The sequence below is a fragment of the Equus asinus genome, chromosome 6 (assembly GCF_041296235.1).
Source record: "Equus asinus isolate D_3611 breed Donkey chromosome 6, EquAss-T2T_v2, whole genome shotgun sequence".
Lineage (NCBI taxonomy): Eukaryota > Metazoa > Chordata > Mammalia > Perissodactyla > Equidae > Equus > Equus asinus.
In genome coordinates this window covers 24221199-24365377 of record NC_091795.1, presented here as the reverse complement: position 1 = coordinate 24365377, position 144179 = coordinate 24221199, and positions in this window count along the sequence as shown.

The window sequence follows — 144179 nt, the reverse complement described above, 5'->3', positions numbered from 1 at the left end:
AACATTCATTCACTGAAAGAACACTGTGAAGAAACCATCTTGCTTGTTAGCTGTTTAAGAATAGAAATGAAAGGCTCTTCAAACATATCACTTTATGCCATACAGAATGGCTATCATCTCCATAGCCAGAAAAGAATCCTGTGATGAACCCAGCTTGCAAGTAATTGTTTATTAATATTTTGTTCAAGTCTTATCAGACATTTGCCTACAGTCATGACGGGATATCTTTAATGTTTATTCAATGTCATAACACTATATTTAAAAGAATTTCCTTGTAGCTGTTTAGAAACATCTTCATGTAAGACTTATTAAACATTCCTTTGCAGGAATGACAGACTCTCTAAACATTCACTCATTGAATGAACACAGGGATGAAAGCAGTTTTCTTGTAACTGTTGAGGAACATCTTCATATAAAGCTTTTCAAGCATTTCAGTATATGGCATACAGCATGGCCATACCCTTCTTACAAGGAAAGAAGGTTGTGTTTAATAGCTTTCAGGTAGATTATTAGGAGTATTTTTTTATAAGACCTATTGAACATTTAACTACAGGCGTGACAGAATATCTATTACATCCATTCAATGAAAGAACACGATGGTGAAAGTGGCTTGGTTTTACTGTTAAGGAAGATCTTCATTTAAGTCCTTTTCAGCATTTCTGTATATGCCATACTAAATGGCTGTCACTATCTTATGATGAAATTATTCTGTCCTGAACACATCTTGTGGGATTCTATTTAGGAACATCTTCATATAAGACCTCTCTAACATTTAAGTATATGCCATACAGAATGGCTCTCACTTACTTACAGTTAAAGGACACTGTGCTAAACCCGGCTTGCTGGCGGCTGTTTGAAACCTCTTCATATAAGACTTATTAAACATTTCACTACAGGCATGACAGACTATCTATAACACTCGTTCACTGAAAGAACACTGTGGTGAAGCCAGATTACTTCTGGCGCCTTGGGAATGTCTTCGTATAAGGCTCTTCAAACACTTCATTATGCCTACAGAATGGCTATCACTTCCATATCCAGAAAGAACGTTCTGATGAAACCAGTGGCTCTTTATGAGCATTTCATTTATGTCTTATCAAACGTTTCTCTACGGCCGCAACCTGATATCCATAACATTCATTCAAGGAAACCACACTATGTTGAAAAAGCTTGCTTGTAGCTGTTCAGGAACACTCTCACATAAGACATCAAATAGTTCTCTTGAGGCATGACAGAATACGTATAACATTCATTTTCTGAATGAACACTGTGGTGAAAACACCTTGCTTGCAGCTGTTTAGGGGAATCTTCAAATAAGTCCTATCAAACATTTCACTACGGGCATGATGGAATATCTATAACATTCACACATTGAAAGAATGCTGTGGTGAAACCAACTTCCTTGTAGCTTTTAAGGAACATCTTCACGTAAGTCTTTTCTCGCATTTCAGTATGAGCCATAGAGAACAGCTATACTTTCTGAAAATGAAAAAACATTGTACTTAACTCAGCTTTCAGGTAGACTTATAGTAACATTTTCATGTAAGATTTATTGAAAATTTCACAACATGTGCGACAGAATATCTATTACATTAATTCAATGAAAGATCACTATTGTGAAACCAGCTTGCTTGTATCTCTTTAGAAATACACTCATATAAGTCTTTTCTGACATTTCAGTGTATGCCATACAAAGTAACTATCACTTTATTACAATGAAAAGTCAGTGTGCTGATCCCAGCTTGCAGGTAGCTGTAGGAACATTTTCATATATGATATAAAACATTTCACTACAGCTATAGGAGAATATAGATAAAGTTTATTAAATGAAAGAACACTGTGGTGTAACCAGATTGCTTGTAGCTATTTAGGAGTATCTTCATACAAGTCTTTTCAAACATTTCAGTGTATTCCATCCAGAATGGTTATCACTTCCATAAAATGAAAGAACGATGTTAAGAACCCAGCTGGAAAGTTGCTTTTTAGAAATATCTTTTTATAAGTCTTAACAAATATTGCGCTATGGTCATGACAGAATAATTTTAATATTCACTCAAGGAAAGAAGGATGAGCTGAACCCTTGTTTCCTAGTATCTGTTTAGGAAGAACGTCATAAAATACTTAAAAAATTACACTACAGACTTGAAAAATATCCATAAGATTCATACACTAAAGGAACTCTGGTGAAACAAATGTGCTTACAGCTGTTTAGGGGCATATTCACATAAGACATTTCAAACATTTCAGCATATGCCCTACAGATGACCTATCAATTACTAACAATGTGAGAACACTGTTCTAAGCCCAGTTTGCAGGTAGCTGTTTAGGAACATGTTCATATAAGACTTAACAAACATTTCATTGCATGTGGGACAGAATATATATAGCATTTGTTCACTGAGAGAAAACTGTGGTGAAACCATCTTACTTGCAGCCATTAAGGATCATCTTCATATTAGTCATTATAACCATTTCAATATTTGCTGTTCTGATTGAATATGAGTTTCAAACAATGAAAGAAACACTGTGCTGAATCCAGCTTGCAAGTAAGTTTTAACTAACACTTCACTACAAGTGTCACAGAATATCTGCAATACTGTTTCACTGAAAGAACTCTGTGGTGAAAGCATCTTGAAGCTATTATTAGGAACATGTGTATTTGAGACATTTCTCACATTTCAGTATATGCCATAATGAATGGGTATCATTTTCCTACAGTGAAAGAACACTGTGCTAAATAGAGCTCACAGATAGCTATCTAGGAACGTTTTTACATAAGACTTATCAAACATTTTACAATAGTCGTGACAGACTATACATAACATTCAGTCACAGAAAGAAAACTGTGGAGAAACAATCTTGCTTGTATATATTTAGAAACTTCTTCATGTTCACCATTTCGAGCATTTCCATATAAGACATACTGAATGAATATCACTTTGAGACAATGATATAATGTGCTGAAGCCAGATTGCAGGCAGCTGTTTAGGAACCTTTTCATAAGAGACTTATCATACATTTCACTACAAAGTATCTATTACATCCATTCAATGAAAGAACCCTATTGTGAAGCCAGATTGCTGGTAGCTAATTAGGAACATCTTGATATAAGGCTTTTCTAATATTTCAGTTTATGCCAAACAGAATGACTATCATTTTCTTAAAATGAAATAACACTGTGTTGAACTCATCTTGCAGGAAGCCATTTAGGATTTCTTCATACAAAACACCAAACATGTCACTACTGCTCTGACAGAATCTCTGTAAGATTCATTCACTGAGGAACACACTCTGGTGAAACCAGATTGCTCATAAGTTTTTAGGACTATCTTTATATAAGGCTATTCAAACACATCATATGCTATACAGAATGATTATCACTTCCATGAAATTAAACAACATTGTGATGCAACCAGCTGGCACGTGCTATTTATGAACATTTTGTGTGTGTCTTATCAAACGTTTCTCTGCAGCCACAATGTGATAATTATCACATTCATTCAATGAAATACTGTGCTGTAAAAGCCTGCTTGTGGCTGTTTAGAAACATCTTCATGTAAGTGTTCATGCAAGTCTTATCAAACATTTCACTACAGGCATGACAGAATATCTATAACATTCAATGTCTGTAAGAACACTGTTGTGAAACCATTTTGCTTGTAGCTACTTAGGGACATCTTCATAAAACTTATCCAGCATTTCACTACGGGTGTGATAGACTATCTGTAACATTCATTCACTGAAAGAACATTGTCTTGAAAACACCTAGCAAGTAGCTCTTAAGGAACATCTTCACATATGACATTTCAAACATTTCAGTAGATGCCACATGGAACAGCTAACACTTTCTTACAATGAAAGAGCATTGTGCTTCATCAAGCCAACAGGTAGCTGTTTAGGGATATTTTCACATAAATCATATCAAACATTTGACTACAGATGTGACAATGTCTATAACATTTGTTATCTGAAAGAAAATTATGCAAAAACCATCTTCTTTTCACTGTTGAGGAACATCTGCACAGAATACGCTTCAAATACTTAAGTATATTCCACACAGAGCGACTATCATTTTCACAAAATGAAAGAGCACATGCTGAATCCAGTTTATAGGTAGCTGTTTAGGAACATCATATATCAAATATTTCACCACAGACGTGACAATATCTAGAACATTCATTCACTGAAAGAACACTGTGAAGAAACCATCTTGCTTGTTAGCTGTTTAAGAATAGAAATGAAAGGCTCTTCAAACATATCACTTTATGCCATACAGAATGGCTATCATCTCCATAGCCAGAAAAGAATCCTGTGATGAACCCAGCTTGCAAGTAATTGTTTATTAATATTTTGTTCAAGTCTTATCAGACATTTGCCTACAGTCATGACGGGATATCTTTAATGTTTATTCAATGTCATAACACTATATTTAAAAGAATTTCCTTGTAGCTGTTTAGAAACATCTTCATGTAAGACTTATTAAACATTCCTTTGCAGGAATGACAGACTCTCTAAACATTCACTCATTGAATGAACACAGGGATGAAAGCAGTTTTCTTGTAACTGTTGAGGAACATCTTCATATAAAGCTTTTCAAGCATTTCAGTATATGGCATACAGCATGGCCATACCCTTCTTACAAGGAAAGAAGGTTGTGTTTAATAGCTTTCAGGTAGATTATTAGGAGTATTTTTTTATAAGACCTATTGAACATTTAACTACAGGCGTGACAGAATATCTATTACATCCATTCAATGAAAGAACACGATGGTGAAAGTGGCTTGGTTTTACTGTTAAGGAAGATCTTCATTTAAGTCCTTTTCAGCATTTCTGTATATGCCATACTAAATGGCTGTCACTATCTTATGATGAAATTATTCTGTCCTGAACACATCTTGTGGGATTCTATTTAGGAACATCTTCATATAAGACCTCTCTAACATTTAAGTATATGCCATACAGAATGGCTCTCACTTACAGTTAAAGGACACTGTGCTAAACCCGGCTTGCTGGCGGCTGTTTGAAACCTCTTCATATAAGACTTATTAAACATTTCACTACAGGCATGACAGACTATCTATAACACTCGTTCACTGAAAGAACACTGTGGTGAAGCCAGATTACTTCTGGCGCCTTGGGAATGTCTTCGTATAAGGCTCTTCAAACACTTCATTATGCCTACAGAATGGCTATCACTTCCATATCCAGAAAGAACGTTCTGATGAAACCAGTGGCTCTTTATGAGCATTTCATTTATGTCTTATCAAACGTTTCTCTACGGCCGCAACCTGATATCCATAACATTCATTCAAGGAAACCACACTATGTTGAAAAAGCTTGCTTGTAGCTGTTCAGGAACACTCTCACATAAGACATCAAATAGTTCTCTTGAGGCATGACAGAATACGTATAACATTCATTTTCTGAATGAACACTGTGGTGAAAACACCTTGCTTGCAGCTGTTTAGGGGAATCTTCAAATAAGTCCTATCAAACATTTCACTACGGGCATGATGGAATATCTATAACATTCACACATTGAAAGAATGCTGTGGTGAAACCAACTTCCTTGTAGCTTTTAAGGAACATCTTCACGTAAGTCTTTTCTCGCATTTCAGTATGAGCCATAGAGAACAGCTATACTTTCTGAAAATGAAAAAACATTGTACTTAACTCAGCTTTCAGGTAGACTTATAGTAACATTTTCATGTAAGATTTATTGAAAATTTCACAACATGTGCGACAGAATATCTATTACATTAATTCAATGAAAGATCACTATTGTGAAACCAGCTTGCTTGTATCTCTTTAGAAATACACTCATATAAGTCTTTTCTGACATTTCAGTGTATGCCATACAAAGTAACTATCACTTTATTACAATGAAAAGTCAGTGTGCTGATCCCAGCTTGCAGGTAGCTGTAGGAACATTTTCATATATGATATAAAACATTTCACTACAGCTATAGGAGAATATAGATAAAGTTTATTAAATGAAAGAACACTGTGGTGTAACCAGATTGCTTGTAGCTATTTAGGAGTATCTTCATACAAGTCTTTTCAAACATTTCAGTGTATTCCATCCAGAATGGTTATCACTTCCATAAAATGAAAGAACGATGTTAAGAACCCAGCTGGAAAGTTGCTTTTTAGAAATATCTTTTTATAAGTCTTAACAAATATTGCGCTATGGTCATGACAGAATAATTTTAATATTCACTCAAGGAAAGAAGGATGAGCTGAACCCTTGTTTCCTAGTATCTGTTTAGGAAGAACGTCATAAAATACTTAAAAAATTACACTACAGACTTGAAAAATATCCATAAGATTCAGACACTAAAGGAACTCTGGTGAAACAAATGTGCTTACAGCTGTTTAGGGGCATATTCACATAAGACATTTCAAACATTTCAGCATATGCCCTACAGATGACCTATCAATTACTAACAATGTGAGAACACTGTTCTAAGCCCAGTTTGCAGGTAGCTGTTTAGGAACATGTTCATATAAGACTTAACAAACATTTCATTGCATGTGGGACAGAATATATATAGCATTTGTTCACTGAGAGAAAACTGTGGTGAAACCATCTTACTTGCAGCCATTAAGGATCATCTTCATATTAGTCATTATAACCATTTCAATATTTGCTGTTCTGATTGAATATGAGTTTCAAACAATGAAAGAAACACTGTGCTGAATCCAGCTTGCAAGTAAGTTTTAACTAACACTTCACTACAAGTGTCACAGAATATCTGCAATACTGTTTCACTGAAAGAACTCTGTGGTGAAAGCATCTTGAAGCTATTATTAGGAACATGTGTATTTGAGACATTTCTCACATTTCAGTATATGCCATAATGAATGGGTATCATTTTCCTACAGTGAAAGAACACTGTGCTAAATAGAGCTCACAGATAGCTATCTAGGAACGTTTTTACATAAGACTTATCAAACATTTTACAATAGTCGTGACAGACTATACATAACATTCAGTCACAGAAAGAAAACTGTGGAGAAACAATCTTGCTTGTATATATTTAGAAACTTCTTCATGTTCACCATTTCGAGCATTTCCATATAAGACATACTGAATGAATATCACTTTGAGACAATGATATAATGTGCTGAAGCCAGATTGCAGGCAGCTGTTTAGGAACCTTTTCATAAGAGACTTATCATACATTTCACTACAAAGTATCTATTACATCCATTCAATGAAAGAACCCTATTGTGAAGCCAGATTGCTGGTAGCTAATTAGGAACATCTTGATATAAGGCTTTTCTAATATTTCAGTTTATGCCAAACAGAATGACTATCATTTTCTTAAAATGAAATAACACTGTGTTGAACTCATCTTGCAGGAAGCCATTTAGGATTTCTTCATACAAAACACCAAACATGTCACTACTGCTCTGACAGAATCTCTGTAAGATTCATTCACTGAGGAACACACTCTGGTGAAACCAGATTGCTCATAAGTTTTTAGGACTATCTTTATATAAGGCTATTCAAACACATCATATGCTATACAGAATGATTATCACTTCCATGAAATTAAACAACATTGTGATGCAACCAGCTGGCACGTGCTATTTATGAACATTTTGTGTGTGTCTTATCAAACGTTTCTCTGCAGCCACAATGTGATAATTATCACATTCATTCAATGAAATACTGTGCTGTAAAAGCCTGCTTGTGGCTGTTTAGAAACATCTTCATGTAAGTGTTCATGCAAGTCTTATCAAACATTTCACTACAGGCATGACAGAATATCTATAACATTCAATGTCTGTAAGAACACTGTTGTGAAACCATTTTGCTTGTAGCTACTTAGGGACATCTTCATAAAACTTATCCAGCATTTCACTACGGGTGTGATAGACTATCTGTAACATTCATTCACTGAAAGAACATTGTCTTGAAAACACCTAGCAAGTAGCTCTTAAGGAACATCTTCACATATGACATTTCAAACATTTCAGTAGATGCCACATGGAACAGCTAACACTTTCTTACAATGAAAGAGCATTGTGCTTCATCAAGCCAACAGGTAGCTGTTTAGGGATATTTTCACATAAATCATATCAAACATTTGACTACAGATGTGACAATGTCTATAACATTTGTTATCTGAAAGAAAATTATGCAAAAACCATCTTCTTTTCACTGTTGAGGAACATCTGCACAGAATACGCTTCAAATACTTAAGTATATTCCACACAGAGCGACTATCATTTTCACAAAATGAAAGAGCACATGCTGAATCCAGTTTATAGGTAGCTGTTTAGGAACATCATATATCAAATATTTCACCACAGACGTGACAATATCTAGAACATTCATTCACTGAAAGAACACTGTGAAGAAACCATCTTGCTTGTTAGCTGTTTAAGAATAGAAATGAAAGGCTCTTCAAACATATCACTTTATGCCATACAGAATGGCTATCATCTCCATAGCCAGAAAAGAATCCTGTGATGAACCCAGCTTGCAAGTAATTGTTTATTAATATTTTGTTCAAGTCTTATCAGACATTTGCCTACAGTCATGACGGGATATCTTTAATGTTTATTCAATGTCATAACACTATATTTAAAAGAATTTCCTTGTAGCTGTTTAGAAACATCTTCATGTAAGACTTATTAAACATTCCTTTGCAGGAATGACAGACTCTCTAAACATTCACTCATTGAATGAACACAGGGATGAAAGCAGTTTTCTTGTAACTGTTGAGGAACATCTTCATATAAAGCTTTTCAAGCATTTCAGTATATGGCATACAGCATGGCCATACCCTTCTTACAAGGAAAGAAGGTTGTGTTTAATAGCTTTCAGGTAGATTATTAGGAGTATTTTTTTATAAGACCTATTGAACATTTAACTACAGGCGTGACAGAATATCTATTACATCCATTCAATGAAAGAACACGATGGTGAAAGTGGCTTGGTTTTACTGTTAAGGAAGATCTTCATTTAAGTCCTTTTCAGCATTTCTGTATATGCCATACTAAATGGCTGTCACTATCTTATGATGAAATTATTCTGTCCTGAACACATCTTGTGGGATTCTATTTAGGAACATCTTCATATAAGACCTCTCTAACATTTAAGTATATGCCATACAGAATGGCTCTCACTTACTTACAGTTAAAGGACACTGTGCTAAACCCGGCTTGCTGGCGGCTGTTTGAAACCTCTTCATATAAGACTTATTAAACATTTCACTACAGGCATGACAGACTATCTATAACACTCGTTCACTGAAAGAACACTGTGGTGAAGCCAGATTACTTCTGGCGCCTTGGGAATGTCTTCGTATAAGGCTCTTCAAACACTTCATTATGCCTACAGAATGGCTATCACTTCCATATCCAGAAAGAACGTTCTGATGAAACCAGTGGCTCTTTATGAGCATTTCATTTATGTCTTATCAAACGTTTCTCTACGGCCGCAACCTGATATCCATAACATTCATTCAAGGAAACCACACTATGTTGAAAAAGCTTGCTTGTAGCTGTTCAGGAACACTCTCACATAAGACATCAAATAGTTCTCTTGAGGCATGACAGAATACGTATAACATTCATTTTCTGAATGAACACTGTGGTGAAAACACCTTGCTTGCAGCTGTTTAGGGGAATCTTCAAATAAGTCCTATCAAACATTTCACTACGGGCGTGATGGAATATCTATAACATTCACACATTGAAAGAATGCTGTGGTGAAACCAACTTCCTTGTAGCTTTTAAGGAACATCTTCACGTAAGTCTTTTCTCGCATTTCAGTATGAGCCATAGAGAACAGCTATACTTTCTTAAAATGAAAAAACATTGTACTTAACTCAGCTTTCAGGTAGACTTATAGTAACATTTTCATGTAAGATTTATTGAAAATTTCACAACATGTGCGACAGAATATCTATTACATTAATTCAATGAAAGATCACTATTGTGAAACCAGCTTGCTTGTATCTCTTTAGAAATACACTCATATAAGTCTTTTCTGACATTTCAGTGTATGCCATACAAAGTAACTATCACTTTATTACAATGAAAAGTCAGTGTGCTGATCCCAGCTTGCAGGTAGCTGTAGGAACATTTTCATATATGATATAAAACATTTCACTACAGCTATAGGAGAATATAGATAAAGTTTATTAAATGAAAGAACACTGCGGTGTAACCAGATTGCTTGTAGCTATTTAGGAGTATCTTCATACAAGTCTTTTCAAACATTTCAGTGTATTCCATCCAGAATGGTTATCACTTCCATAAAATGAAAGAACGATGTTAAGAACCCAGCTGGAAAGTTGCTTTTTAGAAATATCTTTTTATAAGTCTTAACAAATATTGCGCTATGGTCATGACAGAATAATTTTAATATTCACTCAAGGAAAGAAGGATGAGCTGAACCCTTGTTTCCTAGTATCTGTTTAGGAAGAACGTCATAAAATACTTAAAAAATTACACTACAGACTTGAAAAATATCCATAAGATTCAGACACTAAAGGAACTCTGGTGAAACAAATGTGCTTACAGCTGTTTAGGGGCATATTCACATAAGACATTTCAAACATTTCAGCATATGCCCTACAGATGACCTATCAATTACTAACAATGTGAGAACACTGTTCTAAGCCCAGTTTGCAGGTAGCTGTTTAGGAACATGTTCATATAAGACTTAACAAACATTTCATTGCATGTGGGACAGAATATATATAGCATTTGTTCACTGAGAGAAAACTGTGGTGAAACCATCTTACTTGCAGCCATTAAGGATCATCTTCATATTAGTCATTATAACCATTTCAATATTTGCTGTTCTGATTGAATATGAGTTTCAAACAATGAAAGAAACACTGTGCTGAATCCAGCTTGCAAGTAAGTTTTAACTAACACTTCACTACAAGTGTCACAGAATATCTGCAATACTGTTTCACTGAAAGAACTCTGTGGTGAAAGCATCTTGAAGCTATTATTAGGAACATGTGTATTTGAGACATTTCTCACATTTCAGTATATGCCATAATGAATGGGTATCATTTTCCTACAGTGAAAGAACACTGTGCTAAATAGAGCTCACAGATAGCTATCTAGGAACGTTTTTACATAAGACTTATCAAACATTTTACAATAGTCGTGACAGACTATACATAACATTCAGTCACAGAAAGAAAACTGTGGAGAAACAATCTTGCTTGTATATATTTAGAAACTTCTTCATGTTCACCATTTCAAGCATTTCCATATAAGACATACTGAATGAATATCACTTTGAGACAATGATATAATGTGCTGAAGCCAGATTGCAGGCAGCTGTTTAGGAACCTTTTCATAAGAGACTTATCATACATTTCACTACAAAGTATCTATTACATCCATTCAATGAAAGAACCCTATTGTGAAGCCAGATTGCTGGTAGCTAATTAGGAACATCTTGATATAAGGCTTTTCTAATATTTCAGTTTATGCCAAACAGAATGACTATCATTTTCTTAAAATGAAATAACACTGTGTTGAACTCATCTTGCAGGAAGCCATTTAGGATTTCTTCATACAAAACACCAAACATGTCACTACTGCTCTGACAGAATCTCTGTAAGATTCATTCACTGAGGAACACACTCTGGTGAAACCAGATTGCTCATAAGTTTTTAGGACTATCTTTATATAAGGCTATTCAAACACATCATATGCTATACAGAATGATTATCACTTCCATGAAATTAAACAACATTGTGATGCAACCAGCTGGCACGTGCTATTTATGAACATTTTGTGTGTGTCTTATCAAACGTTTCTCTGCAGCCACAATGTGATAATTATCACATTCATTCAATGAAATACTGTGCTGTAAAAGCCTGCTTGTGGCTGTTTAGAAACATCTTCATGTAAGTGTTCATGCAAGTCTTATCAAACATTTCACTACAGGCATGACAGAATATCTATAACATTCAATGTCTGTAAGAACACTGTTGTGAAACCATTTTGCTTGTAGCTACTTAGGGACATCTTCATAAAACTTATCCAGCATTTCACTACGGGTGTGATAGACTATCTGTAACATTCATTCACTGAAAGAACATTGTCTTGAAAACACCTAGCAAGTAGCTCTTAAGGAACATCTTCACATATGACATTTCAAACATTTCAGTAGATGCCACATGGAACAGCTAACACTTTCTTACAATGAAAGAGCATTGTGCTTCATCAAGCCAACAGGTAGCTGTTTAGGGATATTTTCACATAAATCATATCAAACATTTGACTACAGATGTGACAATGTCTATAACATTTGTTATCTGAAAGAAAATTATGCAAAAACCATCTTCTTTTCACTGTTGAGGAACATCTGCACAGAATACGCTTCAAATACTTAAGTATATTCCACACAGAGCGACTATCATTTTCACAAAATGAAAGAGCACATGCTGAATCCAGTTTATAGGTAGCTGTTTAGGAACATCATATATCAAATATTTCACCACAGACGTGACAATATCTAGAACATTCATTCACTGAAAGAACACTGTGAAGAAACCATCTTGCTTGTTAGCTGTTTAAGAATAGAAATGAAAGGCTCTTCAAACATATCACTTTATGCCATACAGAATGGCTATCATCTCCATAGCCAGAAAAGAATCCTGTGATGAACCCAGCTTGCAAGTAATTGTTTATTAATATTTTGTTCAAGTCTTATCAGACATTTGCCTACAGTCATGACGGGATATCTTTAATGTTTATTCAATGTCATAACACTATATTTAAAAGAATTTCCTTGTAGCTGTTTAGAAACATCTTCATGTAAGACTTATTAAACATTCCTTTGCAGGAATGACAGACTCTCTAAACATTCACTCATTGAATGAACACAGGGATGAAAGCAGTTTTCTTGTAACTGTTGAGGAACATCTTCATATAAAGCTTTTCAAGCATTTCAGTATATGGCATACAGCATGGCCATACCCTTCTTACAAGGAAAGAAGGTTGTGTTTAATAGCTTTCAGGTAGATTATTAGGAGTATTTTTTTATAAGACCTATTGAACATTTAACTACAGGCGTGACAGAATATCTATTACATCCATTCAATGAAAGAACACGATGGTGAAAGTGGCTTGGTTTTACTGTTAAGGAAGATCTTCATTTAAGTCCTTTTCAGCATTTCTGTATATGCCATACTAAATGGCTGTCACTATCTTATGATGAAATTATTCTGTCCTGAACACATCTTGTGGGATTCTATTTAGGAACATCTTCATATAAGACCTCTCTAACATTTAAGTATATGCCATACAGAATGGCTCTCACTTACTTACAGTTAAAGGACACTGTGCTAAACCCGGCTTGCTGGCGGCTGTTTGAAACCTCTTCATATAAGACTTATTAAACATTTCACTACAGGCATGACAGACTATCTATAACACTCGTTCACTGAAAGAACACTGTGGTGAAGCCAGATTACTTCTGGCGCCTTGGGAATGTCTTCGTATAAGGCTCTTCAAACACTTCATTATGCCTACAGAATGGCTATCACTTCCATATCCAGAAAGAACGTTCTGATGAAACCAGTGGCTCTTTATGAGCATTTCATTTATGTCTTATCAAACGTTTCTCTACGGCCGCAACCTGATATCCATAACATTCATTCAAGGAAACCACACTATGTTGAAAAAGCTTGCTTGTAGCTGTTCAGGAACACTCTCACATAAGACATCAAATAGTTCTCTTGAGGCATGACAGAATACGTATAACATTCATTTTCTGAATGAACACTGTGGTGAAAACACCTTGCTTGCAGCTGTTTAGGGGAATCTTCAAATAAGTCCTATCAAACATTTCACTACGGGCGTGATGGAATATCTATAACATTCACACATTGAAAGAATGCTGTGGTGAAACCAACTTCCTTGTAGCTTTTAAGGAACATCTTCACGTAAGTCTTTTCTCGCATTTCAGTATGAGCCATAGAGAACAGCTATACTTTCTTAAAATGAAAAAACATTGTACTTAACTCAGCTTTCAGGTAGACTTATAGTAACATTTTCATGTAAGATTTATTGAAAATTTCACAACATGTGCGACAGAATATCTATTACATTAATTCAATGAAAGATCACTATTGTGAAACCAGCTTGCTTGTATCTCTTTAGAAATACACTCATATAAGTCTTTTCTGACATTTCAGTGTATGCCATACAAAGTAACTATCACTTTATTACAATGAAAAGTCAGTGTGCTGATCCCAGCTTGCAGGTAGCTGTAGGAACATTTTCATATATGATATAAAACATTTCACTACAGCTATAGGAGAATATAGATAAAGTTTATTAAATGAAAGAACACTGTGGTGTAACCAGATTGCTTGTAGCTATTTAGGAGTATCTTCATACAAGTCTTTTCAAACATTTCAGTGTATTCCATCCAGAATGGTTATCACTTCCATAAAATGAAAGAACGATGTTAAGAACCCAGCTGGAAAGTTGCTTTTTAGAAATATCTTTTTATAAGTCTTAACAAATATTGCGCTATGGTCATGACAGAATAATTTTAATATTCACTCAAGGAAAGAAGGATGAGCTGAACCCTTGTTTCCTAGTATCTGTTTAGGAAGAACGTCATAAAATACTTAAAAAATTACACTACAGACTTGAAAAATATCCATAAGATTCAGACACTAAAGGAACTCTGGTGAAACAAATGTGCTTACAGCTGTTTAGGGGCATATTCACATAAGACATTTCAAACATTTCAGCATATGCCCTACAGATGACCTATCAATTACTAACAATGTGAGAACACTGTTCTAAGCCCAGTTTGCAGGTAGCTGTTTAGGAACATGTTCATATAAGACTTAACAAACATTTCATTGCATGTGGGACAGAATATATATAGCATTTGTTCACTGAGAGAAAACTGTGGTGAAACCATCTTACTTGCAGCCATTAAGGATCATCTTCATATTAGTCATTATAACCATTTCAATATTTGCTGTTCTGATTGAATATGAGTTTCAAACAATGAAAGAAACACTGTGCTGAATCCAGCTTGCAAGTAAGTTTTAACTAACACTTCACTACAAGTGTCACAGAATATCTGCAATACTGTTTCACTGAAAGAACTCTGTGGTGAAAGCATCTTGAAGCTATTATTAGGAACATGTGTATTTGAGACATTTCTCACATTTCAGTATATGCCATAATGAATGGGTATCATTTTCCTACAATGAAAGAACACTGTGCTAAATAGAGCTCACAGATAGCTATCTAGGAACGTTTTTACATAAGACTTATCAAACATTTTACAATAGTCGTGACAGACTATACATAACATTCAGTCACAGAAAGAAAACTGTGGAGAAACAATCTTGCTTGTATATATTTAGAAACTTCTTCATGTTCACCATTTCGAGCATTTCCATATAAGACATACTGAATGAATATCACTTTGAGACAATGATATAATGTGCTGAAGCCAGATTGCAGGCAGCTGTTTAGGAACCTTTTCATAAGAGACTTATCATACATTTCACTACAAAGTATCTATTACATCCATTCAATGAAAGAACCCTATTGTGAAGCCAGATTGCTGGTAGCTAATTAGGAACATCTTGATATAAGGCTTTTCTAATATTTCAGTTTATGCCAAACAGAATGACTATCATTTTCTTAAAATGAAATAACACTGTGTTGAACTCATCTTGCAGGAAGCCATTTAGGATTTCTTCATACAAAACACCAAACATGTCACTACTGCTCTGACAGAATCTCTGTAAGATTCATTCACTGAGGAACACACTCTGGTGAAACCAGATTGCTCATAAGTTTTTAGGACTATCTTTATATAAGGCTATTCAAACACATCATATGCTATACAGAATGATTATCACTTCCATGAAATTAAACAACATTGTGATGCAACCAGCTGGCACGTGCTATTTATGAACATTTTGTGTGTGTCTTATCAAACGTTTCTCTGCAGCCACAATGTGATAATTATCACATTCATTCAATGAAATACTGTGCTGTAAAAGCCTGCTTGTGGCTGTTTAGAAACATCTTCATGTAAGTGTTCATGCAAGTCTTATCAAACATTTCACTACAGGCATGACAGAATATCTATAACATTCAATGTCTGTAAGAACACTGTTGTGAAACCATTTTGCTTGTAGCTACTTAGGGACATCTTCATAAAACTTATCCAGCATTTCACTACGGGTGTGATAGACTATCTGTAACATTCATTCACTGAAAGAACATTGTCTTGAAAACACCTAGCAAGTAGCTCTTAAGGAACATCTTCACATATGACATTTCAAACATTTCAGTAGATGCCACATGGAACAGCTAACACTTTCTTACAATGAAAGAGCATTGTGCTTCATCAAGCCAACAGGTAGCTGTTTAGGGATATTTTCACATAAATCATATCAAACATTTGACTACAGATGTGACAATGTCTATAACATTTGTTATCTGAAAGAAAATTATGCAAAAACCATCTTCTTTTCACTGTTGAGGAACATCTGCACAGAATACGCTTCAAATACTTAAGTATATTCCACACAGAGCGACTATCATTTTCACAAAATGAAAGAGCACATGCTGAATCCAGTTTATAGGTAGCTGTTTAGGAACATCATATATCAAATATTTCACCACAGACGTGACAATATCTAGAACATTCATTCACTGAAAGAACACTGTGAAGAAACCATCTTGCTTGTTAGCTGTTTAAGAATAGAAATGAAAGGCTCTTCAAACATATCACTTTATGCCATACAGAATGGCTATCATCTCCATAGCCAGAAAAGAATCCTGTGATGAACCCAGCTTGCAAGTAATTGTTTATTAATATTTTGTTCAAGTCTTATCAGACATTTGCCTACAGTCATGACGGGATATCTTTAATGTTTATTCAATGTCATAACACTATATTTAAAAGAATTTCCTTGTAGCTGTTTAGAAACATCTTCATGTAAGACTTATTAAACATTCCTTTGCAGGAATGACAGACTCTCTAAACATTCACTCATTGAATGAACACAGGGATGAAAGCAGTTTTCTTGTAACTGTTGAGGAACATCTTCATATAAAGCTTTTCAAGCATTTCAGTATATGGCATACAGCATGGCCATACCCTTCTTACAAGGAAAGAAGGTTGTGTTTAATAGCTTTCAGGTAGATTATTAGGAGTATTTTTTTATAAGACCTATTGAACATTTAACTACAGGCGTGACAGAATATCTATTACATCCATTCAATGAAAGAACACGATGGTGAAAGTGGCTTGGTTTTACTGTTAAGGAAGATCTTCATTTAAGTCCTTTTCAGCATTTCTGTATATGCCATACTAAATGGCTGTCACTATCTTATGATGAAATTATTCTGTCCTGAACACATCTTGTGGGATTCTATTTAGGAACATCTTCATATAAGACCTCTCTAACATTTAAGTATATGCCATACAGAATGGCTCTCACTTACTTACAGTTAAAGGACACTGTGCTAAACCCGGCTTGCTGGCGGCTGTTTGAAACCTCTTCATATAAGACTTATTAAACATTTCACTACAGGCATGACAGACTATCTATAACACTCGTTCACTGAAAGAACACTGTGGTGAAGCCAGATTACTTCTGGCGCCTTGGGAATGTCTTCGTATAAGGCTCTTCAAACACTTCATTATGCCTACAGAATGGCTATCACTTCCATATCCAGAAAGAACGTTCTGATGAAACCAGTGGCTCTTTATGAGCATTTCATTTATGCCTTATCAAACGTTTCTCTACGGCCGCAACCTGATATCCATAACATTCATTCAAGGAAACCACACTATGTTGAAAAAGCTTGCTTGTAGCTGTTCAGGAACACTCTCACATAAGACATCAAATAGTTCTCTTGAGGCATGACAGAATACGTATAACATTCATTTTCTGAATGAACACTGTGGTGAAAACACCTTGCTTGCAGCTGTTTAGGGGAATCTTCAAATAAGTCCTATCAAACATTTCACTACGGGCGTGATGGAATATCTATAACATTCACACATTGAAAGAATGCTGTGGTGAAACCAACTTCCTTGTAGCTTTTAAGGAACATCTTCACGTAAGTCTTTTCTCGCATTTCAGTATGAGCCATAGAGAACAGCTATACTTTCTTAAAATGAAAAAACATTGTACTTAACTCAGCTTTCAGGTAGACTTATAGTAACATTTTCATGTAAGATTTATTGAAAATTTCACAACATGTGCGACAGAATATCTATTACATTAATTCAATGAAAGATCACTATTGTGAAACCAGCTTGCTTGTATCTCTTTAGAAATACACTCATATAAGTCTTTTCTGACATTTCAGTGTATGCCATACAAAGTAACTATCACTTTATTACAATGAAAAGTCAGTGTGCTGATCCCAGCTTGCAGGTAGCTGTAGGAACATTTTCATATATGATATAAAACATTTCACTACAGCTATAGGAGAATATAGATAAAGTTTATTAAATGAAAGAACACTGTGGTGTAACCAGATTGCTTGTAGCTATTTAGGAGTATCTTCATACAAGTCTTTTCAAACATTTCAGTGTATTCCATCCAGAATGGTTATCACTTCCATAAAATGAAAGAACGATGTTAAGAACCCAGCTGGAAAGTTGCTTTTTAGAAATATCTTTTTATAAGTCTTAACAAATATTGCGCTATGGTCATGACAGAATAATTTTAATATTCACTCAAGGAAAGAAGGATGAGCTGAACCCTTGTTTCCTAGTATCTGTTTAGGAAGAACGTCATAAAATACTTAAAAAATTACACTACAGACTTGAAAAATATCCATAAGATTCAGACACTAAAGGAACTCTGGTGAAACAAATGTGCTTACAGCTGTTTAGGGGCATATTCACATAAGACATTTCAAACATTTCAGCATATGCCCTACAGATGACCTATCAATTACTAACAATGTGAGAACACTGTTCTAAGCCCAGTTTGCAGGTAGCTGTTTAGGAACATGTTCATATAAGACTTAACAAACATTTCATTGCATGTGGGACAGAATATATATAGCATTTGTTCACTGAGAGAAAACTGTGGTGAAACCATCTTACTTGCAGCCATTAAGGATCATCTTCATATTAGTCATTATAACCATTTCAATATTTGCTGTTCTGATTGAATATGAGTTTCAAACAATGAAAGAAACACTGTGCTGAATCCAGCTTGCAAGTAAGTTTTAACTAACACTTCACTACAAGTGTCACAGAATATCTGCAATACTGTTTCACTGAAAGAACTCTGTGGTGAAAGCATCTTGAAGCTATTATTAGGAACATGTGTATTTGAGACATTTCTCACATTTCAGTATATGCCATAATGAATGGGTATCATTTTCCTACAATGAAAGAACACTGTGCTAAATAGAGCTCACAGATAGCTATCTAGGAACGTTTTTACATAAGACTTATCAAACATTTTACAATAGTCGTGACAGACTATACATAACATTCAGTCACAGAAAGAAAACTGTGGAGAAACAATCTTGCTTGTATATATTTAGAAACTTCTTCATGTTCACCATTTCGAGCATTTCCATATAAGACATACTGAATGAATATCACTTTGAGACAATGATATAATGTGCTGAAGCCAGATTGCAGGCAGCTGTTTAGGAACCTTTTCATAAGAGACTTATCATACATTTCACTACAAAGTATCTATTACATCCATTCAATGAAAGAACCCTATTGTGAAGCCAGATTGCTGGTAGCTAATTAGGAACATCTTGATATAAGGCTTTTCTAATATTTCAGTTTATGCCAAACAGAATGACTATCATTTTCTTAAAATGAAATAACACTGTGTTGAACTCATCTTGCAGGAAGCCATTTAGGATTTCTTCATACAAAACACCAAACATGTCACTACTGCTCTGACAGAATCTCTGTAAGATTCATTCACTGAGGAACACACTCTGGTGAAACCAGATTGCTCATAAGTTTTTAGGACTATCTTTATATAAGGCTATTCAAACACATCATATGCTATACAGAATGATTATCACTTCCATGAAATTAAACAACATTGTGATGCAACCAGCTGGCACGTGCTATTTATGAACATTTTGTGTGTGTCTTATCAAACGTTTCTCTGCAGCCACAATGTGATAATTATCACATTCATTCAATGAAATACTGTGCTGTAAAAGCCTGCTTGTGGCTGTTTAGAAACATCTTCATGTAAGTGTTCATGCAAGTCTTATCAAACATTTCACTACAGGCATGACAGAATATCTATAACATTCAATGTCTGTAAGAACACTGTTGTGAAACCATTTTGCTTGTAGCTACTTAGGGACATCTTCATAAAACTTATCCAGCATTTCACTACGGGTGTGATAGACTATCTGTAACATTCATTCACTGAAAGAACATTGTCTTGAAAACACCTAGCAAGTAGCTCTTAAGGAACATCTTCACATATGACATTTCAAACATTTCAGTAGATGCCACATGGAACAGCTAACACTTTCTTACAATGAAAGAGCATTGTGCTTCATCAAGCCAACAGGTAGCTGTTTAGGGATATTTTCACATAAATCATATCAAACATTTGACTACAGATGTGACAATGTCTATAACATTTGTTATCTGAAAGAAAATTATGCAAAAACCATCTTCTTTTCACTGTTGAGGAACATCTGCACAGAATACGCTTCAAATACTTAAGTATATTCCACACAGAGCGACTATCATTTTCACAAAATGAAAGAGCACATGCTGAATCCAGTTTATAGGTAGCTGTTTAGGAACATCATATATCAAATATTTCACCACAGACGTGACAATATCTAGAACATTCATTCACTGAAAGAACACTGTGAAGAAACCATCTTGCTTGTTAGCTGTTTAAGAATAGAAATGAAAGGCTCTTCAAACATATCACTTTATGCCATACAGAATGGCTATCATCTCCATAGCCAGAAAAGAATCCTGTGATGAACCCAGCTTGCAAGTAATTGTTTATTAATATTTTGTTCAAGTCTTATCAGACATTTGCCTACAGTCATGACGGGATATCTTTAATGTTTATTCAATGTCATAACACTATATTTAAAAGAATTTCCTTGTAGCTGTTTAGAAACATCTTCATGTAAGACTTATTAAACATTCCTTTGCAGGAATGACAGACTCTCTAAACATTCACTCATTGAATGAACACAGGGATGAAAGCAGTTTTCTTGTAACTGTTGAGGAACATCTTCATATAAAGCTTTTCAAGCATTTCAGTATATGGCATACAGCATGGCCATACCCTTCTTACAAGGAAAGAAGGTTGTGTTTAATAGCTTTCAGGTAGATTATTAGGAGTATTTTTTTATAAGACCTATTGAACATTTAACTACAGGCGTGACAGAATATCTATTACATCCATTCAATGAAAGAACACGATGGTGAAAGTGGCTTGGTTTTACTGTTAAGGAAGATCTTCATTTAAGTCCTTTTCAGCATTTCTGTATATGCCATACTAAATGGCTGTCACTATCTTATGATGAAATTATTCTGTCCTGAACACATCTTGTGGGATTCTATTTAGGAACATCTTCATATAAGACCTCTCTAACATTTAAGTATATGCCATACAGAATGGCTCTCACTTACTTACAGTTAAAGGACACTGTGCTAAACCCGGCTTGCTGGCGGCTGTTTGAAACCTCTTCATATAAGACTTATTAAACATTTCACTACAGGCATGACAGACTATCTATAACACTCGTTCACTGAAAGAACACTGTGGTGAAGCCAGATTACTTCTGGCGCCTTGGGAATGTCTTCGTATAAGGCTCTTCAAACACTTCATTATGCCTACAGAATGGCTATCACTTCCATATCCAGAAAGAACGTTCTGATGAAACCAGTGGCTCTTTATGAGCATTTCATTTATGTCTTATCAAACGTTTCTCTACGGCCGCAACCTGATATCCATAACATTCATTCAAGGAAACCACACTATGTTGAAAAAGCTTGCTTGTAGCTGTTCAGGAACACTCTCACATAAGACATCAAATAGTTCTCTTGAGGCATGACAGAATACGTATAACATTCATTTTCTGAATGAACACTGTGGTGAAAACACCTTGCTTGCAGCTGTTTAGGGGAATCTTCAAATAAGTCCTATCAAACATTTCACTACGGGCGTGATGGAATATCTATAACATTCACACATTGAAAGAATGCTGTGGTGAAACCAACTTCCTTGTAGCTTTTAAGGAACATCTTCACGTAAGTCTTTTCTCGCATTTCAGTATGAGCCATAGAGAACAGCTATACTTTCTTAAAATGAAAAAACATTGTACTTAACTCAGCTTTCAGGTAGACTTATAGTAACATTTTCATGTAAGATTTATTGAAAATTTCACAACATGTGCGACAGAATATCTATTACATTAATTCAATGAAAGATCACTATTGTGAAACCAGCTTGCTTGTATCTCTTTAGAAATACACTCATATAAGTCTTTTCTGACATTTCAGTGTATGCCATACAAAGTAACTATCACTTTATTACAATGAAAAGTCAGTGTGCTGATCCCAGCTTGCAGGTAGCTGTAGGAACATTTTCATATATGATATAAAACATTTCACTACAGCTATAGGAGAATATAGATAAAGTTTATTAAATGAAAGAACACTGTGGTGTAACCAGATTGCTTGTAGCTATTTAGGAGTATCTTCATACAAGTCTTTTCAAACATTTCAGTGTATTCCATCCAGAATGGTTATCACTTCCATAAAATGAAAGAACGATGTTAAGAACCCAGCTGGAAAGTTGCTTTTTAGAAATATCTTTTTATAAGTCTTAACAAATATTGCGCTATGGTCATGACAGAATAATTTTAATATTCACTCAAGGAAAGAAGGATGAGCTGAACCCTTGTTTCCTAGTATCTGTTTAGGAAGAACGTCATAAAATACTTAAAAAATTACACTACAGACTTGAAAAATATCCATAAGATTCAGACACTAAAGGAACTCTGGTGAAACAAATGTGCTTACAGCTGTTTAGGGGCATATTCACATAAGACATTTCAAACATTTCAGCATATGCCCTACAGATGACCTATCAATTACTAACAATGTGAGAACACTGTTCTAAGCCCAGTTTGCAGGTAGCTGTTTAGGAACATGTTCATATAAGACTTAACAAACATTTCATTGCATGTGGGACAGAATATATATAGCATTTGTTCACTGAGAGAAAACTGTGGTGAAACCATCTTACTTGCAGCCATTAAGGATCATCTTCATATTAGTCATTATAACCATTTCAATATTTGCTGTTCTGATTGAATATGAGTTTCAAACAATGAAAGAAACACTGTGCTGAATCCAGCTTGCAAGTAAGTTTTAACTAACACTTCACTACAAGTGTCACAGAATATCTGCAATACTGTTTCACTGAAAGAACTCTGTGGTGAAAGCATCTTGAAGCTATTATTAGGAACATGTGTATTTGAGACATTTCTCACATTTCAGTATATGCCATAATGAATGGGTATCATTTTCCTACAGTGAAAGAACACTGTGCTAAATAGAGCTCACAGATAGCTATCTAGGAACGTTTTTACATAAGACTTATCAAACATTTTACAATAGTCGTGACAGACTATACATAACATTCAGTCACAGAAAGAAAACTGTGGAGAAACAATCTTGCTTGTATATATTTAGAAACTTCTTCATGTTCACCATTTCGAGCATTTCCATATAAGACATACTGAATGAATATCACTTTGAGACAATGATATAATGTGCTGAAGCCAGATTGCAGGCAGCTGTTTAGGAACCTTTTCATAAGAGACTTATCATACATTTCACTACAAAGTATCTATTACATCCATTCAATGAAAGAACCCTATTGTGAAGCCAGATTGCTGGTAGCTAATTAGGAACATCTTGATATAAGGCTTTTCTAATATTTCAGTTTATGCCAAACAGAATGACTATCATTTTCTTAAAATGAAATAACACTGTGTTGAACTCATCTTGCAGGAAGCCATTTAGGATTTCTTCATACAAAACACCAAACATGTCACTACTGCTCTGACAGAATCTCTGTAAGATTCATTCACTGAGGAACACACTCTGGTGAAACCAGATTGCTCATAAGTTTTTAGGACTATCTTTATATAAGGCTATTCAAACACATCATATGCTATACAGAATGATTATCACTTCCATGAAATTAAACAACATTGTGATGCAACCAGCTGGCACGTGCTATTTATGAACATTTTGTGTGTGTCTTATCAAACGTTTCTCTGCAGCCACAATGTGATAATTATCACATTCATTCAATGAAATACTGTGCTGTAAAAGCCTGCTTGTGGCTGTTTAGAAACATCTTCATGTAAGTGTTCATGCAAGTCTTATCAAACATTTCACTACAGGCATGACAGAATATCTATAACATTCAATGTCTGTAAGAACACTGTTGTGAAACCATTTTGCTTGTAGCTACTTAGGGACATCTTCATAAAACTTATCCAGCATTTCACTACGGGTGTGATAGACTATCTGTAACATTCATTCACTGAAAGAACATTGTCTTGAAAACACCTAGCAAGTAGCTCTTAAGGAACATCTTCACATATGACATTTCAAACATTTCAGTAGATGCCACATGGAACAGCTAACACTTTCTTACAATGAAAGAGCATTGTGCTTCATCAAGCCAACAGGTAGCTGTTTAGGGATATTTTCACATAAATCATATCAAACATTTGACTACAGATGTGACAATGTCTATAACATTTGTTATCTGAAAGAAAATTATGCAAAAACCATCTTCTTTTCACTGTTGAGGAACATCTGCACAGAATACGCTTCAAATACTTAAGTATATTCCACACAGAGCGACTATCATTTTCACAAAATGAAAGAGCACATGCTGAATCCAGTTTATAGGTAGCTGTTTAGGAACATCATATATCAAATATTTCACCACAGACGTGACAATATCTAGAACATTCATTCACTGAAAGAACACTGTGAAGAAACCATCTTGCTTGTTAGCTGTTTAAGAATAGAAATGAAAGGCTCTTCAAACATATCACTTTATGCCATACAGAATGGCTATCATCTCCATAGCCAGAAAAGAATCCTGTGATGAACCCAGCTTGCAAGTAATTGTTTATTAATATTTTGTTCAAGTCTTATCAGACATTTGCCTACAGTCATGACGGGATATCTTTAATGTTTATTCAATGTCATAACACTATATTTAAAAGAATTTCCTTGTAGCTGTTTAGAAACATCTTCATGTAAGACTTATTAAACATTCCTTTGCAGGAATGACAGACTCTCTAAACATTCACTCATTGAATGAACACAGGGATGAAAGCAGTTTTCTTGTAACTGTTGAGGAACATCTTCATATAAAGCTTTTCAAGCATTTCAGTATATGGCATACAGCATGGCCATACCCTTCTTACAAGGAAAGAAGGTTGTGTTTAATAGCTTTCAGGTAGATTATTAGGAGTATTTTTTTATAAGACCTATTGAACATTTAACTACAGGCGTGACAGAATATCTATTACATCCATTCAATGAAAGAACACGATGGTGAAAGTGGCTTGGTTTGACTGTTAAGGAAGATCTTCATTTAAGTCCTTTTCAGCATTTCTGTATATGCCATACTAAATGGCTGTCACTATCTTATGATGAAATTATTCTGTCCTGAACACATCTTGTGGGATTCTATTTAGGAACATCTTCATATAAGACCTCTCTAACATTTAAGTATATGCCATACAGAATGGCTCTCACTTACTTACAGTTAAAGGACACTGTGCTAAACCCGGCTTGCTGGCGGCTGTTTGAAACCTCTTCATATAAGACTTATTAAACATTTCACTACAGGCATGACAGACTATCTATAACACTCGTTCACTGAAAGAACACTGTGGTGAAGCCAGATTACTTCTGGCGCCTTGGGAATGTCTTCGTATAAGGCTCTTCAAACACTTCATTATGCCTACAGAATGGCTATCACTTCCATATCCAGAAAGAACGTTCTGATGAAACCAGTGGCTCTTTATGAGCATTTCATTTATGTCTTATCAAACGTTTCTCTACGGCCGCAACCTGATATCCATAACATTCATTCAAGGAAACCACACTATGTTGAAAAAGCTTGCTTGTAGCTGTTCAGGAACACTCTCACATAAGACATCAAATAGTTCTCTTGAGGCATGACAGAATACGTATAACATTCATTTTCTGAATGAACACTGTGGTGAAAACACCTTGCTTGCAGCTGTTTAGGGGAATCTTCAAATAAGTCCTATCAAACATTTCACTACGGGCGTGATGGAATATCTATAACATTCACACATTGAAAGAATGCTGTGGTGAAACCAACTTCCTTGTAGCTTTTAAGGAACATCTTCACGTAAGTCTTTTCTCGCATTTCAGTATGAGCCATAGAGAACAGCTATACTTTCTTAAAATGAAAAAACATTGTACTTAACTCAGCTTTCAGGTAGACTTATAGTAACATTTTCATGTAAGATTTATTGAAAATTTCACAACATGTGCGACAGAATATCTATTACATTAATTCAATGAAAGATCACTATTGTGAAACCAGCTTGCTTGTATCTCTTTAGAAATACACTCATATAAGTCTTTTCTGACATTTCAGTGTATGCCATACAAAGTAACTATCACTTTATTACAATGAAAAGTCAGTGTGCTGATCCCAGCTTGCAGGTAGCTGTAGGAACATTTTCATATATGATATAAAACATTTCACTACAGCTATAGGAGAATATAGATAAAGTTTATTAAATGAAAGAACACTGTGGTGTAACCAGATTGCTTGTAGCTATTTAGGAGTATCTTCATACAAGTCTTTTCAAACATTTCAGTGTATTCCATCCAGAATGGTTATCACTTCCATAAAATGAAAGAACGATGTTAAGAACCCAGCTGGAAAGTTGCTTTTTAGAAATATCTTTTTATAAGTCTTAACAAATATTGCGCTATGGTCATGACAGAATAATTTTAATATTCACTCAAGGAAAGAAGGATGAGCTGAACCCTTGTTTCCTAGTATCTGTTTAGGAAGAACGTCATAAAATACTTAAAAAATTACACTACAGACTTGAAAAATATCCATAAGATTCATACACTAAAGGAACTCTGGTGAAACAAATGTGCTTACAGCTGTTTAGGGGCATATTCACATAAGACATTTCAAACATTTCAGCATATGCCCTACAGATGACCTATCAATTACTAACAATGTGAGAACACTGTTCTAAGCCCAGTTTGCAGGTAGCTGTTTAGGAACATGTTCATATAAGACTTAACAAACATTTCATTGCATGTGGGACAGAATATATATAGCATTTGTTCACTGAGAGAAAACTGTGGTGAAACCATCTTACTTGCAGCCATTAAGGATCATCTTCATATTAGTCATTATAACCATTTCAATATTTGCTGTTCTGATTGAATATGAGTTTCAAACAATGAAAGAAACACTGTGCTGAATCCAGCTTGCAAGTAAGTTTTAACTAACACTTCACTACAAGTGTCACAGAATATCTGCAATACTGTTTCACTGAAAGAACTCTGTGGTGAAAGCATCTTGAAGCTATTATTAGGAACATGTGTATTTGAGACATTTCTCACATTTCAGTATATGCCATAATGAATGGGTATCATTTTCCTACAGTGAAAGAACACTGTGCTAAATAGAGCTCACAGATAGCTATCTAGGAACGTTTTTACATAAGACTTATCAAACATTTTACAATAGTCGTGACAGACTATACATAACATTCAGTCACAGAAAGAAAACTGTGGAGAAACAATCTTGCTTGTATATATTTAGAAACTTCTTCATGTTCACCATTTCGAGCATTTCCATATAAGACATACTGAATGAATATCACTTTGAGACAATGATATAATGTGCTGAAGCCAGATTGCAGGCAGCTGTTTAGGAACCTTTTCATAAGAGACTTATCATACATTTCACTACAAAGTATCTATTACATCCATTCAATGAAAGAACCCTATTGTGAAGCCAGATTGCTGGTAGCTAATTAGGAACATCTTGATATAAGGCTTTTCTAATATTTCAGTTTATGCCAAACAGAATGACTATCATTTTCTTAAAATGAAATAACACTGTGTTGAACTCATCTTGCAGGAAGCCATTTAGGATTTCTTCATACAAAACACCAAACATGTCACTACTGCTCTGACAGAATCTCTGTAAGATTCATTCACTGAGGAACACACTCTGGTGAAACCAGATTGCTCATAAGTTTTTAGGACTATCTTTATATAAGGCTATTCAAACACATCATATGCTATACAGAATGATTATCACTTCCATGAAATTAAACAACATTGTGATGCAACCAGCTGGCACGTGCTATTTATGAACATTTTGTGTGTGTCTTATCAAACGTTTCTCTGCAGCCACAATGTGATAATTATCACATTCATTCAATGAAATACTGTGCTGTAAAAGCCTGCTTGTGGCTGTTTAGAAACATCTTCATGTAAGTGTTCATGCAAGTCTTATCAAACATTTCACTACAGGCATGACAGAATATCTATAACATTCAATGTCTGTAAGAACACTGTTGTGAAACCATTTTGCTTGTAGCTACTTAGGGACATCTTCATAAAACTTATCCAGCATTTCACTACGGGTGTGATAGACTATCTGTAACATTCATTCACTGAAAGAACATTGTCTTGAAAACACCTAGCAAGTAGCTCTTAAGGAACATCTTCACATATGACATTTCAAACATTTCAGTAGATGCCACATGGAACAGCTAACACTTTCTTACAATGAAAGAGCATTGTGCTTCATCAAGCCAACAGGTAGCTGTTTAGGGATATTTTCACATAAATCATATCAAACATTTGACTACAGATGTGACAATGTCTATAACATTTGTTATCTGAAAGAAAATTATGCAAAAACCATCTTCTTTTCACTGTTGAGGAACATCTGCACAGAATACGCTTCAAATACTTAAGTATATTCCACACAGAGCGACTATCATTTTCACAAAATGAAAGAGCACATGCTGAATCCAGTTTATAGGTAGCTGTTTAGGAACATCATATATCAAATATTTCACCACAGACGTGACAATATCTAGAACATTCATTCACTGAAAGAACACTGTGAAGAAACCATCTTGCTTGTTAGCTGTTTAAGAATAGAAATGAAAGGCTCTTCAAACATATCACTTTATGCCATACAGAATGGCTATCATCTCCATAGCCAGAAAAGAATCCTGTGATGAACCCAGCTTGCAAGTAATTGTTTATTAATATTTTGTTCAAGTCTTATCAGACATTTGCCTACAGTCATGACGGGATATCTTTAATGTTTATTCAATGTCATAACACTATATTTAAAAGAATTTCCTTGTAGCTGTTTAGAAACATCTTCATGTAAGACTTATTAAACATTCCTTTGCAGGAATGACAGACTCTCTAAACATTCACTCATTGAATGAACACAGGGATGAAAGCAGTTTTCTTGTAACTGTTGAGGAACATCTTCATATAAAGCTTTTCAAGCATTTCAGTATATGGCATACAGCATGGCCATACCCTTCTTACAAGGAAAGAAGGTTGTGTTTAATAGCTTTCAGGTAGATTATTAGGAGTATTTTTTTATAAGACCTATTGAACATTTAACTACAGGCGTGACAGAATATCTATTACATCCATTCAATGAAAGAACACGATGGTGAAAGTGGCTTGGTTTTACTGTTAAGGAAGATCTTCATTTAAGTCCTTTTCAGCATTTCTGTATATGCCATACTAAATGGCTGTCACTATCTTATGATGAAATTATTCTGTCCTGAACACATCTTGTGGGATTCTATTTAGGAACATCTTCATATAAGACCTCTCTAACATTTAAGTATATGCCATACAGAATGGCTCTCACTTACTTACAGTTAAAGGACACTGTGCTAAACCCGGCTTGCTGGCGGCTGTTTGAAACCTCTTCATATAAGACTTATTAAACATTTCACTACAGGCATGACAGACTATCTATAACACTCGTTCACTGAAAGAACACTGTGGTGAAGCCAGATTACTTCTGGCGCCTTGGGAATGTCTTCGTATAAGGCTCTTCAAACACTTCATTATGCCTACAGAATGGCTATCACTTCCATATCCAGAAAGAACGTTCTGATGAAACCAGTGGCTCTTTATGAGCATTTCATTTATGCCTTATCAAACGTTTCTCTACGGCCGCAACCTGATATCCATAACATTCATTCAAGGAAACCACACTATGTTGAAAAAGCTTGCTTGTAGCTGTTCAGGAACACTCTCACATAAGACATCAAATAGTTCTCTTGAGGCATGACAGAATACGTATAACATTCATTTTCTGAATGAACACTGTGGTGAAAACACCTTGCTTGCAGCTGTTTAGGGGAATCTTCAAATAAGTCCTATCAAACATTTCACTACGGGCATGATGGAATATCTATAACATTCACACATTGAAAGAATGCTGTGGTGAAACCAACTTCCTTGTAGCTTTTAAGGAACATCTTCACGTAAGTCTTTTCTCGCATTTCAGTATGAGCCATAGAGAACAGCTATACTTTCTTAAAATGAAAAAACATTGTACTTAACTCAGCTTTCAGGTAGACTTATAGTAACATTTTCATGTAAGATTTATTGAAAATTTCACAACATGTGCGACAGAATATCTATTACATTAATTCAATGAAAGATCACTATTGTGAAACCAGCTTGCTTGTATCTCTTTAGAAATACACTCATATAAGTCTTTTCTGACATTTCAGTGTATGCCATACAAAGTAACTATCACTTTATTACAATGAAAAGTCAGTGTGCTGATCCCAGCTTGCAGGTAGCTGTAGGAACATTTTCATATATGATATAAAACATTTCACTACAGCTATAGGAGAATATAGATAAAGTTTATTAAATGAAAGAACACTGTGGTGTAACCAGATTGCTTGTAGCTATTTAGGAGTATCTTCATACAAGTCTTTTCAAACATTTCAGTGTATTCCATCCAGAATGGTTATCACTTCCATAAAATGAAAGAACGATGTTAAGAACCCAGCTGGAAAGTTGCTTTTTAGAAATATCTTTTTATAAGTCTTAACAAATATTGCGCTATGGTCATGACAGAATAATTTTAATATTCACTCAAGGAAAGAAGGATGAGCTGAACCCTTGTTTCCTAGTATCTGTTTAGGAAGAACGTCATAAAATACTTAAAAAATTACACTACAGACTTGAAAAATATCCATAAGATTCATACACTAAAGGAACTCTGGTGAAACAAATGTGCTTACAGCTGTTTAGGGGCATATTCACATAAGACATTTCAAACATTTCAGCATATGCCCTACAGATGACCTATCAATTACTAACAATGTGAGAACACTGTTCTAAGCCCAGTTTGCAGGTAGCTGTTTAGGAACATGTTCATATAAGACTTAACAAACATTTCATTGCATGTGGGACAGAATATATATAGCATTTGTTCACTGAGAGAAAACTGTGGTGAAACCATCTTACTTGCAGCCATTAAGGATCATCTTCATATTAGTCATTATAACCATTTCAATATTTGCTGTTCTGATTGAATATGAGTTTCAAACAATGAAAGAAACACTGTGCTGAATCCAGCTTGCAAGTAAGTTTTAACTAACACTTCACTACAAGTGTCACAGAATATCTGCAATACTGTTTCACTGAAAGAACTCTGTGGTGAAAGCATCTTGAAGCTATTATTAGGAACATGTGTATTTGAGACATTTCTCACATTTCAGTATATGCCATAATGAATGGGTATCATTTTCCTACAGTGAAAGAACACTGTGCTAAATAGAGCTCACAGATAGCTATCTAGGAACGTTTTTACATAAGACTTATCAAACATTTTACAATAGTCGTGACAGACTATACATAACATTCAGTCACAGAAAGAAAACTGTGGAGAAACAATCTTGCTTGTATATATTTAGAAACTTCTTCATGTTCACCATTTCGAGCATTTCCATATAAGACATACTGAATGAATATCACTTTGAGACAATGATATAATGTGCTGAAGCCAGATTGCAGGCAGCTGTTTAGGAACCTTTTCATAAGAGACTTATCATACATTTCACTACAAAGTATCTATTACATCCATTCAATGAAAGAACCCTATTGTGAAGCCAGATTGCTGGTAGCTAATTAGGAACATCTTGATATAAGGCTTTTCTAATATTTCAGTTTATGCCAAACAGAATGACTATCATTTTCTTAAAATGAAATAACACTGTGTTGAACTCATCTTGCAGGAAGCCATTTAGGATTTCTTCATACAAAACACCAAACATGTCACTACTGCTCTGACAGAATCTCTGTAAGATTCATTCACTGAGGAACACACTCTGGTGAAACCAGATTGCTCATAAGTTTTTAGGACTATCTTTATATAAGGCTATTCAAACACATCATATGCTATACAGAATGATTATCACTTCCATGAAATTAAACAACATTGTGATGCAACCAGCTGGCACGTGCTATTTATGAACATTTTGTGTGTGTCTTATCAAACGTTTCTCTGCAGCCACAATGTGATAATTATCACATTCATTCAATGAAATACTGTGCTGTAAAAGCCTGCTTGTGGCTGTTTAGAAACATCTTCATGTAAGTGTTCATGCAAGTCTTATCAAACATTTCACTACAGGCATGACAGAATATCTATAACATTCAATGTCTGTAAGAACACTGTTGTGAAACCATTTTGCTTGTAGCTACTTAGGGACATCTTCATAAAACTTATCCAGCATTTCACTACGGGTGTGATAGACTATCTGTAACATTCATTCACTGAAAGAACATTGTCTTGAAAACACCTAGCAAGTAGCTCTTAAGGAACATCTTCACATATGACATTTCAAACATTTCAGTAGATGCCACATGGAACAGCTAACACTTTCTTACAATGAAAGAGCATTGTGCTTCATCAAGCCAACAGGTAGCTGTTTAGGGATATTTTCACATAAATCATATCAAACATTTGACTACAGATGTGACAATGTCTATAACATTTGTTATCTGAAAGAAAATTATGCAAAAACCATCTTCTTTTCACTGTTGAGGAACATCTGCACAGAATACGCTTCAAATACTTAAGTATATTCCACACAGAGCGACTATCATTTTCACAAAATGAAAGAGCACATGCTGAATCCAGTTTATAGGTAGCTGTTTAGGAACATCATATATCAAATATTTCACCACAGACGTGACAATATCTAGAACATTCATTCACTGAAAGAACACTGTGAAGAAACCATCTTGCTTGTTAGCTGTTTAAGAATAGAAATGAAAGGCTCTTCAAACATATCACTTTATGCCATACAGAATGGCTATCATCTCCATAGCCAGAAAAGAATCCTGTGATGAACCCAGCTTGCAAGTAATTGTTTATTAATATTTTGTTCAAGTCTTATCAGACATTTGCCTACAGTCATGACGGGATATCTTTAATGTTTATTCAATGTCATAACACTATATTTAAAAGAATTTCCTTGTAGCTGTTTAGAAACATCTTCATGTAAGACTTATTAAACATTCCTTTGCAGGAATGACAGACTCTCTAAACATTCACTCATTGAATGAACACAGGGATGAAAGCAGTTTTCTTGTAACTGTTGAGGAACATCTTCATATAAAGCTTTTCAAGCATTTCAGTATATGGCATACAGCATGGCCATACCCTTCTTACAAGGAAAGAAGGTTGTGTTTAATAGCTTTCAGGTAGATTATTAGGAGTATTTTTTTATAAGACCTATTGAACATTTAACTACAGGCGTGACAGAATATCTATTACATCCATTCAATGAAAGAACACGATGGTGAAAGTGGCTTGGTTTTACTGTTAAGGAAGATCTTCATTTAAGTCCTTTTCAGCATTTCTGTATATGCCATACTAAATGGCTGTCACTATCTTATGATGAAATTATTCTGTCCTGAACACATCTTGTGGGATTCTATTTAGGAACATCTTCATATAAGACCTCTCTAACATTTAAGTATATGCCATACAGAATGGCTCTCACTTACTTACAGTTAAAGGACACTGTGCTAAACCCGGCTTGCTGGCGGCTGTTTGAAACCTCTTCATATAAGACTTATTAAACATTTCACTACAGGCATGACAGACTATCTATAACACTCGTTCACTGAAAGAACACTGTGGTGAAGCCAGATTACTTCTGGCGCCTTGGGAATGTCTTCGTATAAGGCTCTTCAAACACTTCATTATGCCTACAGAATGGCTATCACTTCCATATCCAGAAAGAACGTTCTGATGAAACCAGTGGCTCTTTATGAGCATTTCATTTATGCCTTATCAAACGTTTCTCTACGGCCGCAACCTGATATCCATAACATTCATTCAAGGAAACCACACTATGTTGAAAAAGCTTGCTTGTAGCTGTTCAGGAACACTCTCACATAAGACATCAAATAGTTCTCTTGAGGCATGACAGAATACGTATAACATTCATTTTCTGAATGAACACTGTGGTGAAAACACCTTGCTTGCAGCTGTTTAGGGGAATCTTCAAATAAGTCCTATCAAACATTTCACTACGGGCATGATGGAATATCTATAACATTCACACATTGAAAGAATGCTGTGGTGAAACCAACTTCCTTGTAGCTTTTAAGGAACATCTTCACGTAAGTCTTTTCTCGCATTTCAGTATGAGCCATAGAGAACAGCTATACTTTCTTAAAATGAAAAAACATTGTACTTAACTCAGCTTTCAGGTAGACTTATAGTAACATTTTCATGTAAGATTTATTGAAAATTTCACAACATGTGCGACAGAATATCTATTACATTAATTCAATGAAAGATCACTATTGTGAAACCAGCTTGCTTGTATCTCTTTAGAAATACACTCATATAAGTCTTTTCTGACATTTCAGTGTATGCCATACAAAGTAACTATCACTTTATTACAATGAAAAGTCAGTGTGCTGATCCCAGCTTGCAGGTAGCTGTAGGAACATTTTCATATATGATATAAAACATTTCACTACAGCTATAGGAGAATATAGATAAAGTTTATTAAATGAAAGAACACTGTGGTGTAACCAGATTGCTTGTAGCTATTTAGGAGTATCTTCATACAAGTCTTTTCAAACATTTCAGTGTATTCCATCCAGAATGGTTATCACTTCCATAAAATGAAAGAACGATATTAAGAACCCAGCTGGAAAGTTGCTTTTTAGAAATATCTTTTTATAAGTCTTAACAAATATTGCGCTATGGTCATGACAGAATAATTTTAATATTCACTCAAGGAAAGAAGGATGAGCTGAACCCTTGTTTCCTAGTATCTGTTTAGGAAGAACGTCATAAAATACTTAAAAAATTACACTACAGACTTGAAAAATATCCATAAGATTCATACACTAAAGGAACTCTGGTGAAACAAATGTGCTTACAGCTGTTTAGGGGCATATTCACATAAGACATTTCAAACATTTCAGCATATGCCCTACAGATGACCTATCAATTACTAACAATGTGAGAACACTGTTCTAAGCCCAGTTTGCAGGTAGCTGTTTAGGAACATGTTCATATAAGACTTAACAAACATTTCATTGCATGTGGGACAGAATATATATAGCATTTGTTCACTGAGAGAAAACTGTGGTGAAACCATCTTACTTGCAGCCATTAAGGATCATCTTCATATTAGTCATTATAACCATTTCAATATTTGCTGTTCTGATTGAATATGAGTTTCAAACAATGAAAGAAACACTGTGCTGAATCCAGCTTGCAAGTAAGTTTTAACTAACACTTCACTACAAGTGTCACAGAGTATCTGCAATACTGTTTCACTGAAAGAACTCTGTGGTGAAAGCATCTTGAAGCTATTATTAGGAACATGTGTATTTGAGACATTTCTCACATTTCAGTATATGCCATAATGAATGGGTATCATTTTCCTACAGTGAAAGAACACTGTGCTAAATAGAGCTCACAGATAGCTATCTAGGAACGTTTTTACATAAGACTTATCAAACATTTTACAATAGTCGTGACAGACTATACATAACATTCAGTCACAGAAAGAAAACTGTGGAGAAACAATCTTGCTTGTATATATTTAGAAACTTCTTCATGTTCACCATTTCGAGCATTTCCATATAAGACATACTGAATGAATATCACTTTGAGACAATGATATAATGTGCTGAAGCCAGATTGCAGGCAGCTGTTTAGGAACCTTTTCATAAGAGACTTATCATACATTTCACTACAAAGTATCTATTACATCCATTCAATGAAAGAACCCTATTGTGAAGCCAGATTGCTGGTAGCTAATTAGGAACATCTTGATATAAGGCTTTTCTAATATTTCAGTTTATGCCAAACAGAATGACTATCATTTTCTTAAAATGAAATAACACTGTGTTGAACTCATCTTGCAGGAAGCCATTTAGGATTTCTTCATACAAAACACCAAACATGTCACTACTGCTCTGACAGAATCTCTGTAAGATTCATTCACTGAGGAACACACTCTGGTGAAACCAGATTGCTCATAAGTTTTTAGGACTATCTTTATATAAGGCTATTCAAACACATCATATGCTATACAGAATGATTATCACTTCCATGAAATTAAACAACATTGTGATGCAACCAGCTGGCACGTGCTATTTATGAACATTTTGTGTGTGTCTTATCAAACGTTTCTCTGCAGCCACAATGTGATAATTATCACATTCATTCAATGAAATACTGTGCTGTAAAAGCCTGCTTGTGGCTGTTTAGAAACATCTTCATGTAAGTGTTCATGCAAGTCTTATCAAACATTTCACTACAGGCATGACAGAATATCTATAACATTCAATGTCTGTAAGAACACTGTTGTGAAACCATTTTGCTTGTAGCTACTTAGGGACATCTTCATAAAACTTATCCAGCATTTCACTACGGGTGTGATAGACTATCTGTAACATTCATTCACTGAAAGAACATTGTCTTGAAAACACCTAGCAAGTAGCTCTTAAGGAACATCTTCACATATGACATTTCAAACATTTCAGTAGATGCCACATGGAACAGCTAACACTTTCTTACAATGAAAGAGCATTGTGCTTCATCAAGCCAACAGGTAGCTGTTTAGGGATATTTTCACATAAATCATATCAAACATTTGACTACAGATGTGACAATGTCTATAACATTTGTTATCTGAAAGAAAATTATGCAAAAACCATCTTCTTTTCACTGTTGAGGAACATCTGCACAGAATACGCTTCAAATACTTAAGTATATTCCACACAGAGCGACTATCATTTTCACAAAATGAAAGAGCACATGCTGAATCCAGTTTATAGGTAGCTGTTTAGGAACATCATATATCAAATATTTCACCACAGACGTGACAATATCTAGAACATTCATTCACTGAAAGAACACTGTGAAGAAACCATCTTGCTTGTTAGCTGTTTAAGAATAGAAATGAAAGGCTCTTCAAACATATCACTTTATGCCATACAGAATGGCTATCATCTCCATAGCCAGAAAAGAATCCTGTGATGAACCCAGCTTGCAAGTAATTGTTTATTAATATTTTGTTCAAGTCTTATCAGACATTTGCCTACAGTCATGACGGGATATCTTTAATGTTTATTCAATGTCATAACACTATATTTAAAAGAATTTCCTTGTAGCTGTTTAGAAACATCTTCATGTAAGACTTATTAAACATTCCTTTGCAGGAATGACAGACTCTCTAAACATTCACTCATTGAATGAACACAGGGATGAAAGCAGTTTTCTTGTAACTGTTGAGGAACATCTTCATATAAAGCTTTTCAAGCATTTCAGTATATGGCATACAGCATGGCCATACCCTTCTTACAAGGAAAGAAGGTTGTGTTTAATAGCTTTCAGGTAGATTATTAGGAGTATTTTTTTATAAGACCTATTGAACATTTAACTACAGGCGTGACAGAATATCTATTACATCCATTCAATGAAAGAACACGATGGTGAAAGTGGCTTGGTTTTACTGTTAAGGAAGATCTTCATTTAAGTCCTTTTCAGCATTTCTGTATATGCCATACTAAATGGCTGTCACTATCTTATGATGAAATTATTCTGTCCTGAACACATCTTGTGGGATTCTATTTAGGAACATCTTCATATAAGACCTCTCTAACATTTAAGTATATGCCATACAGAATGGCTCTCACTTACTTACAGTTAAAGGACACTGTGCTAAACCCGGCTTGCTGGCGGCTGTTTGAAACCTCTTCATATAAGACTTATTAAACATTTCACTACAGGCATGACAGACTATCTATAACACTCGTTCACTGAAAGAACACTGTGGTGAAGCCAGATTACTTCTGGCGCCTTGGGAATGTCTTCGTATAAGGCTCTTCAAACACTTCATTATGCCTACAGAATGGCTATCACTTCCATATCCAGAAAGAACGTTCTGATGAAACCAGTGGCTCTTTATGAGCATTTCATTTATGCCTTATCAAACGTTTCTCTACGGCCGCAACCTGATATCCATAACATTCATTCAAGGAAACCACACTATGTTGAAAAAGCTTGCTTGTAGCTGTTCAGGAACACTCTCACATAAGACATCAAATAGTTCTCTTGAGGCATGACAGAATACGTATAACATTCATTTTCTGAATGAACACTGTGGTGAAAACACCTTGCTTGCAGCTGTTTAGGGGAATCTTCAAATAAGTCCTATCAAACATTTCACTACGGGCATGATGGAATATCTATAACATTCACACATTGAAAGAATGCTGTGGTGAAACCAACTTCCTTGTAGCTTTTAAGGAACATCTTCACGTAAGTCTTTTCTCGCATTTCAGTATGAGCCATAGAGAACAGCTATACTTTCTTAAAATGAAAAAACATTGTACTTAACTCAGCTTTCAGGTAGACTTATAGTAACATTTTCATGTAAGATTTATTGAAAATTTCACAACATGTGCGACAGAATATCTATTACATTAATTCAATGAAAGATCACTATTGTGAAACCAGCTTGCTTGTATCTCTTTAGAAATACACTCATATAAGTCTTTTCTGACATTTCAGTGTATGCCATACAAAGTAACTATCACTTTATTACAATGAAAAGTCAGTGTGCTGATCCCAGCTTGCAGGTAGCTGTAGGAACATTTTCATATATGATATAAAACATTTCACTACAGCTATAGGAGAATATAGATAAAGTTTATTAAATGAAAGAACACTGTGGTGTAACCAGATTGCTTGTAGCTATTTAGGAGTATCTTCATACAAGTCTTTTCAAACATTTCAGTGTATTCCATCCAGAATGGTTATCACTTCCATAAAATGAAAGAACGATGTTAAGAACCCAGCTGGAAAGTTGCTTTTTAGAAATATCTTTTTATAAGTCTTAACAAATATTGCGCTATGGTCATGACAGAATAATTTTAATATTCACTCAAGGAAAGAAGGATGAGCTGAACCCTTGTTTCCTAGTATCTGTTTAGGAAGAACGTCATAAAATACTTAAAAAATTACACTACAGACTTGAAAAATATCCATAAGATTCATACACTAAAGGAACTCTGGTGAAACAAATGTGCTTACAGCTGTTTAGGGGCATATTCACATAAGACATTTCAAACATTTCAGCATATGCCCTACAGATGACCTATCAATTACTAACAATGTGAGAACACTGTTCTAAGCCCAGTTTGCAGGTAGCTGTTTAGGAACATGTTCATATAAGACTTAACAAACATTTCATTGCATGTGGGACAGAATATATATAGCATTTGTTCACTGAGAGAAAACTGTGGTGAAACCATCTTACTTGCAGCCATTAAGGATCATCTTCATATTAGTCATTATAACCATTTCAATATTTGCTGTTCTGATTGAATATGAGTTTCAAACAATGAAAGAAACACTGTGCTGAATCCAGCTTGCAAGTAAGTTTTAACTAACACTTCACTACAAGTGTCACAGAGTATCTGCAATACTGTTTCACTGAAAGAACTCTGTGGTGAAAGCATCTTGAAGCTATTATTAGGAACATGTGTATTTGAGACATTTCTCACATTTCAGTATATGCCATAATGAATGGGTATCATTTTCCTACAGTGAAAGAACACTGTGCTAAATAGAGCTCACAGATAGCTATCTAGGAACGTTTTTACATAAGACTTATCAAACATTTTACAATAGTCGTGACAGACTATACATAACATTCAGTCACAGAAAGAAAACTGTGGAGAAACAATCTTGCTTGTATATATTTAGAAACTTCTTCATGTTCACCATTTCGAGCATTTCCATATAAGACATACTGAATGAATATCACTTTGAGACAATGATATAATGTGCTGAAGCCAGATTGCAGGCAGCTGTTTAGGAACCTTTTCATAAGAGACTTATCATACATTTCACTACAAAGTATCTATTACATCCATTCAATGAAAGAACCCTATTGTGAAGCCAGATTGCTGGTAGCTAATTAGGAACATCTTGATATAAGGCTTTTCTAATATTTCAGTTTATGCCAAACAGAATGACTATCATTTTCTTAAAATGAAATAACACTGTGTTGAACTCATCTTGCAGGAAGCCATTTAGGATTTCTTCATACAAAACACCAAACATGTCACTACTGCTCTGACAGAATCTCTGTAAGATTCATTCACTGAGGAACACACTCTGGTGAAACCAGATTGCTCATAAGTTTTTAGGACTATCTTTATATAAGGCTATTCAAACACATCATATGCTATACAGAATGATTATCACTTCCATGAAATTAAACAACATTGTGATGCAACCAGCTGGCACGTGCTATTTATGAACATTTTGTGTGTGTCTTATCAAACGTTTCTCTGCAGCCACAATGTGATAATTATCACATTCATTCAATGAAATACTGTGCTGTAAAAGCCTGCTTGTGGCTGTTTAGAAACATCTTCATGTAAGTGTTCATGCAAGTCTTATCAAACATTTCACTACAGGCATGACAGAATATCTATAACATTCAATGTCTGTAAGAACACTGTTGTGAAACCATTTTGCTTGTAGCTACTTAGGGACATCTTCATAAAACTTATCCAGCATTTCACTACGGGTGTGATAGACTATCTGTAACATTCATTCACTGAAAGAACATTGTCTTGAAAACACCTAGCAAGTAGCTCTTAAGGAACATCTTCACATATGACATTTCAAACATTTCAGTAGATGCCACATGGAACAGCTAACACTTTCTTACAATGAAAGAGCATTGTGCTTCATCAAGCCAACAGGTAGCTGTTTAGGGATATTTTCACATAAATCATATCAAACATTTGACTACAGATGTGACAATGTCTATAACATTTGTTATCTGAAAGAAAATTATGCAAAAACCATCTTCTTTTCACTGTTGAGGAACATCTGCACAGAATACGCTTCAAATACTTAAGTATATTCCACACAGAGCGACTATCATTTTCACAAAATGAAAGAGCACATGCTGAATCCAGTTTATAGGTAGCTGTTTAGGAACATCATATATCAAATATTTCACCACAGACGTGACAATATCTAGAACATTCATTCACTGAAAGAACACTGTGAAGAAACCATCTTGCTTGTTAGCTGTTTAAGAATAGAAATGAAAGGCTCTTCAAACATATCACTTTATGCCATACAGAATGGCTATCATCTCCATAGCCAGAAAAGAATCCTGTGATGAACCCAGCTTGCAAGTAATTGTTTATTAATATTTTGTTCAAGTCTTATCAGACATTTGCCTACAGTCATGACGGGATATCTTTAATGTTTATTCAATGTAATAACACTATATTTAAAAGAATTTCCTTGTAGCTGTTTAGAAACATCTTCATGTAAGACTTATTAAACATTCCTTTGCAGGAATGACAGACTCTCTAAACATTCACTCATTGAATGAACACAGGGATGAAAGCAGTTTTCTTGTAACTGTTGAGGAACATCTTCATATAAAGCTTTTCAAGCATTTCAGTATATGGCATACAGCATGGCCATACCCTTCTTACAAGGAAAGAAGGTTGTGTTTAATAGCTTTCAGGTAGATTATTAGGAGTATTTTTTTATAAGACCTATTGAACATTTAACTACAGGCGTGACAGAATATCTATTACATCCATTCAATGAAAGAACACGATGGTGAAAGTGGCTTGGTTTTACTGTTAAGGAAGATCTTCATTTAAGTCCTTTTCAGCATTTCTGTATATGCCATACTAAATGGCTGTCACTATCTTATGATGAAATTATTCTGTCCTGAACACATCTTGTGGGATTCTATTTAGGAACATCTTCATATAAGACCTCTCTAACATTTAAGTATATGCCATACAGAATGGCTCTCACTTACTTACAGTTAAAGGACACTGTGCTAAACCCGGCTTGCTGGCGGCTGTTTGAAACCTCTTCATATAAGACTTATTAAACATTTCACTACAGGCATGACAGACTATCTATAACACTCGTTCACTGAAAGAACACTGTGGTGAAGCCAGATTACTTCTGGCGCCTTGGGAATGTCTTCGTATAAGGCTCTTCAAACACTTCATTATGCCTACAGAATGGCTATCACTTCCATATCCAGAAAGAACGTTCTGATGAAACCAGTGGCTCTTTATGAGCATTTCATTTATGCCTTATCAAACGTTTCTCTACGGCCGCAACCTGATATCCATAACATTCATTCAAGGAAACCACACTATGTTGAAAAAGCTTGCTTGTAGCTGTTCAGGAACACTCTCACATAAGACATCAAATAGTTCTCTTGAGGCATGACAGAATACGTATAACATTCATTTTCTGAATGAACACTGTGGTGAAAACACCTTGCTTGCAGCTGTTTAGGGGAATCTTCAAATAAGTCCTATCAAACATTTCACTACGGGCATGATGGAATATCTATAACATTCACACATTGAAAGAATGCTGTGGTGAAACCAACTTCCTTGTAGCTTTTAAGGAACATCTTCACGTAAGTCTTTTCTCGCATTTCAGTATGAGCCATAGAGAACAGCTATACTTTCTTAAAATGAAAAAACATTGTACTTAACTCAGCTTTCAGGTAGACTTATAGTAACATTTTCATGTAAGATTTATTGAAAATTTCACAACATGTGCGACAGAATATCTATTACATTAATTCAATGAAAGATCACTATTGTGAAACCAGCTTGCTTGTATCTCTTTAGAAATACACTCATATAAGTCTTTTCTGACATTTCAGTGTATGCCATACAAAGTAACTATCACTTTATTACAATGAAAAGTCAGTGTGCTGATCCCAGCTTGCAGGTAGCTGTAGGAACATTTTCATATATGATATAAAACATTTCACTACAGCTATAGGAGAATATAGATAAAGTTTATTAAATGAAAGAACACTGTGGTGTAACCAGATTGCTTGTAGCTATTTAGGAGTATCTTCATACAAGTCTTTTCAAACATTTCAGTGTATTCCATCCAGAATGGTTATCACTTCCATAAAATGAAAGAACGATGTTAAGAACCCAGCTGGAAAGTTGCTTTTTAGAAATATCTTTTTATAAGTCTTAACAAATATTGCGCTATGGTCATGACAGAATAATTTTAATATTCACTCAAGGAAAGAAGGATGAGCTGAACCCTTGTTTCCTAGTATCTGTTTAGGAAGAACGTCATAAAATACTTAAAAAATTACACTACAGACTTGAAAAATATCCATAAGATTCATACACTAAAGGAACTCTGGTGAAACAAATGTGCTTACAGCTGTTTAGGGGCATATTCACATAAGACATTTCAAACATTTCAGCATATGCCCTACAGATGACCTATCAATTACTAACAATGTGAGAACACTGTTCTAAGCCCAGTTTGCAGGTAGCTGTTTAGGAACATGTTCATATAAGACTTAACAAACATTTCATTGCATGTGGGACAGAATATATATAGCATTTGTTCACTGAGAGAAAACTGTGGTGAAACCATCTTACTTGCAGCCATTAAGGATCATCTTCATATTAGTCATTATAACCATTTCAATATTTGCTGTTCTGATTGAATATGAGTTTCAAACAATGAAAGAAACACTGTGCTGAATCCAGCTTGCAAGTAAGTTTTAACTAACACTTCACTACAAGTGTCACAGAATATCTGCAATACTGTTTCACTGAAAGAACTCTGTGGTGAAAGCATCTTGAAGCTATTATTAGGAACATGTGTATTTGAGACATTTCTCACATTTCAGTATATGCCATAATGAATGGGTATCATTTTCCTACAGTGAAAGAACACTGTGCTAAATAGAGCTCACAGATAGCTATCTAGGAACGTTTTTACATAAGACTTATCAAACATTTTACAATAGTCGTGACAGACTATACATAACATTCAGTCACAGAAAGAAAACTGTGGAGAAACAATCTTGCTTGTATATATTTAGAAACTTCTTCATGTTCACCATTTCGAGCATTTCCATATAAGACATACTGAATGAATATCACTTTGAGACAATGATATAATGTGCTGAAGCCAGATTGCAGGCAGCTGTTTAGGAACCTTTTCATAAGAGACTTATCATACATTTCACTACAAAGTATCTATTACATCCATTCAATGAAAGAACCCTATTGTGAAGCCAGATTGCTGGTAGCTAATTAGGAACATCTTGATATAAGGCTTTTCTAATATTTCAGTTTATGCCAAACAGAATGACTATCATTTTCTTAAAATGAAATAACACTGTGTTGAACTCATCTTGCAGGAAGCCATTTAGGATTTCTTCATACAAAACACCAAACATGTCACTACTGCTCTGACAGAATCTCTGTAAGATTCATTCACTGAGGAACACACTCTGGTGAAACCAGATTGCTCATAAGTTTTTAGGACTATCTTTATATAAGGCTATTCAAACACATCATATGCTATACAGAATGATTATCACTTCCATGAAATTAAACAACATTGTGATGCAACCAGCTGGCACGTGCTATTTATGAACATTTTGTGTGTGTCTTATCAAACGTTTCTCTGCAGCCACAATGTGATAATTATCACATTCATTCAATGAAATACTGTGCTGTAAAAGCCTGCTTGTGGCTGTTTAGAAACATCTTCATGTAAGTGTTCATGCAAGTCTTATCAAACATTTCACTACAGGCATGACAGAATATCTATAACATTCAATGTCTGTAAGAACACTGTTGTGAAACCATTTTGCTTGTAGCTACTTAGGGACATCTTCATAAAACTTATCCAGCATTTCACTACGGGTGTGATAGACTATCTGTAACATTCATTCACTGAAAGAACATTGTCTTGAAAACACCTAGCAAGTAGCTCTTAAGGAACATCTTCACATATGACATTTCAAACATTTCAGTAGATGCCACATGGAACAGCTAACACTTTCTTACAATGAAAGAGCATTGTGCTTCATCAAGCCAACAGGTAGCTGTTTAGGGATATTTTCACATAAATCATATCAAACATTTGACTACAGATGTGACAATGTCTATAACATTTGTTATCTGAAAGAAAATTATGCAAAAACCATCTTCTTTTCACTGTTGAGGAACATCTGCACAGAATACGCTTCAAATACTTAAGTATATTCCACACAGAGCGACTATCATTTTCACAAAATGAAAGAGCACATGCTGAATCCAGTTTATAGGTAGCTGTTTAGGAACATCATATATCAAATATTTCACCACAGACGTGACAATATCTAGAACATTCATTCACTGAAAGAACACTGTGAAGAAACCATCTTGCTTGTTAGCTGTTTAAGAATAGAAATGAAAGGCTCTTCAAACATATCACTTTATGCCATACAGAATGGCTATCATCTCCATAGCCAGAAAAGAATCCTGTGATGAACCCAGCTTGCAAGTAATTGTTTATTAATATTTTGTTCAAGTCTTATCAGACATTTGCCTACAGTCATGACGGGATATCTTTAATGTTTATTCAATGTAATAACACTATATTTAAAAGAATTTCCTTGTAGCTGTTTAGAAACATCTTCATGTAAGACTTATTAAACATTCCTTTGCAGGAATGACAGACTCTCTAAACATTCACTCATTGAATGAACACAGGGATGAAAGCAGTTTTCTTGTAACTGTTGAGGAACATCTTCATATAAAGCTTTTCAAGCATTTCAGTATATGGCATACAGCATGGCCATACCCTTCTTACAAGGAAAGAAGGTTGTGTTTAATAGCTTTCAGGTAGATTATTAGGAGTATTTTTTTATAAGACCTATTGAACATTTAACTACAGGCGTGACAGAATATCTATTACATCCATTCAATGAAAGAACACGATGGTGAAAGTGGCTTGGTTTTACTGTTAAGGAAGATCTTCATTTAAGTCCTTTTCAGCATTTCTGTATATGCCATACTAAATGGCTGTCACTATCTTATGATGAAATTATTCTGTCCTGAACACATCTTGTGGGATTCTATTTAGGAACATCTTCATATAAGACCTCTCTAACATTTAAGTATATGCCATACAGAATGGCTCTCACTTACTTACAGTTAAAGGACACTGTGCTAAACCCGGCTTGCTGGCGGCTGTTTGAAACCTCTTCATATAAGACTTATTAAACATTTCACTACAGGCATGACAGACTATCTATAACACTCGTTCACTGAAAGAACACTGTGGTGAAGCCAGATTACTTCTGGCGCCTTGGGAATGTCTTCGTATAAGGCTCTTCAAACACTTCATTATGCCTACAGAATGGCTATCACTTCCATATCCAGAAAGAACGTTCTGATGAAACCAGTGGCTCTTTATGAGCATTTCATTTATGCCTTATCAAACGTTTCTCTACGGCCGCAACCTGATATCCATAACATTCATTCAAGGAAACCACACTATGTTGAAAAAGCTTGCTTGTAGCTGTTCAGGAACACTCTCACATAAGACATCAAATAGTTCTTTCTCTTGAGGCATGACAGAATACGTATAACATTCATTTTCTGAATGAACACTGTGGTGAAAACACCTTGCTTGCAGCTGTTTAGGGGAATCTTCAAATAAGTCCTATCAAACATTTCACTACGGGCATGATGGAATATCTATAACATTCACACATTGAAAGAATGCTGTGGTGAAACCAACTTCCTTGTAGCTTTTAAGGAACATCTTCACGTAAGTCTTTTCTCGCATTTCAGTATGAGCCATAGAGAACAGCTATACTTTCTTAAAATGAAAAAACATTGTACTTAACTCAGCTTTCAGGTAGACTTATAGTAACATTTTCATGTAAGATTTATTGAAAATTTCACAACATGTGCGACAGAATATCTATTACATTAATTCAATGAAAGATCACTATTGTGAAACCAGCTTGCTTGTATCTCTTTAGAAATACACTCATATAAGTCTTTTCTGACATTTCAGTGTATGCCATACAAAGTAACTATCACTTTATTACAATGAAAAGTCAGTGTGCTGATCCCAGCTTGCAGGTAGCTGTAGGAACATTTTCATATATGATATAAAACATTTCACTACAGCTATAGGAGAATATAGATAAAGTTTATTAAATGAAAGAACACTGTGGTGTAACCAGATTGCTTGTAGCTATTTAGGAGTATCTTCATACAAGTCTTTTCAAACATTTCAGTGTATTCCATCCAGAATGGTTATCACTTCCATAAAATGAAAGAACGATGTTAAGAACCCAGCTGGAAAGTTGCTTTTTAGAAATATCTTTTTATAAGTCTTAACAAATATTGCGCTATGGTCATGACAGAATAATTTTAATATTCACTCAAGGAAAGAAGGATGAGCTGAACCCTTGTTTCCTAGTATCTGTTTAGGAAGAACGTCATAAAATACTTAAAAAATTACACTACAGACTTGAAAAATATCCATAAGATTCATACACTAAAGGAACTCTGGTGAAACAAATGTGCTTACAGCTGTTTAGGGGCATATTCACATAAGACATTTCAAACATTTCAGCATATGCCCTACAGATGACCTATCAATTACTAACAATGTGAGAACACTGTTCTAAGCCCAGTTTGCAGGTAGCTGTTTAGGAACATGTTCATATAAGACTTAACAAACATTTCATTGCATGTGGGACAGAATATATATAGCATTTGTTCACTGAGAGAAAACTGTGGTGAAACCATCTTACTTGCAGCCATTAAGGATCATCTTCATATTAGTCATTATAACCATTTCAATATTTGCTGTTCTGATTGAATATGAGTTTCAAACAATGAAAGAAACACTGTGCTGAATCCAGCTTGCAAGTAAGTTTTAACTAACACTTCACTACAAGTGTCACAGAATATCTGCAATACTGTTTCACTGAAAGAACTCTGTGGTGAAAGCATCTTGAAGCTATTATTAGGAACATGTGTATTTGAGACATTTCTCACATTTCAGTATATGCCATAATGAATGGGTATCATTTTCCTACAGTGAAAGAACACTGTGCTAAATAGAGCTCACAGATAGCTATCTAGGAACGTTTTTACATAAGACTTATCAAACATTTTACAATAGTCGTGACAGACTATACATAACATTCAGTCACAGAAAGAAAACTGTGGAGAAACAATCTTGCTTGTATATATTTAGAAACTTCTTCATGTTCACCATTTCGAGCATTTCCATATAAGACATACTGAATGAATATCACTTTGAGACAATGATATAATGTGCTGAAGCCAGATTGCAGGCAGCTGTTTAGGAACCTTTTCATAAGAGACTTATCATACATTTCACTACAAAGTATCTATTACATCCATTCAATGAAAGAACCCTATTGTGAAGCCAGATTGCTGGTAGCTAATTAGGAACATCTTGATATAAGGCTTTTCTAATATTTCAGTTTATGCCAAACAGAATGACTATCATTTTCTTAAAATGAAATAACACTGTGTTGAACTCATCTTGCAGGAAGCCATTTAGGATTTCTTCATACAAAACACCAAACATGTCACTACTGCTCTGACAGAATCTCTGTAAGATTCATTCACTGAGGAACACACTCTGGTGAAACCAGATTGCTCATAAGTTTTTAGGACTATCTTTATATAAGGCTATTCAAACACATCATATGCTATACAGAATGATTATCACTTCCATGAAATTAAACAACATTGTGATGCAACCAGCTGGCACGTGCTATTTATGAACATTTTGTGTGTGTCTTATCAAACGTTTCTCTGCAGCCACAATGTGATAATTATCACATTCATTCAATGAAATACTGTGCTGTAAAAGCCTGCTTGTGGCTGTTTAGAAACATCTTCATGTAAGTGTTCATGCAAGTCTTATCAAACATTTCACTACAGGCATGACAGAATATCTATAACATTCAATGTCTGTAAGAACACTGTTGTGAAACCATTTTGCTTGTAGCTACTTAGGGACATCTTCATAAAACTTATCCAGCATTTCACTACGGGTGTGATAGACTATCTGTAACATTCATTCACTGAAAGAACATTGTCTTGAAAACACCTAGCAAGTAGCTCTTAAGGAACATCTTCACATATGACATTTCAAACATTTCAGTAGATGCCACATGGAACAGCTAACACTTTCTTACAATGAAAGAGCATTGTGCTTCATCAAGCCAACAGGTAGCTGTTTAGGGATATTTTCACATAAATCATATCAAACATTTGACTACAGATGTGACAATGTCTATAACATTTGTTATCTGAAAGAAAATTATGCAAAAACCATCTTCTTTTCACTGTTGAGGAACATCTGCACAGAATACGCTTCAAATACTTAAGTATATTCCACACAGAGCGACTATCATTTTCACAAAATGAAAGAGCACATGCTGAATCCAGTTTATAGGTAGCTGTTTAGGAACATCATATATCAAATATTTCACCACAGACGTGACAATATCTAGAACATTCATTCACTGAAAGAACACTGTGAAGAAACCATCTTGCTTGTTAGCTGTTTAAGAATAGAAATGAAAGGCTCTTCAAACATATCACTTTATGCCATACAGAATGGCTATCATCTCCATAGCCAGAAAAGAATCCTGTGATGAACCCAGCTTGCAAGTAATTGTTTATTAATATTTTGTTCAAGTCTTATCAGACATTTGCCTACAGTCATGACGGGATATCTTTAATGTTTATTCAATGTAATAACACTATATTTAAAAGAATTTCCTTGTAGCTGTTTAGAAACATCTTCATGTAAGACTTATTAAACATTCCTTTGCAGGAATGACAGACTCTCTAAACATTCACTCATTGAATGAACACAGGGATGAAAGCAGTTTTCTTGTAACTGTTGAGGAACATCTTCATATAAAGCTTTTCAAGCATTTCAGTATATGGCATACAGCATGGCCATACCCTTCTTACAAGGAAAGAAGGTTGTGTTTAATAGCTTTCAGGTAGATTATTAGGAGTATTTTTTTATAAGACCTATTGAACATTTAACTACAGGCGTGACAGAATATCTATTACATCCATTCAATGAAAGAACACGATGGTGAAAGTGGCTTGGTTTTACTGTTAAGGAAGATCTTCATTTAAGTCCTTTTCAGCATTTCTGTATATGCCATACTAAATGGCTGTCACTATCTTATGATGAAATTATTCTGTCCTGAACACATCTTGTGGGATTCTATTTAGGAACATCTTCATATAAGACCTCTCTAACATTTAAGTATATGCCATACAGAATGGCTCTCACTTACTTACAGTTAAAGGACACTGTGCTAAACCCGGCTTGCTGGCGGCTGTTTGAAACCTCTTCATATAAGACTTATTAAACATTTCACTACAGGCATGACAGACTATCTATAACACTCGTTCACTGAAAGAACACTGTGGTGAAGCCAGATTACTTCTGGCGCCTTGGGAATGTCTTCGTATAAGGCTCTTCAAACACTTCATTATGCCTACAGAATGGCTATCACTTCCATATCCAGAAAGAACGTTCTGATGAAACCAGTGGCTCTTTATGAGCATTTCATTTATGTCTTATCAAACGTTTCTCTACGGCCGCAACCTGATATCCATAACATTCATTCAAGGAAACCACACTATGTTGAAAAAGCTTGCTTGTAGCTGTTCAGGAACACTCTCACATAAGACATCAAATAGTTCTCTTGAGGCATGACAGAATACGTATAACATTCATTTTCTGAATGAACACTGTGGTGAAAACACCTTGCTTGCAGCTGTTTAGGGGAATCTTCAAATAAGTCCTATCAAACATTTCACTACGGGCATGATGGAATATCTATAACATTCACACATTGAAAGAATGCTGTGGTGAAACCAACTTCCTTGTAGCTTTTAAGGAACATCTTCACGTAAGTCTTTTCTCGCATTTCAGTATGAGCCATAGAGAACAGCTATACTTTCTTAAAATGAAAAAACATTGTACTTAACTCAGCTTTCAGGTAGACTTATAGTAACATTTTCATGTAAGATTTATTGAAAATTTCACAACATGTGCGACAGAATATCTATTACATTAATTCAATGAAAGATCACTATTGTGAAACCAGCTTGCTTGTATCTCTTTAGAAATACACTCATATAAGTCTTTTCTGACATTTCAGTGTATGCCATACAAAGTAACTATCACTTTATTACAATGAAAAGTCAGTGTGCTGATCCCAGCTTGCAGGTAGCTGTAGGAACATTTTCATATATGATATAAAACATTTCACTACAGCTATAGGAGAATATAGATAAAGTTTATTAAATGAAAGAACACTGTGGTGTAACCAGATTGCTTGTAGCTATTTAGGAGTATCTTCATACAAGTCTTTTCAAACATTTCAGTGTATTCCATCCAGAATGGTTATCACTTCCATAAAATGAAAGAACGATGTTAAGAACCCAGCTGGAAAGTTGCTTTTTAGAAATATCTTTTTATAAGTCTTAACAAATATTGCGCTATGGTCATGACAGAATAATTTTAATATTCACTCAAGGAAAGAAGGATGAGCTGAACCCTTGTTTCCTAGTATCTGTTTAGGAAGAACGTCATAAAATACTTAAAAAATTACACTACAGACTTGAAAAATATCCATAAGATTCATACACTAAAGGAACTCTGGTGAAACAAATGTGCTTACAGCTGTTTAGGGGCATATTCACATAAGACATTTCAAACATTTCAGCATATGCCCTACAGATGACCTATCAATTACTAACAATGTGAGAACACTGTTCTAAGCCCAGTTTGCAGGTAGCTGTTTAGGAACATGTTCATATAAGACTTAACAAACATTTCATTGCATGTGGGACAGAATATATATAGCATTTGTTCACTGAGAGAAAACTGTGGTGAAACCATCTTACTTGCAGCCATTAAGGATCATCTTCATATTAGTCATTATAACCATTTCAATATTTGCTGTTCTGATTGAATATGAGTTTCAAACAATGAAAGAAACACTGTGCTGAATCCAGCTTGCAAGTAAGTTTTAACTAACACTTCACTACAAGTGTCACAGAATATCTGCAATACTGTTTCACTGAAAGAACTCTGTGGTGAAAGCATCTTGAAGCTATTATTAGGAACATGTGTATTTGAGACATTTCTCACATTTCAGTATATGCCATAATGAATGGGTATCATTTTCCTACAGTGAAAGAACACTGTGCTAAATAGAGCTCACAGATAGCTATCTAGGAACGTTTTTACATAAGACTTATCAAACATTTTACAATAGTCGTGACAGACTATACATAACATTCAGTCACAGAAAGAAAACTGTGGAGAAACAATCTTGCTTGTATATATTTAGAAACTTCTTCATGTTCACCATTTCAAGCATTTCCATATAAGACATACTGAATGAATATCACTCTGAGACAATGATATAATGTGCTGAAGCCAGATTGCAGGCAGCTGTTTAGGAACCTTTTCATAAGAGACTTATCATACATTTCACTACAAAGTATCTATTACATCCATTCAATGAAAGAACCCTATTGTGAAGCCAGATTGCTGGTAGCTAATTAGGAACATCTTGATATAAGGCTTTTCTAATATTTCAGTTTATGCCAAACAGAATGACTATCATTTTCTTAAAATGAAATAACACTGTGTTGAACTCATCTTGCAGGAAGCCATTTAGGATTTCTTCATACAAAACACCAAACATGTCACTACTGCTCTGACAGAATCTCTGTAAGATTCATTCACTGAGGAACACACTCTGGTGAAACCAGATTGCTCATAAGTTTTTAGGACTATCTTTATATAAGGCTATTCAAACACATCATATGCTATACAGAATGATTATCACTTCCATGAAATTAAACAACATTGTGATGCAACCAGCTGGCACGTGCTATTTATGAACATTTTGTGTGTCTTATCAAACGTTTCTCTGCAGCCACAATGTGATAATTATCACATTCATTCAATGAAATACTGTGCTGTAAAAGCCTGCTTGTGGCTGTTTAGAAACATCTTCATGTAAGTGTTCATGCAAGTCTTATCAAACATTTCACTACAGGCATGACAGAATATCTATAACATTCAATGTCTGTAAGAACACTGTTGTGAAACCATTTTGCTTGTAGCTACTTAGGGACATCTTCATAAAACTTATCCAGCATTTCACTACGGGTGTGATAGACTATCTGTAACATTCATTCACTGAAAGAACATTGTCTTGAAAACACCTAGCAAGTAGCTCTTAAGGAACATCTTCACATATGACATTTCAAACATTTCAGTAGATGCCACATGGAACAGCTAACACTTTCTTACGATGAAAGAGCATTGTGCTTCATCAAGCCAACAGGTAGCTGTTTAGGGATATTTTCACATAAATCATATCAAACATTTGACTACAGATGTGACAATGTCTATAACATTTGTTATCTGAAAGAAAATTATGCAAAAACCATCTTCTTTTCACTGTTGAGGAACATCTGCACAGAATACGCTTCAAATACTTAAGTATATTCCACACAGAGCGACTATCATTTTCACAAAATGAAAGAGCACATGCTGAATCCAGTTTATAGGTAGCTGTTTAGGAACATCATATATCAAATATTTCACCACAGACGTGACAATATCTAGAACATTCATTCACTGAAAGAACACTGTGAAGAAACCATCTTGCTTGTTAGCTGTTTAAGAATAGAAATGAAAGGCTCTTCAAACATATCACTTTATGCCATACAGAATGGCTATCATCTCCATAGCCAGAAAAGAATCCTGTGATGAACCCAGCTTGCAAGTAATTGTTTATTAATATTTTGTTCAAGTCTTATCAGACATTTGCCTACAGTCATGACGGGATATCTTTAATGTTTATTCAATGTAATAACACTATATTTAAAAGAATTTCCTTGTAGCTGTTTAGAAACATCTTCATGTAAGACTTATTAAACATTCCTTTGCAGGAATGACAGACTCTCTAAACATTCACTCATTGAATGAACACAGGGATGAAAGCAGTTTTCTTGTAACTGTTGAGGAACATCTTCATATAAAGCTTTTCAAGCATTTCAGTATATGGCATACAGCATGGCCATACCCTTCTTACAAGGAAAGAAGGTTGTGTTTAATAGCTTTCAGGTAGATTATTAGGAGTATTTTTTTATAAGACCTATTGAACATTTAACTACAGGCGTGACAGAATATCTATTACATCCATTCAATGAAAGAACACGATGGTGAAAGTGGCTTGGTTTTACTGTTAAGGAAGATCTTCATTTAAGTCCTTTTCAGCATTTCTGTATATGCCATACTAAATGGCTGTCACTATCTTATGATGAAATTATTCTGTCCTGAACACATCTTGTGGGATTCTATTTAGGAACATCTTCATATAAGACCTCTCTAACATTTAAGTATATGCCATACAGAATGGCTCTCACTTACTTACAGTTAAAGGACACTGTGCTAAACCCGGCTTGCTGGCGGCTGTTTGAAACCTCTTCATATAAGACTTATTAAACATTTCACTACAGGCATGACAGACTATCTATAACACTCGTTCACTGAAAGAACACTGTGGTGAAGCCAGATTACTTCTGGCGCCTTGGGAATGTCTTCGTATAAGGCTCTTCAAACACTTCATTATGCCTACAGAATGGCTATCACTTCCATATCCAGAAAGAACGTTCTGATGAAACCAGTGGCTCTTTATGAGCATTTCATTTATGCCTTATCAAACGTTTCTCTACGGCCGCAACCTGATATCCATAACATTCATTCAAGGAAACCACACTATGTTGAAAAAGCTTGCTTGTAGCTGTTCAGGAACACTCTCACATAAGACATCAAATAGTTCTCTTGAGGCATGACAGAATACGTATAACATTCATTTTCTGAATGAACACTGTGGTGAAAACACCTTGCTTGCAGCTGTTTAGGGGAATCTTCAAATAAGTCCTATCAAACATTTCACTACGGGCATGATGGAATATCTATAACATTCACACATTGAAAGAATGCTGTGGTGAAACCAACTTCCTTGTAGCTTTTAAGGAACATCTTCACGTAAGTCTTTTCTCGCATTTCAGTATGAGCCATAGAGAACAGCTATACTTTCTTAAAATGAAAAAACATTGTACTTAACTCAGCTTTCAGGTAGACTTATAGTAACATTTTCATGTAAGATTTATTGAAAATTTCACAACATGTGCGACAGAATATCTATTACATTAATTCAATGAAAGATCACTATTGTGAAACCAGCTTGCTTGTATCTCTTTAGAAATACACTCATATAAGTCTTTTCTGACATTTCAGTGTATGCCATACAAAGTAACTATCACTTTATTACAATGAAAAGTCAGTGTGCTGATCCCAGCTTGCAGGTAGCTGTAGGAACATTTTCATATATGATATAAAACATTTCACTACAGCTATAGGAGAATATAGATAAAGTTTATTAAATGAAAGAACACTGTGGTGTAACCAGATTGCTTGTAGCTATTTAGGAGTATCTTCATACAAGTCTTTTCAAACATTTCAGTGTATTCCATCCAGAATGGTTATCACTTCCATAAAATGAAAGAACGATGTTAAGAACCCAGCTGGAAAGTTGCTTTTTAGAAATATCTTTTTATAAGTCTTAACAAATATTGCGCTATGGTCATGACAGAATAATTTTAATATTCACTCAAGGAAAGAAGGATGAGCTGAACCCTTGTTTCCTAGTATCTGTTTAGGAAGAACGTCATAAAATACTTAAAAAATTACACTACAGACTTGAAAAATATCCATAAGATTCATACACTAAAGGAACTCTGGTGAAACAAATGTGCTTACAGCTGTTTAGGGGCATATTCACATAAGACATTTCAAACATTTCAGCATATGCCCTACAGATGACCTATCAATTACTAACAATGTGAGAACACTGTTCTAAGCCCAGTTTGCAGGTAGCTGTTTAGGAACATGTTCATATAAGACTTAACAAACATTTCATTGCATGTGGGACAGAATATATATAGCATTTGTTCACTGAGAGAAAACTGTGGTGAAACCATCTTACTTGCAGCCATTAAGGATCATCTTCATATTAGTCATTATAACCATTTCAATATTTGCTGTTCTGATTGAATATGAGTTTCAAACAATGAAAGAAACACTGTGCTGAATCCAGCTTGCAAGTAAGTTTTAACTAACACTTCACTACAAGTGTCACAGAATATCTGCAATACTGTTTCACTGAAAGAACTCTGTGGTGAAAGCATCTTGAAGCTATTATTAGGAACATGTGTATTTGAGACATTTCTCACATTTCAGTATATGCCATAATGAATGGGTATCATTTTCCTACAGTGAAAGAACACTGTGCTAAATAGAGCTCACAGATAGCTATCTAGGAACGTTTTTACATAAGACTTATCAAACATTTTACAATAGTCGTGACAGACTATACATAACATTCAGTCACAGAAAGAAAACTGTGGAGAAACAATCTTGCTTGTATATATTTAGAAACTTCTTCATGTTCACCATTTCAAGCATTTCCATATAAGACATACTGAATGAATATCACTCTGAGACAATGATATAATGTGCTGAAGCCAGATTGCAGGCAGCTGTTTAGGAACCTTTTCATAAGAGACTTATCATACATTTCACTACAAAGTATCTATTACATCCATTCAATGAAAGAACCCTATTGTGAAGCCAGATTGCTGGTAGCTAATTAGGAACATCTTGATATAAGGCTTTTCTAATATTTCAGTTTATGCCAAACAGAATGACTATCATTTTCTTAAAATGAAATAACACTGTGTTGAACTCATCTTGCAGGAAGCCATTTAGGATTTCTTCATACAAAACACCAAACATGTCACTACTGCTCTGACAGAATCTCTGTAAGATTCATTCACTGAGGAACACACTCTGGTGAAACCAGATTGCTCATAAGTTTTTAGGACTATCTTTATATAAGGCTATTCAAACACATCATATGCTATACAGAATGATTATCACTTCCATGAAATTAAACAACATTGTGATGCAACCAGCTGGCACGTGCTATTTATGAACATTTTGTGTGTGTCTTATCAAACGTTTCTCTGCAGCCACAATGTGATAATTATCACATTCATTCAATGAAATACTGTGCTGTAAAAGCCTGCTTGTGGCTGTTTAGAAACATCTTCATGTAAGTGTTCATGCAAGTCTTATCAAACATTTCACTACAGGCATGACAGAATATCTATAACATTCAATGTCTGTAAGAACACTGTTGTGAAACCATTTTGCTTGTAGCTACTTAGGGACATCTTCATAAAACTTATCCAGCATTTCACTACGGGTGTGATAGACTATCTGTAACATTCATTCACTGAAAGAACATTGTCTTGAAAACACCTAGCAAGTAGCTCTTAAGGAACATCTTCACATATGACATTTCAAACATTTCAGTAGATGCCACATGGAACAGCTAACACTTTCTTACGATGAAAGAGCATTGTGCTTCATCAAGCCAACAGGTAGCTGTTTAGGGATATTTTCACATAAATCATATCAAACATTTGACTACAGATGTGACAATGTCTATAACATTTGTTATCTGAAAGAAAATTATGCAAAAACCATCTTCTTTTCACTGTTGAGGAACATCTGCACAGAATACGCTTCAAATACTTAAGTATATTCCACACAGAGCGACTATCATTTTCACAAAATGAAAGAGCACATGCTGAATCCAGTTTATAGGTAGCTGTTTAGGAACATCATATATCAAATATTTCACCACAGACGTGACAATATCTAGAACATTCATTCACTGAAAGAACACTGTGAAGAAACCATCTTGCTTGTTAGCTGTTTAAGAATAGAAATGAAAGGCTCTTCAAACATATCACTTTATGCCATACAGAATGGCTATCATCTCCATAGCCAGAAAAGAATCCTGTGATGAACCCAGCTTGCAAGTAATTGTTTATTAATATTTTGTTCAAGTCTTATCAGACATTTGCCTACAGTCATGACGGGATATCTTTAATGTTTATTCAATGTCATAACACTATATTTAAAAGAATTTCCTTGTAGCTGTTTAGAAACATCTTCATGTAAGACTTATTAAACATTCCTTTGCAGGAATGACAGACTCTCTAAACATTCACTCATTGAATGAACACAGGGATGAAAGCAGTTTTCTTGTAACTGTTGAGGAACATCTTCATATAAAGCTTTTCAAGCATTTCAGTATATGGCATACAGCATGGCCATACCCTTCTTACAAGGAAAGAAGGTTGTGTTTAATAGCTTTCAGGTAGATTATTAGGAGTATTTTTTTATAAGACCTATTGAACATTTAACTACAGGCGTGACAGAATATCTATTACATCCATTCAATGAAAGAACACGATGGTGAAAGTGGCTTGGTTTTACTGTTAAGGAAGATCTTCATTTAAGTCCTTTTCAGCATTTCTGTATATGCCATACTAAATGGCTGTCACTATCTTATGATGAAATTATTCTGTCCTGAACACATCTTGTGGGATTCTATTTAGGAACATCTTCATATAAGACCTCTCTAACATTTAAGTATATGCCATACAGAATGGCTCTCACTTACTTACAGTTAAAGGACACTGTGCTAAACCCGGCTTGCTGGCGGCTGTTTGAAACCTCTTCATATAAGACTTATTAAACATTTCACTACAGGCATGACAGACTATCTATAACACTCGTTCACTGAAAGAACACTGTGGTGAAGCCAGATTACTTCTGGCGCCTTGGGAATGTCTTCGTATAAGGCTCTTCAAACACTTCATTATGCCTACAGAATGGCTATCACTTCCATATCCAGAAAGAACGTTCTGATGAAACCAGTGGCTCTTTATGAGCATTTCATTTATGCCTTATCAAACGTTTCTCTACGGCCGCAACCTGATATCCATAACATTCATTCAAGGAAACCACACTATGTTGAAAAAGCTTGCTTGTAGCTGTTCAGGAACACTCTCACATAAGACATCAAATAGTTCTCTTGAGGCATGACAGAATACGTATAACATTCATTTTCTGAATGAACACTGTGGTGAAAACACCTTGCTTGCAGCTGTTTAGGGGAATCTTCAAATAAGTCCTATCAAACATTTCACTACGGGCATGATGGAATATCTATAACATTCACACATTGAAAGAATGCTGTGGTGAAACCAACTTCCTTGTAGCTTTTAAGGAACATCTTCACGTAAGTCTTTTCTCGCATTTCAGTATGAGCCATAGAGAACAGCTATACTTTCTTAAAATGAAAAAACATTGTACTTAACTCAGCTTTCAGGTAGACTTATAGTAACATTTTCATGTAAGATTTATTGAAAATTTCACAACATGTGCGACAGAATATCTATTACATTAATTCAATGAAAGATCACTATTGTGAAACCAGCTTGCTTGTATCTCTTTAGAAATACACTCATATAAGTCTTTTCTGACATTTCAGTGTATGCCATACAAAGTAACTATCACTTTATTACAATGAAAAGTCAGTGTGCTGATCCCAGCTTGCAGGTAGCTGTAGGAACATTTTCATATATGATATAAAACATTTCACTACAGCTATAGGAGAATATAGATAAAGTTTATTAAATGAAAGAACACTGTGGTGTAACCAGATTGCTTGTAGCTATTTAGGAGTATCTTCATACAAGTCTTTTCAAACATTTCAGTGTATTCCATCCAGAATGGTTATCACTTCCATAAAATGAAAGAACGATGTTAAGAACCCAGCTGGAAAGTTGCTTTTTAGAAATATCTTTTTATAAGTCTTAACAAATATTGCGCTATGGTCATGACAGAATAATTTTAATATTCACTCAAGGAAAGAAGGATGAGCTGAACCCTTGTTTCCTAGTATCTGTTTAGGAAGAACGTCATAAAATACTTAAAAAATTACACTACAGACTTGAAAAATATCCATAAGATTCATGCACTAAAGGAACTCTGGTGAAACAAATGTGCTTACAGCTGTTTAGGGGCATATTCACATAAGACATTTCAAACATTTCAGCATATGCCCTACAGATGACCTATCAATTACTAACAATGTGAGAACACTGTTCTAAGCCCAGTTTGCAGGTAGCTGTTTAGGAACATGTTCATATAAGACTTAACAAACATTTCATTGCATGTGGGACAGAATATATATAGCATTTGTTCACTGAGAGAAAACTGTGGTGAAACCATCTTACTTGCAGCCATTAAGGATCATCTTCATATTAGTCATTATAACCATTTCAATATTTGCTGTTCTGATTGAATATGAGTTTCAAACAATGAAAGAAACACTGTGCTGAATCCAGCTTGCAAGTAAGTTTTAACTAACACTTCACTACAAGTGTCACAGAATATCTGCAATACTGTTTCACTGAAAGAACTCTGTGGTGAAAGCATCTTGAAGCTATTATTAGGAACATGTGTATTTGAGACATTTCTCACATTTCAGTATATGCCATAATGAATGGGTATCATTTTCCTACAGTGAAAGAGCACTGTGCTAAATAGAGCTCACAGCTAGCTATCTAGGAACGTTTTTACATAAGACTTATCAAACATTTTACAATAGTCGTGACAGACTATACATAACATTCAGTCACAGAAAGAAAACTGTGGAGAAACAATCTTGCTTGTATATATTTAGAAAATTCTTCATGTTCACCATTTCGAGCATTTCCATATAAGACATACTGAATGAATATCACTCTGAGACAATGATATAATGTGCTGAAGCCAGATTGCAGGCAGCTGTTTAGGAACCTTTTCATAAGAGACTTATCATACATTTCACTACAAAGTATCTATTACATCCATTCAATGAAAGAACCCTATTGTGAAGCCAGATTGCTGGTAGCTAATTAGGAACATCTTGATATAAGGCTTTTCTAATATTTCAGTTTATGCCAAACAGAATGACTATCATTTTCTTAAAATGAAATAACACTGTGTTGAACTCATCTTGCAGGAAGCCATTTAGGATTTCTTCATACAAAACACCAAACATGTCACTACTGCTCTGACAGAATCTCTGTAAGATTCATTCACTGAGGAACACACTCTGGTGAAACCAGATTGCTCATAAGTTTTTAGGACTATCTTTATATAAGGCTATTCAAACACATCATATGCTATACAGAATGATTATCACTTCCATGAAATTAAACAACATTGTGATGCAACCAGCTGGCACGTGCTATTTATGAACATTTTGTGTGTGTCTTATCAAACGTTTCTCTGCAGCCACAATGTGATAATTATCACATTCATTCAATGAAATACTGTGCTGTAAAAGCCTGCTTGTGGCTGTTTAGAAACATCTTCATGTAAGTGTTCATGCAAGTCTTATCAAACATTTCACTACAGGCATGACAGAATATCTATAACATTCAATGTCTGTAAGAACACTGTTGTGAAACCATTTTGCTTGTAGCTACTTAGGGACATCTTCATAAAACTTATCCAGCATTTCACTACGGGTGTGATAGACTATCTGTAACATTCATTCACTGAAAGAACATTGTCTTGAAAACACCTAGCAAGTAGCTCTTAAGGAACATCTTCACATATGACATTTCAAACATTTCAGTAGATGCCACATGGAACAGCTAACACTTTCTTACAATGAAAGAGCATTGTGCTTCATCAAGCCAACAGGTAGCTGTTTAGGGATATTTTCACATAAATCATATCAAACATTTGACTACAGATGTGACAATGTCTATAACATTTGTTATCTGAAAGAAAATTATGCAAAAACCATCTTCTTTTCACTGTTGAGGAACATCTGCACAGAATACGCTTCAAATACTTAAGTATATTCCACACAGAGCGACTATCATTTTCACAAAATGAAAGAGCACATGCTGAATCCAGTTTATAGGTAGCTGTTTAGGAACATCATATATCAAATATTTCACCACAGACGTGACAATATCTAGAACATTCATTCACTGAAAGAACACTGTGAAGAAACCATCTTGCTTGTTAGCTGTTTAAGAATAGAAATGAAAGGCTCTTCAAACATATCACTTTATGCCATACAGAATGGCTATCATCTCCATAGCCAGAAAAGAATCCTGTGATGAACCCAGCTTGCAAGTAATTGTTTATTAATATTTTGTTCAAGTCTTATCAGACATTTGCCTACAGTCATGACGGGATATCTTTAATGTTTATTCAATGTAATAACACTATATTTAAAAGAATTTCCTTGTAGCTGTTTAGAAACATCTTCATGTAAGACTTATTAAACATTCCTTTGCAGGAATGACAGACTCTCTAAACATTCACTCATTGAATGAACACAGGGATGAAAGCAGTTTTCTTGTAACTGTTGAGGAACATCTTCATATAAAGCTTTTCAAGCATTTCAGTATATGGCATACAGCATGGCCATACCCTTCTTACAAGGAAAGAAGGTTGTGTTTAATAGCTTTCAGGTAGATTATTAGGAGTATTTTTTTATAAGACCTATTGAACATTTAACTACAGGCGTGACAGAATATCTATTACATCCATTCAATGAAAGAACACGATGGTGAAAGTGGCTTGGTTTTACTGTTAAGGAAGATCTTCATTTAAGTCCTTTTCAGCATTTCTGTATATGCCATACTAAATGGCTGTCACTATCTTATGATGAAATTATTCTGTCCTGAACACATCTTGTGGGATTCTATTTAGGAACATCTTCATATAAGACCTCTCTAACATTTAAGTATATGCCATACAGAATGGCTCTCACTTACTTACAGTTAAAGGACACTGTGCTAAACCCGGCTTGCTGGCGGCTGTTTGAAACCTCTTCATATAAGACTTATTAAACATTTCACTACAGGCATGACAGACTATCTATAACACTCGTTCACTGAAAGAACACTGTGGTGAAGCCAGATTACTTCTGGCGCCTTGGGAATGTCTTCGTATAAGGCTCTTCAAACACTTCATTATGCCTACAGAATGGCTATCACTTCCATATCCAGAAAGAACGTTCTGATGAAACCAGTGGCTCTTTATGAGCATTTCATTTATGCCTTATCAAACGTTTCTCTACGGCCGCAACCTGATATCCATAACATTCATTCAAGGAAACCACACTATGTTGAAAAAGCTTGCTTGTAGCTGTTCAGGAACACTCTCACATAAGACATCAAATAGTTCTCTTGAGGCATGACAGAATACGTATAACATTCATTTTCTGAATGAACACTGTGGTGAAAACACCTTGCTTGCAGCTGTTTAGGGGAATCTTCAAATAAGTCCTATCAAACATTTCACTACGGGCATGATGGAATATCTATAACATTCACACATTGAAAGAATGCTGTGGTGAAACCAACTTCCTTGTAGCTTTTAAGGAACATCTTCACGTAAGTCTTTTCTCGCATTTCAGTATGAGCCATAGAGAACAGCTATACTTTCTTAAAATGAAAAAACATTGTACTTAACTCAGCTTTCAGGTAGACTTATAGTAACATTTTCATGTAAGATTTATTGAAAATTTCACAACATGTGCGACAGAATATCTATTACATTAATTCAATGAAAGATCACTATTGTGAAACCAGCTTGCTTGTATCTCTTTAGAAATACACTCATATAAGTCTTTTCTGACATTTCAGTGTATGCCATACAAAGTAACTATCACTTTATTACAATGAAAAGTCAGTGTGCTGATCCCAGCTTGCAGGTAGCTGTAGGAACATTTTCATATATGATATAAAACATTTCACTACAGCTATAGGAGAATATAGATAAAGTTTATTAAATGAAAGAACACTGTGGTGTAACCAGATTGCTTGTAGCTATTTAGGAGTATCTTCATACAAGTCTTTTCAAACATTTCAGTGTATTCCATCCAGAATGGTTATCACTTCCATAAAATGAAAGAACGATGTTAAGAACCCAGCTGGAAAGTTGCTTTTTAGAAATATCTTTTTATAAGTCTTAACAAATATTGCGCTATGGTCATGACAGAATAATTTTAATATTCACTCAAGGAAAGAAGGATGAGCTGAACCCTTGTTTCCTAGTATCTGTTTAGGAAGAACGTCATAAAATACTTAAAAAATTACACTACAGACTTGAAAAATATCCATAAGATTCATACACTAAAGGAACTCTGGTGAAACAAATGTGCTTACAGCTGTTTAGGGGCATATTCACATAAGACATTTCAAACATTTCAGCATATGCCCTACAGATGACCTATCAATTACTAACAATGTGAGAACACTGTTCTAAGCCCAGTTTGCAGGTAGCTGTTTAGGAACATGTTCATATAAGACTTAACAAACATTTCATTGCATGTGGGACAGAATATATATAGCATTTGTTCACTGAGAGAAAACTGTGGTGAAACCATCTTACTTGCAGCCATTAAGGATCATCTTCATATTAGTCATTATAACCATTTCAATATTTGCTGTTCTGATTGAATATGAGTTTCAAACAATGAAAGAAACACTGTGCTGAATCCAGCTTGCAAGTAAGTTTTAACTAACACTTCACTACAAGTGTCACAGAATATCTGCAATACTGTTTCACTGAAAGAACTCTGTGGTGAAAGCATCTTGAAGCTATTATTAGGAACATGTGTATTTGAGACATTTCTCACATTTCAGTATATGCCATAATGAATGGGTATCATTTTCCTACAGTGAAAGAACACTGTGCTAAATAGAGCTCACAGATAGCTATCTAGGAACGTTTTTACATAAGACTTATCAAACATTTTACAATAGTCGTGACAGACTATACATAACATTCAGTCACAGAAAGAAAACTGTGGAGAAACAATCTTGCTTGTATATATTTAGAAACTTCTTCATGTTCACCATTTCAAGCATTTCCATATAAGACATACTGAATGAATATCACTCTGAGACAATGATATAATGTGCTGAAGCCAGATTGCAGGCAGCTGTTTAGGAACCTTTTCATAAGAGACTTATCATACATTTCACTACAAAGTATCTATTACATCCATTCAATGAAAGAACCCTATTGTGAAGCCAGATTGCTGGTAGCTAATTAGGAACATCTTGATATAAGGCTTTTCTAATATTTCAGTTTATGCCAAACAGAATGACTATCATTTTCTTAAAATGAAATAACACTGTGTTGAACTCATCTTGCAGGAAGCCATTTAGGATTTCTTCATACAAAACACCAAACATGTCACTACTGCTCTGACAGAATCTCTGTAAGATTCATTCACTGAGGAACACACTCTGGTGAAACCAGATTGCTCATAAGTTTTTAGGACTATCTTTATATAAGGCTATTCAAACACATCATATGCTATACAGAATGATTATCACTTCCATGAAATTAAACAACATTGTGATGCAACCAGCTGGCACGTGCTATTTATGAACATTTTGTGTGTGTCTTATCAAACGTTTCTCTGCAGCCACAATGTGATAATTATCACATTCATTCAATGAAATACTGTGCTGTAAAAGCCTGCTTGTGGCTGTTTAGAAACATCTTCATGTAAGTGTTCATGCAAGTCTTATCAAACATTTCACTACAGGCATGACAGAATATCTATAACATTCAATGTCTGTAAGAACACTGTTGTGAAACCATTTTGCTTGTAGCTACTTAGGGACATCTTCATAAAACTTATCCAGCATTTCACTACGGGTGTGATAGACTATCTGTAACATTCATTCACTGAAAGAACATTGTCTTGAAAACACCTAGCAAGTAGCTCTTAAGGAACATCTTCACATATGACATTTCAAACATTTCAGTAGATGCCACATGGAACAGCTAACACTTTCTTACGATGAAAGAGCATTGTGCTTCATCAAGCCAACAGGTAGCTGTTTAGGGATATTTTCACATAAATCATATCAAACATTTGACTACAGATGTGACAATGTCTATAACATTTGTTATCTGAAAGAAAATTATGCAAAAACCATCTTCTTTTCACTGTTGAGGAACATCTGCACAGAATACGCTTCAAATACTTAAGTATATTCCACACAGAGCGACTATCATTTTCACAAAATGAAAGAGCACATGCTGAATCCAGTTTATAGGTAGCTGTTTAGGAACATCATATATCAAATATTTCACCACAGACGTGACAATATCTAGAACATTCATTCACTGAAAGAACACTGTGAAGAAACCATCTTGCTTGTTAGCTGTTTAAGAATAGAAATGAAAGGCTCTTCAAACATATCACTTTATGCCATACAGAATGGCTATCATCTCCATAGCCAGAAAAGAATCCTGTGATGAACCCAGCTTGCAAGTAATTGTTTATTAATATTTTGTTCAAGTCTTATCAGACATTTGCCTACAGTCATGACGGGATATCTTTAATGTTTATTCAATGTAATAACACTATATTTAAAAGAATTTCCTTGTAGCTGTTTAGAAACATCTTCATGTAAGACTTATTAAACATTCCTTTGCAGGAATGACAGACTCTCTAAACATTCACTCATTGAATGAACACAGGGATGAAAGCAGTTTTCTTGTAACTGTTGAGGAACATCTTCATATAAAGCTTTTCAAGCATTTCAGTATATGGCATACAGCATGGCCATACCCTTCTTACAAGGAAAGAAGGTTGTGTTTAATAGCTTTCAGGTAGATTATTAGGAGTATTTTTTTATAAGACCTATTGAACATTTAACTACAGGCGTGACAGAATATCTATTACATCCATTCAATGAAAGAACACGATGGTGAAAGTGGCTTGGTTTTACTGTTAAGGAAGATCTTCATTTAAGTCCTTTTCAGCATTTCTGTATATGCCATACTAAATGGCTGTCACTATCTTATGATGAAATTATTCTGTCCTGAACACATCTTGTGGGATTCTATTTAGGAACATCTTCATATAAGACCTCTCTAACATTTAAGTATATGCCATACAGAATGGCTCTCACTTACTTACAGTTAAAGGACACTGTGCTAAACCCGGCTTGCTGGCGGCTGTTTGAAACCTCTTCATATAAGACTTATTAAACATTTCACTACAGGCATGACAGACTATCTATAACACTCGTTCACTGAAAGAACACTGTGGTGAAGCCAGATTACTTCTGGCGCCTTGGGAATGTCTTCGTATAAGGCTCTTCAAACACTTCATTATGCCTACAGAATGGCTATCACTTCCATATCCAGAAAGAACGTTCTGATGAAACCAGTGGCTCTTTATGAGCATTTCATTTATGCCTTATCAAACGTTTCTCTACGGCCGCAACCTGATATCCATAACATTCATTCAAGGAAACCACACTATGTTGAAAAAGCTTGCTTGTAGCTGTTCAGGAACACTCTCACATAAGACATCAAATAGTTCTCTTGAGGCATGACAGAATACGTATAACATTCATTTTCTGAATGAACACTGTGGTGAAAACACCTTGCTTGCAGCTGTTTAGGGGAATCTTCAAATAAGTCCTATCAAACATTTCACTACGGGCATGATGGAATATCTATAACATTCACACATTGAAAGAATGCTGTGGTGAAACCAACTTCCTTGTAGCTTTTAAGGAACATCTTCACGTAAGTCTTTTCTCGCATTTCAGTATGAGCCATAGAGAACAGCTATACTTTCTTAAAATGAAAAAACATTGTACTTAACTCAGCTTTCAGGTAGACTTATAGTAACATTTTCATGTAAGATTTATTGAAAATTTCACAACATGTGCGACAGAATATCTATTACATTAATTCAATGAAAGATCACTATTGTGAAACCAGCTTGCTTGTATCTCTTTAGAAATACACTCATATAAGTCTTTTCTGACATTTCAGTGTATGCCATACAAAGTAACTATCACTTTATTACAATGAAAAGTCAGTGTGCTGATCCCAGCTTGCAGGTAGCTGTAGGAACATTTTCATATATGATATAAAACATTTCACTACAGCTATAGGAGAATATAGATAAAGTTTATTAAATGAAAGAACACTGTGGTGTAACCAGATTGCTTGTAGCTATTTAGGAGTATCTTCATACAAGTCTTTTCAAACATTTCAGTGTATTCCATCCAGAATGGTTATCACTTCCATAAAATGAAAGAACGATGTTAAGAACCCAGCTGGAAAGTTGCTTTTTAGAAATATCTTTTTATAAGTCTTAACAAATATTGCGCTATGGTCATGACAGAATAATTTTAATATTCACTCAAGGAAAGAAGGATGAGCTGAACCCTTGTTTCCTAGTATCTGTTTAGGAAGAACGTCATAAAATACTTAAAAAATTACACTACAGACTTGAAAAATATCCATAAGATTCATGCACTAAAGGAACTCTGGTGAAACAAATGTGCTTACAGCTGTTTAGGGGCATATTCACATAAGACATTTCAAACATTTCAGCATATGCCCTACAGATGACCTATCAATTACTAACAATGTGAGAACACTGTTCTAAGCCCAGTTTGCAGGTAGCTGTTTAGGAACATGTTCATATAAGACTTAACAAACATTTCATTGCATGTGGGACAGAATATATATAGCATTTGTTCACTGAGAGAAAACTGTGGTGAAACCATCTTACTTGCAGCCATTAAGGATCATCTTCATATTAGTCATTATAACCATTTCAATATTTGCTGTTCTGATTGAATATGAGTTTCAAACAATGAAAGAAACACTGTGCTGAATCCAGCTTGCAAGTAAGTTTTAACTAACACTTCACTACAAGTGTCACAGAATATCTGCAATACTGTTTCACTGAAAGAACTCTGTGGTGAAAGCATCTTGAAGCTATTATTAGGAACATGTGTATTTGAGACATTTCTCACATTTCAGTATATGCCATAATGAATGGGTATCATTTTCCTACAGTGAAAGAGCACTGTGCTAAATAGAGCTCACAGCTAGCTATCTAGGAACGTTTTTACATAAGACTTATCAAACATTTTACAATAGTCGTGACAGACTATACATAACATTCAGTCACAGAAAGAAAACTGTGGAGAAACAATCTTGCTTGTATATATTTAGAAAATTCTTCATGTTCACCATTTCGAGCATTTCCATATAAGACATACTGAATGAATATCACTCTGAGACAATGATATAATGTGCTGAAGCCAGATTGCAGGCAGCTGTTTAGGAACCTTTTCATAAGAGACTTATCATACATTTCACTACAAAGTATCTATTACATCCATTCAATGAAAGAACCCTATTGTGAAGCCAGATTGCTGGTAGCTAATTAGGAACATCTTGATATAAGGCTTTTCTAATATTTCAGTTTATGCCAAACAGAATGACTATCATTTTCTTAAAATGAAATAACACTGTGTTGAACTCATCTTGCAGGAAGCCATTTAGGATTTCTTCATACAAAACACCAAACATGTCACTACTGCTCTGACAGAATCTCTGTAAGATTCATTCACTGAGGAACACACTCTGGTGAAACCAGATTGCTCATAAGTTTTTAGGACTATCTTTATATAAGGCTATTCAAACACATCATATGCTATACAGAATGATTATCACTTCCATGAAATTAAACAACATTGTGATGCAACCAGCTGGCACGTGCTATTTATGAACATTTTGTGTGTGTCTTATCAAACGTTTCTCTGCAGCCACAATGTGATAATTATCACATTCATTCAATGAAATACTGTGCTGTAAAAGCCTGCTTGTGGCTGTTTAGAAACATCTTCATGTAAGTGTTCATGCAAGTCTTATCAAACATTTCACTACAGGCATGACAGAATATCTATAACATTCAATGTCTGTAAGAACACTGTTGTGAAACCATTTTGCTTGTAGCTACTTAGGGACATCTTCATAAAACTTATCCAGCATTTCACTACGGGTGTGATAGACTATCTGTAACATTCATTCACTGAAAGAACATTGTCTTGAAAACACCTAGCAAGTAGCTCTTAAGGAACATCTTCACATATGACATTTCAAACATTTCAGTAGATGCCACATGGAACAGCTAACACTTTCTTACGATGAAAGAGCATTGTGCTTCATCAAGCCAACAGGTAGCTGTTTAGGGATATTTTCACATAAATCATATCAAACATTTGACTACAGATGTGACAATGTCTATAACATTTGTTATCTGAAAGAAAATTATGCAAAAACCATCTTCTTTTCACTGTTGAGGAACATCTGCACAGAATACGCTTCAAATACTTAAGTATATTCCACACAGAGCGACTATCATTTTCACAAAATGAAAGAGCACATGCTGAATCCAGTTTATAGGTAGCTGTTTAGGAACATCATATATCAAATATTTCACCACAGACGTGACAATATCTAGAACATTCATTCACTGAAAGAACACTGTGAAGAAACCATCTTGCTTGTTAGCTGTTTAAGAATAGAAATGAAAGGCTCTTCAAACATATCACTTTATGCCATACAGAATGGCTATCATCTCCATAGCCAGAAAAGAATCCTGTGATGAACCCAGCTTGCAAGTAATTGTTTATTAATATTTTGTTCAAGTCTTATCAGACATTTGCCTACAGTCATGACGGGATATCTTTAATGTTTATTCAATGTCATAACACTATATTTAAAAGAATTTCCTTGTAGCTGTTTAGAAACATCTTCATGTAAGACTTATTAAACATTCCTTTGCAGGAATGACAGACTCTCTAAACATTCACTCATTGAATGAACACAGGGATGAAAGCAGTTTTCTTGTAACTGTTGAGGAACATCTTCATATAAAGCTTTTCAAGCATTTCAGTATATGGCATACAGCATGGCCATACCCTTCTTACAAGGAAAGAAGGTTGTGTTTAATAGCTTTCAGGTAGATTATTAGGAGTATTTTTTTATAAGACCTATTGAACATTTAACTACAGGCGTGACAGAATATCTATTACATCCATTCAATGAAAGAACACGATGGTGAAAGTGGCTTGGTTTTACTGTTAAGGAAGATCTTCATTTAAGTCCTTTTCAGCATTTCTGTATATGCCATACTAAATGGCTGTCACTATCTTATGATGAAATTATTCTGTCCTGAACACATCTTGTGGGATTCTATTTAGGAACATCTTCATATAAGACCTCTCTAACATTTAAGTATATGCCATACAGAATGGCTCTCACTTACTTACAGTTAAAGGACACTGTGCTAAACCCGGCTTGCTGGCGGCTGTTTGAAACCTCTTCATATAAGACTTATTAAACATTTCACTACAGGCATGACAGACTATCTATAACACTCGTTCACTGAAAGAACACTGTGGTGAAGCCAGATTACTTCTGGCGCCTTGGGAATGTCTTCGTATAAGGCTCTTCAAACACTTCATTATGCCTACAGAATGGCTATCACTTCCATATCCAGAAAGAACGTTCTGATGAAACCAGTGGCTCTTTATGAGCATTTCATTTATGCCTTATCAAACGTTTCTCTACGGCCGCAACCTGATATCCATAACATTCATTCAAGGAAACCACACTATGTTGAAAAAGCTTGCTTGTAGCTGTTCAGGAACACTCTCACATAAGACATCAAATAGTTCTCTTGAGGCATGACAGAATACGTATAACATTCATTTTCTGAATGAACACTGTGGTGAAAACACCTTGCTTGCAGCTGTTTAGGGGAATCTTCAAATAAGTCCTATCAAACATTTCACTACGGGCATGATGGAATATCTATAACATTCACACATTGAAAGAATGCTGTGGTGAAACCAACTTCCTTGTAGCTTTTAAGGAACATCTTCACGTAAGTCTTTTCTCGCATTTCAGTATGAGCCATAGAGAACAGCTATACTTTCTTAAAATGAAAAAACATTGTACTTAACTCAGCTTTCAGGTAGACTTATAGTAACATTTTCATGTAAGATTTATTGAAAATTTCACAACATGTGCGACAGAATATCTATTACATTAATTCAATGAAAGATCACTATTGTGAAACCAGCTTGCTTGTATCTCTTTAGAAATACACTCATATAAGTCTTTTCTGACATTTCAGTGTATGCCATACAAAGTAACTATCACTTTATTACAATGAAAAGTCAGTGTGCTGATCCCAGCTTGCAGGTAGCTGTAGGAACATTTTCATATATGATATAAAACATTTCACTACAGCTATAGGAGAATATAGATAAAGTTTATTAAATGAAAGAACACTGTGGTGTAACCAGATTGCTTGTAGCTATTTAGGAGTATCTTCATACAAGTCTTTTCAAACATTTCAGTGTATTCCATCCAGAATGGTTATCACTTCCATAAAATGAAAGAACGATGTTAAGAACCCAGCTGGAAAGTTGCTTTTTAGAAATATCTTTTTATAAGTCTTAACAAATATTGCGCTATGGTCATGACAGAATAATTTTAATATTCACTCAAGGAAAGAAGGATGAGCTGAACCCTTGTTTCCTAGTATCTGTTTAGGAAGAACGTCATAAAATACTTAAAAAATTACACTACAGACTTGAAAAATATCCATAAGATTCATGCACTAAAGGAACTCTGGTGAAACAAATGTGCTTACAGCTGTTTAGGGGCATATTCACATAAGACATTTCAAACATTTCAGCATATGCCCTACAGATGACCTATCAATTACTAACAATGTGAGAACACTGTTCTAAGCCCAGTTTGCAGGTAGCTGTTTAGGAACATGTTCATATAAGACTTAACAAACATTTCATTGCATGTGGGACAGAATATATATAGCATTTGTTCACTGAGAGAAAACTGTGGTGAAACCATCTTACTTGCAGCCATTAAGGATCATCTTCATATTAGTCATTATAACCATTTCAATATTTGCTGTTCTGATTGAATATGAGTTTCAAACAATGAAAGAAACACTGTGCTGAATCCAGCTTGCAAGTAAGTTTTAACTAACACTTCACTACAAGTGTCACAGAATATCTGCAATACTGTTTCACTGAAAGAACTCTGTGGTGAAAGCATCTTGAAGCTATTATTAGGAACATGTGTATTTGAGACATTTCTCACATTTCAGTATATGCCATAATGAATGGGTATCATTTTCCTACAGTGAAAGAGCACTGTGCTAAATAGAGCTCACAGCTAGCTATCTAGGAACGTTTTTACATAAGACTTATCAAACATTTTACAATAGTCGTGACAGACTATACATAACATTCAGTCACAGAAAGAAAACTGTGGAGAAACAATCTTGCTTGTATATATTTAGAAAATTCTTCATGTTCACCATTTCGAGCATTTCCATATAAGACATACTGAATGAATATCACTCTGAGACAATGATATAATGTGCTGAAGCCAGATTGCAGGCAGCTGTTTAGGAACCTTTTCATAAGAGACTTATCATACATTTCACTACAAAGTATCTATTACATCCATTCAATGAAAGAACCCTATTGTGAAGCCAGATTGCTGGTAGCTAATTAGGAACATCTTGATATAAGGCTTTTCTAATATTTCAGTTTATGCCAAACAGAATGACTATCATTTTCTTAAAATGAAATAACACTGTGTTGAACTCATCTTGCAGGAAGCCATTTAGGATTTCTTCATACAAAACACCAAACATGTCACTACTGCTCTGACAGAATCTCTGTAAGATTCATTCACTGAGGAACACACTCTGGTGAAACCAGATTGCTCATAAGTTTTTAGGACTATCTTTATATAAGGCTATTCAAACACATCATATGCTATACAGAATGATTATCACTTCCATGAAATTAAACAACATTGTGATGCAACCAGCTGGCACGTGCTATTTATGAACATTTTGTGTGTGTCTTATCAAACGTTTCTCTGCAGCCACAATGTGATAATTATCACATTCATTCAATGAAATACTGTGCTGTAAAAGCCTGCTTGTGGCTGTTTAGAAACATCTTCATGTAAGTGTTCATGCAAGTCTTATCAAACATTTCACTACAGGCATGACAGAATATCTATAACATTCAATGTCTGTAAGAACACTGTTGTGAAACCATTTTGCTTGTAGCTACTTAGGGACATCTTCATAAAACTTATCCAGCATTTCACTACGGGTGTGATAGACTATCTGTAACATTCATTCACTGAAAGAACATTGTCTTGAAAACACCTAGCAAGTAGCTCTTAAGGAACATCTTCACATATGACATTTCAAACATTTCAGTAGATGCCACATGGAACAGCTAACACTTTCTTACAATGAAAGAGCATTGTGCTTCATCAAGCCAACAGGTAGCTGTTTAGGGATATTTTCACATAAATCATATCAAACATTTGACTACAGATGTGACAATGTCTATAACATTTGTTATCTGAAAGAAAATTATGCAAAAACCATCTTCTTTTCACTGTTGAGGAACATCTGCACAGAATACGCTTCAAATACTTAAGTATATTCCACACAGAGCGACTATCATTTTCACAAAATGAAAGAGCACATGCTGAATCCAGTTTATAGGTAGCTGTTTAGGAACATCATATATCAAATATTTCACCACAGACGTGACAATATCTAGAACATTCATTCACTGAAAGAACACTGTGAAGAAACCATCTTGCTTGTTAGCTGTTTAAGAATAGAAATGAAAGGCTCTTCAAACATATCACTTTATGCCATACAGAATGGCTATCATCTCCATAGCCAGAAAAGAATCCTGTGATGAACCCAGCTTGCAAGTAATTGTTTATTAATATTTTGTTCAAGTCTTATCAGACATTTGCCTACAGTCATGACGGGATATCTTTAATGTTTATTCAATGTAATAACACTATATTTAAAAGAATTTCCTTGTAGCTGTTTAGAAACATCTTCATGTAAGACTTATTAAACATTCCTTTGCAGGAATGACAGACTCTCTAAACATTCACTCATTGAATGAACACAGGGATGAAAGCAGTTTTCTTGTAACTGTTGAGGAACATCTTCATATAAAGCTTTTCAAGCATTTCAGTATATGGCATACAGCATGGCCATACCCTTCTTACAAGGAAAGAAGGTTGTGTTTAATAGCTTTCAGGTAGATTATTAGGAGTATTTTTTTATAAGACCTATTGAACATTTAACTACAGGCGTGACAGAATATCTATTACATCCATTCAATGAAAGAACACGATGGTGAAAGTGGCTTGGTTTTACTGTTAAGGAAGATCTTCATTTAAGTCCTTTTCAGCATTTCTGTATATGCCATACTAAATGGCTGTCACTATCTTATGATGAAATTATTCTGTCCTGAACACATCTTGTGGGATTCTATTTAGGAACATCTTCATATAAGACCTCTCTAACATTTAAGTATATGCCATACAGAATGGCTCTCACTTACTTACAGTTAAAGGACACTGTGCTAAACCCGGCTTGCTGGCGGCTGTTTGAAACCTCTTCATATAAGACTTATTAAACATTTCACTACAGGCATGACAGACTATCTATAACACTCGTTCACTGAAAGAACACTGTGGTGAAGCCAGATTACTTCTGGCGCCTTGGGAATGTCTTCGTATAAGGCTCTTCAAACACTTCATTATGCCTACAGAATGGCTATCACTTCCATATCCAGAAAGAACGTTCTGATGAAACCAGTGGCTCTTTATGAGCATTTCATTTATGCCTTATCAAACGTTTCTCTACGGCCGCAACCTGATATCCATAACATTCATTCAAGGAAACCACACTATGTTGAAAAAGCTTGCTTGTAGCTGTTCAGGAACACTCTCACATAAGACATCAAATAGTTCTCTTGAGGCATGACAGAATACGTATAACATTCATTTTCTGAATGAACACTGTGGTGAAAACACCTTGCTTGCAGCTGTTTAGGGGAATCTTCAAATAAGTCCTATCAAACATTTCACTACGGGCATGATGGAATATCTATAACATTCACACATTGAAAGAATGCTGTGGTGAAACCAACTTCCTTGTAGCTTTTAAGGAACATCTTCACGTAAGTCTTTTCTCGCATTTCAGTATGAGCCATAGAGAACAGCTATACTTTCTTAAAATGAAAAAACATTGTACTTAACTCAGCTTTCAGGTAGACTTATAGTAACATTTTCATGTAAGATTTATTGAAAATTTCACAACATGTGCGACAGAATATCTATTACATTAATTCAATGAAAGATCACTATTGTGAAACCAGCTTGCTTGTATCTCTTTAGAAATACACTCATATAAGTCTTTTCTGACATTTCAGTGTATGCCATACAAAGTAACTATCACTTTATTACAATGAAAAGTCAGTGTGCTGATCCCAGCTTGCAGGTAGCTGTAGGAACATTTTCATATATGATATAAAACATTTCACTACAGCTATAGGAGAATATAGATAAAGTTTATTAAATGAAAGAACACTGTGGTGTAACCAGATTGCTTGTAGCTATTTAGGAGTATCTTCATACAAGTCTTTTCAAACATTTCAGTGTATTCCATCCAGAATGGTTATCACTTCCATAAAATGAAAGAACGATGTTAAGAACCCAGCTGGAAAGTTGCTTTTTAGAAATATCTTTTTATAAGTCTTAACAAATATTGCGCTATGGTCATGACAGAATAATTTTAATATTCACTCAAGGAAAGAAGGATGAGCTGAACCCTTGTTTCCTAGTATCTGTTTAGGAAGAACGTCATAAAATACTTAAAAAATTACACTACAGACTTGAAAAATATCCATAAGATTCATGCACTAAAGGAACTCTGGTGAAACAAATGTGCTTACAGCTGTTTAGGGGCATATTCACATAAGACATTTCAAACATTTCAGCATATGCCCTACAGATGACCTATCAATTACTAACAATGTGAGAACACTGTTCTAAGCCCAGTTTGCAGGTAGCTGTTTAGGAACATGTTCATATAAGACTTAACAAACATTTCATTGCATGTGGGACAGAATATATATAGCATTTGTTCACTGAGAGAAAACTGTGGTGAAACCATCTTACTTGCAGCCATTAAGGATCATCTTCATATTAGTCATTATAACCATTTCAATATTTGCTGTTCTGATTGAATATGAGTTTCAAACAATGAAAGAAACACTGTGCTGAATCCAGCTTGCAAGTAAGTTTTAACTAACACTTCACTACAAGTGTCACAGAATATCTGCAATACTGTTTCACTGAAAGAACTCTGTGGTGAAAGCATCTTGAAGCTATTATTAGGAACATGTGTATTTGAGACATTTCTCACATTTCAGTATATGCCATAATGAATGGGTATCATTTTCCTACAGTGAAAGAGCACTGTGCTAAATAGAGCTCACAGCTAGCTATCTAGGAACGTTTTTACATAAGACTTATCAAACATTTTACAATAGTCGTGACAGACTATACATAACATTCAGTCACAGAAAGAAAACTGTGGAGAAACAATCTTGCTTGTATATATTTAGAAAATTCTTCATGTTCACCATTTCGAGCATTTCCATATAAGACATACTGAATGAATATCACTCTGAGACAATGATATAATGTGCTGAAGCCAGATTGCAGGCAGCTGTTTAGGAACCTTTTCATAAGAGACTTATCATACATTTCACTACAAAGTATCTATTACATCCATTCAATGAAAGAACCCTATTGTGAAGCCAGATTGCTGGTAGCTAATTAGGAACATCTTGATATAAGGCTTTTCTAATATTTCAGTTTATGCCAAACAGAATGACTATCATTTTCTTAAAATGAAATAACACTGTGTTGAACTCATCTTGCAGGAAGCCATTTAGGATTTCTTCATACAAAACACCAAACATGTCACTACTGCTCTGACAGAATCTCTGTAAGATTCATTCACTGAGGAACACACTCTGGTGAAACCAGATTGCTCATAAGTTTTTAGGACTATCTTTATATAAGGCTATTCAAACACATCATATGCTATACAGAATGATTATCACTTCCATGAAATTAAACAACATTGTGATGCAACCAGCTGGCACGTGCTATTTATGAACATTTTGTGTGTGTCTTATCAAACGTTTCTCTGCAGCCACAATGTGATAATTATCACATTCATTCAATGAAATACTGTGCTGTAAAAGCCTGCTTGTGGCTGTTTAGAAACATCTTCATGTAAGTGTTCATGCAAGTCTTATCAAACATTTCACTACAGGCATGACAGAATATCTATAACATTCAATGTCTGTAAGAACACTGTTGTGAAACCATTTTGCTTGTAGCTACTTAGGGACATCTTCATAAAACTTATCCAGCATTTCACTACGGGTGTGATAGACTATCTGTAACATTCATTCACTGAAAGAACATTGTCTTGAAAACACCTAGCAAGTAGCTCTTAAGGAACATCTTCACATATGACATTTCAAACATTTCAGTAGATGCCACATGGAACAGCTAACACTTTCTTACAATGAAAGAGCATTGTGCTTCATCAAGCCAACAGGTAGCTGTTTAGGGATATTTTCACATAAATCATATCAAACATTTGACTACAGATGTGACAATGTCTATAACATTTGTTATCTGAAAGAAAATTATGCAAAAACCATCTTCTTTTCACTGTTGAGGAACATCTGCACAGAATACGCTTCAAATACTTAAGTATGTTCCACACAGAGCGACTATCATTTTCACAAAATGAAAGAGCACATGCTGAATCCAGTTTATAGGTAGCTGTTTAGGAACATCATATATCAAATATTTCACCACAGACGTGACAATATCTAGAACATTCATTCACTGAAAGAACACTGTGAAGAAACCATCTTGCTTGTTAGCTGTTTAAGAATAGAAATGAAAGGCTCTTCAAACATATCACTTTATGCCATACAGAATGGCTATCATCTCCATAGCCAGAAAAGAATCCTGTGATGAACCCAGCTTGCAAGTAATTGTTTATTAATATTTTGTTCAAGTCTTATCAGACATTTGCCTACAGTCATGACGGGATATCTTTAATGTTTATTCAATGTCATAACACTATATTTAAAAGAATTTCCTTGTAGCTGTTTAGAAACATCTTCATGTAAGACTTATTAAACATTCCTTTGCAGGAATGACAGACTCTCTAAACATTCACTCATTGAATGAACACAGGGATGAAAGCAGTTTTCTTGTAACTGTTGAGGAACATCTTCATATAAAGCTTTTCAAGCATTTCAGTATATGGCATACAGCATGGCCATACCCTTCTTACAAGGAAAGAAGGTTGTGTTTAATAGCTTTCAGGTAGATTATTAGGAGTATTTTTTTATAAGACCTATTGAACATTTAACTACAGGCGTGACAGAATATCTATTACATCCATTCAATGAAAGAACACGATGGTGAAAGTGGCTTGGTTTTACTGTTAAGGAAGATCTTCATTTAAGTCCTTTTCAGCATTTCTGTATATGCCATACTAAATGGCTGTCACTATCTTATGATGAAATTATTCTGTCCTGAACACATCTTGTGGGATTCTATTTAGGAACATCTTCATATAAGACCTCTCTAACATTTAAGTATATGCCATACAGAATGGCTCTCACTTACTTACAGTTAAAGGACACTGTGCTAAACCCGGCTTGCTGGCGGCTGTTTGAAACCTCTTCATATAAGACTTATTAAACATTTCACTACAGGCATGACAGACTATCTATAACACTCGTTCACTGAAAGAACACTGTGGTGAAGCCAGATTACTTCTGGCGCCTTGGGAATGTCTTCGTATAAGGCTCTTCAAACACTTCATTATGCCTACAGAATGGCTATCACTTCCATATCCAGAAAGAACGTTCTGATGAAACCAGTGGCTCTTTATGAGCATTTCATTTATGCCTTATCAAACGTTTCTCTACGGCCGCAACCTGATATCCATAACATTCATTCAAGGAAACCACACTATGTTGAAAAAGCTTGCTTGTAGCTGTTCAGGAACACTCTCACATAAGACATCAAATAGTTCTCTTGAGGCATGACAGAATACGTATAACATTCATTTTCTGAATGAACACTGTGGTGAAAACACCTTGCTTGCAGCTGTTTAGGGGAATCTTCAAATAAGTCCTATCAAACATTTCACTACGGGCATGATGGAATATCTATAACATTCACACATTGAAAGAATGCTGTGGTGAAACCAACTTCCTTGTAGCTTTTAAGGAACATCTTCACGTAAGTCTTTTCTCGCATTTCAGTATGAGCCATAGAGAACAGCTATACTTTCTTAAAATGAAAAAACATTGTACTTAACTCAGCTTTCAGGTAGACTTATAGTAACATTTTCATGTAAGATTTATTGAAAATTTCACAACATGTGCGACAGAATATCTATTACATTAATTCAATGAAAGATCACTATTGTGAAACCAGCTTGCTTGTATCTCTTTAGAAATACACTCATATAAGTCTTTTCTGACATTTCAGTGTATGCCATACAAAGTAACTATCACTTTATTACAATGAAAAGTCAGTGTGCTGATCCCAGCTTGCAGGTAGCTGTAGGAACATTTTCATATATGATATAAAACATTTCACTACAGCTATAGGAGAATATAGATAAAGTTTATTAAATGAAAGAACACTGTGGTGTAACCAGATTGCTTGTAGCTATTTAGGAGTATCTTCATACAAGTCTTTTCAAACATTTCAGTGTATTCCATCCAGAATGGTTATCACTTCCATAAAATGAAAGAACGATGTTAAGAACCCAGCTGGAAAGTTGCTTTTTAGAAATATCTTTTTATAAGTCTTAACAAATATTGCGCTATGGTCATGACAGAATAATTTTAATATTCACTCAAGGAAAGAAGGATGAGCTGAACCCTTGTTTCCTAGTATCTGTTTAGGAAGAACGTCATAAAATACTTAAAAAATTACACTACAGACTTGAAAAATATCCATAAGATTCATGCACTAAAGGAACTCTGGTGAAACAAATGTGCTTACAGCTGTTTAGGGGCATATTCACATAAGACATTTCAAACATTTCAGCATATGCCCTACAGATGACCTATCAATTACTAACAATGTGAGAACACTGTTCTAAGCCCAGTTTGCAGGTAGCTGTTTAGGAACATGTTCATATAAGACTTAACAAACATTTCATTGCATGTGGGACAGAATATATATAGCATTTGTTCACTGAGAGAAAACTGTGGTGAAACCATCTTACTTGCAGCCATTAAGGATCATCTTCATATTAGTCATTATAACCATTTCAATATTTGCTGTTCTGATTGAATATGAGTTTCAAACAATGAAAGAAACACTGTGCTGAATCCAGCTTGCAAGTAAGTTTTAACTAACACTTCACTACAAGTGTCACAGAATATCTGCAATACTGTTTCACTGAAAGAACTCTGTGGTGAAAGCATCTTGAAGCTATTATTAGGAACATGTGTATTTGAGACATTTCTCACATTTCAGTATATGCCATAATGAATGGGTATCATTTTCCTACAATGAAAGAGCACTGTGCTAAATAGAGCTCAAAGCTAGCTATCTAGGAACGTTTTTACATAAGACTTATCAAACATTTTACAATAGTCGTGACAGACTATACATAACATTCAGTCACAGAAAGAAAACTGTGGAGAAACAATCTTGCTTGTATATATTTAGAAACTTCTTCATGTTCACCATTTCAAGCATTTCCATATAAGACATACTGAATGAATATCACTCTGAGACAATGATATAATGTGCTGAAGCCAGATTGCAGGCAGCTGTTTAGGAACCTTTTCATAAGAGACTTATCATACATTTCACTACAAAGTATCTATTACATCCATTCAATGAAAGAACCCTATTGTGAAGCCAGATTGCTGGTAGCTAATTAGGAACATCTTGATATAAGGCTTTTCTAATATTTCAGTTTATGCCAAACAGAATGACTATCATTTTCTTAAAATGAAATAACACTGTGTTGAACTCATCTTGCAGGAAGCCATTTAGGATTTCTTCATACAAAACACCAAACATGTCACTACTGCTCTGACAGAATCTCTGTAAGATTCATTCACTGAGGAACACACTCTGGTGAAACCAGATTGCTCATAAGTTTTTAGGACTATCTTTATATAAGGCTATTCAAACACATCATATGCTATACAGAATGATTATCACTTCCATGAAATTAAACAACATTGTGATGCAACCAGCTGGCACGTGCTATTTATGAACATTTTGTGTGTGTCTTATCAAACGTTTCTCTGCAGCCACAATGTGATAATTATCACATTCATTCAATGAAATACTGTGCTGTAAAAGCCTGCTTGTGGCTGTTTAGAAACATCTTCATGTAAGTGTTCATGCAAGTCTTATCAAACATTTCACTACAGGCATGACAGAATATCTATAACATTCAATGTCTGTAAGAACACTGTTGTGAAACCATTTTGCTTGTAGCTACTTAGGGACATCTTCATAAAACTTATCCAGCATTTCACTACGGGTGTGATAGACTATCTGTAACATTCATTCACTGAAAGAACATTGTCTTGAAAACACCTAGCAAGTAGCTCTTAAGGAACATCTTCACATATGACATTTCAAACATTTCAGTAGATGCCACATGGAACAGCTAACACTTTCTTACAATGAAAGAGCATTGTGCTTCATCAAGCCAACAGGTAGCTGTTTAGGGATATTTTCACATAAATCATATCAAACATTTGACTACAGATGTGACAATGTCTATAACATTTGTTATCTGAAAGAAAATTATGCAAAAACCATCTTCTTTTCACTGTTGAGGAACATCTGCACATAATACGCTTCAAATACTTAAGTATATTCCACACAGAGCGACTATCATTTTCACAAAATGAAAGAGCACATGCTGAATCCAGTTTATAGGTAGCTGTTTAGGAACATCATATATCAAATATTTCACCACAGACGTGACAATATCTAGAACATTCATTCACTGAAAGAACACTGTGAAGAAACCATCTTGCTTGTTAGCTGTTTAAGAATAGAAATGAAAGGCTCTTCAAACATATCACTTTATGCCATACAGAATGGCTATCATCTCCATAGCCAGAAAAGAATCCTGTGATGAACCCAGCTTGCAAGTAATTGTTTATTAATATTTTGTTCAAGTCTTATCAGACATTTGCCTACAGTCATGACGGGATATCTTTAATGTTTATTCAATGTCATAACACTATATTTAAAAGAATTTCCTTGTAGCTGTTTAGAAACATCTTCATGTAAGACTTATTAAACATTCCTTTGCAGGAATGACAGACTCTCTAAACATTCACTCATTGAATGAACACAGGGATGAAAGCAGTTTTCTTGTAACTGTTGAGGAACATCTTCATATAAAGCTTTTCAAGCATTTCAGTATATGGCATACAGCATGGCCATACCCTTCTTACAAGGAAAGAAGGTTGTGTTTAATAGCTTTCAGGTAGATTATTAGGAGTATTTTTTTATAAGACCTATTGAACATTTAACTACAGGCGTGACAGAATATCTATTACATCCATTCAATGAAAGAACACGATGGTGAAAGTGGCTTGGTTTTACTGTTAAGGAAGATCTTCATTTAAGTCCTTTTCAGCATTTCTGTATATGCCATACTAAATGGCTGTCACTATCTTATGATGAAATTATTCTGTCCTGAACACATCTTGTGGGATTCTATTTAGGAACATCTTCATATAAGACCTCTCTAACATTTAAGTATATGCCATACAGAATGGCTCTCACTTACTTACAGTTAAAGGACACTGTGCTAAACCCGGCTTGCTGGCGGCTGTTTGAAACCTCTTCATATAAGACTTATTAAACATTTCACTACAGGCATGACAGACTATCTATAACACTCGTTCACTGAAAGAACACTGTGGTGAAGCCAGATTACTTCTGGCGCCTTGGGAATGTCTTCGTATAAGGCTCTTCAAACACTTCATTATGCCTACAGAATGGCTATCACTTCCATATCCAGAAAGAACGTTCTGATGAAACCAGTGGCTCTTTATGAGCATTTCATTTATGCCTTATCAAACGTTTCTCTACGGCCGCAACCTGATATCCATAACATTCATTCAAGGAAACCACACTATGTTGAAAAAGCTTGCTTGTAGCTGTTCAGGAACACTCTCACATAAGACATCAAATAGTTCTCTTGAGGCATGACAGAATACGTATAACATTCATTTTCTGAATGAACACTGTGGTGAAAACACCTTGCTTGCAGCTGTTTAGGGGAATCTTCAAATAAGTCCTATCAAACATTTCACTACGGGCATGATGGAATATCTATAACATTCACACATTGAAAGAATGCTGTGGTGAAACCAACTTCCTTGTAGCTTTTAAGGAACATCTTCACGTAAGTCTTTTCTCGCATTTCAGTATGAGCCATAGAGAACAGCTATACTTTCTTAAAATGAAAAAACATTGTACTTAACTCAGCTTTCAGGTAGACTTATAGTAACATTTTCATGTAAGATTTATTGAAAATTTCACAACATGTGCGACAGAATATCTATTACATTAATTCAATGAAAGATCACTATTGTGAAACCAGCTTGCTTGTATCTCTTTAGAAATACACTCATATAAGTCTTTTCTGACATTTCAGTGTATGCCATACAAAGTAACTATCACTTTATTACAATGAAAAGTCAGTGTGCTGATCCCAGCTTGCAGGTAGCTGTAGGAACATTTTCATATATGATATAAAACATTTCACTACAGCTATAGGAGAATATAGATAAAGTTTATTAAATGAAAGAACACTGTGGTGTAACCAGATTGCTTGTAGCTATTTAGGAGTATCTTCATACAAGTCTTTTCAAACATTTCAGTGTATTCCATCCAGAATGGTTATCACTTCCATAAAATGAAAGAACGATGTTAAGAACCCAGCTGGAAAGTTGCTTTTTAGAAATATCTTTTTATAAGTCTTAACAAATATTGCGCTATGGTCATGACAGAATAATTTTAATATTCACTCAAGGAAAGAAGGATGAGCTGAACCCTTGTTTCCTAGTATCTGTTTAGGAAGAACGTCATAAAATACTTAACAAATTACACTACAGACTTGAAAAATATCCATAAGATTCATGCACTAAAGGAACTCTGGTGAAACAAATGTGCTTACAGCTGTTTAGGGGCATATTCACATAAGACATTTCAAACATTTCAGCATATGCCCTACAGATGACCTATCAATTACTAACAATGTGAGAACACTGTTCTAAGCCCAGTTTGCAGGTAGCTGTTTAGGAACATGTTCATATAAGACTTAACAAACATTTCATTGCATGTGGGACAGAATATATATAGCATTTGTTCACTGAGAGAAAACTGTGGTGAAACCATCTTACTTGCAGCCATTAAGGATCATCTTCATATTAGTCATTATAACCATTTCAATATTTGCTGTTCTGATTGAATATGAGTTTCAAACAATGAAAGAAACACTGTGCTGAATCCAGCTTGCAAGTAAGTTTTAACTAACACTTCACTACAAGTGTCACAGAATATCTGCAATACTGTTTCACTGAAAGAACTCTGTGGTGAAAGCATCTTGAAGCTATTATTAGGAACATGTGTATTTGAGACATTTCTCACATTTCAGTATATGCCATAATGAATGGGTATCATTTTCCTACAATGAAAGAGCACTGTGCTAAATAGAGCTCACAGCTAGCTATCTAGGAACGTTTTTACATAAGACTTATCAAACATTTTACAATAGTCGTGACAGACTATACATAACATTCAGTCACAGAAAGAAAACTGTGGAGAAACAATCTTGCTTGTATATATTTAGAAACTTCTTCATGTTCACCATTTCAAGCATTTCCATATAAGACATACTGAATGAATATCACTCTGAGACAATGATATAATGTGCTGAAGCCAGATTGCAGGCAGCTGTTTAGGAACCTTTTCATAAGAGACTTATCATACATTTCACTACAAAGTATCTATTACATCCATTCAATGAAAGAACCCTATTGTGAAGCCAGATTGCTGGTAGCTAATTAGGAACATCTTGATATAAGGCTTTTCTAATATTTCAGTTTATGCCAAACAGAATGACTATCATTTTCTTAAAATGAAATAACACTGTGTTGAACTCATCTTGCAGGAAGCCATTTAGGATTTCTTCATACAAAACACCAAACATGTCACTACTGCTCTGACAGAATCTCTGTAAGATTCATTCACTGAGGAACACACTCTGGTGAAACCAGATTGCTCATAAGTTTTTAGGACTATCTTTATATAAGGCTATTCAAACACATCATATGCTATACAGAATGATTATCACTTCCATGAAATTAAACAACATTGTGATGCAACCAGCTGGCACGTGCTATTTATGAACATTTTGTGTGTGTCTTATCAAACGTTTCTCTGCAGCCACAATGTGATAATTATCACATTCATTCAATGAAATACTGTGCTGTAAAAGCCTGCTTGTGGCTGTTTAGAAACATCTTCATGTAAGTGTTCATGCAAGTCTTATCAAACATTTCACTACAGGCATGACAGAATATCTATAACATTCAATGTCTGTAAGAACACTGTTGTGAAACCATTTTGCTTGTAGCTACTTAGGGACATCTTCATAAAACTTATCCAGCATTTCACTACGGGTGTGATAGACTATCTGTAACATTCATTCACTGAAAGAACATTGTCTTGAAAACACCTAGCAAGTAGCTCTTAAGGAACATCTTCACATATGACATTTCAAACATTTCAGTAGATGCCACATGGAACAGCTAACACTTTCTTACAATGAAAGAGCATTGTGCTTCATCAAGCCAACAGGTAGCTGTTTAGGGATATTTTCACATAAATCATATCAAACATTTGACTACAGATGTGACAATGTCTATAACATTTGTTATCTGAAAGAAAATTATGCAAAAACCATCTTCTTTTCACTGTTGAGGAACATCTGCACATAATACGCTTCAAATACTTAAGTATATTCCACACAGAGCGACTATCATTTTCACAAAATGAAAGAGCACATGCTGAATCCAGTTTATAGGTAGCTGTTTAGGAACATCATATATCAAATATTTCACCACAGACGTGACAATATCTAGAACATTCATTCACTGAAAGAACACTGTGAAGAAACCATCTTGCTTGTTAGCTGTTTAAGAATAGAAATGAAAGGCTCTTCAAACATATCACTTTATGCCATACAGAATGGCTATCATCTCCATAGCCAGAAAAGAATCCTGTGATGAACCCAGCTTGCAAGTAATTGTTTATTAATATTTTGTTCAAGTCTTATCAGACATTTGCCTACAGTCATGACGGGATATCTTTAATGTTTATTCAATGTCATAACACTATATTTAAAAGAATTTCCTTGTAGCTGTTTAGAAACATCTTCATGTAAGACTTATTAAACATTCCTTTGCAGGAATGACAGACTCTCTAAACATTCACTCATTGAATGAACACAGGGATGAAAGCAGTTTTCTTGTAACTGTTGAGGAACATCTTCATATAAAGCTTTTCAAGCATTTCAGTATATGGCATACAGCATGGCCATACCCTTCTTACAAGGAAAGAAGGTTGTGTTTAATAGCTTTCAGGTAGATTATTAGGAGTATTTTTTTATAAGACCTATTGAACATTTAACTACAGGCGTGACAGAATATCTATTACATCCATTCAATGAAAGAACACGATGGTGAAAGTGGCTTGGTTTTACTGTTAAGGAAGATCTTCATTTAAGTCCTTTTCAGCATTTCTGTATATGCCATACTAAATGGCTGTCACTATCTTATGATGAAATTATTCTGTCCTGAACACATCTTGTGGGATTCTATTTAGGAACATCTTCATATAAGACCTCTCTAACATTTAAGTATATGCCATACAGAATGGCTCTCACTTACTTACAGTTAAAGGACACTGTGCTAAACCCGGCTTGCTGGCGGCTGTTTGAAACCTCTTCATATAAGACTTATTAAACATTTCACTACAGGCATGACAGACTATCTATAACACTCGTTCACTGAAAGAACACTGTGGTGAAGCCAGATTACTTCTGGCGCCTTGGGAATGTCTTCGTATAAGGCTCTTCAAACACTTCATTATGCCTACAGAATGGCTATCACTTCCATATCCAGAAAGAACGTTCTGATGAAACCAGTGGCTCTTTATGAGCATTTCATTTATGCCTTATCAAACGTTTCTCTACGGCCGCAACCTGATATCCATAACATTCATTCAAGGAAACCACACTATGTTGAAAAAGCTTGCTTGTAGCTGTTCAGGAACACTCTCACATAAGACATCAAATAGTTCTTTCTCTTGAGGCATGACAGAATACGTATAACATTCATTTTCTGAATGAACACTGTGGTGAAAACACCTTGCTTGCAGCTGTTTAGGGGAATCTTCAAATAAGTCCTATCAAACATTTCACTACGGGCATGATGGAATATCTATAACATTCACACATTGAAAGAATGCTGTGGTGAAACCAACTTCCTTGTAGCTTTTAAGGAACATCTTCACGTAAGTCTTTTCTCGCATTTCAGTATGAGCCATAGAGAACAGCTATACTTTCTTAAAATGAAAAAACATTGTACTTAACTCAGCTTTCAGGTAGACTTATAGTAACATTTTCATGTAAGATTTATTGAAAATTTCACAACATGTGCGACAGAATATCTATTACATTAATTCAATGAAAGATCACTATTGTGAAACCAGCTTGCTTGTATCTCTTTAGAAATACACTCATATAAGTCTTTTCTGACATTTCAGTGTATGCCATACAAAGTAACTATCACTTTATTACAATGAAAAGTCAGTGTGCTGATCCCAGCTTGCAGGTAGCTGTAGGAACATTTTCATATATGATATAAAACATTTCACTACAGCTATAGGAGAATATAGATAAAGTTTATTAAATGAAAGAACACTGTGGTGTAACCAGATTGCTTGTAGCTATTTAGGAGTATCTTCATACAAGTCTTTTCAAACATTTCAGTGTATTCCATCCAGAATGGTTATCACTTCCATAAAATGAAAGAACGATGTTAAGAACCCAGCTGGAAAGTTGCTTTTTAGAAATATCTTTTTATAAGTCTTAACAAATATTGCGCTATGGTCATGACAGAATAATTTTAATATTCACTCAAGGAAAGAAGGATGAGCTGAACCCTTGTTTCCTAGTATCTGTTTAGGAAGAACGTCATAAAATACTTAAAAAATTACACTACAGACTTGAAAAATAGCCATAAGATTCAGACACTAAAGGAACTCTGGTGAAACAAATGTGCTTACAGCTGTTTAGGGGCATATTCACATAAGACATTTCAAACATTTCAGCATATGCCCTACAGATGACCTATCAATTACTAACAATGTGAGAACACTGTTCTAAGCCCAGTTTGCAGGTAGCTGTTTAGGAACATGTTCATATAAGACTTAACAAACATTTCATTGCATGTGGGACAGAATATATATAGCATTTGTTCACTGAGAGAAAACTGTGGTGAAACCATCTTACTTGCAGCCATTAAGGATCATCTTCATATTAGTCATTATAACCATTTCAATATTTGCTGTTCTGATTGAATATGAGTTTCAAACAATGAAAGAAACACTGTGCTGAATCCAGCTTGCAAGTAAGTTTTAACTAACACTTCACTACAAGTGTCACAGAATATCTGCAATACTGTTTCACTGAAAGAACTCTGTGGTGAAAGCATCTTGAAGCTATTATTAGGAACATGTGTATTTGAGACATTTCTCACATTTCAGTATATGCCATAATGAATGGGTATCATTTTCCTACAATGAAAGAGCACTGTGCTAAATAGAGCTCACAGCTAGCTATCTAGGAACGTTTTTACATAAGACTTATCAAACATTTTACAATAGTCGTGACAGACTATACATAACATTCAGTCACAGAAAGAAAACTGTGGAGAAACAATCTTGCTTGTATATATTTAGAAACTTCTTCATGTTCACCATTTCAAGCATTTCCATATAAGACATACTGAATGAATATCACTTTGAGACAATGATATAATGTGCTGAAGCCAGATTGCAGGCAGCTGTTTAGGAACCTTTTCATAAGAGACTTATCATACATTTCACTACAAAGTATCTATTACATCCATTCAATGAAAGAACCCTATTGTGAAGCCAGATTGCTGGTAGCTAATTAGGAACATCTTGATATAAGGCTTTTCTAATATTTCAGTTTATGCCAAACAGAATGACTATCATTTTCTTAAAATGAAATAACACTGTGTTGAACTCATCTTGCAGGAAGCCATTTAGGATTTCTTCATACAAAACACCAAACATGTCACTACTGCTCTGACAGAATCTCTGTAAGATTCATTCACTGAGGAACACACTCTGGTGAAACCAGATTGCTCATAAGTTTTTAGGACTATCTTTATATAAGGCTATTCAAACACATCATATGCTATACAGAATGATTATCACTTCCATGAAATTAAACAACATTGTGATGCAACCAGCTGGCACGTGCTATTTATGAACATTTTGTGTGTGTCTTATCAAACGTTTCTCTGCAGCCACAATGTGATAATTATCACATTCATTCAATGAAATACTGTGCTGTAAAAGCCTGCTTGTGGCTGTTTAGAAACATCTTCATGTAAGTGTTCATGCAAGTCTTATCAAACATTTCACTACAGGCATGACAGAATATCTATAACATTCAATGTCTGTAAGAACACTGTTGTGAAACCATTTTGCTTGTAGCTACTTAGGGACATCTTCATAAAACTTATCCAGCATTTCACTACGGGTGTGATAGACTATCTGTAACATTCATTCACTGAAAGAACATTGTCTTGAAAACACCTAGCAAGTAGCTCTTAAGGAACATCTTCACATATGACATTTCAAACATTTCAGTAGATGCCACATGGAACAGCTAACACTTTCTTACAATGAAAGAGCATTGTGCTTCATCAAGCCAACAGGTAGCTGTTTAGGGATATTTTCACATAAATCATATCAAACATTTGACTACAGATGTGACAATGTCTATAACATTTGTTATCTGAAAGAAAATTATGCAAAAACCATCTTCTTTTCACTGTTGAGGAACATCTGCACAGAATACGCTTCAAATACTTAAGTATATTCCACACAGAGCGACTATCATTTTCACAAAATGAAAGAGCACATGCTGAATCCAGTTTATAGGTAGCTGTTTAGGAACATCATATATCAAATATTTCACCACAGACGTGACAATATCTAGAACATTCATTCACTGAAAGAACACTGTGAAGAAACCATCTTGCTTGTTAGCTGTTTAAGAATAGAAATGAAAGGCTCTTCAAACATATCACTTTATGCCATACAGAATGGCTATCATCTCCATAGCCAGAAAAGAATCCTGTGATGAACCCAGCTTGCAAGTAATTGTTTATTAATATTTTGTTCAAGTCTTATCAGACATTTGCCTACAGTCATGACGGGATATCTTTAATGTTTATTCAATGCCATAACACTATATTTAAAAGAATTTCCTTGTAGCTGTTTAGAAACATCTTCATGTAAGACTTATTAAACATTCCTTTGCAGGAATGACAGACTCTCTAAACATTCACTCATTGAATGAACACAGGGATGAAAGCAGTTTTCTTGTAACTGTTGAGGAACATCTTCATATAAAGCTTTTCAAGCATTTCAGTATATGGCATACAGCATGGCCATACCCTTCTTACAAGGAAAGAAGGTTGTGTTTAATAGCTTTCAGGTAGATTATTAGGAGTATTTTTTTATAAGACCTATTGAACATTTAACTACAGGCGTGACAGAATATCTATTACATCCATTCAATGAAAGAACACGATGGTGAAAGTGGCTTGGTTTTACTGTTAAGGAAGATCTTCATTTAAGTCCTTTTCAGCATTTCTGTATATGCCATACTAAATGGCTGTCACTATCTTATGATGAAATTATTCTGTCCTGAACACATCTTGTGGGATTCTATTTAGGAACATCTTCATATAAGACCTCTCTAACATTTAAGTATATGCCATACAGAATGGCTCTCACTTACTTACAGTTAAAGGACACTGTGCTAAACCCGGCTTGCTGGCGGCTGTTTGAAACCTCTTCATATAAGACTTATTAAACATTTCACTACAGGCATGACAGACTATCTATAACACTCGTTCACTGAAAGAACACTGTGGTGAAGCCAGATTACTTCTGGCGCCTTGGGAATGTCTTCGTATAAGGCTCTTCAAACACTTCATTATGCCTACAGAATGGCTATCACTTCCATATCCAGAAAGAACGTTCTGATGAAACCAGTGGCTCTTTATGAGCATTTCATTTATGCCTTATCAAACGTTTCTCTACGGCCGCAACCTGATATCCATAACATTCATTCAAGGAAACCACACTATGTTGAAAAAGCTTGCTTGTAGCTGTTCAGGAACACTCTCACATAAGACATCAAATAGTTCTCTTGAGGCATGACAGAATACGTATAACATTCATTTTCTGAATGAACACTGTGGTGAAAACACCTTGCTTGCAGCTGTTTAGGGGAATCTTCAAATAAGTCCTATCAAACATTTCACTACGGGCATGATGGAATATCTATAACATTCACACATTGAAAGAATGCTGTGGTGAAACCAACTTCCTTGTAGCTTTTAAGGAACATCTTCACGTAAGTCTTTTCTCGCATTTCAGTATGAGCCATAGAGAACAGCTATACTTTCTTAAAATGAAAAAACATTGTACTTAACTCAGCTTTCAGGTAGACTTATAGTAACATTTTCATGTAAGATTTATTGAAAATTTCACAACATGTGCGACAGAATATCTATTACATTAATTCAATGAAAGATCACTATTGTGAAACCAGCTTGCTTGTATCTCTTTAGAAATACACTCATATAAGTCTTTTCTGACATTTCAGTGTATGCCATACAAAGTAACTATCACTTTATTACAATGAAAAGTCAGTGTGCTGATCCCAGCTTGCAGGTAGCTGTAGGAACATTTTCATATATGATATAAAACATTTCACTACAGCTATAGGAGAATATAGATAAAGTTTATTAAATGAAAGAACACTGTGGTGTAACCAGATTGCTTGTAGCTATTTAGGAGTATCTTCATACAAGTCTTTTCAAACATTTCAGTGTATTCCATCCAGAATGGTTATCACTTCCATAAAATGAAAGAACGATGTTAAGAACCCAGCTGGAAAGTTGCTTTTTAGAAATATCTTTTTATAAGTCTTAACAAATATTGCGCTATGGTCATGACAGAATAATTTTAATATTCACTCAAGGAAAGAAGGATGAGCTGAACCCTTGTTTCCTAGTATCTGTTTAGGAAGAACGTCATAAAATACTTAAAAAATTACACTACAGACTTGAAAAATATCCATAAGATTCATGCACTAAAGGAACTCTGGTGAAACAAATGTGCTTACAGCTGTTTAGGGGCATATTCACATAAGACATTTCAAACATTTCAGCATATGCCCTACAGATGACCTATCAATTACTAACAATGTGAGAACACTGTTCTAAGCCCAGTTTGCAGGTAGCTGTTTAGGAACATGTTCATATAAGACTTAACAAACATTTCATTGCATGTGGGACAGAATATATATAGCATTTGTTCACTGAGAGAAAACTGTGGTGAAACCATCTTACTTGCAGCCATTAAGGATCATCTTCATATTAGTCATTATAACCATTTCAATATTTGCTGTTCTGATTGAATATGAGTTTCAAACAATGAAAGAAACACTGTGCTGAATCCAGCTTGCAAGTAAGTTTTAACTAACACTTCACTACAAGTGTCACAGAGTATCTGCAATACTGTTTCACTGAAAGAACTCTGTGGTGAAAGCATCTTGAAGCTATTATTAGGAACATGTGTATTTGAGACATTTCTCACATTTCAGTATATGCCATAATGAATGGGTATCATTTTCCTACAGTGAAAGAGCACTGTGCTAAATAGAGCTCACAGCTAGCTATCTAGGAACGTTTTTACATAAGACTTATCAAACATTTTACAATAGTCGTGACAGACTATACATAACATTCAGTCACAGAAAGAAAACTGTGGAGAAACAATCTTGCTTGTATATATTTAGAAAATTCTTCATGTTCACCATTTCGAGCATTTCCATATAAGACATACTGAATGAATATCACTCTGAGACAATGATATAATGTGCTGAAGCCAGATTGCAGGCAGCTGTTTAGGAACCTTTTCATAAGAGACTTATCATACATTTCACTACAAAGTATCTATTACATCCATTCAATGAAAGAACCCTATTGTGAAGCCAGATTGCTGGTAGCTAATTAGGAACATCTTGATATAAGGCTTTTCTAATATTTCAGTTTATGCCAAACAGAATGACTATCATTTTCTTAAAATGAAATAACACTGTGTTGAACTCATCTTGCAGGAAGCCATTTAGGATTTCTTCATACAAAACACCAAACATGTCACTACTGCTCTGACAGAATCTCTGTAAGATTCATTCACTGAGGAACACACTCTGGTGAAACCAGATTGCTCATAAGTTTTTAGGACTATCTTTATATAAGGCTATTCAAACACATCATATGCTATACAGAATGATTATCACTTCCATGAAATTAAACAACATTGTGATGCAACCAGCTGGCACGTGCTATTTATGAACATTTTGTGTGTGTCTTATCAAACGTTTCTCTGCAGCCACAATGTGATAATTATCACATTCATTCAATGAAATACTGTGCTGTAAAAGCCTGCTTGTGGCTGTTTAGAAACATCTTCATGTAAGTGTTCATGCAAGTCTTATCAAACATTTCACTACAGGCATGACAGAATATCTATAACATTCAATGTCTGTAAGAACACTGTTGTGAAACCATTTTGCTTGTAGCTACTTAGGGACATCTTCATAAAACTTATCCAGCATTTCACTACGGGTGTGATAGACTATCTGTAACATTCATTCACTGAAAGAACATTGTCTTGAAAACACCTAGCAAGTAGCTCTTAAGGAACATCTTCACATATGACATTTCAAACATTTCAGTAGATGCCACATGGAACAGCTAACACTTTCTTACAATGAAAGAGCATTGTGCTTCATCAAGCCAACAGGTAGCTGTTTAGGGATATTTTCACATAAATCATATCAAACATTTGACTACAGATGTGACAATGTCTATAACATTTGTTATCTGAAAGAAAATTATGCAAAAACCATCTTCTTTTCACTGTTGAGGAACATCTGCACATAATACGCTTCAAATACTTAAGTATATTCCACACAGAGCGACTATCATTTTCACAAAATGAAAGAGCACATGCTGAATCCAGTTTATAGGTAGCTGTTTAGGAACATCATATATCAAATATTTCACCACAGACGTGACAATATCTAGAACATTCATTCACTGAAAGAACACTGTGAAGAAACCATCTTGCTTGTTAGCTGTTTAAGAATAGAAATGAAAGGCTCTTCAAACATATCACTTTATGCCATACAGAATGGCTATCATCTCCATAGCCAGAAAAGAATCCTGTGATGAACCCAGCTTGCAAGTAATTGTTTATTAATATTTTGTTCAAGTCTTATCAGACATTTGCCTACAGTCATGACGGGATATCTTTAATGTTTATTCAATGTCATAACACTATATTTAAAAGAATTTCCTTGTAGCTGTTTAGAAACATCTTCATGTAAGACTTATTAAACATTCCTTTGCAGGAATGACAGACTCTCTAAACATTCACTCATTGAATGAACACAGGGATGAAAGCAGTTTTCTTGTAACTGTTGAGGAACATCTTCATATAAAGCTTTTCAAGCATTTCAGTATATGGCATACAGCATGGCCATACCCTTCTTACAAGGAAAGAAGGTTGTGTTTAATAGCTTTCAGGTAGATTATTAGGAGTATTTTTTTATAAGACCTATTGAACATTTAACTACAGGCGTGACAGAATATCTATTACATCCATTCAATGAAAGAACACGATGGTGAAAGTGGCTTGGTTTTACTGTTAAGGAAGATCTTCATTTAAGTCCTTTTCAGCATTTCTGTATATGCCATACTAAATGGCTGTCACTATCTTATGATGAAATTATTCTGTCCTGAACACATCTTGTGGGATTCTATTTAGGAACATCTTCATATAAGACCTCTCTAACATTTAAGTATATGCCATACAGAATGGCTCTCACTTACTTACAGTTAAAGGACACTGTGCTAAACCCGGCTTGCTGGCGGCTGTTTGAAACCTCTTCATATAAGACTTATTAAACATTTCACTACAGGCATGACAGACTATCTATAACACTCGTTCACTGAAAGAACACTGTGGTGAAGCCAGATTACTTCTGGCGCCTTGGGAATGTCTTCGTATAAGGCTCTTCAAACACTTCATTATGCCTACAGAATGGCTATCACTTCCATATCCAGAAAGAACGTTCTGATGAAACCAGTGGCTCTTTATGAGCATTTCATTTATGCCTTATCAAACGTTTCTCTACGGCCGCAACCTGATATCCATAACATTCATTCAAGGAAACCACACTATGTTGAAAAAGCTTGCTTGTAGCTGTTCAGGAACACTCTCACATAAGACATCAAATAGTTCTCTTGAGGCATGACAGAATACGTATAACATTCATTTTCTGAATGAACACTGTGGTGAAAACACCTTGCTTGCAGCTGTTTAGGGGAATCTTCAAATAAGTCCTATCAAACATTTCACTACGGGCATGATGGAATATCTATAACATTCACACATTGAAAGAATGCTGTGGTGAAACCAACTTCCTTGTAGCTTTTAAGGAACATCTTCACGTAAGTCTTTTCTCGCATTTCAGTATGAGCCATAGAGAACAGCTATACTTTCTTAAAATGAAAAAACATTGTACTTAACTCAGCTTTCAGGTAGACTTATAGTAACATTTTCATGTAAGATTTATTGAAAATTTCACAACATGTGCGACAGAATATCTATTACATTAATTCAATGAAAGATCACTATTGTGAAACCAGCTTGCTTGTATCTCTTTAGAAATACACTCATATAAGTCTTTTCTGACATTTCAGTGTATGCCATACAAAGTAACTATCACTTTATTACAATGAAAAGTCAGTGTGCTGATCCCAGCTTGCAGGTAGCTGTAGGAACATTTTCATATATGATATAAAACATTTCACTACAGCTATAGGAGAATATAGATAAAGTTTATTAAATGAAAGAACACTGTGGTGTAACCAGATTGCTTGTAGCTATTTAGGAGTATCTTCATACAAGTCTTTTCAAACATTTCAGTGTATTCCATCCAGAATGGTTATCACTTCCATAAAATGAAAGAACGATGTTAAGAACCCAGCTGGAAAGTTGCTTTTTAGAAATATCTTTTTATAAGTCTTAACAAATATTGCGCTATGGTCATGACAGAATAATTTTAATATTCACTCAAGGAAAGAAGGATGAGCTGAACCCTTGTTTCCTAGTATCTGTTTAGGAAGAACGTCATAAAATACTTAAAAAATTACACTACAGACTTGAAAAATATCCATAAGATTCATGCACTAAAGGAACTCTGGTGAAACAAATGTGCTTACAGCTGTTTAGGGGCATATTCACATAAGACATTTCAAACATTTCAGCATATGCCCTACAGATGACCTATCAATTACTAACAATGTGAGAACACTGTTCTAAGCCCAGTTTGCAGGTAGCTGTTTAGGAACATGTTCATATAAGACTTAACAAACATTTCATTGCATGTGGGACAGAATATATATAGCATTTGTTCACTGAGAGAAAACTGTGGTGAAACCATCTTACTTGCAGCCATTAAGGATCATCTTCATATTAGTCATTATAACCATTTCAATATTTGCTGTTCTGATTGAATATGAGTTTCAAACAATGAAAGAAACACTGTGCTGAATCCAGCTTGCAAGTAAGTTTTAACTAACACTTCACTACAAGTGTCACAGAGTATCTGCAATACTGTTTCACTGAAAGAACTCTGTGGTGAAAGCATCTTGAAGCTATTATTAGGAACATGTGTATTTGAGACATTTCTCACATTTCAGTATATGCCATAATGAATGGGTATCATTTTCCTACAGTGAAAGAGCACTGTGCTAAATAGAGCTCACAGCTAGCTATCTAGGAACGTTTTTACATAAGACTTATCAAACATTTTACAATAGTCGTGACAGACTATACATAACATTCAGTCACAGAAAGAAAACTGTGGAGAAACAATCTTGCTTGTATATATTTAGAAAATTCTTCATGTTCACCATTTCGAGCATTTCCATATAAGACATACTGAATGAATATCACTCTGAGACAATGATATAATGTGCTGAAGCCAGATTGCAGGCAGCTGTTTAGGAACCTTTTCATAAGAGACTTATCATACATTTCACTACAAAGTATCTATTACATCCATTCAATGAAAGAACCCTATTGTGAAGCCAGATTGCTGGTAGCTAATTAGGAACATCTTGATATAAGGCTTTTCTAATATTTCAGTTTATGCCAAACAGAATGACTATCATTTTCTTAAAATGAAATAACACTGTGTTGAACTCATCTTGCAGGAAGCCATTTAGGATTTCTTCATACAAAACACCAAACATGTCACTACTGCTCTGACAGAATCTCTGTAAGATTCATTCACTGAGGAACACACTCTGGTGAAACCAGATTGCTCATAAGTTTTTAGGACTATCTTTATATAAGGCTATTCAAACACATCATATGCTATACAGAATGATTATCACTTCCATGAAATTAAACAACATTGTGATGCAACCAGCTGGCACGTGCTATTTATGAACATTTTGTGTGTGTCTTATCAAACGTTTCTCTGCAGCCACAATGTGATAATTATCACATTCATTCAATGAAATACTGTGCTGTAAAAGCCTGCTTGTGGCTGTTTAGAAACATCTTCATGTAAGTGTTCATGCAAGTCTTATCAAACATTTCACTACAGGCATGACAGAATATCTATAACATTCAATGTCTGTAAGAACACTGTTGTGAAACCATTTTGCTTGTAGCTACTTAGGGACATCTTCATAAAACTTATCCAGCATTTCACTACGGGTGTGATAGACTATCTGTAACATTCATTCACTGAAAGAACATTGTCTTGAAAACACCTAGCAAGTAGCTCTTAAGGAACATCTTCACATATGACATTTCAAACATTTCAGTAGATGCCACATGGAACAGCTAACACTTTCTTACAATGAAAGAGCATTGTGCTTCATCAAGCCAACAGGTAGCTGTTTAGGGATATTTTCACATAAATCATATCAAACATTTGACTACAGATGTGACAATGTCTATAACATTTGTTATCTGAAAGAAAATTATGCAAAAACCATCTTCTTTTCACTGTTGAGGAACATCTGCACATAATACGCTTCAAATACTTAAGTATATTCCACACAGAGCGACTATCATTTTCACAAAATGAAAGAGCACATGCTGAATCCAGTTTATAGGTAGCTGTTTAGGAACATCATATATCAAATATTTCACCACAGACGTGACAATATCTAGAACATTCATTCACTGAAAGAACACTGTGAAGAAACCATCTTGCTTGTTAGCTGTTTAAGAATAGAAATGAAAGGCTCTTCAAACATATCACTTTATGCCATACAGAATGGCTATCATCTCCATAGCCAGAAAAGAATCCTGTGATGAACCCAGCTTGCAAGTAATTGTTTATTAATATTTTGTTCAAGTCTTATCAGACATTTGCCTACAGTCATGACGGGATATCTTTAATGTTTATTCAATGTCATAACACTATATTTAAAAGAATTTCCTTGTAGCTGTTTAGAAACATCTTCATGTAAGACTTATTAAACATTCCTTTGCAGGAATGACAGACTCTCTAAACATTCACTCATTGAATGAACACAGGGATGAAAGCAGTTTTCTTGTAACTGTTGAGGAACATCTTCATATAAAGCTTTTCAAGCATTTCAGTATATGGCATACAGCATGGCCATACCCTTCTTACAAGGAAAGAAGGTTGTGTTTAATAGCTTTCAGGTAGATTATTAGGAGTATTTTTTTATAAGACCTATTGAACATTTAACTACAGGCGTGACAGAATATCTATTACATCCATTCAATGAAAGAACACGATGGTGAAAGTGGCTTGGTTTTACTGTTAAGGAAGATCTTCATTTAAGTCCTTTTCAGCATTTCTGTATATGCCATACTAAATGGCTGTCACTATCTTATGATGAAATTATTCTGTCCTGAACACATCTTGTGGGATTCTATTTAGGAACATCTTCATATAAGACCTCTCTAACATTTAAGTATATGCCATACAGAATGGCTCTCACTTACTTACAGTTAAAGGACACTGTGCTAAACCCGGCTTGCTGGCGGCTGTTTGAAACCTCTTCATATAAGACTTATTAAACATTTCACTACAGGCATGACAGACTATCTATAACACTCGTTCACTGAAAGAACACTGTGGTGAAGCCAGATTACTTCTGGCGCCTTGGGAATGTCTTCGTATAAGGCTCTTCAAACACTTCATTATGCCTACAGAATGGCTATCACTTCCATATCCAGAAAGAACGTTCTGATGAAACCAGTGGCTCTTTATGAGCATTTCATTTATGCCTTATCAAACGTTTCTCTACGGCCGCAACCTGATATCCATAACATTCATTCAAGGAAACCACACTATGTTGAAAAAGCTTGCTTGTAGCTGTTCAGGAACACTCTCACATAAGACATCAAATAGTTCTCTTGAGGCATGACAGAATACGTATAACATTCATTTTCTGAATGAACACTGTGGTGAAAACACCTTGCTTGCAGCTGTTTAGGGGAATCTTCAAATAAGTCCTATCAAACATTTCACTACGGGCATGATGGAATATCTATAACATTCACACATTGAAAGAATGCTGTGGTGAAACCAACTTCCTTGTAGCTTTTAAGGAACATCTTCACGTAAGTCTTTTCTCGCATTTCAGTATGAGCCATAGAGAACAGCTATACTTTCTTAAAATGAAAAAACATTGTACTTAACTCAGCTTTCAGGTAGACTTATAGTAACATTTTCATGTAAGATTTATTGAAAATTTCACAACATGTGCGACAGAATATCTATTACATTAATTCAATGAAAGATCACTATTGTGAAACCAGCTTGCTTGTATCTCTTTAGAAATACACTCATATAAGTCTTTTCTGACATTTCAGTGTATGCCATACAAAGTAACTATCACTTTATTACAATGAAAAGTCAGTGTGCTGATCCCAGCTTGCAGGTAGCTGTAGGAACATTTTCATATATGATATAAAACATTTCACTACAGCTATAGGAGAATATAGATAAAGTTTATTAAATGAAAGAACACTGTGGTGTAACCAGATTGCTTGTAGCTATTTAGGAGTATCTTCATACAAGTCTTTTCAAACATTTCAGTGTATTCCATCCAGAATGGTTATCACTTCCATAAAATGAAAGAACGATGTTAAGAACCCAGCTGGAAAGTTGCTTTTTAGAAATATCTTTTTATAAGTCTTAACAAATATTGCGCTATGGTCATGACAGAATAATTTTAATATTCACTCAAGGAAAGAAGGATGAGCTGAACCCTTGTTTCCTAGTATCTGTTTAGGAAGAACGTCATAAAATACTTAAAAAATTACACTACAGACTTGAAAAATATCCATAAGATTCATACACTAAAGGAACTCTGGTGAAACAAATGTGCTTACAGCTGTTTAGGGGCATATTCACATAAGACATTTCAAACATTTCAGCATATGCCCTACAGATGACCTATCAATTACTAACAATGTGAGAACACTGTTCTAAGCCCAGTTTGCAGGTAGCTGTTTAGGAACATGTTCATATAAGACTTAACAAACATTTCATTGCATGTGGGACAGAATATATATAGCATTTGTTCACTGAGAGAAAACTGTGGTGAAACCATCTTACTTGCAGCCATTAAGGATCATCTTCATATTAGTCATTATAACCATTTCAATATTTGCTGTTCTGATTGAATATGAGTTTCAAACAATGAAAGAAACACTGTGCTGAATCCAGCTTGCAAGTAAGTTTTAACTAACACTTCACTACAAGTGTCACAGAGTATCTGCAATACTGTTTCACTGAAAGAACTCTGTGGTGAAAGCATCTTGAAGCTATTATTAGGAACATGTGTATTTGAGACATTTCTCACATTTCAGTATATGCCATAATGAATGGGTATCATTTTCCTACAGTGAAAGAGCACTGTGCTAAATAGAGCTCACAGCTAGCTATCTAGGAACGTTTTTACATAAGACTTATCAAACATTTTACAATAGTCGTGACAGACTATACATAACATTCAGTCACAGAAAGAAAACTGTGGAGAAACAATCTTGCTTGTATATATTTAGAAACTTCTTCATGTTCACCATTTCGAGCATTTCCATATAAGACATACTGAATGAATATCACTCTGAGACAATGATATAATGTGCTGAAGCCAGATTGCAGGCAGCTGTTTAGGAACCTTTTCATAAGAGACTTATCATACATTTCACTACAAAGTATCTATTACATCCATTCAATGAAAGAACCCTATTGTGAAGCCAGATTGCTGGTAGCTAATTAGGAACATCTTGATATAAGGCTTTTCTAATATTTCAGTTTATGCCAAACAGAATGACTATCATTTTCTTAAAATGAAATAACACTGTGTTGAACTCATCTTGCAGGAAGCCATTTAGGATTTCTTCATACAAAACACCAAACATGTCACTACTGCTCTGACAGAATCTCTGTAAGATTCATTCACTGAGGAACACACTCTGGTGAAACCAGATTGCTCATAAGTTTTTAGGACTATCTTTATATAAGGCTATTCAAACACATCATATGCTATACAGAATGATTATCACTTCCATGAAATTAAACAACATTGTGATGCAACCAGCTGGCACGTGCTATTTATGAACATTTTGTGTGTGTCTTATCAAACGTTTCTCTGCAGCCACAATGTGATAATTATCACATTCATTCAATGAAATACTGTGCTGTAAAAGCCTGCTTGTGGCTGTTTAGAAACATCTTCATGTAAGTGTTCATGCAAGTCTTATCAAACATTTCACTACAGGCATGACAGAATATCTATAACATTCAATGTCTGTAAGAACACTGTTGTGAAACCATTTTGCTTGTAGCTACTTAGGGACATCTTCATAAAACTTATCCAGCATTTCACTACGGGTGTGATAGACTATCTGTAACATTCATTCACTGAAAGAACATTGTCTTGAAAACACCTAGCAAGTAGCTCTTAAGGAACATCTTCACATATGACATTTCAAACATTTCAGTAGATGCCACATGGAACAGCTAACACTTTCTTACAATGAAAGAGCATTGTGCTTCATCAAGCCAACAGGTAGCTGTTTAGGGATATTTTCACATAAATCATATCAAACATTTGACTACAGATGTGACAATGTCTATAACATTTGTTATCTGAAAGAAAATTATGCAAAAACCATCTTCTTTTCACTGTTGAGGAACATCTGCACAGAATACGCTTCAAATACTTAAGTATATTCCACACAGAGCGACTATCATTTTCACAAAATGAAAGAGCACATGCTGAATCCAGTTTATAGGTAGCTGTTTAGGAACATCATATATCAAATATTTCACCACAGACGTGACAATATCTAGAACATTCATTCACTGAAAGAACACTGTGAAGAAACCATCTTGCTTGTTAGCTGTTTAAGAATAGAAATGAAAGGCTCTTCAAACATATCACTTTATGCCATACAGAATGGCTATCATCTCCATAGCCAGAAAAGAATCCTGTGATGAACCCAGCTTGCAAGTAATTGTTTATTAATATTTTGTTCAAGTCTTATCAGACATTTGCCTACAGTCATGACGGGATATCTTTAATGTTTATTCAATGTCATAACACTATATTTAAAAGAATTTCCTTGTAGCTGTTTAGAAACATCTTCATGTAAGACTTATTAAACATTCCTTTGCAGGAATGACAGACTCTCTAAACATTCACTCATTGAATGAACACAGGGATGAAAGCAGTTTTCTTGTAACTGTTGAGGAACATCTTCATATAAAGCTTTTCAAGCATTTCAGTATATGGCATACAGCATGGCCATACCCTTCTTACAAGGAAAGAAGGTTGTGTTTAATAGCTTTCAGGTAGATTATTAGGAGTATTTTTTTATAAGACCTATTGAACATTTAACTACAGGCGTGACAGAATATCTATTACATCCATTCAATGAAAGAACACGATGGTGAAAGTGGCTTGGTTTGACTGTTAAGGAAGATCTTCATTTAAGTCCTTTTCAGCATTTCTGTATATGCCATACTAAATGGCTGTCACTATCTTATGATGAAATTATTCTGTCCTGAACACATCTTGTGGGATTCTATTTAGGAACATCTTCATATAAGACCTCTCTAACATTTAAGTATATGCCATACAGAATGGCTCTCACTTACTTACAGTTAAAGGACACTGTGCTAAACCCGGCTTGCTGGCGGCTGTTTGAAACCTCTTCATATAAGACTTATTAAACATTTCACTACAGGCATGACAGACTATCTATAACACTCGTTCACTGAAAGAACACTGTGGTGAAGCCAGATTACTTCTGGCGCCTTGGGAATGTCTTCGTATAAGGCTCTTCAAACACTTCATTATGCCTACAGAATGGCTATCACTTCCATATCCAGAAAGAACGTTCTGATGAAACCAGTGGCTCTTTATGAGCATTTCATTTATGCCTTATCAAACGTTTCTCTACGGCCGCAACCTGATATCCATAACATTCATTCAAGGAAACCACACTATGTTGAAAAAGCTTGCTTGTAGCTGTTCAGGAACACTCTCACATAAGACATCAAATAGTTCTCTTGAGGCATGACAGAATACGTATAACATTCATTTTCTGAATGAACACTGTGGTGAAAACACCTTGCTTGCAGCTGTTTAGGGGAATCTTCAAATAAGTCCTATCAAACATTTCACTACGGGCATGATGGAATATCTATAACATTCACACATTGAAAGAATGCTGTGGTGAAACCAACTTCCTTGTAGCTTTTAAGGAACATCTTCACGTAAGTCTTTTCTCGCATTTCAGTATGAGCCATAGAGAACAGCTATACTTTCTTAAAATGAAAAAACATTGTACTTAACTCAGCTTTCAGGTAGACTTATAGTAACATTTTCATGTAAGATTTATTGAAAATTTCACAACATGTGCGACAGAATATCTATTACATTAATTCAATGAAAGATCACTATTGTGAAACCAGCTTGCTTGTATCTCTTTAGAAATACACTCATATAAGTCTTTTCTGACATTTCAGTGTATGCCATACAAAGTAACTATCACTTTATTACAATGAAAAGTCAGTGTGCTGATCCCAGCTTGCAGGTAGCTGTAGGAACATTTTCATATATGATATAAAACATTTCACTACAGCTATAGGAGAATATAGATAAAGTTTATTAAATGAAAGAACACTGTGGTGTAACCAGATTGCTTGTAGCTATTTAGGAGTATCTTCATACAAGTCTTTTCAAACATTTCAGTGTATTCCATCCAGAATGGTTATCACTTCCATAAAATGAAAGAACGATGTTAAGAACCCAGCTGGAAAGTTGCTTTTTAGAAATATCTTTTTATAAGTCTTAACAAATATTGCGCTATGGTCATGACAGAATAATTTTAATATTCACTCAAGGAAAGAAGGATGAGCTGAACCCTTGTTTCCTAGTATCTGTTTAGGAAGAACGTCATAAAATACTTAAAAAATTACACTACAGACTTGAAAAATATCCATAAGATTCATACACTAAAGGAACTCTGGTGAAACAAATGTGCTTACAGCTGTTTAGGGGCATATTCACATAAGACATTTCAAACATTTCAGCATATGCCCTACAGATGACCTATCAATTACTAACAATGTGAGAACACTGTTCTAAGCCCAGTTTGCAGGTAGCTGTTTAGGAACATGTTCATATAAGACTTAACAAACATTTCATTGCATGTGGGACAGAATATATATAGCATTTGTTCACTGAGAGAAAACTGTGGTGAAACCATCTTACTTGCAGCCATTAAGGATCATCTTCATATTAGTCATTATAACCATTTCAATATTTGCTGTTCTGATTGAATATGAGTTTCAAACAATGAAAGAAACACTGTGCTGAATCCAGCTTGCAAGTAAGTTTTAACTAACACTTCACTACAAGTGTCACAGAATATCTGCAATATTGTTTCACTGAAAGAACTCTGTGGTGAAAGCATCTTGAAGCTATTATTAGGAACATGTGTATTTGAGACATTTCTCACATTTCAGTATATGCCATAATGAATGGGTATCATTTTCCTACAGTGAAAGAGCACTGTGCTAAATAGAGCTCACAGCTAGCTATCTAGGAACGTTTTTACATAAGACTTATCAAACATTTTACAATAGTCGTGACAGACTATACATAACATTCAGTCACAGAAAGAAAACTGTGGAGAAACAATCTTGCTTGTATATATTTAGAAACTTCTTCATGTTCACCATTTCGAGCATTTCCATATAAGACATACTGAATGAATATCACTCTGAGACAATGATATAATGTGCTGAAGCCAGATTGCAGGCAGCTGTTTAGGAACCTTTTCATAAGAGACTTATCATACATTTCACTACAAAGTATCTATTACATCCATTCAATGAAAGAACCCTATTGTGAAGCCAGATTGCTGGTAGCTAATTAGGAACATCTTGATATAAGGCTTTTCTAATATTTCAGTTTATGCCAAACAGAATGACTATCATTTTCTTAAAATGAAATAACACTGTGTTGAACTCATCTTGCAGGAAGCCATTTAGGATTTCTTCATACAAAACACCAAACATGTCACTACTGCTCTGACAGAATCTCTGTAAGATTCATTCACTGAGGAACACACTCTGGTGAAACCAGATTGCTCATAAGTTTTTAGGACTATCTTTATATAAGGCTATTCAAACACATCATATGCTATACAGAATGATTATCACTTCCATGAAATTAAACAACATTGTGATGCAACCAGCTGGCACGTGCTATTTATGAACATTTTGTGTGTGTCTTATCAAACGTTTCTCTGCAGCCACAATGTGATAATTATCACATTCATTCAATGAAATACTGTGCTGTAAAAGCCTGCTTGTGGCTGTTTAGAAACATCTTCATGTAAGTGTTCATGCAAGTCTTATCAAACATTTCACTACAGGCATGACAGAATATCTATAACATTCAATGTCTGTAAGAACACTGTTGTGAAACCATTTTGCTTGTAGCTACTTAGGGACATCTTCATAAAACTTATCCAGCATTTCACTACGGGTGTGATAGACTATCTGTAACATTCATTCACTGAAAGAACATTGTCTTGAAAACACCTAGCAAGTAGCTCTTAAGGAACATCTTCACATATGACATTTCAAACATTTCAGTAGATGCCACATGGAACAGCTAACACTTTCTTACAATGAAAGAGCATTGTGCTTCATCAAGCCAACAGGTAGCTGTTTAGGGATATTTTCACATAAATCATATCAAACATTTGACTACAGATGTGACAATGTCTATAACATTTGTTATCTGAAAGAAAATTATGCAAAAACCATCTTCTTTTCACTGTTGAGGAACATCTGCACAGAATACGCTTCAAATACTTAAGTATATTCCACACAGAGCGACTATCATTTTCACAAAATGAAAGAGCACATGCTGAATCCAGTTTATAGGTAGCTGTTTAGGAACATCATATATCAAATATTTCACCACAGACGTGACAATATCTAGAACATTCATTCACTGAAAGAACACTGTGAAGAAACCATCTTGCTTGTTAGCTGTTTAAGAATAGAAATGAAAGGCTCTTCAAACATATCACTTTATGCCATACAGAATGGCTATCATCTCCATAGCCAGAAAAGAATCCTGTGATGAACCCAGCTTGCAAGTAATTGTTTATTAATATTTTGTTCAAGTCTTATCAGACATTTGCCTACAGTCATGACGGGATATCTTTAATGTTTATTCAATGTCATAACACTATATTTAAAAGAATTTCCTTGTAGCTGTTTAGAAACATCTTCATGTAAGACTTATTAAACATTCCTTTGCAGGAATGACAGACTCTCTAAACATTCACTCATTGAATGAACACAGGGATGAAAGCAGTTTTCTTGTAACTGTTGAGGAACATCTTCATATAAAGCTTTTCAAGCATTTCAGTATATGGCATACAGCATGGCCATACCCTTCTTACAAGGAAAGAAGGTTGTGTTTAATAGCTTTCAGGTAGATTATTAGGAGTATTTTTTTATAAGACCTATTGAACATTTAACTACAGGCGTGACAGAATATCTATTACATCCATTCAATGAAAGAACACGATGGTGAAAGTGGCTTGGTTTTACTGTTAAGGAAGATCTTCATTTAAGTCCTTTTCAGCATTTCTGTATATGCCATACTAAATGGCTGTCACTATCTTATGATGAAATTATTCTGTCCTGAACACATCTTGTGGGATTCTATTTAGGAACATCTTCATATAAGACCTCTCTAACATTTAAGTATATGCCATACAGAATGGCTCTCACTTACTTACAGTTAAAGGACACTGTGCTAAACCCGGCTTGCTGGCGGCTGTTTGAAACCTCTTCATATAAGACTTATTAAACATTTCACTACAGGCATGACAGACTATCTATAACACTCGTTCACTGAAAGAACACTGTGGTGAAGCCAGATTACTTCTGGCGCCTTGGGAATGTCTTCGTATAAGGCTCTTCAAACACTTCATTATGCCTACAGAATGGCTATCACTTCCATATCCAGAAAGAACGTTCTGATGAAACCAGTGGCTCTTTATGAGCATTTCATTTATGCCTTATCAAACGTTTCTCTACGGCCGCAACCTGATATCCATAACATTCATTCAAGGAAACCACACTATGTTGAAAAAGCTTGCTTGTAGCTGTTCAGGAACACTCTCACATAAGACATCAAATAGTTCTCTTGAGGCATGACAGAATACGTATAACATTCATTTTCTGAATGAACACTGTGGTGAAAACACCTTGCTTGCAGCTGTTTAGGGGAATCTTCAAATAAGTCCTATCAAACATTTCACTACGGGCATGATGGAATATCTATAACATTCACACATTGAAAGAATGCTGTGGTGAAACCAACTTCCTTGTAGCTTTTAAGGAACATCTTCACGTAAGTCTTTTCTCGCATTTCAGTATGAGCCATAGAGAACAGCTATACTTTCTTAAAATGAAAAAACATTGTACTTAACTCAGCTTTCAGGTAGACTTATAGTAACATTTTCATGTAAGATTTATTGAAAATTTCACAACATGTGCGACAGAATATCTATTACATTAATTCAATGAAAGATCACTATTGTGAAACCAGCTTGCTTGTATCTCTTTAGAAATACACTCATATAAGTCTTTTCTGACATTTCAGTGTATGCCATACAAAGTAACTATCACTTTATTACAATGAAAAGTCAGTGTGCTGATCCCAGCTTGCAGGTAGCTGTAGGAACATTTTCATATATGATATAAAACATTTCACTACAGCTATAGGAGAATATAGATAAAGTTTATTAAATGAAAGAACACTGTGGTGTAACCAGATTGCTTGTAGCTATTTAGGAGTATCTTCATACAAGTCTTTTCAAACATTTCAGTGTATTCCATCCAGAATGGTTATCACTTCCATAAAATGAAAGAACGATGTTAAGAACCCAGCTGGAAAGTTGCTTTTTAGAAATATCTTTTTATAAGTCTTAACAAATATTGCGCTATGGTCATGACAGAATAATTTTAATATTCACTCAAGGAAAGAAGGATGAGCTGAACCCTTGTTTCCTAGTATCTGTTTAGGAAGAACGTCATAAAATACTTAAAAAATTACACTACAGACTTGAAAAATATCCATAAGATTCATGCACTAAAGGAACTCTGGTGAAACAAATGTGCTTACAGCTGTTTAGGGGCATATTCACATAAGACATTTCAAACATTTCAGCATATGCCCTACAGATGACCTATCAATTACTAACAATGTGAGAACACTGTTCTAAGCCCAGTTTGCAGGTAGCTGTTTAGGAACATGTTCATATAAGACTTAACAAACATTTCATTGCATGTGGGACAGAATATATATAGCATTTGTTCACTGAGAGAAAACTGTGGTGAAACCATCTTACTTGCAGCCATTAAGGATCATCTTCATATTAGTCATTATAACCATTTCAATATTTGCTGTTCTGATTGAATATGAGTTTCAAACAATGAAAGAAACACTGTGCTGAATCCAGCTTGCAAGTAAGTTTTAACTAACACTTCACTACAAGTGTCACAGAATATCTGCAATACTGTTTCACTGAAAGAACTCTGTGGTGAAAGCATCTTGAAGCTATTATTAGGAACATGTGTATTTGAGACATTTCTCACATTTCAGTATATGCCATAATGAATGGGTATCATTTTCCTACAATGAAAGAGCACTGTGCTAAATAGAGCTCACAGCTAGCTATCTAGGAACGTTTTTACATAAGACTTATCAAACATTTTACAATAGTCGTGACAGACTATACATAACATTCAGTCACAGAAAGAAAACTGTGGAGAAACAATCTTGCTTGTATATATTTAGAAACTTCTTCATGTTCACCATTTCAAGCATTTCCATATAAGACATACTGAATGAATATCACTCTGAGACAATGATATAATGTGCTGAAGCCAGATTGCAGGCAGCTGTTTAGGAACCTTTTCATAAGAGACTTATCATACATTTCACTACAAAGTATCTATTACATCCATTCAATGAAAGAACCCTATTGTGAAGCCAGATTGCTGGTAGCTAATTAGGAACATCTTGATATAAGGCTTTTCTAATATTTCAGTTTATGCCAAACAGAATGACTATCATTTTCTTAAAATGAAATAACACTGTGTTGAACTCATCTTGCAGGAAGCCATTTAGGATTTCTTCATACAAAACACCAAACATGTCACTACTGCTCTGACAGAATCTCTGTAAGATTCATTCACTGAGGAACACACTCTGGTGAAACCAGATTGCTCATAAGTTTTTAGGACTATCTTTATATAAGGCTATTCAAACACATCATATGCTATACAGAATGATTATCACTTCCATGACATTAAACAACATTGTGATGCAACCAGCTGGCACGTGCTATTTATGAACATTTTGTGTGTGTCTTATCAAACGTTTCTCTGCAGCCACAATGTGATAATTATCACATTCATTCAATGAAATACTGTGCTGTAAAAGCCTGCTTGTGGCTGTTTAGAAACATCTTCATGTAAGTGTTCATGCAAGTCTTATCAAACATTTCACTACAGGCATGACAGAATATCTATAACATTCAATGTCTGTAAGAACACTGTTGTGAAACCATTTTGCTTGTAGCTACTTAGGGACATCTTCATAAAACTTATCCAGCATTTCACTACGGGTGTGATAGACTATCTGTAACATTCATTCACTGAAAGAACATTGTCTTGAAAACACCTAGCAAGTAGCTCTTAAGGAACATCTTCACATATGACATTTCAAACATTTCAGTAGATGCCACATGGAACAGCTAACACTTTCTTACAATGAAAGAGCATTGTGCTTCATCAAGCCAACAGGTAGCTGTTTAGGGATATTTTCACATAAATCATATCAAACATTTGACTACAGATGTGACAATGTCTATAACATTTGTTATCTGAAAGAAAATTATGCAAAAACCATCTTCTTTTCACTGTTGAGGAACATCTGCACAGAATACGCTTCAAATACTTAAGTATATTCCACACAGAGCGACTATCATTTTCACAAAATGAAAGAGCACATGCTGAATCCAGTTTATAGGTAGCTGTTTAGGAACATCATATATCAAATATTTCACCACAGACGTGACAATATCTAGAACATTCATTCACTGAAAGAACACTGTGAAGAAACCATCTTGCTTGTTAGCTGTTTAAGAATAGAAATGAAAGGCTCTTCAAACATATCACTTTATGCCATACAGAATGGCTATCATCTCCATAGCCAGAAAAGAATCCTGTGATGAACCCAGCTTGCAAGTAATTGTTTATTAATATTTTGTTCAAGTCTTATCAGACATTTGCCTACAGTCATGACGGGATATCTTTAATGTTTATTCAATGTCATAACACTATATTTAAAAGAATTTCCTTGTAGCTGTTTAGAAACATCTTCATGTAAGACTTATTAAACATTCCTTTGCAGGAATGACAGACTCTCTAAACATTCACTCATTGAATGAACACAGGGATGAAAGCAGTTTTCTTGTAACTGTTGAGGAACATCTTCATATAAAGCTTTTCAAGCATTTCAGTATATGGCATACAGCATGGCCATACCCTTCTTACAAGGAAAGAAGGTTGTGTTTAATAGCTTTCAGGTAGATTATTAGGAGTATTTTTTTATAAGACCTATTGAACATTTAACTACAGGCGTGACAGAATATCTATTACATCCATTCAATGAAAGAACACGATGGTGAAAGTGGCTTGGTTTTACTGTTAAGGAAGATCTTCATTTAAGTCCTTTTCAGCATTTCTGTATATGCCATACTAAATGGCTGTCACTATCTTATGATGAAATTATTCTGTCCTGAACACATCTTGTGGGATTCTATTTAGGAACATCTTCATATAAGACCTCTCTAACATTTAAGTATATGCCATACAGAATGGCTCTCACTTACTTACAGTTAAAGGACACTGTGCTAAACCCGGCTTGCTGGCGGCTGTTTGAAACCTCTTCATATAAGACTTATTAAACATTTCACTACAGGCATGACAGACTATCTATAACACTCGTTCACTGAAAGAACACTGTGGTGAAGCCAGATTACTTCTGGCGCCTTGGGAATGTCTTCGTATAAGGCTCTTCAAACACTTCATTATGCCTACAGAATGGCTATCACTTCCATATCCAGAAAGAACGTTCTGATGAAACCAGTGGCTCTTTATGAGCATTTCATTTATGCCTTATCAAACGTTTCTCTACGGCCGCAACCTGATATCCATAACATTCATTCAAGGAAACCACACTATGTTGAAAAAGCTTGCTTGTAGCTGTTCAGGAACACTCTCACATAAGACATCAAATAGTTCTCTTGAGGCATGACAGAATACGTATAACATTCATTTTCTGAATGAACACTGTGGTGAAAACACCTTGCTTGCAGCTGTTTAGGGGAATCTTCAAATAAGTCCTATCAAACATTTCACTACGGGCATGATGGAATATCTATAACATTCACACATTGAAAGAATGCTGTGGTGAAACCAACTTCCTTGTAGCTTTTAAGGAACATCTTCACGTAAGTCTTTTCTCGCATTTCAGTATGAGCCATAGAGAACAGCTATACTTTCTTAAAATGAAAAAACATTGTACTTAACGCAGCTTTCAGGTAGACTTATAGTAACATTTTCATGTAAGATTTATTGAAAATTTCACAACATGTGCGACAGAATATCTATTACATTAATTCAATGAAAGATCACTATTGTGAAACCAGCTTGCTTGTATCTCTTTAGAAATACACTCATATAAGTCTTTTCTGACATTTCAGTGTATGCCATACAAAGTAACTATCACTTTATTACAATGAAAAGTCAGTGTGCTGATCCCAGCTTGCAGGTAGCTGTAGGAACATTTTCATATATGATATAAAACATTTCACTACAGCTATAGGAGAATATAGATAAAGTTTATTAAATGAAAGAACACTGTGGTGTAACCAGATTGCTTGTAGCTATTTAGGAGTATCTTCATACAAGTCTTTTCAAACATTTCAGTGTATTCCATCCAGAATGGTTATCACTTCCATAAAATGAAAGAACGATGTTAAGAACCCAGCTGGAAAGTTGCTTTTTAGAAATATCTTTTTATAAGTCTTAACAAATATTGCGCTATGGTCATGACAGAATAATTTTAATATTCACTCAAGGAAAGAAGGATGAGCTGAACCCTTGTTTCCTAGTATCTGTTTAGGAAGAACGTCATAAAATACTTAAAAAATTACACTACAGACTTGAAAAATATCCATAAGATTCATGCACTAAAGGAACTCTGGTGAAACAAATGTGCTTACAGCTGTTTAGGGGCATATTCACATAAGACATTTCAAACATTTCAGCATATGCCCTACAGATGACCTATCAATTACTAACAATGTGAGAACACTGTTCTAAGCCCAGTTTGCAGGTAGCTGTTTAGGAACATGTTCATATAAGACTTAACAAACATTTCATTGCATGTGGGACAGAATATATATAGCATTTGTTCACTGAGAGAAAACTGTGGTGAAACCATCTTACTTGCAGCCATTAAGGATCATCTTCATATTAGTCATTATAACCATTTCAATATTTGCTGTTCTGATTGAATATGAGTTTCAAACAATGAAAGAAACACTGTGCTGAATCCAGCTTGCAAGTAAGTTTTAACTAACACTTCACTACAAGTGTCACAGAGTATCTGCAATACTGTTTCACTGAAAGAACTCTGTGGTGAAAGCATCTTGAAGCTATTATTAGGAACATGTGTATTTGAGACATTTCTCACATTTCAGTATATGCCATAATGAATGGGTATCATTTTCCTACAGTGAAAGAACACTGTGCTAAATAGAGCTCACAGATAGCTATCTAGGAACGTTTTTACATAAGACTTATCAAACATTTTACAATAGTCGTGACAGACTATACATAACATTCAGTCACAGAAAGAAAACTGTGGAGAAACAATCTTGCTTGTATATATTTAGAAACTTCTTCATGTTCACCATTTCGAGCATTTCCATATAAGACATACTGAATGAATATCACTTTGAGACAATGATATAATGTGCTGAAGCCAGATTGCAGGCAGCTGTTTAGGAACCTTTTCATAAGAGACTTATCATACATTTCACTACAAAGTATCTATTACATCCATTCAATGAAAGAACCCTATTGTGAAGCCAGATTGCTGGTAGCTAATTAGGAACATCTTGATATAAGGCTTTTCTAATATTTCAGTTTATGCCAAACAGAATGACTATCATTTTCTTAAAATGAAATAACACTGTGTTGAACTCATCTTGCAGGAAGCCATTTAGGATTTCTTCATACAAAACACCAAACATGTCACTACTGCTCTGACAGAATCTCTGTAAGATTCATTCACTGAGGAACACACTCTGGTGAAACCAGATTGCTCATAAGTTTTTAGGACTATCTTTATATAAGGCTATTCAAACACATCATATGCTATACAGAATGATTATCACTTCCATGACATTAAACAACATTGTGATGCAACCAGCTGGCACGTGCTATTTATGAACATTTTGTGTGTGTCTTATCAAACGTTTCTCTGCAGCCACAATGTGATAATTATCACATTCATTCAATGAAATACTGTGCTGTAAAAGCCTGCTTGTGGCTGTTTAGAAACATCTTCATGTAAGTGTTCATGCAAGTCTTATCAAACATTTCACTACAGGCATGACAGAATATCTATAACATTCAATGTCTGTAAGAACACTGTTGTGAAACCATTTTGCTTGTAGCTACTTAGGGACATCTTCATAAAACTTATCCAGCATTTCACTACGGGTGTGATAGACTATCTGTAACATTCATTCACTGAAAGAACATTGTCTTGAAAACACCTAGCAAGTAGCTCTTAAGGAACATCTTCACATATGACATTTCAAACATTTCAGTAGATGCCACATGGAACAGCTAACACTTTCTTACAATGAAAGAGCATTGTGCTTCATCAAGCCAACAGGTAGCTGTTTAGGGATATTTTCACATAAATCATATCAAACATTTGACTACAGATGTGACAATGTCTATAACATTTGTTATCTGAAAGAAAATTATGCAAAAACCATCTTCTTTTCACTGTTGAGGAACATCTGCACAGAATACGCTTCAAATACTTAAGTATATTCCACACAGAGCGACTATCATTTTCACAAAATGAAAGAGCACATGCTGAATCCAGTTTATAGGTAGCTGTTTAGGAACATCATATATCAAATATTTCACCACAGACGTGACAATATCTAGAACATTCATTCACTGAAAGAACACTGTGAAGAAACCATCTTGCTTGTTAGCTGTTTAAGAATAGAAATGAAAGGCTCTTCAAACATATCACTTTATGCCATACAGAATGGCTATCATCTCCATAGCCAGAAAAGAATCCTGTGATGAACCCAGCTTGCAAGTAATTGTTTATTAATATTTTGTTCAAGTCTTATCAGACATTTGCCTACAGTCATGACGGGATATCTTTAATGTTTATTCAATGTCATAACACTATATTTAAAAGAATTTCCTTGTAGCTGTTTAGAAACATCTTCATGTAAGACTTATTAAACATTCCTTTGCAGGAATGACAGACTCTCTAAACATTCACTCATTGAATGAACACAGGGATGAAAGCAGTTTTCTTGTAACTGTTGAGGAACATCTTCATATAAAGCTTTTCAAGCATTTCAGTATATGGCATACAGCATGGCCATACCCTTCTTACAAGGAAAGAAGGTTGTGTTTAATAGCTTTCAGGTAGATTATTAGGAGTATTTTTTTATAAGACCTATTGAACATTTAACTACAGGCGTGACAGAATATCTATTACATCCATTCAATGAAAGAACACGATGGTGAAAGTGGCTTGGTTTGACTGTTAAGGAAGATCTTCATTTAAGTCCTTTTCAGCATTTCTGTATATGCCATACTAAATGGCTGTCACTATCTTATGATGAAATTATTCTGTCCTGAACACATCTTGTGGGATTCTATTTAGGAACATCTTCATATAAGACCTCTCTAACATTTAAGTATATGCCATACAGAATGGCTCTCACTTACTTACAGTTAAAGGACACTGTGCTAAACCCGGCTTGCTGGCGGCTGTTTGAAACCTCTTCATATAAGACTTATTAAACATTTCACTACAGGCATGACAGACTATCTATAACACTCGTTCACTGAAAGAACACTGTGGTGAAGCCAGATTACTTCTGGCGCCTTGGGAATGTCTTCGTATAAGGCTCTTCAAACACTTCATTATGCCTACAGAATGGCTATCACTTCCATATCCAGAAAGAACGTTCTGATGAAACCAGTGGCTCTTTATGAGCATTTCATTTATGCCTTATCAAACGTTTCTCTACGGCCGCAACCTGATATCCATAACATTCATTCAAGGAAACCACACTATGTTGAAAAAGCTTGCTTGTAGCTGTTCAGGAACACTCTCACATAAGACATCAAATAGTTCTCTTGAGGCATGACAGAATACGTATAACATTCATTTTCTGAATGAACACTGTGGTGAAAACACCTTGCTTGCAGCTGTTTAGGGGAATCTTCAAATAAGTCCTATCAAACATTTCACTACGGGCATGATGGAATATCTATAACATTCACACATTGAAAGAATGCTGTGGTGAAACCAACTTCCTTGTAGCTTTTAAGGAACATCTTCACGTAAGTCTTTTCTCGCATTTCAGTATGAGCCATAGAGAACAGCTATACTTTCTTAAAATGAAAAAACATTGTACTTAACGCAGCTTTCAGGTAGACTTATAGTAACATTTTCATGTAAGATTTATTGAAAATTTCACAACATGTGCGACAGAATATCTATTACATTAATTCAATGAAAGATCACTATTGTGAAACCAGCTTGCTTGTATCTCTTTAGAAATACACTCATATAAGTCTTTTCTGACATTTCAGTGTATGCCATACAAAGTAACTATCACTTTATTACAATGAAAAGTCAGTGTGCTGATCCCAGCTTGCAGGTAGCTGTAGGAACATTTTCATATATGATATAAAACATTTCACTACAGCTATAGGAGAATATAGATAAAGTTTATTAAATGAAAGAACACTGTGGTGTAACCAGATTGCTTGTAGCTATTTAGGAGTATCTTCATACAAGTCTTTTCAAACATTTCAGTGTATTCCATCCAGAATGGTTATCACTTCCATAAAATGAAAGAACGATGTTAAGAACCCAGCTGGAAAGTTGCTTTTTAGAAATATCTTTTTATAAGTCTTAACAAATATTGCGCTATGGTCATGACAGAATAATTTTAATATTCACTCAAGGAAAGAAGGATGAGCTGAACCCTTGTTTCCTAGTATCTGTTTAGGAAGAACGTCATAAAATACTTAAAAAATTACACTACAGACTTGAAAAATATCCATAAGATTCATGCACTAAAGGAACTCTGGTGAAACAAATGTGCTTACAGCTGTTTAGGGGCATATTCACATAAGACATTTCAAACATTTCAGCATATGCCCTACAGATGACCTATCAATTACTAACAATGTGAGAACACTGTTCTAAGCCCAGTTTGCAGGTAGCTGTTTAGGAACATGTTCATATAAGACTTAACAAACATTTCATTGCATGTGGGACAGAATATATGTAGCATTTGTTCACTGAGAGAAAACTGTGGTGAAACCATCTTACTTGCAGCCATTAAGGATCATCTTCATATTAGTCATTATAACCATTTCAATATTTGCTGTTCTGATTGAATATGAGTTTCAAACAATGAAAGAAACACTGTGCTGAATCCAGCTTGCAAGTAAGTTTTAACTAACACTTCACTACAAGTGTCACAGAATATCTGCAATACTGTTTCACTGAAAGAACTCTGTGGTGAAAGCATCTTGAAGCTATTATTAGGAACATGTGTATTTGAGACATTTCTCACATTTCAGTATATGCCATAATGAATGGGTATCATTTTCCTACAGTGAAAGAGCACTGTGCTAAATAGAGCTCACAGATAGCTATCTAGGAACGTTTTTACATAAGACTTATCAAACATTTTACAATAGTCGTGACAGACTATACATAACATTCAGTCACAGAAAGAAAACTGTGGAGAAACAATCTTGCTTGTATATATTTAGAAACTTCTTCATGTTCACCATTTCAAGCATTTCCATATAAGACATACTGAATGAATATCACTCTGAGACAATGATATAATGTGCTGAAGCCAGATTGCAGGCAGCTGTTTAGGAACCTTTTCATAAGAGACTTATCATACATTTCACTACAAAGTATCTATTACATCCATTCAATGAAAGAACCCTATTGTGAAGCCAGATTGCTGGTAGCTAATTAGGAACATCTTGATATAAGGCTTTTCTAATATTTCAGTTTATGCCAAACAGAATGACTATCATTTTCTTAAAATGAAATAACACTGTGTTGAACTCATCTTGCAGGAAGCCATTTAGGATTTCTTCATACAAAACACCAAACATGTCACTACTGCTCTGACAGAATCTCTGTAAGATTCATTCACTGAGGAACACACTCTGGTGAAACCAGATTGCTCATAAGTTTTTAGGACTATCTTTATATAAGGCTATTCAAACACATCATATGCTATACAGAATGATTATCACTTCCATGAAATTAAACAACATTGTGATGCAACCAGCTGGCACGTGCTATTTATGAACATTTTGTGTGTGTCTTATCAAACGTTTCTCTGCAGCCACAATGTGATAATTATCACATTCATTCAATGAAATACTGTGCTGTAAAAGCCTGCTTGTGGCTGTTTAGAAACATCTTCATGTAAGTGTTCATGCAAGTCTTATCAAACATTTCACTACAGGCATGACAGAATATCTATAACATTCAATGTCTGTAAGAACACTGTTGTGAAACCATTTTGCTTGTAGCTACTTAGGGACATCTTCATAAAACTTATCCAGCATTTCACTACGGGTGTGATAGACTATCTGTAACATTCATTCACTGAAAGAACATTGTCTTGAAAACACCTAGCAAGTAGCTCTTAAGGAACATCTTCACATATGACATTTCAAACATTTCAGTAGATGCCACATGGAACAGCTAACACTTTCTTACAATGAAAGAGCATTGTGCTTCATCAAGCCAACAGGTAGCTGTTTAGGGATATTTTCACATAAATCATATCAAACATTTGACTACAGATGTGACAATGTCTATAACATTTGTTATCTGAAAGAAAATTATGCAAAAACCATCTTCTTTTCACTGTTGAGGAACATCTGCACATAATACGCTTCAAATACTTAAGTATATTCCACACAGAGCGACTATCATTTTCACAAAATGAAAGAGCACATGCTGAATCCAGTTTATAGGTAGCTGTTTAGGAACATCATATATCAAATATTTCACCACAGACGTGACAATATCTAGAACATTCATTCACTGAAAGAACACTGTGAAGAAACCATCTTGCTTGTTAGCTGTTTAAGAATAGAAATGAAAGGCTCTTCAAACATATCACTTTATGCCATACAGAATGGCTATCATCTCCATAGCCAGAAAAGAATCCTGTGATGAACCCAGCTTGCAAGTAATTGTTTATTAATATTTTGTTCAAGTCTTATCAGACATTTGCCTACAGTCATGACGGGATATCTTTAATGTTTATTCAATGTCATAACACTATATTTAAAAGAATTTCCTTGTAGCTGTTTAGAAACATCTTCATGTAAGACTTATTAAACATTCCTTTGCAGGAATGACAGACTCTCTAAACATTCACTCATTGAATGAACACAGGGATGAAAGCAGTTTTCTTGTAACTGTTGAGGAACATCTTCATATAAAGCTTTTCAAGCATTTCAGTATATGGCATACAGCATGGCCATACCCTTCTTACAAGGAAAGAAGGTTGTGTTTAATAGCTTTCAGGTAGATTATTAGGAGTATTTTTTTATAAGACCTATTGAACATTTAACTACAGGCGTGACAGAATATCTATTACATCCATTCAATGAAAGAACACGATGGTGAAAGTGGCTTGGTTTTACTGTTAAGGAAGATCTTCATTTAAGTCCTTTTCAGCATTTCTGTATATGCCATACTAAATGGCTGTCACTATCTTATGATGAAATTATTCTGTCCTGAACACATCTTGTGGGATTCTATTTAGGAACATCTTCATATAAGACCTCTCTAACATTTAAGTATATGCCATACAGAATGGCTCTCACTTACTTACAGTTAAAGGACACTGTGCTAAACCCGGCTTGCTGGCGGCTGTTTGAAACCTCTTCATATAAGACTTATTAAACATTTCACTACAGGCATGACAGACTATCTATAACACTCGTTCACTGAAAGAACACTGTGGTGAAGCCAGATTACTTCTGGCGCCTTGGGAATGTCTTCGTATAAGGCTCTTCAAACACTTCATTATGCCTACAGAATGGCTATCACTTCCATATCCAGAAAGAACGTTCTGATGAAACCAGTGGCTCTTTATGAGCATTTCATTTATGCCTTATCAAACGTTTCTCTACGGCCGCAACCTGATATCCATAACATTCATTCAAGGAAACCACACTATGTTGAAAAAGCTTGCTTGTAGCTGTTCAGGAACACTCTCACATAAGACATCAAATAGTTCTCTTGAGGCATGACAGAATACGTATAACATTCATTTTCTGAATGAACACTGTGGTGAAAACACCTTGCTTGCAGCTGTTTAGGGGAATCTTCAAATAAGTCCTATCAAACATTTCACTACGGGCATGATGGAATATCTATAACATTCACACATTGAAAGAATGCTGTGGTGAAACCAACTTCCTTGTAGCTTTTAAGGAACATCTTCACGTAAGTCTTTTCTCGCATTTCAGTATGAGCCATAGAGAACAGCTATACTTTCTTAAAATGAAAAAACATTGTACTTAACGCAGCTTTCAGGTAGACTTATAGTAACATTTTCATGTAAGATTTATTGAAAATTTCACAACATGTGCGACAGAATATCTATTACATTAATTCAATGAAAGATCACTATTGTGAAACCAGCTTGCTTGTATCTCTTTAGAAATACACTCATATAAGTCTTTTCTGACATTTCAGTGTATGCCATACAAAGTAACTATCACTTTATTACAATGAAAAGTCAGTGTGCTGATCCCAGCTTGCAGGTAGCTGTAGGAACATTTTCATATATGATAGAAAACATTTCACTACAGCTATAGGAGAATATAGATAAAGTTTATTAAATGAAAGAACACTGTGGTGTAACCAGATTGCTTGTAGCTATTTAGGAGTATCTTCATACAAGTCTTTTCAAACATTTCAGTGTATTCCATCCAGAATGGTTATCACTTCCATAAAATGAAAGAACGATGTTAAGAACCCAGCTGGAAAGTTGCTTTTTAGAAATATCTTTTTATAAGTCTTAACAAATATTGCGCTATGGTCATGACAGAATAATTTTAATATTCACTCAAGGAAAGAAGGATGAGCTGAACCCTTGTTTCCTAGTATCTGTTTAGGAAGAACGTCATAAAATACTTAAAAAATTACACTACAGACTTGAAAAATATCCATAAGATTCATGCACTAAAGGAACTCTGGTGAAACAAATGTGCTTACAGCTGTTTAGGGGCATATTCACATAAGACATTTCAAACATTTCAGCATATGCCCTACAGATGACCTATCAATTACTAACAATGTGAGAACACTGTTCTAAGCCCAGTTTGCAGGTAGCTGTTTAGGAACATGTTCATATAAGACTTAACAAACATTTCATTGCATGTGGGACAGAATATATGTAGCATTTGTTCACTGAGAGAAAACTGTGGTGAAACCATCTTACTTGCAGCCATTAAGGATCATCTTCATATTAGTCATTATAACCATTTCAATATTTGCTGTTCTGATTGAATATGAGTTTCAAACAATGAAAGAAACACTGTGCTGAATCCAGCTTGCAAGTAAGTTTTAACTAACACTTCACTACAAGTGTCACAGAATATCTGCAATACTGTTTCACTGAAAGAACTCTGTGGTGAAAGCATCTTGAAGCTATTATTAGGAACATGTGTATTTGAGACATTTCTCACATTTCAGTATATGCCATAATGAATGGGTATCATTTTCCTACAGTGAAAGAGCACTGTGCTAAATAGAGCTCACAGATAGCTATCTAGGAACGTTTTTACATAAGACTTATCAAACATTTTACAATAGTCGTGACAGACTATACATAACATTCAGTCACAGAAAGAAAACTGTGGAGAAACAATCTTGCTTGTATATATTTAGAAACTTCTTCATGTTCACCATTTCAAGCATTTCCATATAAGACATACTGAATGAATATCACTCTGAGACAATGATATAATGTGCTGAAGCCAGATTGCAGGCAGCTGTTTAGGAACCTTTTCATAAGAGACTTATCATACATTTCACTACAAAGTATCTATTACATCCATTCAATGAAAGAACCCTATTGTGAAGCCAGATTGCTGGTAGCTAATTAGGAACATCTTGATATAAGGCTTTTCTAATATTTCAGTTTATGCCAAACAGAATGACTATCATTTTCTTAAAATGAAATAACACTGTGTTGAACTCATCTTGCAGGAAGCCATTTAGGATTTCTTCATACAAAACACCAAACATGTCACTACTGCTCTGACAGAATCTCTGTAAGATTCATTCACTGAGGAACACACTCTGGTGAAACCAGATTGCTCATAAGTTTTTAGGACTATCTTTATATAAGGCTATTCAAACACATCATATGCTATACAGAATGATTATCACTTCCATGAAATTAAACAACATTGTGATGCAACCAGCTGGCACGTGCTATTTATGAACATTTTGTGTGTGTCTTATCAAACGTTTCTCTGCAGCCACAATGTGATAATTATCACATTCATTCAATGAAATACTGTGCTGTAAAAGCCTGCTTGTGGCTGTTTAGAAACATCTTCATGTAAGTGTTCATGCAAGTCTTATCAAACATTTCACTACAGGCATGACAGAATATCTATAACATTCAATGTCTGTAAGAACACTGTTGTGAAACCATTTTGCTTGTAGCTACTTAGGGACATCTTCATAAAACTTATCCAGCATTTCACTACGGGTGTGATAGACTATCTGTAACATTCATTCACTGAAAGAACATTGTCTTGAAAACACCTAGCAAGTAGCTCTTAAGGAACATCTTCACATATGACATTTCAAACATTTCAGTAGATGCCACATGGAACAGCTAACACTTTCTTACAATGAAAGAGCATTGTGCTTCATCAAGCCAACAGGTAGCTGTTTAGGGATATTTTCACATAAATCATATCAAACATTTGACTACAGATGTGACAATGTCTATAACATTTGTTATCTGAAAGAAAATTATGCAAAAACCATCTTCTTTTCACTGTTGAGGAACATCTGCACAGAATACGCTTCAAATACTTAAGTATATTCCACACAGAGCGACTATCATTTTCACAAAATGAAAGAGCACATGCTGAATCCAGTTTATAGGTAGCTGTTTAGGAACATCATATATCAAATATTTCACCACAGACGTGACAATATCTAGAACATTCATTCACTGAAAGAACACTGTGAAGAAACCATCTTGCTTGTTAGCTGTTTAAGAATAGAAATGAAAGGCTCTTCAAACATATCACTTTATGCCATACAGAATGGCTATCATCTCCATAGCCAGAAAAGAATCCTGTGATGAACCCAGCTTGCAAGTAATTGTTTATTAATATTTTGTTCAAGTCTTATCAGACATTTGCCTACAGTCATGACGGGATATCTTTAATGTTTATTCAATGTCATAACACTATATTTAAAAGAATTTCCTTGTAGCTGTTTAGAAACATCTTCATGTAAGACTTATTAAACATTCCTTTGCAGGAATGACAGACTCTCTAAACATTCACTCATTGAATGAACACAGGGATGAAAGCAGTTTTCTTGTAACTGTTGAGGAACATCTTCATATAAAGCTTTTCAAGCATTTCAGTATATGGCATACAGCATGGCCATACCCTTCTTACAAGGAAAGAAGGTTGTGTTTAATAGCTTTCAGGTAGATTATTAGGAGTATTTTTTTATAAGACCTATTGAACATTTAACTACAGGCGTGACAGAATATCTATTACATCCATTCAATGAAAGAACACGATGGTGAAAGTGGCTTGGTTTTACTGTTAAGGAAGATCTTCATTTAAGTCCTTTTCAGCATTTCTGTATATGCCATACTAAATGGCTGTCACTATCTTATGATGAAATTATTCTGTCCTGAACACATCTTGTGGGATTCTATTTAGGAACATCTTCATATAAGACCTCTCTAACATTTAAGTATATGCCATACAGAATGGCTCTCACTTACTTACAGTTAAAGGACACTGTGCTAAACCCGGCTTGCTGGCGGCTGTTTGAAACCTCTTCATATAAGACTTATTAAACATTTCACTACAGGCATGACAGACTATCTATAACACTCGTTCACTGAAAGAACACTGTGGTGAAGCCAGATTACTTCTGGCGCCTTGGGAATGTCTTCGTATAAGGCTCTTCAAACACTTCATTATGCCTACAGAATGGCTATCACTTCCATATCCAGAAAGAACGTTCTGATGAAACCAGTGGCTCTTTATGAGCATTTCATTTATGCCTTATCAAACGTTTCTCTACGGCCGCAACCTGATATCCATAACATTCATTCAAGGAAACCACACTATGTTGAAAAAGCTTGCTTGTAGCTGTTCAGGAACACTCTCACATAAGACATCAAATAGTTCTCTTGAGGCATGACAGAATACGTATAACATTCATTTTCTGAATGAACACTGTGGTGAAAACACCTTGCTTGCAGCTGTTTAGGGGAATCTTCAAATAAGTCCTATCAAACATTTCACTACGGGCATGATGGAATATCTATAACATTCACACATTGAAAGAATGCTGTGGTGAAACCAACTTCCTTGTAGCTTTTAAGGAACATCTTCACGTAAGTCTTTTCTCGCATTTCAGTATGAGCCATAGAGAACAGCTATACTTTCTTAAAATGAAAAAACATTGTACTTAACGCAGCTTTCAGGTAGACTTATAGTAACATTTTCATGTAAGATTTATTGAAAATTTCACAACATGTGCGACAGAATATCTATTACATTAATTCAATGAAAGATCACTATTGTGAAACCAGCTTGCTTGTATCTCTTTAGAAATACACTCATATAAGTCTTTTCTGACATTTCAGTGTATGCCATACAAAGTAACTATCACTTTATTACAATGAAAAGTCAGTGTGCTGATCCCAGCTTGCAGGTAGCTGTAGGAACATTTTCATATATGATATAAAACATTTCACTACAGCTATAGGAGAATATAGATAAAGTTTATTAAATGAAAGAACACTGTGGTGTAACCAGATTGCTTGTAGCTATTTAGGAGTATCTTCATACAAGTCTTTTCAAACATTTCAGTGTATTCCATCCAGAATGGTTATCACTTCCATAAAATGAAAGAACGATGTTAAGAACCCAGCTGGAAAGTTGCTTTTTAGAAATATCTTTTTATAAGTCTTAACAAATATTGCGCTATGGTCATGACAGAATAATTTTAATATTCACTCAAGGAAAGAAGGATGAGCTGAACCCTTGTTTCCTAGTATCTGTTTAGGAAGAACGTCATAAAATACTTAAAAAATTACACTACAGACTTGAAAAATATCCATAAGATTCATGCACTAAAGGAACTCTGGTGAAACAAATGTGCTTACAGCTGTTTAGGGGCATATTCACATAAGACATTTCAAACATTTCAGCATATGCCCTACAGATGACCTATCAATTACTAACAATGTGAGAACACTGTTCTAAGCCCAGTTTGCAGGTAGCTGTTTAGGAACATGTTCATATAAGACTTAACAAACATTTCATTGCATGTGGGACAGAATATATATAGCATTTGTTCACTGAGAGAAAACTGTGGTGAAACCATCTTACTTGCAGCCATTAAGGATCATCTTCATATTAGTCATTATAACCATTTCAATATTTGCTGTTCTGATTGAATATGAGTTTCAAACAATGAAAGAAACACTGTGCTGAATCCAGCTTGCAAGTAAGTTTTAACTAACACTTCACTACAAGTGTCACAGAGTATCTGCAATACTGTTTCACTGAAAGAACTCTGTGGTGAAAGCATCTTGAAGCTATTATTAGGAACATGTGTATTTGAGACATTTCTCACATTTCAGTATATGCCATAATGAATGGGTATCATTTTCCTACAGTGAAAGAGCACTGTGCTAAATAGAGCTCACAGATAGCTATCTAGGAACGTTTTTACATAAGACTTATCAAACATTTTACAATAGTCGTGACAGACTATACATAACATTCAGTCACAGAAAGAAAACTGTGGAGAAACAATCTTGCTTGTATATATTTAGAAACTTCTTCATGTTCACCATTTCAAGCATTTCCATATAAGACATACTGAATGAATATCACTCTGAGACAATGATATAATGTGCTGAAGCCAGATTGCAGGCAGCTGTTTAGGAACCTTTTCATAAGAGACTTATCATACATTTCACTACAAAGTATCTATTACATCCATTCAATGAAAGAACCCTATTGTGAAGCCAGATTGCTGGTAGCTAATTAGGAACATCTTGATATAAGGCTTTTCTAATATTTCAGTTTATGCCAAACAGAATGACTATCATTTTCTTAAAATGAAATAACACTGTGTTGAACTCATCTTGCAGGAAGCCATTTAGGATTTCTTCATACAAAACACCAAACATGTCACTACTGCTCTGACAGAATCTCTGTAAGATTCATTCACTGAGGAACACACTCTGGTGAAACCAGATTGCTCATAAGTTTTTAGGACTATCTTTATATAAGGCTATTCAAACACATCATATGCTATACAGAATGATTATCACTTCCATGAAATTAAACAACATTGTGATGCAACCAGCTGGCACGTGCTATTTATGAACATTTTGTGTGTGTCTTATCAAACGTTTCTCTGCAGCCACAATGTGATAATTATCACATTCATTCAATGAAATACTGTGCTGTAAAAGCCTGCTTGTGGCTGTTTAGAAACATCTTCATGTAAGTGTTCATGCAAGTCTTATCAAACATTTCACTACAGGCATGACAGAATATCTATAACATTCAATGTCTGTAAGAACACTGTTGTGAAACCATTTTGCTTGTAGCTACTTAGGGACATCTTCATAAAACTTATCCAGCATTTCACTACGGGTGTGATAGACTATCTGTAACATTCATTCACTGAAAGAACATTGTCTTGAAAACACCTAGCAAGTAGCTCTTAAGGAACATCTTCACATATGACATTTCAAACATTTCAGTAGATGCCACATGGAACAGCTAACACTTTCTTACAATGAAAGAGCATTGTGCTTCATCAAGCCAACAGGTAGCTGTTTAGGGATATTTTCACATAAATCATATCAAACATTTGACTACAGATGTGACAATGTCTATAACATTTGTTATCTGAAAGAAAATTATGCAAAAACCATCTTCTTTTCACTGTTGAGGAACATCTGCACAGAATACGCTTCAAATACTTAAGTATATTCCACACAGAGCGACTATCATTTTCACAAAATGAAAGAGCACATGCTGAATCCAGTTTATAGGTAGCTGTTTAGGAACATCATATATCAAATATTTCACCACAGACGTGACAATATCTAGAACATTCATTCACTGAAAGAACACTGTGAAGAAACCATCTTGCTTGTTAGCTGTTTAAGAATAGAAATGAAAGGCTCTTCAAACATATCACTTTATGCCATACAGAATGGCTATCATCTCCATAGCCAGAAAAGAATCCTGTGATGAACCCAGCTTGCAAGTAATTGTTTATTAATATTTTGTTCAAGTCTTATCAGACATTTGCCTACAGTCATGACGGGATATCTTTAATGTTTATTCAATGTCATAACACTATATTTAAAAGAATTTCCTTGTAGCTGTTTAGAAACATCTTCATGTAAGACTTATTAAACATTCCTTTGCAGGAATGACAGACTCTCTAAACATTCACTCATTGAATGAACACAGGGATGAAAGCAGTTTTCTTGTAACTGTTGAGGAACATCTTCATATAAAGCTTTTCAAGCATTTCAGTATATGGCATACAGCATGGCCATACCCTTCTTACAAGGAAAGAAGGTTGTGTTTAATAGCTTTCAGGTAGATTATTAGGAGTATTTTTTTATAAGACCTATTGAACATTTAACTACAGGCGTGACAGAATATCTATTACATCCATTCAATGAAAGAACACGATGGTGAAAGTGGCTTGGTTTTACTGTTAAGGAAGATCTTCATTTAAGTCCTTTTCAGCATTTCTGTATATGCCATACTAAATGGCTGTCACTATCTTATGATGAAATTATTCTGTCCTGAACACATCTTGTGGGATTCTATTTAGGAACATCTTCATATAAGACCTCTCTAACATTTAAGTATATGCCATACAGAATGGCTCTCACTTACTTACAGTTAAAGGACACTGTGCTAAACCCGGCTTGCTGGCGGCTGTTTGAAACCTCTTCATATAAGACTTATTAAACATTTCACTACAGGCATGACAGACTATCTATAACACTCGTTCACTGAAAGAACACTGTGGTGAAGCCAGATTACTTCTGGCGCCTTGGGAATGTCTTCGTATAAGGCTCTTCAAACACTTCATTATGCCTACAGAATGGCTATCACTTCCATATCCAGAAAGAACGTTCTGATGAAACCAGTGGCTCTTTATGAGCATTTCATTTATGCCTTATCAAACGTTTCTCTACGGCCGCAACCTGATATCCATAACATTCATTCAAGGAAACCACACTATGTTGAAAAAGCTTGCTTGTAGCTGTTCAGGAACACTCTCACATAAGACATCAAATAGTTCTCTTGAGGCATGACAGAATACGTATAACATTCATTTTCTGAATGAACACTGTGGTGAAAACACCTTGCTTGCAGCTGTTTAGGGGAATCTTCAAATAAGTCCTATCAAACATTTCACTACGGGCATGATGGAATATCTATAACATTCACACATTGAAAGAATGCTGTGGTGAAACCAACTTCCTTGTAGCTTTTAAGGAACATCTTCACGTAAGTCTTTTCTCGCATTTCAGTATGAGCCATAGAGAACAGCTATACTTTCTTAAAATGAAAAAACATTGTACTTAACGCAGCTTTCAGGTAGACTTATAGTAACATTTTCATGTAAGATTTATTGAAAATTTCACAACATGTGCGACAGAATATCTATTACATTAATTCAATGAAAGATCACTATTGTGAAACCAGCTTGCTTGTATCTCTTTAGAAATACACTCATATAAGTCTTTTCTGACATTTCAGTGTATGCCATACAAAGTAACTATCACTTTATTACAATGAAAAGTCAGTGTGCTGATCCCAGCTTGCAGGTAGCTGTAGGAACATTTTCATATATGATATAAAACATTTCACTACAGCTATAGGAGAATATAGATAAAGTTTATTAAATGAAAGAACACTGTGGTGTAACCAGATTGCTTGTAGCTATTTAGGAGTATCTTCATACAAGTCTTTTCAAACATTTCAGTGTATTCCATCCAGAATGGTTATCACTTCCATAAAATGAAAGAACGATGTTAAGAACCCAGCTGGAAAGTTGCTTTTTAGAAATATCTTTTTATAAGTCTTAACAAATATTGCGCTATGGTCATGACAGAATAATTTTAATATTCACTCAAGGAAAGAAGGATGAGCTGAACCCTTGTTTCCTAGTATCTGTTTAGGAAGAACGTCATAAAATACTTAAAAAATTACACTACAGACTTGAAAAATATCCATAAGATTCATGCACTAAAGGAACTCTGGTGAAACAAATGTGCTTACAGCTGTTTAGGGGCATATTCACATAAGACATTTCAAACATTTCAGCATATGCCCTACAGATGACCTATCAATTACTAACAATGTGAGAACACTGTTCTAAGCCCAGTTTGCAGGTAGCTGTTTAGGAACATGTTCATATAAGACTTAACAAACATTTCATTGCATGTGGGACAGAATATATATAGCATTTGTTCACTGAGAGAAAACTGTGGTGAAACCATCTTACTTGCAGCCATTAAGGATCATCTTCATATTAGTCATTATAACCATTTCAATATTTGCTGTTCTGATTGAATATGAGTTTCAAACAATGAAAGAAACACTGTGCTGAATCCAGCTTGCAAGTAAGTTTTAACTAACACTTCACTACAAGTGTCACAGAGTATCTGCAATACTGTTTCACTGAAAGAACTCTGTGGTGAAAGCATCTTGAAGCTATTATTAGGAACATGTGTATTTGAGACATTTCTCACATTTCAGTATATGCCATAATGAATGGGTATCATTTTCCTACAGTGAAAGAGCACTGTGCTAAATAGAGCTCACAGATAGCTATCTAGGAACGTTTTTACATAAGACTTATCAAACATTTTACAATAGTCGTGACAGACTATACATAACATTCAGTCACAGAAAGAAAACTGTGGAGAAACAATCTTGCTTGTATATATTTAGAAACTTCTTCATGTTCACCATTTCAAGCATTTCCATATAAGACATACTGAATGAATATCACTCTGAGACAATGATATAATGTGCTGAAGCCAGATTGCAGGCAGCTGTTTAGGAACCTTTTCATAAGAGACTTATCATACATTTCACTACAAAGTATCTATTACATCCATTCAATGAAAGAACCCTATTGTGAAGCCAGATTGCTGGTAGCTAATTAGGAACATCTTGATATAAGGCTTTTCTAATATTTCAGTTTATGCCAAACAGAATGACTATCATTTTCTTAAAATGAAATAACACTGTGTTGAACTCATCTTGCAGGAAGCCATTTAGGATTTCTTCATACAAAACACCAAACATGTCACTACTGCTCTGACAGAATCTCTGTAAGATTCATTCACTGAGGAACACACTCTGGTGAAACCAGATTGCTCATAAGTTTTTAGGACTATCTTTATATAAGGCTATTCAAACACATCATATGCTATACAGAATGATTATCACTTCCATGAAATTAAACAACATTGTGATGCAACCAGCTGGCACGTGCTATTTATGAACATTTTGTGTGTGTCTTATCAAACGTTTCTCTGCAGCCACAATGTGATAATTATCACATTCATTCAATGAAATACTGTGCTGTAAAAGCCTGCTTGTGGCTGTTTAGAAACATCTTCATGTAAGTGTTCATGCAAGTCTTATCAAACATTTCACTACAGGCATGACAGAATATCTATAACATTCAATGTCTGTAAGAACACTGTTGTGAAACCATTTTGCTTGTAGCTACTTAGGGACATCTTCATAAAACTTATCCAGCATTTCACTACGGGTGTGATAGACTATCTGTAACATTCATTCACTGAAAGAACATTGTCTTGAAAACACCTAGCAAGTAGCTCTTAAGGAACATCTTCACATATGACATTTCAAACATTTCAGTAGATGCCACATGGAACAGCTAACACTTTCTTACGATGAAAGAGCATTGTGCTTCATCAAGCCAACAGGTAGCTGTTTAGGGATATTTTCACATAAATCATATCAAACATTTGACTACAGATGTGACAATGTCTATAACATTTGTTATCTGAAAGAAAATTATGCAAAAACCATCTTCTTTTCACTGTTGAGGAACATCTGCACATAATACGCTTCAAATACTTAAGTATATTCCACACAGAGCGACTATCATTTTCACAAAATGAAAGAGCACATGCTGAATCCAGTTTATAGGTAGCTGTTTAGGAACATCATATATCAAATATTTCACCACAGACGTGACAATATCTAGAACATTCATTCACTGAAAGAACACTGTGAAGAAACCATCTTGCTTGTTAGCTGTTTAAGAATAGAAATGAAAGGCTCTTCAAACATATCACTTTATGCCATACAGAATGGCTATCATCTCCATAGCCAGAAAAGAATCCTGTGATGAACCCAGCTTGCAAGTAATTGTTTATTAATATTTTGTTCAAGTCTTATCAGACATTTGCCTACAGTCATGACGGGATATCTTTAATGTTTATTCAATGTCATAACACTATATTTAAAAGAATTTCCTTGTAGCTGTTTAGAAACATCTTCATGTAAGACTTATTAAACATTCCTTTGCAGGAATGACAGACTCTCTAAACATTCACTCATTGAATGAACACAGGGATGAAAGCAGTTTTCTTGTAACTGTTGAGGAACATCTTCATATAAAGCTTTTCAAGCATTTCAGTATATGGCATACAGCATGGCCATACCCTTCTTACAAGGAAAGAAGGTTGTGTTTAATAGCTTTCAGGTAGATTATTAGGAGTATTTTTTTATAAGACCTATTGAACATTTAACTACAGGCGTGACAGAATATCTATTACATCCATTCAATGAAAGAACACGATGGTGAAAGTGGCTTGGTTTTACTGTTAAGGAAGATCTTCATTTAAGTCCTTTTCAGCATTTCTGTATATGCCATACTAAATGGCTGTCACTATCTTATGATGAAATTATTCTGTCCTGAACACATCTTGTGGGATTCTATTTAGGAACATCTTCATATAAGACCTCTCTAACATTTAAGTATATGCCATACAGAATGGCTCTCACTTACTTACAGTTAAAGGACACTGTGCTAAACCCGGCTTGCTGGCGGCTGTTTGAAACCTCTTCATATAAGACTTATTAAACATTTCACTACAGGCATGACAGACTATCTATAACACTCGTTCACTGAAAGAACACTGTGGTGAAGCCAGATTACTTCTGGCGCCTTGGGAATGTCTTCGTATAAGGCTCTTCAAACACTTCATTATGCCTACAGAATGGCTATCACTTCCATATCCAGAAAGAACGTTCTGATGAAACCAGTGGCTCTTTATGAGCATTTCATTTATGCCTTATCAAACGTTTCTCTACGGCCGCAACCTGATATCCATAACATTCATTCAAGGAAACCACACTATGTTGAAAAAGCTTGCTTGTAGCTGTTCAGGAACACTCTCACATAAGACATCAAATAGTTCTCTTGAGGCATGACAGAATACGTATAACATTCATTTTCTGAATGAACACTGTGGTGAAAACACCTTGCTTGCAGCTGTTTAGGGGAATCTTCAAATAAGTCCTATCAAACATTTCACTACGGGCATGATGGAATATCTATAACATTCACACATTGAAAGAATGCTGTGGTGAAACCAACTTCCTTGTAGCTTTTAAGGAACATCTTCACGTAAGTCTTTTCTCGCATTTCAGTATGAGCCATAGAGAACAGCTATACTTTCTTAAAATGAAAAAACATTGTACTTAACGCAGCTTTCAGGTAGACTTATAGTAACATTTTCATGTAAGATTTATTGAAAATTTCACAACATGTGCGACAGAATATCTATTACATTAATTCAATGAAAGATCACTATTGTGAAACCAGCTTGCTTGTATCTCTTTAGAAATACACTCATATAAGTCTTTTCTGACATTTCAGTGTATGCCATACAAAGTAACTATCACTTTATTACAATGAAAAGTCAGTGTGCTGATCCCAGCTTGCAGGTAGCTGTAGGAACATTTTCATATATGATATAAAACATTTCACTACAGCTATAGGAGAATATAGATAAAGTTTATTAAATGAAAGAACACTGTGGTGTAACCAGATTGCTTGTAGCTATTTAGGAGTATCTTCATACAAGTCTTTTCAAACATTTCAGTGTATTCCATCCAGAATGGTTATCACTTCCATAAAATGAAAGAACGATGTTAAGAACCCAGCTGGAAAGTTGCTTTTTAGAAATATCTTTTTATAAGTCTTAACAAATATTGCGCTATGGTCATGACAGAATAATTTTAATATTCACTCAAGGAAAGAAGGATGAGCTGAACCCTTGTTTCCTAGTATCTGTTTAGGAAGAACGTCATAAAATACTTAACAAATTACACTACAGACTTGAAAAATATCCATAAGATTCATGCACTAAAGGAACTCTGGTGAAACAAATGTGCTTACAGCTGTTTAGGGGCATATTCACATAAGACATTTCAAACATTTCAGCATATGCCCTACAGATGACCTATCAATTACTAACAATGTGAGAACACTGTTCTAAGCCCAGTTTGCAGGTAGCTGTTTAGGAACATGTTCATATAAGACTTAACAAACATTTCATTGCATGTGGGACAGAATATATGTAGCATTTGTTCACTGAGAGAAAACTGTGGTGAAACCATCTTACTTGCAGCCATTAAGGATCATCTTCATATTAGTCATTATAACCATTTCAATATTTGCTGTTCTGATTGAATATGAGTTTCAAACAATGAAAGAAACACTGTGCTGAATCCAGCTTGCAAGTAAGTTTTAACTAACACTTCACTACAAGTGTCACAGAGTATCTGCAATACTGTTTCACTGAAAGAACTCTGTGGTGAAAGCATCTTGAAGCTATTATTAGGAACATGTGTATTTGAGACATTTCTCACATTTCAGTATATGCCATAATGAATGGGTATCATTTTCCTACAGTGAAAGAGCACTGTGCTAAATAGAGCTCACAGATAGCTATCTAGGAACGTTTTTACATAAGACTTATCAAACATTTTACAATAGTCGTGACAGACTATACATAACATTCAGTCACAGAAAGAAAACTGTGGAGAAACAATCTTGCTTGTATATATTTAGAAACTTCTTCATGTTCACCATTTCAAGCATTTCCATATAAGACATACTGAATGAATATCACTCTGAGACAATGATATAATGTGCTGAAGCCAGATTGCAGGCAGCTGTTTAGGAACCTTTTCATAAGAGACTTATCATACATTTCACTACAAAGTATCTATTACATCCATTCAATGAAAGAACCCTATTGTGAAGCCAGATTGCTGGTAGCTAATTAGGAACATCTTGATATAAGGCTTTTCTAATATTTCAGTTTATGCCAAACAGAATGACTATCATTTTCTTAAAATGAAATAACACTGTGTTGAACTCATCTTGCAGGAAGCCATTTAGGATTTCTTCATACAAAACACCAAACATGTCACTACTGCTCTGACAGAATCTCTGTAAGATTCATTCACTGAGGAACACACTCTGGTGAAACCAGATTGCTCATAAGTTTTTAGGACTATCTTTATATAAGGCTATTCAAACACATCATATGCTATACAGAATGATTATCACTTCCATGAAATTAAACAACATTGTGATGCAACCAGCTGGCACGTGCTATTTATGAACATTTTGTGTGTGTCTTATCAAACGTTTCTCTGCAGCCACAATGTGATAATTATCACATTCATTCAATGAAATACTGTGCTGTAAAAGCCTGCTTGTGGCTGTTTAGAAACATCTTCATGTAAGTGTTCATGCAAGTCTTATCAAACATTTCACTACAGGCATGACAGAATATCTATAACATTCAATGTCTGTAAGAACACTGTTGTGAAACCATTTTGCTTGTAGCTACTTAGGGACATCTTCATAAAACTTATCCAGCATTTCACTACGGGTGTGATAGACTATCTGTAACATTCATTCACTGAAAGAACATTGTCTTGAAAACACCTAGCAAGTAGCTCTTAAGGAACATCTTCACATATGACATTTCAAACATTTCAGTAGATGCCACATGGAACAGCTAACACTTTCTTACGATGAAAGAGCATTGTGCTTCATCAAGCCAACAGGTAGCTGTTTAGGGATATTTTCACATAAATCATATCAAACATTTGACTACAGATGTGACAATGTCTATAACATTTGTTATCTGAAAGAAAATTATGCAAAAACCATCTTCTTTTCACTGTTGAGGAACATCTGCACATAATACGCTTCAAATACTTAAGTATATTCCACACAGAGCGACTATCATTTTCACAAAATGAAAGAGCACATGCTGAATCCAGTTTATAGGTAGCTGTTTAGGAACATCATATATCAAATATTTCACCACAGACGTGACAATATCTAGAACATTCATTCACTGAAAGAACACTGTGAAGAAACCATCTTGCTTGTTAGCTGTTTAAGAATAGAAATGAAAGGCTCTTCAAACATATCACTTTATGCCATACAGAATGGCTATCATCTCCATAGCCAGAAAAGAATCCTGTGATGAACCCAGCTTGCAAGTAATTGTTTATTAATATTTTGTTCAAGTCTTATCAGACATTTGCCTACAGTCATGACGGGATATCTTTAATGTTTATTCAATGTCATAACACTATATTTAAAAGAATTTCCTTGTAGCTGTTTAGAAACATCTTCATGTAAGACTTATTAAACATTCCTTTGCAGGAATGACAGACTCTCTAAACATTCACTCATTGAATGAACACAGGGATGAAAGCAGTTTTCTTGTAACTGTTGAGGAACATCTTCATATAAAGCTTTTCAAGCATTTCAGTATATGGCATACAGCATGGCCATACCCTTCTTACAAGGAAAGAAGGTTGTGTTTAATAGCTTTCAGGTAGATTATTAGGAGTATTTTTTTATAAGACCTATTGAACATTTAACTACAGGCGTGACAGAATATCTATTACATCCATTCAATGAAAGAACACGATGGTGAAAGTGGCTTGGTTTTACTGTTAAGGAAGATCTTCATTTAAGTCCTTTTCAGCATTTCTGTATATGCCATACTAAATGGCTGTCACTATCTTATGATGAAATTATTCTGTCCTGAACACATCTTGTGGGATTCTATTTAGGAACATCTTCATATAAGACCTCTCTAACATTTAAGTATATGCCATACAGAATGGCTCTCACTTACTTACAGTTAAAGGACACTGTGCTAAACCCGGCTTGCTGGCGGCTGTTTGAAACCTCTTCATATAAGACTTATTAAACATTTCACTACAGGCATGACAGACTATCTATAACACTCGTTCACTGAAAGAACACTGTGGTGAAGCCAGATTACTTCTGGCGCCTTGGGAATGTCTTCGTATAAGGCTCTTCAAACACTTCATTATGCCTACAGAATGGCTATCACTTCCATATCCAGAAAGAACGTTCTGATGAAACCAGTGGCTCTTTATGAGCATTTCATTTATGCCTTATCAAACGTTTCTCTACGGCCGCAACCTGATATCCATAACATTCATTCAAGGAAACCACACTATGTTGAAAAAGCTTGCTTGTAGCTGTTCAGGAACACTCTCACATAAGACATCAAATAGTTCTCTTGAGGCATGACAGAATACGTATAACATTCATTTTCTGAATGAACACTGTGGTGAAAACACCTTGCTTGCAGCTGTTTAGGGGAATCTTCAAATAAGTCCTATCAAACATTTCACTACGGGCATGATGGAATATCTATAACATTCACACATTGAAAGAATGCTGTGGTGAAACCAACTTCCTTGTAGCTTTTAAGGAACATCTTCACGTAAGTCTTTTCTCGCATTTCAGTATGAGCCATAGAGAACAGCTATACTTTCTTAAAATGAAAAAACATTGTACTTAACGCAGCTTTCAGGTAGACTTATAGTAACATTTTCATGTAAGATTTATTGAAAATTTCACAACATGTGCGACAGAATATCTATTACATTAATTCAATGAAAGATCACTATTGTGAAACCAGCTTGCTTGTATCTCTTTAGAAATACACTCATATAAGTCTTTTCTGACATTTCAGTGTATGCCATACAAAGTAACTATCACTTTATTACAATGAAAAGTCAGTGTGCTGATCCCAGCTTGCAGGTAGCTGTAGGAACATTTTCATATATGATATAAAACATTTCACTACAGCTATAGGAGAATATAGATAAAGTTTATTAAATGAAAGAACACTGTGGTGTAACCAGATTGCTTGTAGCTATTTAGGAGTATCTTCATACAAGTCTTTTCAAACATTTCAGTGTATTCCATCCAGAATGGTTATCACTTCCATAAAATGAAAGAACGATGTTAAGAACCCAGCTGGAAAGTTGCTTTTTAGAAATATCTTTTTATAAGTCTTAACAAATATTGCGCTATGGTCATGACAGAATAATTTTAATATTCACTCAAGGAAAGAAGGATGAGCTGAACCCTTGTTTCCTAGTATCTGTTTAGGAAGAACGTCATAAAATACTTAAAAAATTACACTACAGACTTGAAAAATAGCCATAAGATTCATGCACTAAAGGAACTCTGGTGAAACAAATGTGCTTACAGCTGTTTAGGGGCATATTCACATAAGACATTTCAAACATTTCAGCATATGCCCTACAGATGACCTATCAATTACTAACAATGTGAGAACACTGTTCTAAGCCCAGTTTGCAGGTAGCTGTTTAGGAACATGTTCATATAAGACTTAACAAACATTTCATTGCATGTGGGACAGAATATATATAGCATTTGTTCACTGAGAGAAAACTGTGGTGAAACCATCTTACTTGCAGCCATTAAGGATCATCTTCATATTAGTCATTATAACCATTTCAATATTTGCTGTTCTGATTGAATATGAGTTTCAAACAATGAAAGAAACACTGTGCTGAATCCAGCTTGCAAGTAAGTTTTAACTAACACTTCACTACAAGTGTCACAGAGTATCTGCAATACTGTTTCACTGAAAGAACTCTGTGGTGAAAGCATCTTGAAGCTATTATTAGGAACATGTGTATTTGAGACATTTCTCACATTTCAGTATATGCCATAATGAATGGGTATCATTTTCCTACAGTGAAAGAACACTGTGCTAAATAGAGCTCACAGATAGCTATCTAGGAACGTTTTTACATAAGACTTATCAAACATTTTACAATAGTCGTGACAGACTATACATAACATTCAGTCACAGAAAGAAAACTGTGGAGAAACAATCTTGCTTGTATATATTTAGAAACTTCTTCATGTTCACCATTTCGAGCATTTCCATATAAGACATACTGAATGAATATCACTTTGAGACAATGATATAATGTGCTGAAGCCAGATTGCAGGCAGCTGTTTCGGAACCTTTTCATAAGAGACTTATCATACATTTCACTACAAAGTATCTATTACATCCATTCAATGAAAGAACCCTATTGTGAAGCCAGATTGCTGGTAGCTAATTAGGAACATCTTGATATAAGGCTTTTCTAATATTTCAGTTTATGCCAAACAGAATGACTATCATTTTCTTAAAATGAAATAACACTGTGTTGAACTCATCTTGCAGGAAGCCATTTAGGATTTCTTCATACAAAACACCAAACATGTCACTACTGCTCTGACAGAATCTCTGTAAGATTCATTCACTGAGGAACACACTCTGGTGAAACCAGATTGCTCATAAGTTTTTAGGACTATCTTTATATAAGGCTATTCAAACACATCATATGCTATACAGAATGATTATCACTTCCATGAAATTAAACAACATTGTGATGCAACCAGCTGGCACGTGCTATTTATGAACATTTTGTGTGTGTCTTATCAAACGTTTCTCTGCAGCCACAATGTGATAATTATCACATTCATTCAATGAAATACTGTGCTGTAAAAGCCTGCTTGTGGCTGTTTAGAAACATCTTCATGTAAGTGTTCATGCAAGTCTTATCAAACATTTCACTACAGGCATGACAGAATATCTATAACATTCAATGTCTGTAAGAACACTGTTGTGAAACCATTTTGCTTGTAGCTACTTAGGGACATCTTCATAAAACTTATCCAGCATTTCACTACGGGTGTGATAGACTATCTGTAACATTCATTCACTGAAAGAACATTGTCTTGAAAACACCTAGCAAGTAGCTCTTAAGGAACATCTTCACATATGACATTTCAAACATTTCAGTAGATGCCACATGGAACAGCTAACACTTTCTTACGATGAAAGAGCATTGTGCTTCATCAAGCCAACAGGTAGCTGTTTAGGGATATTTTCACATAAATCATATCAAACATTTGACTACAGATGTGACAATGTCTATAACATTTGTTATCTGAAAGAAAATTATGCAAAAACCATCTTCTTTTCACTGTTGAGGAACATCTGCACATAATACGCTTCAAATACTTAAGTATATTCCACACAGAGCGACTATCATTTTCACAAAATGAAAGAGCACATGCTGAATCCAGTTTATAGGTAGCTGTTTAGGAACATCATATATCAAATATTTCACCACAGACGTGACAATATCTAGAACATTCATTCACTGAAAGAACACTGTGAAGAAACCATCTTGCTTGTTAGCTGTTTAAGAATAGAAATGAAAGGCTCTTCAAACATATCACTTTATGCCATACAGAATGGCTATCATCTCCATAGCCAGAAAAGAATCCTGTGATGAACCCAGCTTGCAAGTAATTGTTTATTAATATTTTGTTCAAGTCTTATCAGACATTTGCCTACAGTCATGACGGGATATCTTTAATGTTTATTCAATGTCATAACACTATATTTAAAAGAATTTCCTTGTAGCTGTTTAGAAACATCTTCATGTAAGACTTATTAAACATTCCTTTGCAGGAATGACAGACTCTCTAAACATTCACTCATTGAATGAACACAGGGATGAAAGCAGTTTTCTTGTAACTGTTGAGGAACATCTTCATATAAAGCTTTTCAAGCATTTCAGTATATGGCATACAGCATGGCCATACCCTTCTTACAAGGAAAGAAGGTTGTGTTTAATAGCTTTCAGGTAGATTATTAGGAGTATTTTTTTATAAGACCTATTGAACATTTAACTACAGGCGTGACAGAATATCTATTACATCCATTCAATGAAAGAACACGATGGTGAAAGTGGCTTGGTTTTACTGTTAAGGAAGATCTTCATTTAAGTCCTTTTCAGCATTTCTGTATATGCCATACTAAATGGCTGTCACTATCTTATGATGAAATTATTCTGTCCTGAACACATCTTGTGGGATTCTATTTAGGAACATCTTCATATAAGACCTCTCTAACATTTAAGTATATGCCATACAGAATGGCTCTCACTTACTTACAGTTAAAGGACACTGTGCTAAACCCGGCTTGCTGGCGGCTGTTTGAAACCTCTTCATATAAGACTTATTAAACATTTCACTACAGGCATGACAGACTATCTATAACACTCGTTCACTGAAAGAACACTGTGGTGAAGCCAGATTACTTCTGGCGCCTTGGGAATGTCTTCGTATAAGGCTCTTCAAACACTTCATTATGCCTACAGAATGGCTATCACTTCCATATCCAGAAAGAACGTTCTGATGAAACCAGTGGCTCTTTATGAGCATTTCATTTATGCCTTATCAAACGTTTCTCTACGGCCGCAACCTGATATCCATAACATTCATTCAAGGAAACCACACTATGTTGAAAAAGCTTGCTTGTAGCTGTTCAGGAACACTCTCACATAAGACATCAAATAGTTCTCTTGAGGCATGACAGAATACGTATAACATTCATTTTCTGAATGAACACTGTGGTGAAAACACCTTGCTTGCAGCTGTTTAGGGGAATCTTCAAATAAGTCCTATCAAACATTTCACTACGGGCATGATGGAATATCTATAACATTCACACATTGAAAGAATGCTGTGGTGAAACCAACTTCCTTGTAGCTTTTAAGGAACATCTTCACGTAAGTCTTTTCTCGCATTTCAGTATGAGCCATAGAGAACAGCTATACTTTCTTAAAATGAAAAAACATTGTACTTAACGCAGCTTTCAGGTAGACTTATAGTAACATTTTCATGTAAGATTTATTGAAAATTTCACAACATGTGCGACAGAATATCTATTACATTAATTCAATGAAAGATCACTATTGTGAAACCAGCTTGCTTGTATCTCTTTAGAAATACACTCATATAAGTCTTTTCTGACATTTCAGTGTATGCCATACAAAGTAACTATCACTTTATTACAATGAAAAGTCAGTGTGCTGATCCCAGCTTGCAGGTAGCTGTAGGAACATTTTCATATATGATATAAAACATTTCACTACAGCTATAGGAGAATATAGATAAAGTTTATTAAATGAAAGAACACTGTGGTGTAACCAGATTGCTTGTAGCTATTTAGGAGTATCTTCATACAAGTCTTTTCAAACATTTCAGTGTATTCCATCCAGAATGGTTATCACTTCCATAAAATGAAAGAACGATGTTAAGAACCCAGCTGGAAAGTTGCTTTTTAGAAATATCTTTTTATAAGTCTTAACAAATATTGCGCTATGGTCATGACAGAATAATTTTAATATTCACTCAAGGAAAGAAGGATGAGCTGAACCCTTGTTTCCTAGTATCTGTTTAGGAAGAACGTCATAAAATACTTAAAAAATTACACTACAGACTTGAAAAATATCCATAAGATTCATGCACTAAAGGAACTCTGGTGAAACAAATGTGCTTACAGCTGTTTAGGGGCATATTCACATAAGACATTTCAAACATTTCAGCATATGCCCTACAGATGACCTATCAATTACTAACAATGTGAGAACACTGTTCTAAGCCCAGTTTGCAGGTAGCTGTTTAGGAACATGTTCATATAAGACTTAACAAACATTTCATT